We start from the raw sequence: 123,738 nt of genomic DNA on the forward strand, positions 1-123,738 counted from the left end.
TATACCTATTTATTATATCTATCTATCTATTATACTTATTTATTAAACCTGTAACGAATATCACGTGATACACATGATGACTCATCACAGCCTAGTTTAAGACTAGCTTGAACTAGACGTATATAAGAGATAAAGAGATCCCTTAAGAATCTCTTTCCTCTTTAGCTTTCTTATTCTAGTTATTTAACCTCTATAATGTACTCTAGTATGTAATCGTAACAAAACCTACCTATCTATTATACTCACCTATCTATTACATCTATATCTACATATAATAAATAAATCCTAAATATCTCATAAAATAAAACCTATCAAAAGAACTATTTAATCTAATCTCTTCTACTACAATCTCTTTTTCCATATTCATTTAGACTTAACAACTTAATAAAATATAAAAGTTATTAAATTAAAGTCACTTACTCATCTATATTTACATAGGTATCTACTTATCTTTTCATCTATCTATCTATTTATTTAAAATAATATTATACTTTCTATTTTCTATTTTCCATTTCCTATTTTCTACTAATAATCGACTTTCATTAATAACCGACTAATTCCTAATCGAAAAAAGCTATTATTCTAGAAAAGTAATTATCCTATTAATATTTTAGATACAAAATATACTAAAATCATTAAATTTTATTAAAAAAAAATGAAATTCATTTTTAATATTCACCCTTTAGTTTTTGAACAATTTCAAAAGAAAATATAAAATTATATTCGATAAAACTATAGCAATTTAATGATATCAAAATCTTTTGAATTCCTTCAAAATTGAGAATATTATTTATAAAATTCATATATTTTTCATTCAAAATTACAAAATCCTTTATCAAAATATCAACAGAATAATCGCTTTCCCAGGACAATCGCTTTCCCCGATTAGGAACTAGTTGGCCACTAACGAGAGCCGACTATTATCTATTATTTACTATCTATTATAGAAAAGACGTATATTGTAGGTAAGGTTTTAGTATTAAGTGTAGTGCGTATTGTATTGAAAGCTATATATAATCCAGTTAACTATATCAATCAAGATGATTACGTAATACGCCTAATGCGTTTAGCCTGCTTTCTATTATCTACCACCTACCACCTACTATATCATTAATTTACCCCCAAAACATTCAAACATTCATAGCACATCCCACTATTTCTTATAACATACACCAAGAGTCAAATCAACATCATTCAACAATACCTCACTCACCTCACACATCATCACTTTCCCACCAAAAGCTCACAACAATTCAAGCACCAAACATTCAAACATCAAAAATCGCATCATTTATAAAGCTTCTCAACAGTTTACTATTTAACTATCACACACAGTTTCCAATCCCCTCCCTCCATGTTTGTTTCCCACCCCGCGAGTTGTCATGTTACGAATTGCTGTGAATTCAAAATCACCTTTTTCAATCTCGAAAACGCCTTAACCTGGTATTCCACATGAATCCAGCTCAATAATTACCATATTCAAATTGCCCCTGAGCCTTTGGAGTTGTTCCTATTCACAAATGAACATATGACAAATGAACTTTGCCTTGGCGCTGATTATACAGTCACCAAACACAACCAGCCCAGGAGCCAAGTTCTACCCTATCCCCTCAAAAAAACATATAAAATGCCAGGCAGATGCCGCACGAATGTATATTGGCGCAAGCGCATCAAATCATAATTTCCCCTCATCAAAAAACACCGACCAACGCCCTTTCCATAAAAGTTTATCCGATTCCCAATGTTACATGCAGTAAGCATCCATTGAAGCTTCCCAATTTTTGATGAGACGCATATCGAGTTTGTAAAAAAAAAAAAAAAGTTTTATACAATAGGCCGTGAATCTTTCCCTATCAATATCTATCCGTGTTCGGGGGTGATTGCGTTTGTGATCCCCATAATGCGTTATGAACATGGCTCGGTGGCTCATTTGGGTGTATAGGCCTTCTAGAATTAGCCCATTGTTCTGATGGTGCTGCACTTCGTTCACGTGCTTCTTGATCAGCGCGATCTCGTGCAGCTTTTTCTGCAGCTCGCTGAGCTCGTTTTTGCTCGAGAAACCTTTCCGGTTCTGATAATTGTCGTACACTGTATGGTGATACCGGTCGTGTAACATATGGTGTTTGTGCTACTTGAGTTAAGTATGGTTCTGGTTCTCCTGTCACTGCAATTCCAATAGGATTCTCCTGCCTCCGTATTGAGCCGGGACTTGGATTGTTGGTCATCAGGCGATCTGAATTGTTGTATCGCGCACCATTCGCGGTGATATCTAATCCCTCGGAGTTATAACGTTGAGCCGCTGGAATATAGCCTGAATGGTTTAGGTTTGTAGGGTTAGGTTGTGCGTTATCAATTAGACCAACTCCTTCCTCACCTCTCATAGCTCCTTTGTTACTACCGAAGGTATTCTGTCTATACTCGTTGGCAATCGGTAAACCATCATCCCGTCCCTTGTATGATGTATCTGGTTCCGAGTGTGTAGATTGAAGAGACATGTCGTTGTCGTTATTGAAAGAGGCTGGCTTGTACGAAGGATCGGTCTCTCGATGCTTGACACCTACAAACAACCAACGCATACTTCGAGCAAATGCCTTGACGAGATCCCATGGGTTCATAGCGTCTACGAAAGCCATGATGCCGAGAGGACCACCTTGCTTAGGACCTCTCGGCTCTAAACCACCATCGGGTGAACTTGGGTATTTAACTGGTGCCGCATCTGAAGCATACGGCCTCCAAGGAAATGCGAACAAATGCAACACCGAGAAGATAGCCATTTCAATACAGAGTAACATGTTGGGGATACCAATCTTCAGATCGGGATATGCTAGATATTTGGTTGGCTCGACAATACCAATGGTAGATGACATCAGAATACTAATGGCAAAGCTTTGCCAGAAGGATAGAAAGATGACTGCTTTGATCGCAATAACTTTAAGGAAAGGTTTATGTGGAGCAAGATCAGTACGTAGTTGAATGTAGAATTGAATAAGGCAAAACATCGCAATTGTTACTGCGGCACCTTCAATGACTAGAATCTAGAAAATCGAAAAGTTAGCGGGATTTTTGATAGTAGAGAAATTGGACGTTACCCAAATGTGAGCAAATACTGGAGAATCCGAAGAATCACAATATTTGCCAAAGTATTCAGTGACAACCGCTAAAATGGTCATGGTCACTCTAATGAAACAGTATTGATAGACACCTGCCCATACAATGTTGAACCATGTCAAACCACTTCTGGGTGTTCTCCAAGGACCCTTATCACGACCACAAACTTTCCACATCCAAGTCACCGGCCAAACCCATGGCTTCGGAACTGCGGTTCGAAAGTAAATCTTTTGATTGTGAAGATCCGGAGCAATATAATGACATAGGAGGGCGAAGAAAGAGGCGATGGCGAATGCTTCGTAACACTCTGATATCACACTATAATATATCTCATGCCAATATTGCCAAAAACTAAGAAAGGACGCCACTGAATAAATGGGAACCATGAAAAGAATGCGGATGATGCTACCACGGATTAGTATATATGTATAGGGTGCATGGCTGAAAACACATACTGTCGTTGCTCATAGGGCTTTGTATAATGCAGTGCATGCATCCACATGAGATATAGCGAGAGAAGGATGGCGATCAAGGCCGTCGCCGCGGAAATAACTATACCCAATTCATGGAAAGTGAGATCTCCTACCAACACTTCTTCCGACCTCCCAACTACCATCATCATCAGTATTTTTTCCTCGTTATTTGATGAAGGGAATTCATACTTCGCATATCATCCAGCGTCGCATTGCATGTTGTGTTGATGAACATAACTGCGGTTGTTGTCGATCGACTGTGGCGCAGCTCGACAACTCGAGCACCGTCGTCGCCAGCGTAGGTTTTATTTTCAAGTCCCGTCGAATTCTAAATTTCTCCAAGAATCCTCATGTATCTCTTTCCTTCTCTATTCTTATAATATGTAAGTCGTCTCGATAATGGGAAAGGGTGCGTAAGTTCGAGGATGGATCACAGCGGATAAAAAGTGAGGAAATGGCGACTGTGATTGTCAGGATCCAACAACAGATAAATCTATAGGCCGATTTTGTAGACGGGCGTGTACCAGGGCGGGTATCTTAATGGAAGGGAATTGATTTGTTCTAAATCTTAATGGTGACTGTATCGCTCGCTCCAATGGGTATCAAGATTAATCGAATCGCTTTTCTTTGCAAAGGTTGAAGGGTGATGGAAGTATGTGCGAAGTTGCGACAATTTGTGTATAGTTGGATTTGCCTCGAGAGAAAGCGGAAATCTAGGTAGCAGACCAGTGCATGAAGTTGAAGTTTTGGAAAAGACGAAAATGGTCTAGGGCACCAGGGGGAGGGAAGAAGGATTCGAGGACTGGTGGAAAATAGGAAATGGCAAAGTGAAGCAGACTCAGGCAGAGAGAGTGAATGAGTGAGGGAAGTAAGAAACGAAAAGGTTTAGCAGACAAGGAATATAAAATTTCCCGGGCAGAGATAGTGTAATGCAGCAAGTGCGGATCTTTGAACTGCGGCGTTGTAAAAAATAGTATATCAGGTAGGGAATGAATGAATGTATGAAGTAAGAAAAGGCGTGGAAGGTTTGGGGGGAGGAGGAGGGGGGGGGGGATGTTGGGGGATGTTGGTTGTTTGTGGTGTGATGTGGTGTGATGCACCAATGAATTTGAACGGGAGAGAAGACAGAAGAGAAAGAGAGAGACGATGATAGCTGGGAAAAGTAGCTAGGTAGGGAGGTAGGGTAGGGTAGAGGGTAGGTAAGGAGGACAAGGAGGACAAGGAGGACAGGGTGGGAGTGAGAGGGTCACAGCTTGGTGATGGTGAGTGGTCAGTGGTCAGTGGTTAGTGGTTGGTAAGTTGTCAGGAATATGAATTGAATTGAATTTGAATATAAAATGGATTTACCTAGATAAGTAATATAGTAATGGTCGTAATAATATAATAACAATAATAATAAGTGGTAAAGAGGCTGTGCAGCTGTGTCATATTATATTTATTCATATCATTTATAACATTTATAACATTTATATCATTCATACCATTCATACCATTCATATCATCCATATTATTTATATTATATCATCCCATCCCATCCCATCCCGACCTAGTAATGATCCAAAGTATCTTTGTAGAAGTTGAGTAGCTGGACCTTATTTACCCACCATATCTACCTAGTATACAGAGTATAAATATACACACCACCATCAGGGAAAAGGCTATCGTCTTATTATCAATTCACCACATTACCTCGAGAATGCCGTGACTAATCAATCCATCGGATATTTCCATCAATATCAAAGGACACCAGGGAAAATGCAAAACTTCAAACCATCTTGGTAATCCGGAAGTATGATGATTAACTCCGTTCAATGTGCGTTGGACCCTTGGACCCGGATCGTAGGGAAACTTCTGTAACAGACTGACTGACGACTCTTTTAATCTTTGGACATTTCGCCAAGAAAGGCTCATTTTAATATACTACACTACCTCGTAGTATTCTATCTAGATATTCACATTAGTCATCTCCATCATCTCAGTCATCTCAATCAAATGCTTGTTTTCCCGAGTCGCTATGGATAAAACCGTTTCATCAAGCTAAGAAACTTTATCATACGAATGTCTTTGAAATTTAATCATTCACAAGCAATGTACGAACGATCTATCTATTGCAGCATTTCGCAAAACAAGATAAAGTCCATCTCTTTTCATCGGTAGCCACAACCTACCGTTCGATGATTGGCAAGTGGTGTACAGATAGGTAGGTAGATGTAAGACCTTACATTCAATCCTTTGGGCAGTATGTACCTAGTATATACGTAGTATGTACGAAGTAGTATATACGAAGTAGTATATACGTATTTGCTACTTCACTCATCACAACTAACATCGTACCTTGTCGCCTGACTCCGTACAAACAACTACGATCAATGATCGACGGCCGGGCGCCAAACACAGCCTGGGCCTTGCCTCGCTCGTACTTTGCAGGTGGGTGCTTCAAGCCTTCAATGTCCATGCTATCTTTGCTATCCATCTACCTAGTCCCGTATCGCGATACATCATGCATGTACAAACTATACGTGAATATGGAGTACCGGTAAACATGGTGAGTGCCCTTACAATAGTGCGAGCTCGTGATGAAATGATCAATCCGAGCTCCTTACCTATGATGGAATGTCTATCATGATAAAACATTGATCAGCCATCGCAACGCAATGCATATTGAGCACCAATACATACATCTACCCACTTACATAATACACACACAACTAATTCTCTCCTTCACACGGCAATACGCTGTAGATACAAATTTCGACATCTCGACTCTCAATATCGGAATTGAATGAGATATCTAACACACCATGAAACAACACGCCAAAGGGGGCTTGGAAACACCTCGTCCACACAAAAAGTATGGACCATGTGGAATCGGACCCTATTCTTAGAAATCTCAAGAGCTTACCAACCTACGTGATATTAGGATGAGCCTCCTTATGTGGGCATGGGAAGGAAGTTTGGTTTTTCTAGACCCAACTTCAACTACCTCCCTAGGTATATACCAGCTACACAGCCTTTCTTTTCATATATCAATTGTTCTACACTACACTCACTACAGTACGATACGAGATGATATATATAGCTATATACCTCATTCACCTTGATTACGACCAACCCATCTTGCAATTAATCATCTACTGCATCGCATTACCTTGCTAGGATTTGGAAAATCCACAGAATACGAAGATCATGATTTAAATCCAATCCATCAAAGTATCAGTATTGCGTCAATGAAGTACGACTAACTTCACACGCATAATTTTCACAAGTGTGAAAATACATCCATCTTCCATATAACCAACCAACAACAGATTCAATTCAATCCTCGTGAGTCGTCATCCTCCCAAGTGGAACGGATAATACTCCCGTGAAACAAAGAGTCTTGACCTTCATTCATGCAATGCAAACTTCTCTTTTCAAACACGTGGATTTCGTCACGTGTGTTTCATTTATATTTACATGGGTTATTGGTCTTTTAGACTCCAATCGCATCGACGAAGATTGAAAGATGTAAAGCAGTACCTACCCACCTTTCACATCGAATGATGTTTGGATATCACGACGAGGAAACATTCTGCGTCTTTCCGATTTTTCGTTGAGTGGAGTACTGGTAGACCATGATGGATTCGATTTCTTCCAAACCTTCATATACATTCTCCCGCATCCCGCATCCCAGATCCCAAGATGGATTCTCATCATTGTGAAGATTAATGAAGATCTTCAATTCTAGATTATCAACATCCAAACTCTACCAGTCCCCGACCGATCGCATCATCTTAGTTAGTCCCTCTTTCCAGAAATTTCCCGCATCTAAAACATACCGTCTTCAGCACAGACTTCGGTACTTGCTTTCTAGACCCCAAGCTCAATATGTGTATCATGAATCGTTATGTGAGAACAAATAACTTGATACCAATATCTGCATTACAAACATTGAATGGGAAAATGAAAAGAGTGTACGTATGTATCGATGGGATCAGACTTGTATTCGGAAAATTATATCGGGGTTTTGTAATACCCTCCCCCCTACTTACAGTACTAGGGCACAGATAGTGGCCGATCACCTAAATCACACTTAAAAAATAGCAATTTACTATGTTTTGTATATTATATTATTAATATTTATAATAGTTTTTTTTTAAATTAGATTTTTATATATATAGTATTTCTATAGTAATAATTATAATTTTGAATTTTTGAATTCTAATATAATTTATTCAATTATAAATCTGCTATTAAAATAATAACTTATAAAAGTTCTTCAGATTTCGTTTATTTTACTAATGAATTCTAAAATATCTAAAGTATTATATTTCAAATCTATATAATATATTCAATAAGAATTCCAAAAATAAACTATTTAATTTTTTTGAAATTTATTATTAAAAACAAATAAGATTATATAAATATATGTTACAAATTTATATTTAATTATATTAAAACTTATTAATTTTAATAATAAGTTTTAGTATGATCTAGGTAATCGGTTACTATCTATACCCGGTAATTATAGAAACTTTACATTAGATTTATCTTTACGAATCCTTTTTTAGAAAAATGTTTCTTGAGACTTATTTGCTAGATTGGATTTGTGATTGTTGTTTTGCTATATTATACTGTATATAAGCGGGATATTAATATATTAAGTGATACGATAATAAATACTTGAGATTTATTAATAGGAACATATTCACTAATCAAAATATATAGTCGTATCCTTTCTGATTCATCGATTTGCATCGAATTATATTATTTTTGATATTGTCTCGAGTTAGTATGTTCTACGGAGTATGTATTGTTTAGCGGTCTAGTAGAGTTGGTTGTATTTTGAGGGTGTAGATGTTTTTGGGTTGGGAAAGTTTTTAGGTTGTGAATGTTTTTGGGTTGGGAAAGTTTTTAGGTTGTAAATGTTTTTGGGTTGTGAATGTTTTTTATATTAGAAAAATTTATTTTTATAATTATCTTGTAAGAAAATCTATACATGTATCTTATATAGAATTTAACAAACTCTCAATTTAATATATTTCTTTTTATATTGTATATTGATTCTGAGATAGGGAGGAAATATTAAGAAGAATCATATATTGTATTATATATTATATTATATATTTTTATTCTTTATTCTTTATTTCTTATTTTTATTTCTTATTTTTTATTTCTTATTTTTTTTGTAGAAGGATTTGAATGGTTTTACTTTTACTTTTACTTTTACTTTTGTTTTTATTTTAATTTTTATTAGGTACTGTAGTATTCTTATATTATTTATAGATTCTTGGATTCTTGAGTATTGTGACGAATATCACGTGACACACATGATGACTCATCACAGCCTAGTTCAAGACTAGCTTGAACTAGACGTATATAAGAGATAAAGAGATCCCTTAAGGATCTCTTTCCTCTTTAGCTTTCTTATTCTAGTTATTTGACCTCTATGATGTGCTCTAGTATGTGATCGTGACAAGTATACGGTTTTTGAGAAGGGGGGGGGAGGGTATTGGTGGAGATGGAGATGGAAATGGGGATGGGGGTGGGAATTTGGGAAAAAGTTGAATTTGTGGGATTTATATAGATTTGTGTTTGTAAGGAGTGGGAGGAGGAGGAGGAGGAGGGGGAGGGGGAGGAGGAGGAGGAGGAGTTGTGAGTTTAGCTTTTAGAGATTGGGGAGGGAAGGAGATGGGAGGAGTTTTGGGAGTGGAGAGGGGGGTGTGGAGAGTTCTGCTGCGTTATTGGAGGGGTGGTGGTGTGGTGGTGGTGGTGGTGGGGGTATGAGTTGACTTAGGTTGGGTTGGATTGGATTGGGTCAATGGGGGCTGATAGGGTTGGGTTGGACTGGTTGGGTGGGGTGGGGTGATAGAGTTGATGGGGCTTGCTTTTAGATGGGAATAGAGATGAAGATGGGAATAGGAGTCATGGGAATAAGGAATGGGAATGGGAATAGGGAATGGGATGAAGAGAATGAAATAAAAATCGATCAAGAGAATTTCGCGGAATTGAAATTGGAATTGGAATTCGGAGGTTTGTGGTGGTATTGAGTGAGTGAGTGAGTGATGTAGATATGAATGTAAATATATTTATAGATATAGTAGATATAGTAGATATAGTAGATATAGTAGATATAGTAGATATAGTAGATATAGTAGATATAGTAGATGGGTTATATTAAATCTTGATTCTGTTAGGGAGGTAATCGGAGGATAGATTGATAGATGATAGATTGATAGATTGATAGATTGATAGATTGATAGATTGATAGATTGATAGATTGATAGATTGATAGATTAATAGATTAATAGATTAATAAATCAGTAAATTAGAGTAGGGGCTGACTTGAAGTTGGAGGTTTATTATATATGTATATATATGTGTGTATATAATACTATCTATCAAGAGTAAAATAATATTTCATAGAAGAAGAGCTAGGCCTTAAAGACAGGCAATAGAGATAATCTTTGGGCTGGGCTGGGCTGGACTAGGCTGGAGTTCTATTTCTATTATATGTATCATTTATGTTTAGAGAGATTTATTTCTATATATGTGTGTGTGCGTAGTGTGGGTTTTATATGTATCGATAGATGATGGATTTTTGAATTGGATTTTGAGGGGATTTTGAGAGATTTTGAAATATGAGAATGGGGAGATATATAGAGGCTTGGGGGATGGGGGATGAGGGATGGGGGATGGGAGTATGGAATATAAAAGTATAAAATTATAGGAGTTGGGATGCTGAATGCGATGATATAGTATATTATGATAATAAAGAAATATACTATCAAAGACTAAGAATAAGAACATAATTAAAATAAAAGATACGCATCTCATTTACTCTTTTCTATTTCCTAAGAAACGATTTTCTAAGAATATGAGTTTAGTAGAAGAGTCAATAGGTCAGGGAATAATAGTAAGATATAGTTTTTTTTCTATAAAATATATTCTAATCTAGAGTATAAAAGTAATTTTTTATATATTATATATCTTCTCTAATAAACTTATATATATATATATATATATGTTATATTATATTATATGCGATCACTTCTCGAATAAAGTATAAGATGTTATTCTATATAATAAAACGATATTTTCAAGTATAAGTATACTACAAAATCTATTCCAACAAATCATTTCTATATTATTCAAGTTTAAAATATTACGTATATTACTAGAAGTAATATAAATCTGCTCTCGTACTACATAGATTCTAGTAAATGGAGCTATGTTCCTAATTAGAATCTGAATCATTTAAAGCTATCGTAGAATCTATGATATTTGAAATCGGAAAAATTTAATATCTGAAACTCGAGTTGATGATAGAGAGTTAAAATATAGGATTAGAAGGTAAATCTATAACTAAAGCTTAATTCTATAAACGAAAGCTATAATCTAATGTAATGGACTAGAATCTAAGTGATATAAGAGTAAATTTAGGTCAATATTAGTGTCGTGGGAGTAAATAAATTAACTTTGAGTGGTATGAAAGTAGATAATACTGATTTATAGTAATATATGAATATAGAAGTATTTATATCTGAAACATCGATATATTTACTAATCTTCTTAAATATAATACATTCTCTTAATAAGAACGAATAGATAGTATCATATGCGTTTTCTGAGTCTAATATCAAGGAAGATCTAAACAATCCGCGTTTTGTGGAAGTATCTCCTTGAAGGGATATCGGAATTAATAATATTAGCCGACAAACTTCTTTCCTGCTATCTTTATTAGTGATTGAAATTGTAAAGATTGTTGGGGAGTAGATTGTAAATGATGTGTAGTCTGGTATTTTCTGTCTGAGACGTTGTAGGTTGTATAGCGGAGGTCATTATATTGACAATTTGGAGTAATAATACTGTGGTATTGTTCCTAGAATTGGATGGATCACTGGTCATTACATTGGTGGATGAAGAAACCATCGACTGTCTGTCTCCGCAGTTACTAGAGAAGAGGGAGATCATATTAATGATGACGGATGAGGCTGAAGGTTATGGTGGCCTGCATCTGACATATAAATAAGTAATAAAACAGGGTTCTTGGTTTTAACATCGCATAGTTATACGAAATAGAGAAGCGAAGAACGAAGGGGTATGTGTAATTTTCAGCCTTTCCTTAATGTATCCGAAGTGTACGCTTGGAAGGTTTCTGGGTTTCACCAACGTAGGCTTCTCCGAACATAATGCCCTGGACGTAACAGCAACCCACAAAGTCATAGTCATACACATTCTCTCTTTCCTGTCTTTTGACTAGGAACGGAAAATTGCCACCGTCAAATACCCATACCTCATCCCCAGGCTCGGTGTCTAGGTGGCCCAATCCCATCATGCCACCCTTTGTCACAAAAAACTTCTGGTTTACCACCTGCGCGCACATGATCTTTTTGTGCAGCCATCGGTTGTCTCTGGTTCCATCCCGAATAAAGACGGCCACCCGACGCAAGTCATCCGCGCTGGGCCGTCTTTTGAACTCCTGTTCGCTATCTCGCATGGCATCGACGATCACGAGCCTATGAAAAGCCTCGTCGCTGAAATTACCCGTTCGCTTACGTACGGCTGCGTGCGAGATCCATCCAATCCCGAAGCGTCTGAGAGATAACCACATCGGGTATGGTTTCGAAGGGTCCCTTGGTTAGCCTGGCGGGGGCCAAGACATCTACGGTATCTATCATGATGCCCGTCAAACCTAGCACATTGAAATGGTGGCTTGGGTCCGCTGTTGCATCTGTGAGGGCTTGCTTGTCTAGACGATTTTCTCCACAGGAATTATAGATCTGTTTGTCGCCCCAACGCCGGTAATATCTGTCGACGCCATATTCCACAGAGTCATTCATATCGGTCGCCCAGTTCGGTATATCCCTCGTCCGCTTGCCCCGCTCGACACGTGGTTCAAGTGCTAGCAGTGCTAGGCTGTTTTCGTCGAGGAGTATGTCAATAGTAAACGCGCTGTATAGTTCTGCTACGCTTGTCTCGTGGCTGCATTTGTCAGTGTTATGCATCTCAACATTGGGATCCCTGAGTCCGCGAAGGCCAAATACTTTGTCGTGTGGCACGGTTGCTTGGCGACCCCGCCATCGGATGGCGGCATCGAACGCAGAATCTCTCCGTAAATGTGCATTCTGGAGCCAGATAATAATGGCATATTGGGTTTGTGCATAGTGGGTAAGTGGCCAAGTCTTAAATATGCCGTGTTGATAGGACAGTGGCCGAACCAGCAACCACTTGTATATGGGGGGGTTGAGAGCACCAACGACCCTGCCCCACGGGACCTGCAGAGGACCCCAGTGGAATAGTATCTCGCTCGGGAGGATGGCCTCCTGTACCGTCCATATGCGTTTCTACCATGGGTTCTTAGCGTAGCCAACGGATGCCAAGGCCCGGAGATATGCTTTGAACGTGGGAGTGTCTGCAGACGAAATGGAATTTGGAATGGGCGATTTTTCGTCTTCATCTGAGATAAAAAGGATCAGGTCCAGAGCAGCCTTGGCATCTGCCACCGAGAATTCCGGGTCAATCTCCCCCAACCAGGCTAGACAGCGACTACACTGTGAGTAGACATTATGCATCAAGTGGACCTGCGATAGTCTTTCCTCGTTGTCGTCTTGGTTTACACAGAGCTGGTCAATCCACACCGACCGCTTCCTATCTGGTAGCCGGAGATGGCGAAGAGCAGCATGCAAGTTGGTAGTAATAGATCGAGGGTTGCCAGCCACCTCAATATCTACTGTTTCATTAGATTCGCCCCAGCAGTAGGATACGGCCTCGTATTGTGGATTGGGCGAAAGAGCCACAATGGCGATTTCGCAGCAGATAGGTAATGCATCGTCAGTGCCGCCGTGGGGAAGAATGTCAAGGATACGAATTTGATCTCCTGAAAGCCGGCTCCACATCTTGGACACGCCTAATTAGCTTAAGGGAACAGCTAGTGACTTGGAAGGAAGCGTGAGTATACGGAGGTGAAAGGGATCTGAATCGATGCTAGCTCGGCGACCGCAAACGGCATTAAAGGGGGGTTGGGCTGACAATATTTGTAAATAATCCTTCTGTCTAACGAATTGGATGTTGAGCTGTACCCCGCAGATTACGGCGTAGCATCAAGTCTGACATACCGACCTTGTCAGGATGCCAATGGGGCAATGACTTACCGAGTACAGAATGCCACATTGTTACTTATATTTCAAGAAGTAGAGAAATATTTCTTGAAGAATTATCTAGAATGAACACAATCATCTCTCGCCTGGGATCATCCATTATTCCATTTCTAGACGGAGCTTCATTCTTGAGACTGTCTGACCATTTCGTCCGTCCTACCACCCAGAAGTCTGGGCCCTACTTCTGATGCAATTAGGGGTACTCCGAATTCGTACCAGCAAAATACTCAGATGTATGCCGGTTTGACCACTATGATACTTCAATAGTAACTTGTCAAGTCGGACCTGGGGGTGATAGGATAGAAGGTGATGGTCACGTGTGCTCACTTGTGTGATACAGATGTGGTAATTTCTCCCGAGGTCAGAAGGACATCGGCCTTGAACCTGATGCTTACCGTGAACATTGAGGGAGAAATTGATTCAATTTACTGCGAACAGTGTGAGAAACCATATCCTAACTACAGCGCCTTACGGGAGTTCTGATTCATGAACAAGTTCCGAGTCCGAATCATTTGGTAGAAAAATCAAGTGTACTCACGACTTTTCCGATATCGGGAAGCCACGACCCCGCATTCGACCGTTCATTTGGGGATTCACAAATGAGTGTAAAGGATTTGTTCCTCCCTTTGAGATAATGTGTAAATATGTAGTACATTCCATTGTTAATGAAGTAATCGCTTTAAAAAAGGTATATATAACGGCGTCGTTGGTGAGATGACGTCTTTGTGCTGATTCTGGTGTTCTGGGAATTTTCGAGGTCAATTTCGCGGGTAGTCTAGCGTGTACATTGACCCTCAAGGCATTCGATCACATAATTTTTGATAGCTCCGCCAAAAGAGTCTAATCAACTGTTTCCTAAATATACTAAACTATATTACATTTTAGCCTTCATTTTGAACTTTATTTAATTCTCAATTTATTAATAATAAAAATAACTTAATAAAACTTATACAAATAAAAACCTTATAAATTCTCTTTTGAAATTAAAAAAAATTATTAATTTAATTCAATTCCTAATAAAATTATAAATCAATTAACAAAATAATTTTGATACTATAATAATAAACGAAATATTATTTTTTAACCCCCTTTTATTATAATATAATTAATAATCTTCAATAAAATTCTATAAAATTTGTTAGAATCAATATAAGGTGACGACTAGTATAATATAGGTGTAGAACTAAAATAAGACTTTTCATTAATTCCTTCGAAACCTCTTTCCTAAAGCTATATATATATGAAAACTCTTTGCTTGCTTCCGGACTAATAGTCGGCCCGATATCGATTCCACATCGTATCAATACCCGTAATAAAATTCATACCTTATATTATTCTTATTTCAAAAAATCTTTGTTTTAATTTTAAAATTCTAAAACCCAAAATTGAAAGATATATATATAAATATCAAAAAAATAAATAAAAATAAATCTTTATTATAAAAATTTGAATTATTTCCTTAATAAAATAATAGAATATTAAATATCAATCTAATTATAATAAGTTTTCTCTATTTATTAAATCTTTTAGATTATTTTTAAATATTTTATTTAAAAAATTACGAAATAAATATTATTAAAATGTAATATATTTTGAAAGATTTAGGAAATGACCAACTAGATCCTCTAGGAGAACCTTGTGTATATCAGCTAGTCAAAAAAGTAAAAGGTTTAGAAGTAGGTCGATGTATATACTAGACTATTTCGCGGGGTTCTATAGTAGTAAAGTTAATACCTATATATAAATAAAATATTAGTATAAATCCCCATATAAATATTTGATATATACATTATTAAATTCAAACTTTTTTTATTCCTAACGAAATAAATTCTTCATTTTCGACGAATATTTCCAGTTTAAAATAATAACTATTTATTACTGAATTTTAATAAATATAAAGAAAATAAAAGCCCTTTAGTTGAAAACCCTTAGGAAAGGTAAACGGAAGAGAAGCGAGCGTAAAAGCTAAAAAAAAAAAAACGAACGAAAAAACTAAAAGGAAAAAGGGAATAATTATAGAAGTTAAAGCAAAGAAGAAGCAAATAGGAGGGCTAAATAATAAGCAAAGAATATTAGTCGAAAGTTTAAAAGGGGGATTAGTTCACCTCACTTTCAATTTATTCTTCAATTAAAAACTTTATTATTATACTATATAATAAAAATATATTATTTAAGCAGAAATGTCACGGGGCGGGCAGGCGGGATCAGGAATCTATATTCGACGGTGCTAAGAACAGTAGGTACAGGGTGTAGACTAAGACGTAGCTCAAAGAGCTACGATACAGGATCTTCTAACGTGAAGATATACAGAGTTTTCACTTGTAAGCTAGCCTAACCGGGCCTAGCTTATCGCTTATCGGTCACGTGTATTCACACCGTGACAAGAAATATCAATCAACTCTAATCTATATAGTTATATTTCATAATCGATTATTAATCGAATTTAATACAAATTTAAACTTTTTTATATAAAAATAACCTTATCTAAATAAACTAAGCTAAAACTTTCAAAAATCTCCTTAAATCTCTTTAAAATAAAATTTTCTAATTATATATATATATATATATATATATAAAAGTTAATTACATTAATACTATATAACCCATTTTTTCAATATAATATTAACTATTGAAAACTTTAATACAATTAACGAAATGATTTATTCATTAACCACGAATTCTGCCACTACAGGGGGGGGGCGGTTGGGTAGTTTTCCCAAAAGAGTTCGGATACTGCTATGTTATCTAGAAAATTTGAAAGATGAAGTATTGTAATTTTAATATACTTCAAAAATTTTAGGGCAATGAATCATAGTCGGACAACATAGTAGCGGTTATGCTGGTAATAATTTAAAGGTTAACATGTATATTTCATGTCGCTAACATCGTCGTCTGTATGTCTCTCCATGTTGTTTCAACTACAAACTTCGGTCAAAAAGCAGCGATAATGACAATCATCAGTCTCATGCCTCTTCTCTGAGGAAGTCCTCGACTACTTTTGACTATGGATGTCCTTGATATTTCTATCGAGATAACTCTGAAGCACACAAGTTGGCTTGATGCTCCTTTCGCAAGCTTACTACGCACAATAATTACCAAAACAAGGCCATAGCCTCCAAGAGTACTTCAGCACAATGAGCTGGGGGGCTTTAGTTGAACAGTTGATGGCAATAGATTCTACTAGCGTAGCGGACAGTTAAGACAAAGCCAAAGAAAGATATGTTGAGTGCTATTCGAAAATCTCGGTCACGGTTAGGAAAGTTGACATGAGAATGGAGTTAGGGAGAAAGATGGCGACCATAGTACTTGAAAGAATTTGAATGTACGAATTCTCTTACTTAAAGTGTGCCAGAGACGTTTATTTTTGTATCCTTTTCATAGCGAATCTTGCAAAAATCGTTAGTCATGATTATAGCCTACTTGTGAATACCTACATAGAATCGAAGTATTTTGTGTCTTGTAAAGGGATATTTCCAGAAGTAAGAACCGTGGTTTATTATATAGCAAGCATAGTTTGTCATATTGTTGTAGAATTGGAACCATTAAATTGGGTTTCACAATGCTTTTGAATGCGCGAAGAGAAGTGACAAGAAAGGGACGGATAATTTACAGCTGGATTGTTATGGATTTCATAGCGGAATCGTCTTTTTGCATACTCAATCGATATTGGCATGGATGTGGAGATTTGAAATAGAGAAGCTTTGAGAAGGTGGCTTAGTTTCAATGAATCATGGTTTGTGATATGGTGTGTTTAGAGTGTAAAATCCTTGGAGGATATTGAGGTGGGAGGGAGGGGGGAAGGGGAAAAGGGGTTGTCTTTTTGTTTATGCTCGAAGCTTGATTTGCTGGCGTGGTGGAATTTTATGGTACCAGTTTCTCTGCTGCATTTTTTCCCTATTAGTTGCTGGACAAATTAAAAACTTGATCGAAATGTGGAATGTAGATTAAGATTGGAATTGAAAAGAAGGGATGACATGGCATGGGCGTGGATACACATTCCTCTCCTTCATCCATGAGGCGATTAAACTTTCATTCAAGACTCTCCCTTTTATTCTCACTATTCATTGATCCATATTCAACATCATATCAGTACTCAAACAAATCCATCACACAGAGTCGTAAATCTACGATTAAACCAAAAACGAAAGCAAATTCAATTTTACCAAGATACAATCCCCTCAAATCACTTCGCTATCATGTATCTATTTCCTTCAACCATCACTGCCGTCCTCGCTTTCTCAACTCTAGTCTTTGCAATTGAAGGATCGCTTTCTGTATGTTTCCATCCCTCAATATCCCCCCTCTTCCTCTCCCATTTTATCCCCTTCCTTCAATGACACTCGATCCCTCTTCCTTCCAATGAAACCCTCACTAACATCCCCTACCCCCAGCAACGCAAAATCTGTATCGCCAAAGGTGACGTCTGTCACAAAACGGGCGAATCATGCTGTGATGGATTCAAATGTGCGCTTGCGCATGGGGGGAAGGCGGATGTGGGGTATTGTACTGAGAGCGGACTCTTGTTGCAGGATTATTACCAGGCGAGTTTACCTTGAGCAATTGAGGGATTTGTGGAAGGGAGGGTTATATGGTGATGGGAATGTTGAGTGGTTTGGGAGAATTGTTAGGGGCGCTTGGTGCAGAAGAGGGGCTTGTGACAGAGGTGATGATCCGGCATGGTATGTAGGAGTGTTGTTATTGTGGTTTATAGTTTATGGTTCATGGTGTGGTTTTATTGAACTTTTCGTGTTAGGTTTGGATTGGATTTGTGTGAATTGGGTGCTTTTTTTTTGTGGACAGTAAGGGGTTAGGGAGGTTAATTCACGTTGCAAATTTCACATCAATTATGTCAAGCGAGCAATATAAAAATGAAAATTGGTTGTCAAAAATAGATTAAATTAAGGTTTACTTACACGGATATGACCTGATAGTTAAAGGGGTTCATACATATGGGAAATGGAAAGGGAGAGAAGGTGTTAGAAGGGGACCTCAAGGAAAGGAGATGAACTTATATATGATCCGGGATCCAGTGCTTATCAAGAATCCTTCGAGAAGGAATTAGTGGCATTTCTGTGATCACCTCTCACTAAAGGTCTCCCTTTCCGATTCTCTTCAACAGCTCTTCCAACCTCTTCTCCTCTTCTTCTTCTTGCTGACGTTTCTTCTCTTCTTGCTCGAGTCTTTTTCCCTCTTTCTGGAGGTCTTCCTCCTCTTGCCTGCGTCGCTCCTCAAGATTTCTCCTGTGCTCTCTCTCTTGTTCTTTCTTGCGGTTCTCGTCCTCTATTTCCTTACGTAGCTTACGTTCTTCTTCAGCCCGTTCGTCTTTCCTAGCAAAGAGCCTTATACCGTAGTAATAAGCTTGTGCTGGGCGCCCGAGAGCCATGAGGACTTCGACTATTGAAAATTCGTCGACTGTCTTGTAGAAATGTTCTTTGCAGAATTTCCTCAACACTTCTTCATCTACGGTACTTGCAAAATGGACTAAGGATGCGCAAACAGTTATCCAGTGATAAACTTCTTCGTCGTCGAAAGTTGACTTATGCTGTCTGAATTCGATTGTCTTCTTTACCTTTTCTGCGTCCGTTTGGAGGTTACAGATGGAATATGTGAGTCTGTTGTATAGACGATCTTCCTCTAGTTCTGGACTTGATAACAATTTCACAAGATCGTCAACTGTATCTCTTTCCAGAATATTGTCTATGATGAAATCTTCGTCGAATTCCCGCAAACTTTCTTCTGCCCCCAATTGCTCTATCTTAGCTCGATAATCTCGCGCTACTTGCGCAAGAAGGCTATGTGTTCTCACCGGCTTGGAAAACGCCCTCTGTGTCATGTAATGAGGAGGATGAATGGTTGCGATTTGATTTTCAAAAGTGTAAACGAAAGCCATAAAGTTTCTAACTGTGCGAGCATCTAATCCTTTCTGCTCGTTACCAATATGAACATGAATGTCTGCGCTCAAATCACAATTAGTCCTATAAACTGAGTCGATACATCGAAGTACACTTCTTACCTTTTGCTTATTGTCTTCGTTGTAGATGTATGCTGGGCTTTGGATCTCGATTGGCCACCAGAAACATGTGGGTTCATTAGGATTATGACTTAGACCATGATTGATAGTGGCATCATTAGAGATTACCCAGTACTTTAAATCTTCAATGCTAGGGTTTTCAGGTTCTTGTTCGTCAAGTTGAGCCACGGCTGGAAGTCCATTTTCAGTAAGAAGTTTTGCTATGTCTATTTGCAAAGCATCCAACTGTGCATTAAAGTTTTTAAGTGTTTCTTCATGCAGTACCTCGTTCTCTTCAATTACATCGGGGGATCCCAGGTAAGGAAGAAACTGATCTTTGGGATAGTTCTCTGGCCTTGTGATGCCGTATACGCGACGAGGATCATTGGGTTCTAGATCAAGGAATTGATCGGGCAACGATTTCACAGCGAATTCAAGCTCGAAGCCAAATGTTAGCACAAGTGGGCTTGTGGGTGGGAGGGTGTTTTCGTCTGCCATCTTTGATTTATGTTAGAATATGGGCTAATAACTGTCTCTCAAAAATTTCTTTTGTGCTCAGTAACACAATGCCCTTGTTATATAGCAGTAATAGGTTCTTTGTACAAAGTGGAAGCCTCTCAATGTCTTTGTCTTTCTGTTCGACAATAATCAAGTAATAAAGAGAAAGTTGACAGGCATTGTTCAATCTTCGTACCGATGATAAATCTTTCTTTGTGCTCAATGCTCAAACCACAAGGGCTGGTCAGGCATTGTTCAGCAAAAGGAAGCATGTCGCAATCGTGATCTTGTAGGAAGGTTGAATGATTGATCCTACATCTGGCATAAACTCTCAGGTGTAATTATGATGATGATGATAATGATAATGATGATGATGAAAGAGGATGAATTATCAAGACTTCCTGGTAGTATTCATCCTATTATCAACACGTTCGTGTCATTTGATCAGATGAGCAGATATAAGTCGGTACTCTTCTTAGACAAATCCTCAAACAAGCTTATCATAATATTATAGTTAGCCCAAGTTCGAGGATGAAAGTTGTTCAGTATTAAATTTGAGCTCGGAAGTAGTCCATCGGTTTGAGTTGTCGAGGCGGAATCTCATAGTCCGATCATAGTTTCATCTTAATTCTGAGTCTTGACGAGTCTTGAGCCGTCGTAAAGATTGATTCTTAGAGAAAAGTCTGGTTAGGTTTGGTGATCCATTGCAAATGCGTGACCGCGTAACGTAGAAAGTATCTCTGAAGACCTTGCCGCCGCCAAAACGAGGCCGCACAGGGCTAGGAGGATCGGAATCGATGTATAATTTCCCTATTCAGCCATTTTCCAAAAGGCTAAGGTACATTTCACGGCTTATGAATTCCCCAGACATTTGGTAGTGATGTCTGATTTTGTGGCTTTCTACATGGAAGACGTGTCACAAGCTCGAGGTGGTGGCACTGGTCTGATTCTACACGTGATCATTACTATTCTATCAATAACAAGGGTAGCTGGAGAGCTGGGATAACACGAAGTGCTATCGTTGTGAGTTGAATACAGCAACATTACAAGAAGTAACTCGGGTTGTGATCTATTCGTTCTTATGCTCAATTCATGCAATACGTCTTTAAAGTGCTTAACGTAAGGGAAATTTTTACGATGCAGTATCCTTACATCTGTGTTAGTCACACACTCGGCGTCTTATCAGCTTACTGGGGCTGACAATGACAATCTGCCTACCGAGAAGCTTTCCAAGCATCAACGGTGAGAAGTGCAACAGATCTCTACTAGGAAAAGAAAAATGGCACGTCGTCCTCCTGACGATGGTTATCTATATGAGCGTCTTCGTGGACCTCGCCGTGCAGAAACGTTACCCGTCCGGTTTGATGAGAACCCCACACAAATACCGGAAATTGGTATTCACCGCCGGCGCGTTGGAGAGCAGCGCCATGTTGCTGAACCAAGTTTCTCACGCGGCATCATAGATAATGAAAACGATTATCACGATTTCTACAATGATCAGCGGACAACCAGACCACCCAGTCGCTTTGTTTCTCCGAGTCTACCACCACCTGAAATTACTAGAAGTCGTCCCAGAAGTCCATCTATAGCGTCTGTCGACCATCGCAGAGACCAGGCGAAATCTTATTACAGCTCGGCGCCTCCTCCTGTATTCTTTCATGAAGGAGCTGGTGACAAAATTTACTTGAAAAGAGCGGCTGCAAGAGAACAACCTTACTCTACTCGTGCCAGGTCTAGGGAAAGACGTCGCTCCAGATCCAGGTCCCCCACCCGGTTTCGATACAATGGGTCTCGAAGTTCAAGTCATGAAAGAGTGCCCAACTTAAGTATCTATGGTGGAAGATATGGAATCCATGAAAATAAGGCTGCCGAAACCTACATTGAGTCATTCGATCCCGAGTCTGAGGCATATTCTTTCAGGCTTTCCCGCCATAGTAAAAATGCGCTGGAGTCAGAATTGACAGATGACTTAAACTCAGGATCTTCTGAGAAGGGAGTACCATCGCTCCCGCTTCAGAAACATAAATCGTTGTTAATGCAGCGTCCTAAGATTGAAAAGATAATACAATCCCATTATAACGGCGATGGAATCATGGGGGGAATGCATTCTGTCAATTTCACAATAGTACCTGGGCAAGCTGGATCTACTGTAAAATTGCCTTCGCCTCTTTTCAGCTGGGTGTGAGTGCCTTGATACACGTTTTAAGATAATTACTAAATGTTTTAAGTCAATTCGAAGATTCAACAATGGATTTTGATAGCTTCCATGTAAGTCTCTCGGCAAGTGCGAAGGCAAATCGTTATATGACTAATGGCTTTTTTAGAGTAGCATATTGGATCTTGATGGACTAAAAGAAGGTGAAAGACTTGGCATTTCTAGAATACTAGACCTCGTGAAAAGAAGATATCATAAAACATTGCAGGTTTCCAGCCGCACTAAAGTAGGGCATATAATTCCAAAGCTTCTACAAGAATCGCTCCGCGATGAAACTCCATCCACGACATTCAAACCAAGGAAACTTACATGGCTTTGTCTACCGTACTTTTCTCTGCAAAAATACACTTCTTCGACTGTAAAGTCTTCATCCCACCCCCCAAGAACACTCTTACAAACACGGCAATCTATGACGCCGAAGGAGCGTGACTTGAAGCAAGCAGTATGTCACCTACCAGATACACCAGCAGGGTCTTGCTTTCATATCGGTCAGGCTTGGTTCCTCATCCTAGACGACTGTAAATAGAGCCAGTTTGATTTTTTGGGGTCGCATAAGACTGACTAGACTTCTAGCTTCCATAATATCGTGTGCTGGATTATCCACAGCACAAATGAGCAAAGACTCCATTTCAATGGCTCCATTCCGAAGTGACAACTCTAATTCACCGATGCATACGCTTCTTGTGTCAGACTCGGGCTCTACATTATGGTCATTTCCCATTGGAGAGTGTACGACATGGATTGTGAGATTATTCTATTATATTTTGAAACTCGCTGGTGTGATAGCTAATGCCTTCTTAGGACTTTGTGAAACATTTCTTCGAGATTTGGCCACTTAGATTTGAATTTGCGTATGACGGTCATGTAATCGCACCAAAGGATTGGCCAAGGATTTTCAGACGAGCCAAAAGCTCAAAAGTTTGCCTTCATTTTCGACTAAGGTAAGCTCTTTAAAGATATAATTTATTTGATTATTGTTAACACGCGTCAGCTCAAAGTCAAAAAGGCCACCAGCTGGGGTTCTGATTGTACCGAGTGATTCTATTGGAGGATTTGGGAAAGGAAGCCAAAATCCTGAAAAGAATGGTGCCTCTCACCAACCGGACTTGAAAACACCAAAAGAAGATGTCAATACGAAAGTCTCGCATTCTAAATCTGTCGACGCTTCGGAAGTAGCAGAAATGAACTGTTCGGATGAGCTCCACGTCTTCAACTGGATGAACACACAAATTGACAAATCAATTGCTCCAAATGTCACCAGAAGCTCGACAGCCCGTAATGTTGCGATAGTTAATAAAACTTTACTGCATGATGATCTACAGGAAATTGATGATTTCCTTTTGCAGAAAACTAATATTAACGAAAGACTTGCATACAAAGCTAGCCCAAGGCATACAAGAAAACAGTTTTATGATATTTTGTTTGAAGTTGAAAGCAAGATTCGGACGGACCAATCGCTTCAGGCAACATACGAATTACAGGTGGAACTTGCCAATGCTGCGGAGGTTCTATATAGATTCTTTCTATCCCCACAGGATTCTGGCCCTACCACTGAAGAGTTTTGGGGTCCATTATATGAGATAGTTGTAGTGAGTTGGCCGCTTTTCAAGTGACTCTAACCTAAGCTAATTATCAGGCAATGCTTCCATATGGTCTGATTCAAGCAGACGGGTCTCTAGAGAATGATGATTTAAATTCTGTGCCGCAAAGGTTTTCTGACAGAGCTTGGATCGTAGATACGAGAGATGTCAAACAAATCATTGATTGGATGGCGCTCATCGGAAAGCGCGTAGAAGTTTTCAAAGAGCTTCTGTCTGAAGTTCCAATTCTTGAGCGCTGCGAAATCGGTATCTCTGAGAAGTTGCCTCGAGCATGGTTACATGTACTTATGGCTCTCGCTTTTGCAAAGGATATGGCATCTTCCTGGTACACACATATGAATTTATGTCTAGACCTTATGAATGAAGGTATGAAGGAAACTCTTCAGACACTATCGAAATACCAGCTTTCGGAATATGTTGTTTTTGCACCCTTCGATGTGGCTTCTCTCATGACCTTTCAGCTTTCGCAAGATTTGACGGGCTCCTGTCCAGATATCTGTACGACGTATGTTGACTACATGATATCCCTGGTAAGTGTTCCGACATAAGCAGTACTTTAGCCATCTAACAAGGCACCAGGAATCCGACATCGATGCCGATCCGATCAATAGAGAGCATCAAGGTAGAATCACTGACCTGAAGCAAGAAATTTCAGTCATTCTAGAAACCCTAGAAACTCAAAGAGAAGTCATACAAAACGCTTTGTACGCTCAATCGAGATCAAATTACCAGAATGCCAGATTTAATCGAGTTATTCCTGAACATAAATATGAGTATAAACCGCCAACATTTTTTGAACCTCGTACTGCAAATTACCGGAATCACGAGCGATCGGTTTATCATGGCGACAACTACGGAGATTTGGAAATCATGACTACAGGTCCTGCAATTAACCAGTCAGCTCGCGATAACACCCGTGGATTGCAAGGTCTCCTCTTTCGAGAAAGTCTCGCACTTATTGATGAGCGTATCGAAGTATTTCGTGATATCAACAGTCGCGCTATGTACCTCGAGGATTGGGTAATATTTTCCCTTGCATTCACAAGTTCCTATAATATCAGAGGCGACTATTAATACAATGACTTAGAATCTTCGAAGTATTGATACAAACAAAGATAGACAAGAAACTGCCGTCTACGCATTCACAATCGTAACGATTATATTCCTGCCACTAAGCACTGTCGCATCCATTCTTGGCATGAACACCAATGATGTGCGCAACATGGAAGTCACACAATGGGTATTCTGGGTGATTGCTATTCCTATTACGATAATCATCATAGTTTTGGTGTTGATATGGTCCGATGAGTGGTACAATTTCTGGGCTGGATTTAAAAATCTATGGGGAAAGAAGACAAAACAGAGACGCGTACGTTTACCAGATGAATATCCTAGGCCAGAGACGAAATCCGGATTCGGGTTTGCGCCTGCAGCAAGATCAAGTGGGATTTATCCCGGGCATTATCCTCCACCACCTGGACCTTTCCTGAGATCGAGAAAGTCGCGTACGATGTTTGATGACGTACCTTTGCCGTATTGACGAGTTGTTATACTTGAGTTTGCCTAACAATTATTTGTTTTCTATATCCTCCTCTTTGACCTATCATTTCGTCGTGTTCACCAGTCTATGTCCTCGTCGGGGTGTCCAAGACTTCAGAATGCAATCCAACTTGAGAGTTTCTAGGTCTTAAAACATTGTAAATCTCTTAATAAGATTGCTTGAGTAATCCCTATTAAATTCCCCATTTTTGGATTGCAGTCCAGTCCACCAGAAATCCTAGTAGTTACAAAATCCCGTTCACTGTACTTTGGCATACAAGATTGAGTTTTGTCTTCCTTTTTCAATTTATTCATTGAATATCCTAGATTTTGATTTAAATGCTTTCAGCGGGTATTCCTAGCTACATAGCTGGTCCTTGTTTCTATGTCTATCCTTCCCATGCGGAGACGCCGTAATGTCGTAATATATCCAACTGGACATCGTTTCCCAAAAATCCCAATGTTGCTTTTGCAGCGCCGTGCGTGAGCATTCAATCCCTGGCCCACCTCGAAACACCTTTAAATTCATCCAAAATTGTATCCACAAGAAGAAAAAGAATACCCAAACTCCATATCAAACCAGCATTTTCCATCATTACTCTTCCTTTTTTTCCTTTGTCGCCGCCTGCTTATTGACTCCAAACATCTTTCGAATTTCCTCTTCCGCCTCCCTTGCCACAATACCTCCCCAGTGTCCCATTAGTCCCTCACAAACCTCCTCAGTCCAATTGACCAAACTTTCTCCATACTGACAACCCACCCAGAGAACTTCCTCCCAAACTGTCTTTTCTAGATCATGTCCTTTGAAGGTCTTCATCGTACTTTCCTTCTTTCCCCACATTCTACTTCCTTTGTTTTTAGCTATCCAATCGATCATTTCAACCGGTGATAGTTTAATAAGATTATGATGCATAAACACAACCTCGGCATCCTTATCTTTTCTGAAAACTGGATGCTCTTTCTGCTCCGTTTCTTCTCGAAGGTATTCAGAATAATCATCGCTGGGATTATGTTGCATCATACTTGAGCTTTTAAATCCGTCGGCGGTATGATGTCCGATGATTCCATTTCGCTGTCTTACTTGATAGTAGTTCCTTTCGAGGGCAATAGCGGCATATAACCAGGTTTCCTTATCACCCTCGCCGGCATCGCATTGCGTTAATAGTGGGTAATAAAATGAGGGACCGAAAATATTGTAGTAGAGGACTAGAAGGAGGACATCGCTATGTGTACGTTTGGACATGATTACTTGACCAGATTCGGTGGTGCCGAGGGAGAGGAGAGAAGGAGTGGGAACTCCAAGGACTTGGAAGTAGTGGGGAGATGTGGTCGCCCACCAGAAGTCGGGCCACTGCGCAGTTGTTAGCAAGTGATATTTTTAAAGAAATCTTTTAGCAAAGGAAGTTTCTCACCAGAACATAGCCATTCTGTTTGAAAACCGGTGCTTCAAGCCACTCAACCGGGTCCACAATTGGGAAGTTATCCGCATCCAAAAACAACACGTCCTCAAATTTACTCAGAAGAACTGCAAATATCTTATATTGATATTTGGAAATAGTGAGGCCTTCGTATTTTGGAATCATAACACAGCGCGCATTGAGTGATGGTAACACTACTTCACAGGTATGTTCATTGTAATCCTCTGGATTCGGCATGAAGACTTCCACTGGTAATGTAGAATTTGTTCGGCGAAGCATGCGCAGCGAGACGAGTAATGCGCCGGTGAATCTCCCACCTGCTACAGTTACGATTCCTTTGGTACCAGGTTTATATGGAATTAGGTGAGTCGAATTTCGTATTATTTCTACCGCAGATTCATGCGCGAGTCTTGCGGCTTCAACTTGTTCGTCGGATACTGGCGTGACATCTCGACGCTCTGTACTATTTGTGACTTCTTCAATTCCAAGGGTTCGGCCTACACATGCGGCACTTTCGGTAAGTTTTGGTGGTGCGGCTTCATGTAGCCTGCGTACTATATCTGATATTCTTATTTCATCGGTCGTAGGATTTATTGTAATATCGGTGGTATGGATTGAGACATTGAGATTTGTGAGATCGTTCGGTTTATTGTAAGTAGTATAAGTGGTACTGATGGTGAAGCTAGAGAAGGGCTCCTGGAGAAAGACAGGAGTTTCTAAAGACCACAACTGATCTCGAAGAGCAAGATACAAAACGAAGATGACAATGATGAGTATCGTAATCCTTTTAGATAGAAAAGTGGCCAACATCTTGAAGATCAAATGATGCCGTTGTGAAAAATACGAATGTTCGCCGAGTAGAAAATATTATATTACCAGTAAAGTACGGTTCGAATGGGGGATGAGTAAGAATTCTGTACATATCGACGGTGAATGATAAAATGAAGGAATGTGGATTGAACTAGAGTGAATATCTAAGCCCCATCAACGACCATGATTAGGAAAGTAATGAACTTCATTAAATTAAGTTTAGATTTGAAAGGTCAAGGTCCTAGCAAAAGCTTTTCATTATACCTATCGTCTGATATGACTAACTGATACGATGTTCTATCAAAAAAGGAGACATCTGGAATTTCATTGGTGATGTGGGATGAGATAAGACCAATCAATTTCGACGCCACAGTTCGTGATAATTCATAACCTTCCCGAGGTCCTACATGGACAGCACAACTCGCCGGCGCCACTACTTATGACCGTTGAAATAAAGTTTTTATGATACCGAAATTCTGGTGAGATAGAAAGCTGGACGCTAGACAGGGGATATGATCGTACTAAGAACCAAGAGATGTACGAAACAGGGTAGAGAACGCGATAAACTAAACCAATTACAGCAAATTACTCTCATGCCCTAGATTTTCGAAGCTGTTTTACTCCCATGCCCCTTGGATCTCATCTCAAGATGATAGATTCTAGCTATTATCGACTAGATTTTAAGTTCTACGGAAATGAAGATAAAAATGAAAAATCACATGACCTTCCTTCTTTAGAATCTACTCCGTATCATTCTGCCGCGAAATCCATTCATATTATAAAATACATTATGCTACTTTATAGAATATGGCTTATGACTACTAGAATACAACTTTCTGAATACGAAATACATTGTAAAATTTAGGGGATAAGAGAGTAATATATGTAACAATTTTGGTGCATGAGATTAATCTGTTGAAGATTCTAGGGGAAGAGAATAATTTGCCGAGCTACCTATTTATAGTTTAACGTCGAATTTAAGCGGTCGATCTTCTAGTGCATCTCTTGGCATTAAAAACTTCGTATTTAACCTTCTTTCTCATCCCATCATTGGATTCTCATAGAAACTGGACTTCTTTATGTGGGGCTAAAGGAGCTTGATTTGATACGAATTAAGCCATAAAATTCCACCAGAAATGCACCTGTCGTATTTCTTCTTGACACCGTCATAGTCATAGAGCCTACTCAAGTCAAAATGATGACGGGCACAGTAGTTTTTGGTGGCACAATGATTAAACCATTTGTTGATAACATATGAAGGGCCGGCTCTCGCTTCCCAGATGTAAGGTTATCTGAAAGGGGCTAGATGACACAAATCTTCACACTAGATCATCACATGGATTTACGCGATCCATAAAACGACATCGGAGTTATCGGTAGACAAAACGACATTGTCGAATGAATTGCCATTCAAGTCGAAGGGGGAACTCACAATTCTTACATAATCCAATGGGGGCCTCCGGAATTGAATTAATAATGATTTCTGAAGGTTAGGGAGCAAAGTTTTCAAGGCCAACACCTAGTACATTGACCTTATCGAGTCACTGTTCTTGCCAAGTGGAGTCAACAGTTCAAATTTTACATATGATCAAGAATTTTCTTCAATGAGGCTCATCTGCTCTTTATACATGATAATTTGACATGAAAGTGTACACATCGTGGGGTGTTTCAGGACGAATAAACTTTGAGGTTCATTAAGGTTCGTCTGAGCCCCTTTATCTCAAATGTGCCTCATTACTGAGGCCGATTTGAATCATTTGACCAAAACCCTAAAAATTGAATTCTGTCTAATAGAAAAAGAAATTTTAGAATCTGTATAGTGTGTTTATAGAAATCTTATAAAGAAAGATAGAATTTAATTTTATTGAAGATTTTTTGTAAAATGAATTATATTATTGAATAGCTTTTAGAGTTAGCTTTATTTATTTATTTTTAGAATTTATTTTGAGGTTTTCTATAAGAAGTGTATTAATATTTAAAATCTATTTTTAAATAGTTTTTCTTATAATATATAGACTACTTTAAAATAAATGAAACAAATAAACAAGTTTAATAAGAACTTTTTATTTGAAATTTATTTTACTTAAATGATATAACTAATAGAATTTTAGTAAACTTTTATAATATTAAAAGAAAAAAGAATTCAATTCAACGTACAACTTTGAAAAGGCTTATGAAATAAATAAAAAAATAATATAATTATTAATTAAAATTTAAGAAATCAATTAATATAATTACTTTCGAATTATTTCAAAATTTGAAATTGATATCTAATATACTATGATTTTAATTACTTCAATCAAATCTATTTTATGTTAATATTTCAAATATTAAATATTCTGATTAATCAAACCTCAACTAATCTTTTTAATAATATAGAATTTCTTTGATTTAGTATACAACTTTAAAGAAATTAATAAAATAAAAAGAAAAGAATTACAATTATTAATTAGAATTTAAGGAATCGATTGATATGTTTTTTTCTATATTATCTCAAAATTTGAAATTTATATTTAATTTAAAAATAATCTAATAAATTTGAATAATAATAAACTTTCAATATTGAATCTTTTATTTTTCAAATATTATTATATTAATTATAAATTTCAATTTTTGAGATAATACAGAAAAAAATATATCAATCGATTCCTTGAATTCTAATTAATAATTATATCTGTTTTCTTTTCATTTTATCAATTTCTTAAAGATTATATACTGAATTGAATTTTTTTATTTGTATAAAAGTACACTACTAAATTCTAAATACCTTTTTAGCTTAGACAGAAATCTATTTTTAGGGTTTTGGCCAAATGATTCAAATCGGCCTCAGTACTCATGCATGTCAAAAAGATTAGGCCAAAGTAGAACAACGATTATGAAAATAATCATGCATTCCGATCTCAGTGTTTCTTCCTCCCAGAGACCCAAGTTGAAAGCATGTCTAGGTACTCATTCCCTTCAGAACGTCTTGATAAGCTTCACGGAAAACCTGACCGGCGAAAAATCGGATATATTACTTAACGATCCGAGCTCTAAAACATACCAAATTGCGGCGAACATGTACTTGTGGAATGTGGAAGTTTCTGATATGAAAAATCCACAGATAAAGGAGTACCGTGGATTATGTGAAAATTTTGATAAGGTGCTCAAGGGTGAAGAATGGTTGAAATTATACTACTTTCGGTTGCGAGGCTTATTGTACCCGCCATCGAAAGATTCTGCCATACTAATATTTCCATCCCCCTTTCCCCTTCCCCCTTTTCACTCTTGAGAGAAGAAAGCGCGGGTGAATCGAATTTCTTCCCACCGGTCATAGTATTTCAATTTTCGAAGAAGGCATGTGAGTGGTAAGATGCACACTTGCTTTGAATTCTAATGGAGGGGGTAACAAAATTCAGTCATTGTTCCTTCTGACATAATGAAGACATTGAATACATCTGCAGTTCAGTAAACATTGCGAGGTCATCTTTCCACATGGCTGCTTTTCTCTAATCATCAATTTTGACTGAGCGTTATTACTTCTAGTGAACATTAATACACGCACGAAGCATAGTTGTGATGATGTTATCCTTTCTCTTATCCTATGAACTATATGAATAAGTATTGTAAAAGTACTCTGTGAAAAGTTGTTATAGTTCTCTTCTCTTCGGATAGTTGCTGGCTACAGAGGCAAGACGGACTTCTAGCAGATCAATTCTCCCTACACCATCCTATTCTCAAAATTTGACACATCAATTCTCCCTGAGATATAAAAGACGTCTCAGATTATTGTGAATCTGCCCAGTCAAGAATTTCATTATTTTCACATGTACACAAGTGATATTTCAGATTCTCAAAATAAAACATAGTATTTCGAATGGCTCAGCCTGCGGTCCATCGTAGGGTTCTAGCTTTAAGATTCTGGACACATTATTATTGATTTCAAAGATTCATTATGAAACAGTTTTATGATTGAATCCATTCTGATATCCGAAATACCTTTAATATTTAAAGGGAAAAGAACATTTTAAAGTCTCTAATCTTCAAACTACAGTCCGGACTATCGGACGCTGTGATCAGACACAGTCAAGAAGCTGTACGTATTGAAGATTCAGTTGGAATTATTCCACTATTCAAGGGCTTCTCCCTCCTCGCTTCGGTTGTGGGAATACACCTTTCAAGCCGTAAAGTCCTCCTGCAACAGGAGGTGGAATAATGATTCTAAGGGGAGGTTGAGGTTGAACCGGATACGGCTGGGGAGGCTGCTGTGGTTTGACGGGCTGCGGTTTGACGGGCTGCGGTTTGACGGGCTGTGGTTTGACGGGCTGTGGCTTGACGGGCTGTGGATGGATAAGCTCAGGAGCGTTAAGACCAGTCTGAGGCGGCTGGCGAGAACGATCATGTTGAGATAACTGTGGGAGCTGTCGATCTCCTGGCAGGGTAGCTGGTCTTCCACTATTCTTGCGTACAGCAGGTGAAGGCACTCCAGGCGAAATATGGCCAGCTCGGGTCCCAAGTGTTCCATTACGATATGGGGGAATTTTAGGCGGAGGAACTAAGGGTGGAGCTCTACTAGAATGGCGTGAAGTGTGCTTGCTAGGACCGGACCTTCCCTTTCCCCGGTTCCCCCAGTAATAGAGGCCCGCGAGACCACAGACGGTACCCACAACCACAACCACAAGAATAGTACCAATCGTCGTAGATGATGGCATTTTCAAAGCATGTAAAAATTTCTTTATTCTTCGTGGACTATATGATGAATGGTGGGAAGCTTGATTCACTATATATACACACGGCACATCACGATGAGTATGACCAAAAATTGTCTATCTCCATAACACCAAATCTTCTTTGGCTTCATAAGGTACTCATACCATGACCAGATAATCGTGTCTTGTGAAAACAGCTCTCAAAATTTTGTGTTGCTTGTTCTCCAAGATTAGGTGGCACATAAGATTCACAATTTGTTGGCCTATAGACAATGTTGCCAACAAACACTTAATCATCTTCGTCTGATCAAACTTTTACAGAAAGGAGAAAATGACCCGTAAAACATTCTCCGAGTGTACTATTTCCATTATTCCCCTTAGATTCTAGGAAAGTTGCCTAGATTATAGACTCGGATAATCAAGGGGGACATCAGTACGGAAATTACCCATTCATTCTATCAGTTGATAATTCTGGACTCCATTTCATCTAGATGTAGCCCCTTCAACATTATCATCATTATTATTATTATTATTATTATCGTATAAGAAAGAGAGAAAGAGGCATATAAAATAAGATATTTACTAGACAGTAGAATAATTGATTGATTAATCATAAAAACCACTGGATCTCAATGTTTACACGGCTGAAGTGGTTGATATAATTGTAGATCAGAGTAATCATATAAATTAATCAACAGCACACTAATTACTGTTTATCAAAGTATTTAAGCTTAAATCACTTTGTTTGATTTTCAACTCAAGCAAATTGTCGAAATATCATAAACTAAATCCCGGAACTCTTTCAGTGTTACTTCTAGCACTCCGTGCTAACGGAGCGTTTCGGGCCAACCCCACAACCACTGGCTCCATCATCTAGACTTGCCCTTAATCCCCATATTTTCCCCTCTCGATGCGGAGCTTAATTGTAGGACTATTACGATGTAGTTCCTTTAACTTATTTCCCAATGAAATACAACTCCATGATGGATTACATAATGACGGACGATCTTCATTGATCAGATCAGTCTCGATTCCTTGTAAGACAACTTTCTGCCCAATGTGTCGATGTCTCAAATGCTTTTGCGGAATCAGAAATGCGTACTTTCTCTGAAAATCAGAGGTTTGAAAGAAATCATGGCAGTTTGAGGATGAGAGATAGAACTGACATCGGCACAAGATTATGATACGCCAATGCACGACAGACAGCGGAGGTCTTGTTGGCTTAGATTCAAGGCTAATCTGGCCTTAAAAATACCAAACTTTGAAGATCATCGATTTGAAGTATGGTAGTGAGTCTTAGTGACCAGCCACCAGTTTTTCTCGTAGTTTGAGATTGCAATAGGAAAGGATATTCGATACTTTGGATAAGGAATTGTCAATATTGAGTGATAAGGGACTTTTCAAGGTGGTTTAAGCCAGACCATATTTATGGTTGTGAGTATCAATGACATCGACTGATATCAGTAACGTTCTTTGCCAACAATGACTCCTGTAGGATAAACCCCGGTCACCAAAAGTACACACCAATTTCAATATTCGATATCAATTCAAAAAATTGTTATTCAGATACACAAACTGACTGAAAATTCCAGTTTCTCATACAATGTGTATTTTGAATCATTTGTATCTTCATTAAAGGATGATATTATGAAGGTGCAATGTAAGTGTTCTCAATGTATCAATTTATTCGACTCATTTAGTGTACCGCTTTTTTTGTCCACAAGAAGTATGAATCGTAGGAGTAGTCGCATCTTGTCAAACTTTATTGATAGATAATTGTCGCTTTTCGTCATAGCTTAGCTCATAATGCCTTGGTCTACCCTTTCATTGGCTCCATTGTGCGGGTTCTGTGGGTATGGGGACCGGCAGGTTTTGAAGATCTTAGATAGTCGATCTCAAGTATCATAGCTCATTCCAGTTAAAACTTAAATCCAATGTTTACCAACTTGCCTTTAGCTCTGGGACCTGAGTATGCTATTATATATACTTCAATCCATCGCTGTACTGCTGTTTTGTATTCCAATCGACACAATACGCAAAGCTGCTCCATCTTGTGAATAATGGCTTCAAACAACCTGCCCAGAGCCTTTGGGAACGGCGACGATGAGAAGGAGGTCGTGGGTCTTCATGAAAATGCTCCATCTCCCGATCTACTACCGCCCGATCCAGATGCACATTTGAGCGACGAAGAAAAGGCTGCTATTGTGAGATTATGGACATCTCAATGGAATTCCAATAATGTACTGATTTGCTGTGCAGGATCGTAAGCTGGTACGAAAGCTCGATTGGACTTTGATACCATGGGCAAGTGATCTTCAAATCTCCAGCATATCTGCCGTCTAACTTCGACAGCTCTGTGTTCTCTACCTACTCGCCTTCCTCGACCGTTCAAATATTGGAAACGCAAAGATTGACGGCTTGCAAAAAGACTTGAATAACATGTCGACTGGTGATTACAACGCCGCACTTTCCATATTCTTTGTCGCGTATGCATTGTTTGAGCCTGTTACGAACGTGATGCTCAAAAGATTTCGCCCGTCGATATTCGTACCAATCATCATGTAAGTAGTTTGGTGTTGCTCATACTGTGCACCAAAATCCCACAATGACAAAATTTGGACACTGACATCGTTGCAGAATTGCATGGGGCTTGTGTATGACATTCATGGGATTCGTCACGAACTGGTCCGGGTTGATGGCTGCACGATTTTTTCTTGGTCTTGCCGAGGCGGGTTTGTTTCCCGGTATAAGTTACTACCTATCTTGCTGGTACAAGAGATCCGAGTTTGGTGTTCGAATTGCAATATTCTTTTCCGCAGCTGCTGTATCTGGTAGTTTTGGTGGATTGCTTGCTGCGGCAATCGTTAAAATGGATGGTCTTGGTGGACTTCACGGATGGGCTTGGATTTTTATCTTGGAAGGAATCGTCACTGTCCTGGCTGGAATCGCTTCATTCTGGTTGGTTTATGACTTTCCGGAGAAAGCTAGATTCCTTTGTGATGCCGATCGAAACAGGGTCATCCGTCGTTTGCAAGCCAACGGTCAGGCAGCAGGCCATGAAGATTTCAGCACAGAGATTATCTGGCAAGCATTCAAAGATTACAAGACGTGGCTCGCGATGACAATCTACTCTGGTTGTTGCGTGAGTTTGTACGCTTTCTCGCTATTCCTTCCTACAATAATTACCCAGCTTGGCTACACAACAACCAAAGCTCAACTCCTCTCCGTCCCACCTTATGTAGCAGCAGCCATCTTGACAGTCGTGATTGGATTCATCGCCGATCGTACAGGTCAGCGAGGCTTGTGTAATATCACCGTGTCTTCCCTTGCCATTGTCGGTTTCTCTATGCTACTAGCTAGCGAGCAACCAGGCGTCAAATACGCGGGAACTTTCCTCGGCGCTCTCGGTATCTATCCTTGCGTAGCCAACACTATCTCTTGGATTTCCAACAATATTGAAGGCTCTTACAAGCGAGGTGTTGTTCTAGGAATGATGATTGGATGGGGTAATATTTGTGGCATCATCAGCTCAAACATCTATTTCCAAAAGCCCAGATATATTACCGGCCACACTGTTGTTATTTCTTTCTTATCTCTTTTCTTGCTAGGCGGAAGTACCTTACTACGATTCCTATTGGAAAGAGAAAATCGCAAGAGAATTCGGGGCGAAAGAGATGCCTGGGTCGAGGGCCTCAATGAGACTGAGAAGAAGGCTTTGGGAGACAAGAGACCAGACTTCTTATACACTTTGTGATCTAATGGCATTCTTGTTTGGGTGAATAGAGTTCTATAGATGACGGGACAGATATAGACTTACAAATAATTGGGGATGCAAACTACATACATTATTTTAGAAGCCTTGTAACTATGGATAGGTGTACGGATTAAAGAGGAAAGCTTTTATGCTCCCCCTCTCTTTTAAGACCCTAGGATTGTTCCAAATAGTCCTATACAATCATTCTTATACCCTCATATTATTATATAACTGTATGGTTTAGTTTAACAATAAAGAATTTACATGATGCGAGAACTCTTCATCAAAATCCAAACATGGTGATTTTCTCGCAGGCTCTAAAACACTCGTTCTGCTGTTTGGATTCGAAATCGAGCGGGTAATCTGATACAAAGAGTACCGCAAGGCCACTAGACCTAGATTCCTATCTCTACTTTCACACTTGAATGAAAAAGGTCCCTGTCGTGCCTCTCACACTTGGCCTGGAACAATGTTTAAACAAGCGATTTGGAGCTTTCCATCAATTTGAGTGATAGATGATTTATTAGCGTCCTGTGGTGCCCGGTCACATCTCATTCAATAATTGAGACTTAAAAATGACCCGCAGACGTTGATTAATTGATTATTCGCCAACCATCCGAGCCACCCTCAGCTGCAAATCCAGATGTTTCCATTCGGATGTGTACCTAGATGTGTACCTAGATTGAAGTGTTACAGCGATTAGAGCTACCAAAATCAGGTTCTGATGCCGGAGTTTGCTGACGGGGAAATGTTGTATGGAAACCATTGGTGTATTGACGTAGGAGTTTTTGGAGGTGTTCTATAAAGAATGTATCAATTTGTCAATAGATGCTTTTGTGCCATTCACGCTCAATTATGATGATGACTTTTTATAGAAGAGGTTTTGGTGGGTGCAAGGTGACAATGCCGGACTGATTATGTAATTAATTCACTTTACGTCTGTCGCGTCGTCGCGTCTCCTTGATATCAATTACCACTTCAAATTAATTCCCTACATTGCAACGAAATCTCTTGGGACCCTGCCATGATGGTCAAACCAAATTCAACTCCAGCTAAGACTCAGAAATCAATATCTAGTTTCTTTACTCCAAAATCTAGTCAGAAACCTCAGGATTCAAGCTCGCCACCTGCTACTAAAGCCACAGGAAATTTGTGTGACGCTGATAGCAACGAGAGAACCGATGAAGCAGCAAAAACCACTGGAAATCGTTTGAAGAGAGTTCTAGAAGAAGATGAAACCGGTGGGAATACTAGAGCAAAGGAACGACCATCCAAACGAGCAAAAAGTGTTGAAGTTGAGGAGGAAGATGACGAAAGTTATGCTTTGCCAGCCGCCGATTCTCGAAAGACATCCTCTAGCTTAACACGAGGCAAGTCAAAGCCATCACTGCGAACCAATAAATACATGTTTTCAGGGTCAAGTCAAGGAGCAACAGAACCTTCAATCGAGGAGGAATCTGAAGACGAATCAGTGAAAGCGCGGAAAGTCGAATTGCACAAGAAGTTTGTCAAGAAATTGGGACATCCAGATAGTCTCAGGCGGATTATGCATGAAGATGATACAGCTTTAGAAGTGGGAGACGAAGAGGGGGAAGATGAAGAGGAAGCGCCTGCGCCTGCGCCTGCGCCTGCGCCTGTGAAAAACAAGAAGAAGGGTGCAAAGACGGGTAAATTGACTCCTATGGAGTTACAAGTTATCGACATTAAGCGCAAACATATGGATACTCTGTTAATTGTGGAAGTTGGCTACAAATTTAAGTTCTTTGGCGAAGATGCAAGAACAGCAGCGAAAGTGCTCAGTATTGTGTGCATACCGGGCAAATTTCGATTTGATGAGCGTAAGCTGTTCGTTCTTGAATCTACTTAATGATGTTTCTGACGCAAACTAGATCCTTCGGAATCGCATCTTAATTACTTTGCATCTGCAAGTATTCCAGTTCATCGACTCCCGGTCCACGCAAAGAGGCTCGTCGCTGCTGGTCACAAAATTGGTATTGTTCGACAAACAGAGACAGCTGCATTGAAGAAGGCTGGGGATAATCGGAATGCTCCTTTCGTCAGGAAGCTCACGAATGTTTATACTAAAGGCACATACATTGATGATATTGACGGATTAGACTCGACCGATGCACCGTCTGGTGGTACTCCCGCAACTGGTTACCTTCTCTGCATAACGGAGACGAAAGCTAAAGGTTGGGGAACGGACGAAAAGGTCGAAGTTGGTGTATTGGCTGTTCAACCCGCCACCGGAGATGTCATATATGATAACTTCGAGGATGGTTTCATGCGGGGCGAAATCGAGACAAGATTATTACATATTGCCCCTTGCGAATTGCTCATAGTTGGGGAACTTACAAAGGCTACCGACAAGCTTGTACAACATCTTTCGGGTAGCAGTACCAATGTCTTTGGTGATAGAATAAGAGTTGAGCGCGTTGCAAAGTCAAAGACTATGGCTGCCGAATCCTATTCTCACGTTGCACAGTTTTATGCGGATAAATTGAAGGCCCATCAGAGCAGCAACAATGCTCGAGAGCAGGAGCTGTTAGAGAAGGTTTTGAAACTTACTGAGCCGGTCACAATTTGTCTATCTGCTATGATTACTCATATGACCGAATACGGATTGGAACATGTGTTTGATCTCACCAAGTACTTTCAATCATTCAGTGCTCGATCTCATATGTTATTAAATGGAAACACCCTCACAAGTCTCGAGATTTATACCAATCAAACAGACTATACTGAGAAAGGAAGTCTTTTTTGGACTCTGGATAAAACACAAACAAAATTTGGCCAAAGGCTACTTCGAAAATGGGTTGGTCGACCTCTTCTTGATAAGCAGCGCTTGGAAGAGAGAGTCGCTGCAGTGGAAGAACTGAAAGATAACGCAAATACCCCAAAAGTAGACAAACTAAATGCCACCCTTCGGGAAGTTAGATCAGATTTAGAGCGGAGTTTACTTCGCATATATTATGGCAAATGTACACGACCGGAGCTCCTCACAGTTCTCCAGACAATGCAGAGAATTGCTAACGAATTTGCTCATGTCAAAACACCCTCGGATGCAGGCTTCGACTCGAGCATCCTCAATGAAGCGGTTGCATCTCTTCCCGCAATCGGCGAAATAGTAATATCCTTCCTCGACAGGATCAACGCCCAAGCCGCCCGCAGTGATGACAAATATGCATTCTTTTTAGAACACTATGAAACCGAAGCAATTGGTGACCATAAATGCGGCATCGGAGCCGTTGAACAAGATCTCGAGGCGCACCGTATGGTTGCTGCTACCAAGCTATCCAAGAAGACACCTGTCACATATGTCACCATCGCTGGTATTGAATACCTTATCGAAGTCCCCAACACTGATCTCAAAAACGTACCCGCTTCCTGGGCCAAGATCTCAGGCACAAAAAAGATGTCTCGTTTTCACACCCCCGAGGTCATCAAATTCCTTCGTGAACGTGACCAACACAAAGAATCTCTTTCTTCCGCCTGTGACGCCGCATTTTCCACTTTCCTCACCGAAATATCCACCCACTACGCCCTAATCCGCGATACCATCTCTCACCTCGCAACCCTCGACTGTCTTCTCTCCCTCGCAAGCGTGGCTTCCCTCCCAGGATACTGCAAACCTACCTTTACATCCTCAACCGAAATCTCCGTCATCGGCGGCCGCCACCCCATGGTCGAACAACTCCTCCCCTCAACCTACATCCCCAACGACACATCTCTCTCCACCTCTCCCGATCATACACGCGCCCTTTTAATAACCGGCGCAAACATGGGTGGTAAGTCTTCTTACGTGCGTCAGGTAGCACTAATATCTATCCTCGCGCAAATCGGCTCTTACGTACCTGCTGAATCCGCCAGACTGGGTCTTCTAGATGGCGTCTACACACGAATGGGAGCTTATGACTCATTATTTACTGCACAATCTACATTTATGGTTGAGCTTTCTGAAACAGCATCGATATTGAAATCAGCAGGTCCTAAATCTCTCGTTATCTTAGATGAATTGGGACGAGGAACTAGTACGCATGATGGAGTCGCAATCGCAGAAGCGGTTTTAGATTGGGTTGTTAGGGAGACTAAGTGTTTGTGCTTATTTATTACGCATTATCAAACTTTGGCAAGTGTTGCAAGAGGATTTGAAAAGGGAAAAGAGCTGAGGAATGTGCATATGAAATTCACCGCTGAGAGAAATGGAAGGCGAGTTTCTAATGCTGATGCTGATGCGGCTAAGGATAACGATGATGTTGAAGAGGAGATTACGTTTCTATACGAAGTCGGTGAAGGGGTTGCACATAGATCTTATGGTTTGAATGTGGCTCGGTTAGCGCGTGTCCCGAAATCTGTACTTGACACTGCCGCGTCTAAATCACGAGAGCTGGAGACACAAGTGAAACAGAAGAAGTTATTGGGACTGTCTAATATGATTTCGGAAGTACTAAAGAATGGTACCGATCAGCTAGACCAGCTTATCATCGGTATGGAGCAGTTGTAAAATAGATATATGATACCAAGTCAAAAAATTAGATAGCAATGCAGAACCAGCATACCCGCGCACCATTACCAGCTCTTTAACGCCTCATTTCCACTTAAAATAATTGTAGAATGTTAAGAAAAAGAACAGAAAGAACGACTTCCGTATATAATATGCCTCCTTTGATAAAAATTCGACCACAACAATGGCCTGCTATAACAAATCTTATTCGAAAGTCAAAACGCCTTCATGCGGTAATATATAAGATTATGGCGTTTGAAACGTCGTAAAAAGTAGCAGACCCCGAGATCACATGCCAAAATGTGGCATGTTGACATTTGCACCATTGGTGAGTGGGTCTGAAAGTTGTAAATGGTTGCTAGGTAAATGTGAACCATGGTTGACCGAGCTCAAGTTGCCATGAAAACCTTGACCGTAAGCATTCATTGGCTTGTTTTCCTGGCTCATTTGGGAAAAATCCGAGTGATCACCTCCGTATGAGAAAGATCGAGGGTGGTGGTTGTAGAGTGGGTTGTAAATTGATGAATTATCAAAGAACATTTGAGCTGGGAAGCCATGGTGGGGAGTCGAAACAGTTCGTCGGACATGAATATCAGATTGACCGTTGTCTTTGGAGAACATACGCATTGCAGTTGGTTTAACCACTGGTGTGGGAGAAATCTGGTTACCGATATCTACGTTCGTGAAGCTCGTTGAGGCACCATCCGAAAAGTCGAATCTATGATCTTCTAATGGGCTTTCTGTACGACCTGGGCTAATTTCAGGGGCATCCTGAAAAACATTAAAAGAACGCTTCTTGGCCCCCATCTCTTCCATTGTTATTCTAAACTCTTCATCTTCCTCATTGCTTGGAGTGAATCGAGCGCCGAATGCCAATGGATTGAGTGTGGGTGTCGATTGCAAGGCAAGTTGACCAACAGGCTGACGTGTTCTAGCGGGTATTTGTCGCTTCTCAGGACTTCTGGCCGAGTTTCTTGGTGGTCGACCGGCTCTGAGACGGGGTACATTGACGCTGACATCTGCCAAGGCCGCTTTGCGAGTTCTTCGTTTTTTTGGAGTGGGGTCGCGAATCTAAGCGATTTGATGTCAGTATGTGATATTGCAACACAATCAAATTAGCCATGATTATAAACAACGTACAGGACTAGTCTCAGTCGAAAGAGGACCGAAAATGTGTCTGGAGGTTCTGAATGCTCCATCTGGGTGGTAGGAAACTTCAGTGGGTTGAACCTCCGCAGAAGCAGCCATCATCAATTCAAGAATTGAGCCATCTTTTCTCTGATTCCGCATTCGCTTCATTTCGGCAGTGGCAGAATCGAAGAGATCCATGCCAGGCCAGAACACACCCTTCAATTTTGCACTGTCGGAAAGCTTCTCGGTAATTTCAGCATCTGCCTCCTCCTTTAATGGCGTAGTGAGACTGGACGAACCTGAATTAGCAAGACGACTTTATAAGATGAGACAGAGATTTGACTTACTTGGTGGTATCCGATACAGTTCCTACTGCCGAGGGTGTCTTTTGAAGTGTATAGCCTGGAATCTGACGTCGAGAGGTTGGTGTTGCATACACAGCACTATGATCCCACTCACTTCCCATATCAGAGTTAGAATTGGATGTAGATGTATTATTATTGATACTGGTGTTTGTTGCAGTTGGCCAAAGATGCATTCTTGGAACAGGAGCTCGAAACATGGGTGCTAGATTGGCTTCATTATCAAGGAGATTGTCTTTTTCTTTCTTGATCCTCGTTTGCCCGGGCTGTTTTGTTTCCTGTTAGTACAATTGAGCAGCTTCGATTCGCAGAAATAGAACTACCAATGCTTTGCTGTTCCTGGTCTTCTTATCCTTGGCAGCTTTCTTCTGATCCTTTGAAGCAAGTCTCTCGGATAGTAATCGTTCGAGATCATAGTTGTCATACCAATCTTCGAAGTTGTCCAGTTGAATTTTTGCTGTCAATTCCGACGCAGCTCTAATTTTAAGCTTAAAATAATTGGATAAATGGGCTTTGGAAGATGTATGGGTGAGAAGATGAGATACATCGGAGAATTGAGGATTCTTTGGGCAAATGCTGCAGTGCAGTGGTATATTGGTGTGGTTTTTCGACATTTTGGTTGCAGCTATTCATCCAAATTTGTTAGTAATTGTGTGATTGCACAGAAGTTGAAGGTAAACGGATAATGTCAGGTTTCCAAAAAAAAACAGAATTTCTGCAGATGCCTTCCTCTGCGGTTTCAATTGAGGAACCCGCAGAAGTCAGCCCAACTTTGTACAAGAGGAGCGACAATCCTTTCATTCTATGCCATTAATAGTATATTTGGACCTGAAGAAGCAATTGACATAGCTCCAGGTATTGCGTTGTGTAAAAAGGTTGAGCGGGATCCAAACTTACAGATTGTTCTTAATAAATGCTCCAGCTCCTAATTGTCGATGGGAATGAGCAAAGGTAGCAAGTCGTCGATTACTTCTCCAAATTTGTGTGAAGAAGATGGTTTCCTCAAAATATGACAATTGAGAAAGAAAGGACTTGCATACGATGAAGAGTGAGGAATGACGGAAGGAAGAAGAGGTGACAACGATCGAGAATTATAAATTTATGGTAAAGAGAAAATGCAGAAGGTGCGTTGGTGGTTTAGTGGAGTATTGAGAGTTCCGGAAGAGATAATCACGTTCAAAAGATTCTTGCCATATCGGATCAATGTGAGTTTCGCAATGGAGATGGGAGTGAGCGGGAGAAAAGACTATCAAGGTATATTTATGAGTATTGGCCTTTGGTAATTTATATGATTGATTATAAAGGGAATAAAGAGAAGGAGAGAATGATGGTAATGCTAAAAGAAAGGTCAAGGCCGAAAATACGATTGTTTTTAGATGGTGAAAGCTCTCGAGTTCTACTATGGAAGGATTGTATACCACTGTCCCTGTTGCTTCGAAGATGTGAACTAGAATCAAGGATATAATAAATGAGGAAGCAATAAGAAATATAGGACAATATATTGGGATTTATGCTTATGTCATTGTTGTGGAATGGATAGAGTCGTTCTGGTTGAGATTCATGATTCGAGTTGAGATGCTGAACAACTTCAGGTTGAGGACAACGACATGTCTCTTTATCATGTCTTCCCCAGTCAAAATACCTCGAAACACCCACAACACTCACAACAATGAGGACGAGAGGGATGATAGCAGACAGGAACCATATTTCAAGTATTGATTGTTGAGTAGCTGACATTTAGAGACAGAAATCAGAAGTGAACTGACTACTCGAGAAAGTTCTCGTGATAATGCTCATTTTTGGCCAACTGGCTGGAAATATACATAATAGGGGAGCCCTTCACCACTTTTTATCTGTTGGTGAGAATAACCATACATGAGAGCGCACCTTGCTTGAATTACAGTGGCACTTTCATGAATTCTCATGTCATCGGCCAATTCTATTCTCTCATTCTTTCTCATCACCTCATTTTTACCTTTGATTCTAGCTGAACCACAACTCTACAGACAATCAATCAATGATGAAAATTATGAACAGTATGAACAGTATGAGATTTTCATCGAGGCTCACATCATATTTCTTCAACATAATGTACCATTGGCATTTGAGTGTTTGTGATACGGTCAAGCCATAAACACCTCATAGTCAATGAATTGCTGTTCTCCTGCCTTGTAACCTGGTACCACTTTTTACTCGATATAAGGTTATTAGATGGCAGGAGTTGAATGAAGTAGACACTTCGCTACAATAAGGAATCACTAATGAAAATTATGCTGCTTGACTTACTTCTGTGGTCAGATCGGACGTTGAGTATCGATAGATTTATGTGAAAAGTCGAACCTACGAGAAGCTGTTCTCCACTTACCGAAAACACCCAAATGTACAAAGGTCCGATGGACAGATCAATGGGAATACTCTCACCCAATTCATAATTCATAATGTCATTAATGCAGAGATATCTTAGGGCTGCCCTAGCACTCGCTCAGTTATTCTCTTCGGCATACAGCTAAGAGAGGTTAGCCGGTGAAGGTAAAAATGCCAAAGATCTGGAAACTCACTACATGGGATCGACCTCTTCGACACCAGGGAATCCTAGAAGAGATAAGCCGGCAACGCCGAAGCAGGTGTGGAAGACATCGACCATATCACCTGGTCTATCGGCAAAGCCACCTTCCTCCGTGTCCTGACACTTCAGGATGAAGTTGGTAAGTTTCTCTCCATCAATCCAGTGTAGCCTCCCAATCATAGCTAGACTCGTTGCAACCCACCAGCTGTAACAAACATCTTCTTTTTTCTCGGGTCTGCCATTCAGTCCGCCGCATTCGAGTTGCCTCTCGCTCAGCCATCTACCCAGCTTATCAATGTTAACCACGTCAAGGCGCTTCGCAATTGATAATGCACCCAAACATGCAAATATTTGTCCCGAATGAGATTCAGCTCCGGGGCTAACCCCATAACCTCCATCAAAGTTCGCACACGAAATAATGTAGTCCACTGCCTTGTTAACATCCACCAAATGTAGGGAATTTAGTAGTGAAAGTGCATTGAACGCTGCATAGAGGAATCTAGTGTCTTCCTCGCCCCACTCATCCCCCGCGAAGGTTCCTGTATCCTTATTTTGCAGGTCCGCAAGATCTGCACATCGGAAGCATTAATGGTAGCCCCTCGAATCGCATACATGGAGACACTCACATTTGCCAACTGAATCTTTTCCCTTCCCATCTAAGTTCCGCTCGAGATCTTCTACCGCATCCACCATCACTAATGACTGCACGGCACTAACTGTATATAGTAAATGTGCATCATGGCCTGGGGCAGCTCCAAAACCACCATTTTTGTGCTGGCAGCTTAAAATGAAATCAATTGTTTCCCGCCTCGGCAACGCATCAGGTCGACCAAGTAAATGAAGTGCAGTGAGCCCCCAGTAGAGTCCGTTTATTCGCAAATGTTCGGTGTGCCAATATTCGAGCTCATCCTTGCGCTACAGGCAGGAGATGTCAACAAGTGCGGGTGGAGATACGGGGAGGGTGAGTACCTACGGAGTCGAGACTCTGTATATATTTTACATGGGACTCGATAGCGAGCTGAAGCTCCTCTGGCAGAGTGGCAGAGCCTGCTCGACCCGGCCCAGATACGAGAGCCATGAAAACAAAGGTGTATTAATATTGCTGATAGTATAGATTATTGTGGCCTCGAGGAACAAGTCTACAAAGCTTAAGGTATGACCCCACCTCGGGAAAGATGCTGACAAATCACCATCGGACTTGGTCTTGATATATTTCGGAATTTTTGCAATCAATCGAGGCTCACATTCAATACCTAGGTAGGTACTAGGTATACAATGTTGATAATTCATTCATTTAATGTCTCCAGTGTACAGCAACTCTTTTTTCTAGCTCTTTGGCTCCACCACTCCTGCTCAATCTGCTTACATAAAATTCTCCCAACTGATATATAAATGTACCACAACTTCAAAGCCAAGCAGGGACATTCGAACTACCTTCATTAAATGCGGTTTTCATTTCCTTTGGAAACTATTCCAAGCCTTGGAAATGCCCTTGATCGATTTCCAATGAATCTAAAATCTATTTTACCATCTGGTCTGTCAGGTTGTCTTTTGAACCAGATTGTGTATAAAATGCTGTTATTACCAGACAAACGATTGCTCTGGCCCTGGACAAATCTTATTCATTGAGTGAATTTAACTCAAGGAAGACTCTCATGACGAGGTTCTTTCTAAGTTGTTCTTTTAGCGTCACCACACTGCTCTGGAAATGAGGGCATCACCATATCCTGCGTTAATGGCCGCATGTGTCTTCATACTACATGGCAAAATGATCATGCCACCGGCGTGTAAAGCCACTCGATATCGGGGCAGCTCGGTCGTGAATCGAGTGAACGTGGACGGCAAGTGCTCGAACAATTGCGGGCGTACAATTAGCTTTGCACTCGATAGTGGCTTCAATGTATGAAGAAATGAGAGAATATGTCTTGAAGTTCAGCCGTCATCCTCGTGAGGGGTATTCCCTGAAATTTTACCTGTTCCTTCCTTCATTTCGATAACTACCGCTTTTATAGTTGTTCGAGGCTATTCAAAGTCCCACCCGCATGCATTATCAGATTTGGAAAGGCTGGTTTTGTGTGGACGATTTTGCAAAATAGTCGCGGAGTGTTTGTAGTAGACTCGATATGTGATATGTGACAGCTCAGATAAGTTATATCCAAATATATACTGAGATCAAAAGATGGTAATTGTATGAGCGGATAGGTGTAGCCTGAACGAGACTGCGTTCGAATATGTGTCATCTTCACGATCCAATGCAGTGGTCAAGTTCGAAGCCAACACAGCCCGAAGACACTATCTCATTGATGCGTGGAATGTTCCTCCGAATCGATCCGATACATTCACGCATTTTTGTCAACCGCAAGTCAAATATGGGAAATGGGCTCTCATGGTTTTCCTTAGCGCATTCAAGTGAATGTATTAGATGACGATTAGGGACTAGGAACCAACATTCCATTTCTTAATCGGGAAAGGGTTAAGCTGAATATCATTCTTGTAAAGCTTGCAGGATCCTAACCATCAAGCACCACGCCATAACCGTTCCGGATAGCATTATCAACAGTCATCGAGTAAATCATCTTTGTTTGTTGATAGACAATCATCCGAGTTTTGCCGGCGCATGCTTCTTTACAGTTGATGAAGTACTTTTTGACTTGCACTCTCTGGAAATAAACTAGTGGTAGGACTTATATTATGAACGATGGCGATATACGTTCTTGAAAATCCCACTACATTCTATTTCCTTCATCACTACATATCAATTCTATTGAAACGTTGTAATGCGCGTTTGACGGGAGTACAGAACCCAGTCAAATCTTTAGGACTCGTAACTCAACCAATCCCATTGGGGTGTTGTTGACAACCGCCCTTTTAGGTATATAGCCAACGACCAAGATGAGGCCGCTGACAGTAGGTCTGATGTACGTAAAATTTGCTGCATGCTATCAAGTCTAAGCGGAGACGGAAGTCTCATATCTTACTTTTTCATGGAGTAGTAAAACGTACCGCATTGCTGAGATTTCATCGAACCTCACCTCAATTTTTACAGACTTGAAATAATGTCAGAGTGATTAACTTTTACATCATCTATGCCATATCTTGACCTATCTCAACTCCCCCTGAAAGATGCTTTGTGTAAGCTGACTGCAGGGTTCTGTTGGCTTTCACACTCATCTACTAATTAGCCCGGAATATAGAATTCACAATGTATCCTACTATGTTGGATTAACTAAAGAGGATTCGTAATCCAAACAGTTGGTCTTTTGAGCTCTTGCATAAGTAGAGAGCCTCTCGTTATATCAGATTTGCAGTCAAATTGAGGTTTTCAATCATTCTATTCCAAATATTTGCAATCATGATCAATTCTAAACCTACAGTAGTTTTCATCCCAGGCTTCTGGCATACCCCAGAAGGATTTACACCTCTCGCCAAAGTTCTGGAAAAGGAAGGCTATCCCTCTGTCCTGGTCAACCTACCCAGTGCAGGCGCTCACCCCGGGCACCCTGACTTCTCACAAGATGTGGCTGCAATTCGCAAGATCATTACCGAATTAGCCGATGAGGGCAAGGAAGTCATGGTGGTGATGCACTCTGGTGGAAGTGTTAGCGGCAGCGAAGCTTCTCGTGACTTGGGTAAGAAGGAACGCCAAGCTGAGGGAAAGAATGGCGGGATAGTGAGAGTCATCTATATTGGCATTCTATTACCCAGTGCAGGGAAGACTATGTTCGAGACATTTCAAGGCGTGGTTTCGCGTCCCGATTTGGATCCGGATTTTGTGATTGATCCAGATCAGAGCTTTCATGTCTTTGCTGAGGTATGTTTTGATATGTTGTCAAAATATCGCTAACGTCCCGGCTAGGATGGTACTTCAACTATCACTGACGGCGATACGAGATTTTATAGTGATCTCTCTGCAGAAGATGCAAAATATTGGAGCAGCAAGTTGACTTCGCTTTCGCTAGGGTGAGTGAAATGGCTAGAGGTGAGAGGTACCCTCACTGACGTACTATTTAGAGTTGGGATGTCTCCATTGACTTATGAGGCTTGGAAATACATACCTTCGGCGTATATCATGCCACTGCAAGACAAAAGCATTCCGTTGAAGCAAGTTCGGCAGATTGTAAAGGAAGCGAATATTGAGATGGTGTTTGAAATAGAGACAGGTCATTGTCCATATCTTGTACAGCCAGAGACAGTAGCTGGTTTCATTCGAAAGGCAGGAGGAGAGATTATTTGATTACCATTAGAAGACCTGGAACAATCGCCTCTATCGGCCAAATACAATTCGCCCTTCTTTCATGATATAAATTTCATAATCTTCAGAGCTAGCCCGCGCTCCTTTTCCTGTTCCTGTTACCAAATCACTTCCTGAGACAATTCCCACAGAGTGGATTCTGCCTTTTTCCATAAACCCCAAAAAAGCCTATCCAACAAACTATGCGTCATTCAAAGAGCCATCATCTCCAATGCTTAGACTAATACGGTGCACATATCCCAGACTGCTAAGCATTGCGTCGCTGGCTATAGACGGTGAATAGCAAGAATTGTTTCGATTGCACAATCTCTGTGCAGACCAGTACAGGGTACCAGAGCATCATTGGGTGCGAAACGCTTTTCAGGCTCAATTCTCAGGGACATCTATCTTGCAAGGAATCGTGGGTCTAGATTCGAGAGGTTGGTTGGAGCCGCTTTTAAGATCTCTGGACACGCTTAAAGCGGCTCTATAAAACGGGAATCGGGCAATTTCGAAGTCCGAGCAGGTCAATCAACGGTGGAAGAGCGGTCGTGGAAACTTCAACAATTTAATATACTGGAGAAGCTTGATAAGCATAGAGGTAGGATTCAGTAGGTACTATTTCTTCAAGTCTATAAATTCGTCATTTCATGCTTCAATTGCGTTCATTACTAGCGGACCAATCTCTTACCTTGAACTTGATACATCTTTGCTCATCATGCAGCCCGACGAGAAACCATGTGCGGCACCGCAAAGATTCTGGGACCTATACACTCCCAAACCACCAGTAATCGTTTCCGAACCAGTTAAAGTGCCCCAAACTTCGACTTCGCGATTGGAATCGAGTGCTCTGCCGCTGCTTTCACCAGTATTAGACGACCGAGAAGAAGCAAAGACCGTCCTCTATCTAGCCTATGGCTCCAATCTCTCTGCCGAGACCTTCAAGGGGAAACGCGGCATTAAACCCTTGAGCGCGGTCAATGTTCATGTTCCTGCAATCGATCTCACATTTGATTTATGCGGGATACCTTACACGGAACCTTGTTTCGCAAATTGTCAATACAAGAAAGACCAATCAAATTCTCCTCGGACAAAAGATTACCACAAGACAAGATGGCATAAGGGATTGGTTGGTGTAGTCTACGAAGTGACTCGTGAGGACTATAGGACTATAATAGCTACCGAAGGAGGTGGCTCATCATATAAAGAAGAAATCGTGGAATGTTTTGTTCTTCCGAAAGGTAGCAAGACTGTGGACCCAAATCCCAGTAGCATACCATTTCAGGCGTACACTTTACTCTGTCCGTTCAACAGCAAAGATGCGAACCGCATTGTTCGCCCAGACCCAAACTATGCGCAACCATCTGCACGATACCTGAAGTTGATAACAGATGGAGCTGAGGAGCATAATTTACCGGAGGAATATGTCGATTACTTGCATGGCATTAGATCATATACAGTCACGACAATTAGACAGAAAACAGCGCAGATCATTATCATGACCTTTATAGTGCCCATTATTATGGCGCTGTTTGGACTGGGGAAGATCTTTGCAGACAAGAATGGCAAGCTCCCGGATTGGCTAGCCAACGCAATGCGCACCTTATTTAGATTCGTTTGGGTGGCTTATGATAGAATTCTGAAGGCCAAATTTGGCGATGGAGAGAGGACAATAGAGAGGAATGGGAATGATATTGAAGAGATGGATTTAGATAAGAGGTGGGACGAGAAAAAGGTGTCCCTTCTGTGAGTTCAACAGTGGGTGGCATTGGGTGTCAATTTGGAGCAGTGCACATTTGTCAGGTGTTTGTATATATCGGGTGCAGCATATAAATCGTATTATAGAGGGAAAAGCTAATGTATTTTTGGTATATTTGACCGCTCAAAATTCCGCATCAGCTGCTTTCGTTTAAGTATGATAGCATCATCCGAGCATCCAAGCAGTTTCCAATCGTTATAGTGTACTATTCGTCCGCCGTTGCGTAATGATATGCTGTTTATATCTCGGCACAGAGTGGGTTAGGAGCCAAGTAGTTGAATGCCACCAAATTGAATTGTCAAGTGTCTGTCCCCTCGAAACATTTGGAGATTTTTGGCAAAAATGAACAGAAAGGCAAAGGCAATCGGCAAGCTATATTTCTAACTCAGTATCAGAAACCCCTAGACCTCTGTGCTATTATCATCGGACGAGACAGATGCTTCTTCTCCAAATGAAACATCTCAATCGCCCCCAGCCTTTCTGCCAACAACATTGACCAACATCATACTTATGTAAGCACCCTTCTGTACCTCCTGAGCCGCCTGTCCATACTTTTCCAATACGTCTCTCGACCCTTCTCCTGCAATATTTACCAATTCTTTTATGCCATTCATATGCATTGAAGTCCATGCGCAGGCAATATCGGCCTCGGGTTCGAGAAGTCGATCATCCAGAACTGTTACTCCTCGTTCTTGGAAGATGGAGCTAAGTTGGCGTATCCACCTATCAAACTTTAGGATACAGTTCCGTAGAATACTGCTTAAAAGGGAGAAAGAAGATGGAAATAGTACTCAAAACTGGTGAATTTCTTCAAAGGAACTTCATACATCCATCTCGTCAACTCTTCAAGGTTGCTGGTTGATGAGTCCGGGGTAGCAGCTTTGCATGCCATCATGCTGAAATCCACTTCTTTCCACTGGATGTATCCACCTGGTCCTAAATGCGACAATGTCAGTTTACTTTTCACAGTATATCGCTCTTCAGGAAAGTAACGAACTTAGCAATGTCAACACATTGTCTAGAACGTATCTTGGATCTCCTCCAGGGATCACAACACAAAGAAGACTTATGTGGACCACATCATATTGGCCCCTCAATCTCTCCGGCACAAGTTTGAAGATATCCATAATATCCAGTTTGACATTTGGAGGGAGTAGTGCCGAATGAGGATATTGATTAGTTGAGATATCGAAACCGTCTAGTTGTGCGTTCGTCTTTGATCTTGCAAGCTCTTTTGCTAAGTCTATGAGCCAGATTCTCCAGCAACATTAACTTCGTACATATAGAATCTTCGACACACAAGAGCGCTTACCCTGTTCCACATGCTATGTCAGCAATCTTGATGTCTTGCTTGATTGGGATGCTGGGATGTAGAAGATGCCCGATTAGTCTTTGCCAGAGCCAATGCTGGAGATAGAGACTTCATCAGTCAGCGTGTGAGAGCAAAGTTGGAGTTTCAAGATTCAGACTAACCGGGAAGAACCCAGCGGACTTCGTTCAAGGACATGCTCTTCTTCAGCGGCTGAAGTCATCCTATCGTTCGTTGTTTTGGTAAAAGAAGATTTTGAGCAAGTGATAATCAACAAGCGAAGAAATGTGAGCAATCCTCTACCAGATTGAGCTGTCGATAAATGAATATTGATTTTGATGACTGGTCGTACACATGTGACACCCGAGATAGGCAAGTGCGTGTCCTTGCTTCCACAACGTAAGTCTCGAGCACAATACTACTTACTAATTGTGTTACACACTTCGATGTGTAGCAAGTAGTGCAATACCCACTATCAAAGTTGGGCCTTTTTTCTTTCATATTTAGCAGTCCAATTTTCAAATCTCTGTTCATGAGCTTCGTTCTGGGAGCTTTGGACAGGTATTGCAAAAGGAAAAGACCTAGGGCATGGAAATGCGTCGCCAAGCTTTCCTACGCCGCCACCAGCCACAGGTCAAAAGCATTTTATCCCAAGCGCAACTCGTAGACAATTGAATTCAGTTCTTATCGTTTCACTTCCGAATTCTATATCTTCCCTCTCTAGATGGCATAGCTAGGGTGTCACGAATCAGTGACGGTTCTGGCGCATCCGGAATGTATCCTTCTTCTTACCAAATACCGAGCTAAAATATCAATCGATTTCTCACACTGCACGTCGTTCTACTCAAAGAACTGACCATACTTCGGATTCAAAGTTGCACTTGAAACAATGTCATCATTTGCATTGTTCCATTGGGATGGCACTTGCTGCCCCCAGCTACACACTGTAAAAGCCAGATTCGCAAAAATCGTCAAATAAAAGGTTTTGAAAGGAATTTTTGCAATCTTGTACCAGTTGTCGTAGCTACCAACAACAGAAATGTCTTCTTGAGAGCAGATGAAACTGATAGCATTTTATCGAGATGAAAGCTCGACCTTGGAGGCATCTGAAAAGTCAAGAGATTGTGGTGCCTTTTGTGAGTGCAGTAAGCCCCTTGTTTCGTTAGGTAGACATCAGCGCTAGATGGAGAGTTGAAGGGTAGTTTGATCGGTTCTGGCTGTGACTTTGGTCACATGTTTCTTTTCAAACATGAATTTCTTACTCATCTCATGTGTCCTTATGTTCTTATATCCTCATTTATATACTCTAAATGAGCATTCTTTGCTACTGCTGCCTGCCAACAGTCAATTGGTTCTTCAATATTCTATCTGGAGGCCCTGTATATTTCTTTTGCTCCTACTTCTAGCACCTCATTCTGCATCATCTACTTCTGGTTCTTCCGATCAGACTCCGAATGGGGCAAGCATCGTTGGATACTTTGAGCGTTTAGCCTGTAAGATGGCACATTACGGAGGTTGACGATATAAGTATTATAAAACACATCAAAAAGCGATCAAGCTTTTTCTCATTTTTATTGTTTGGATTAATTATATCATTATATTAATTGAAAATTTATATAGTAAACTTTAGGTAATGAAAGTATTATAAATTTATTCTACTTCTAGCAAAATTACTCAAATTCATTGAAATTTATATTTTTCTTTTTAGAAATACTATTCTAAGCCTATTTAGAATCTATAGGAAGTTTTGAAAGTTTCAAAAGCTTCAAAATTATAAAAGTTGAAAAAGAGTTGAAAATTTGAATAAGAGGATTCAAAATTCGAAATTTTAGAAGGATAACTGAATATTTAATAAAATTAGTAAAAGCAGTATTGGAATTTCGTAAAACAGCAACTTTTATTAAAAATGGGGCTTACACGACTTACGCTGTCAACCTCTGTACAAACCGTTGCTATGGCGGTCAGTAGCTTTATTTCAGGCTGCGTGTCGTGCATGTCTGAAAGTACTTTCCTATATAGGTACGTTGATCGTCTGGTACCTAGGACCGACACGGGATTCGTTTTCTATATGCGTCAATGACATGTAATAGTGGAAAGTGGTAGAGACACTCCTTGCAGTGTTTTCCACCGGCAGGAATCCGGAATCGAACAACGTATCCATCAGATTCATACATCGTATGTTGATTGCGTTGGGTAAAAGGAATGAATGGAAATTTTCACTAGAGACAGTTCTTCCGACACCTTTTTCGGGTCAAGATGACATCACGAAGAGGGAAGATAGCTCATACTCGTACGATGTCACTTATCAATACGAGGGCGTGTCTTTGATGATTGCCGGACTAAAATTTAAGCGAATTTCCTCACCAAAATCATGCTTTATTCTATATATTTATAAATATATAATAATTCAAATATTTATTATAATACTTTAAAATTTGAAAAGTATAGAGAGATTTAATCAATAATTAATTTCATATTAAAATCATTAAATTTGGATTTGAATTGATAATAGAATTCTATATAGAAATTTGATTTTTAGAATAAACATTATTTCTTATAAAATTTTAAGCATAAAAATTCAATATAAATTTTGATTTAATTGAAAACTTCAATAAGAAAATTAAAACTATATTATTAAATTTTTAATAAAAATTTATTACTTTTATAAAATTTCAAATATATAATAATATTGATTGATTTAATATTGAATTTTAAAATAAATGAGTTTGAATGAATTTTGGTATAAAAAAGTGCTTGCGCACAAACCCGGCAATTATCAAAGACATGCCCTCGTATTTTGACCCCTGTTTGCATTAGAACCAAGGCACCTTCCAAACATGCAATTCGATATGATTCCTGGAACCTCAAAGCTCTTTCCCTACATGATTTCATGTGCGTGACGCTCACATGATCTGTCATCGCCAAATCTAGAATATTCCCCAGCCAATTCCGCTCTGCAGTGGATCTCCCCATCCTTGCTCCGACTTTCCCAGGATTTCATTCGACGGCCGCATCATCAAACTCTAAATTTACACACTTAGCGTGGGGGTCAGCAGATCTATTGTGGGGTACATAGTATGATGATCCTTGAGACCGAGGTTCTTTCCATCTCTCTCAACCAAAGTCACATTACCTTCCTCCAAATAGTGACTGTGATGTCCATCCACTCCACTCTTACGAATATTCCGCGTGCTCAACGGACGTGGGGTATCATATTTGTATAGGGAAAGTGGCCCCCGAGATATCCATCCATATTTGAGCTACAAATATTGGGAATTTGTTCGAGTAGTGCTGAATGATAATTTGTTGAGATGCTTTCGGATCAGACCTTTCACGGTGGCATATTTGTACGTAAGTGATGAATAAGATCTGGGATATGGATAGTTCCTATTTCAGTCTATCGAAGCTAATCAAGATTCACACTTACTCTTTTTCGTATTTAAAATGTTGTCCCTTCAATTTATCCATTCTCATCCTCACATTCTCTAGTCGACCATCAATTTAAAACTATACTCTCTCGCCATTGTGCAAGATCTCGAACTCTGAACACAATTGAAAAATGACTGCATCACACTCCTACACGAACGGCAATGGCTTTGCAAGTGGGCATCGTACATTGGTACCAGGAATCTATGTTCCTACTGTTGCATTCTTCCATCCAGAATCTGAAGAAGTCGACATCTCAGCAGTCGCCAAACACGCTTCCAGACTTGCCACTTCTGGAATTGCAGGCCTTGTTGTTCATGGCTCAAATGGAGAAGCAGTTCATCTCACACATTCCGAACGCTCGCTCATCACCTCAACTACACGCGAAGCTCTTGACAAAGCAGGTGCCTCGTCCATGCCCGTTATCGTAGGCTGTGGTACCCAATCAGTTAAGGAAACACTCGAATTGTGTAGAGAAGCTAAAGAGTCAGGTGGAGACTATGCAATTGTTCTTCCACCCAGTTATTACGCATCACTCTTAAACCCACAACTGATATTGGATTTCTTCACACAAGTTGCGGATGCAAGTCCAATCCCCATTATCATATACAACTATCCTGCCGTACAAGGAGGGCTTGATCTTAGTTCCGATGTCATACTTACACTTTCTGTCCATTCAAATATTGTGGGTGTAAAACTCACATGTGGAAATACCGGAAAGTTGGCACGAATCGCCGCATCTGCCAAACCATCCTTCCTTACCGCTGGCGGTTCTGCAGGTTTCATTTTGCAAACCATGGTAGTAGGAGGTGATGGAGTCATAGCTGGATTGGCAAATTTAGCACCAAAAGCTTGTGTAAAAGTCATGAAATTATTCAGAGAAGGAAAGCTAGAAGAGGCGAAAGAGCTGCAAGCAATTGTTGCAAGAGGAGATTGGGTGGCTATCAAGGGCGGTTTCGTTAGTGTGAAAGTTGCATTGGAGAAGTATTACGGATATGGTGGACTACCTAGGAAGCCATGTGCACTGCCTGAGAAGAAAGCATTGGCAGCAATGAATGAAGAGTTTTCAGAATTGCTTGAGTTAGAGAAAACTCTATAGTCCGATTGCGTTGAATGAATGGAATAGGAAACATTTTTAAAGCACTTTCGTTTCAAATAGCTTAATATGTGAAAGAACAACATCTTGACTTGTCTAGCGATTTGGTGAGAACACAGAACATCAAAATGCAAAGCACTAGAGCCCTTTCTCATATTATTTGAAATTCTACTATAGATTATATTCTTAAATTAAGCTTCCTTGTTACTTGCGAGCCTGTCGTCTTTAGATGATCATGAGCAAAATTCAAGTCACATACTCCCTGGAGGTTACCATCCAAGTTACCTCCTGGAGAAAAGATTGTCATTAATTAGGATATATAACGCCATATTCATTGAAAGCTCTACAAGATGTTTCAATCTTACGCCACTTTTGCCTTCGTATATTTAGAATATGGTAGTGTGGGGGTGCAAAGCCAGTTTCATAATTACATGACTACTTAGTTCGGATTATGGCGAGAATGTACAACTGAAGAGCAGCTTTGTAACCGAGTGGCAACTAGGTACGTAGTCGAATCTTGAGAAAACTATCGAGCGTCGTGAGTGTATTCGTTTACAGCGGATGAAAGAGCTAGAGACGTGGCAAAATGGTGAGAGGTGACCTGCCTGACCACCAAAGTTTTATCTTTTTCCTTCTGTTGTCGTCAAAAGAGTGATTGTCATGACTCGCACACTATCTACAGGCTCGATGATTCGAGCTGTTAAGAATACAGTCAGAAAAGTTTTGATAGTCTAAAGTATGCAACTCCGGCGCTATGAAAACCAGGTTAGTCCTCTTGTAGTTTACCATCTTGTGGTATGTGCATCTAGCGTCGGAGTTGCATACTTTCTGGTAGCACGAGTAATCTGGTAATGTGCCGGGATCCGCGATTAATAGCTAAAAAATACTGTTACATCTGGAAAGAACAAGCCTATTCTCTTCTAAGCCTAGTCGTGTTCGCCAACGCGGCAATATCGGGAATGCGAGTGATCCACTTTGTTAATTTTACCGATTGTTACTTCCGAGGTCACCCTCGGTTAGGCGAGTTTGTAGCTACAGATAAACTTGGTTATACCAAACTGAAATTTTCGATCAATCAAATCCGATATATCCATAATTCTGATATAAAAAATGGTGATCCAAGCTTCATAACCAAAATTTATATCCGATTTCAGCTTCAAACTCCAATATTTTCGAAAAATATTATGTAATTATAGTCAATCAAGTTTATTCATTCAAAATTCAGTTTATTCAGCTAAATCTATCACCAAAATTTATATCGGATTTGTGAAAAAAGTGTCTGGTATACCGGTTTTGCTCAAAAATCCGGTATTCTTATATAAAAAGTAATCAAATCAGGAAATTATTCCGGTATATCCAAGATTCCGGTATATCCCAGTCCGGTATAGCCAAGTTTTTCTGTATCGGGAAGGAGAGAAATATTGTTCGTATCTCGGTTAGTTTTATTGAATACGGAAGGTTCCAGGATACCCGCCTGTTGGGATTTGTGATGGGGATGACAATACGTACTAAGCTACGTTGATTCTAAAGATCCACTTCATCTCTTCTCCACCCCCACGCCCGGTTTGTTGACCTAGAGTGGGGGAGGTAATTGAGTTATTTACCTTGCTGGTTTATGTTACTGTATGTATTCCCGAGGTTTCATAAGCAAGCAATGTTTACCTAGGTACATAAGGACCTTGAGAGATATTCATCTGATGTTGATAACAGAGTAGTATTAGAATGTATGTATTTTCTTGGTACTCATAAGCTTACTATGAGTGCAGGTGGAGTTAGTTGATATCGAGACGAGATTCAGGTAAGAGGATAGAATCAGGGGCTCTCATAGACCTAGAAGTCGTTTGATAAGAGTACCTAATTGTAGTCCATACCTTCTTCTAGAATTATCACTTAGCAAAAACTCATGATTTCGGATCGGGCGGTTCTGAGTCTAGAAGTTCATACTAGGGAAGTGGCAGAGAGGAGATTTGGAAAGTGATAGATAGGAGCTGTTATATTACTCATGTTCTTTTCTGGATTCTTTGAGAAAGCCTCTCATGTACAACCAGTCAAGTAACAATTACATCTATCTCTGTATTTGAAAGATGCGTAAAAAGACACACGTCTCTTGGACAATTGTCGGGACGCTCCTTGTAAGTGGAAAGCTACAGGAGCTATAGATATACCAAAAAATGAGATTATGACTCTTGATTAGAAAATACCAGTTTAGTAATTTTCTAGATACTCATTTCAGAGTATTCATCAATTGGCCTCAAGATACTATAATCTGATCTACTCATTTTTTACTCGCCAAGTAGGTCAATCATTTTTAATTGTTTTGATTATAACGTTTTCATTATGGTAAACGTTTCTATCTTATTCATTAAAAGTCCTATGAATTGCTGTCTTAATCAGGGAACTTGGACGATGATTTTACTTCTTTGGGTGAGTATTGAGGCGTCCAGATTTTGACTAGATAAACGCATCACCTGGTGTATGAGTATTGTTTAAACTATACAATATATAGACCAATGCTTGACAATATATACTCGATAGAACAAAAAAGACTATTAATATGCAGTAAACTTTTTCGAGAGACTTCATTTGATTTTTTTTACCAAGAACTAGTCCGGTAGCACGTAGCGGACGAAAAAGAGCGCGTTTAGATAGGATTTCAATAGTAATACATAGTGTCTAAGTATCGATATTGACATAGGGAGTCACAGAGGCAAAGTCAAACAGTCTGAATCTAATTTAAAGACGAATAACCTCATAGGGTTTAGGTATATTCTATTTCGGTGTGTGTTTCATCTTGTGGTTTAAGGTCGCCTCTTCTCCTCGAGGGGCTTAGCGAGATCTCTGAAGGAATTCGAATGACCATGACGCACGGATTCTTGAAGATCCTCTCGAATGAGATTATGCGGAAGTTTAGAATCCAGATTTTGAAATTGTTTGCTCAATGGGAGGTTTCTATGAATCTCGCCATAAGAGAATTGATTTGAAAATTAGGGTTGGAATACGACGTAATGGGATAGATAGGTGATTAAAGAGTAGGGGATAGAATAGGATGTTATCAGATAGAATGAGATGGAAAGAAAGAATTCCCGATAACTCGCGAACCAACCTCAAATACATTTCATTCATTCCCACATAATGAACATGAAAACCAAACTCTGAAAAGTAGAAAATAGATGGAAGAGAACAGTTAACAGATTTTGGAACGTGATGTTATAAGTAGATAACAACCCATTTTGATCATTTACAAGAAAGAGAAAATGAAATATCGATCAGAGAAGAGTATTGTCTTTTGCTCTTCTCTTACATCTCCATATTATCTCCTCCTCTTGGACCTCTTCTCCTTTCAGTCCTTTGGTCTTATGATGTTTTTTTGACCGTAAGGGGAAATGGGTATTGGCCAAGAAGGTACTTAGATATCAAATACTGGTTACAGTATTTAGTTTACATTCAAATTCTCAAAGAAGTCTTACGATAAAAAGAAAAGACTCAAGCCATAAGTGAAATTGAATTATACTAATTGTCTTGTGATATCCAGCAATCTCTTTAATCACACAGGTAACTTTTTCTCAAATCGATGAAATGAAGATATGAAGATATGTCCAATAATCAGAAAGATTCGTTCCTGTCGTTCCCTTTCTCTCTTATTCTAAATGTTCCAAACCAGCCGGAGATAGAGAGAAACAAGGATTGTGAGCCTTCAAAGCGAACTTTTGAGAAGAGCAGAAGCCAGCGCATCTCCCACCGAATCATGCTCAGTCCTACCAGTTTCATCCTCCTGATCACCATATCCAGATTCCTACAAACCATCTCCAGCAGTAGAATTATAACCCTCCCAGTCAGAAGATCCGAGCAGCTCCAAATCATTATCATCGGATTCGCAGCTACAAACAAACTCATCCCCGGATAAAGACAATGCTTATTATGATCCGATATTGGGCAGCCCATTTTCTCGAAGCTTAAGAGCTGTACATGGGGAAGCTTCCAATCAGGATTATCTAGAACCCCTTCCTCTGGAAAATTAGCCATCAAAATTTGGAAGCTCATACCTTTCAACGAAAGATTCTTCCCATATAGGCTTCCACAACTCCCACCTTGCAAATGTCCAATCAACCTTTAGTCGTTGCGATGTTAGCTTTAAACCCCTGTAGTAACGAGCCGGCATAACATGATGAGGTAAGGAATCTTCAGAGTCATTATCACTGTCCTCGCTCGAACTTTGATCGCCTCCAACATTACCATCATCTGCAACCGTGAAATCATCATCGAGATGTCCGCCTGAACTTTCAAAGTGGCCTGAGGCTGTAGCAGCATCATCATCAATATTGCTGACACCCTCAAAGTCTGGCTCCTCCTCCTCCTCCTCCCCCTCCTCCTCAACCTTATCGGAACTTCCATAGATTTCAGTTTCATGAACAATATCGCCATCCTGTGGTTTCCTGTGCAAAACCCCTGTCCCGTCCCTGTGAGCCTTGTTGTCTCGCAAATCCTTGATATCTGATTTACGCAAGAAAAAGGTTACTACGTGAACATTTGTCAGTTGCTGAATTGAATATCTGATATAAGATTCGAGCCAGTGGTTCCACTCCAGGAACATGTTATCACCAAATTTGTATCCCTCCCTGACAAAGTTAAGCTTTTGATCTGGAAATTCGCCATCGTTGCCATTCCACCCCGAATCATCGAGTCTGAAGCAAATCTTCCGAAATATGAAGGGAGACACATAGGGACCTAAATAAGAACCGGTCGTGCAACGAAGATTAACCGATATGCCTATGATGATTTTCCAATCATAGACTACCACGGCCGTGTTACTTTTCGGTGTGCCTTCTTGACCGAATTTCAACATGCTAATGGAAGCCCTCCTGCTCTCTTACACACTACCCGTATATCTCGAAAGATAGCACTCAAATACTATCAGTCTTGCTTCTCGTCTTTTCTGGAACGGCCTATTTACTACCATCCCGAGAAAGATCTTGTTTATATCAATCGATTGAACAATGCGATGAGGGATATCACTTATAGAAAGAATCCTTTTGGATGGGCATCGGAGGAGGATAAAAGGCGCATTACCCACTTGGCGTTCAATTATGAAGATTCTCTCTTCTTCTATTGATTGAACGGTATGCATTGATGGCGTCGTAGTTTCTTGATTTGACTTATCCATTGAGATTGTAAAATTTGTTCGATAGTTTTGCGCATAAATTAATAGAAGATTTCTCTTACAAAGATTGGAAACGAATAGAACACGTATAGAAAATGTGTAAAGTGCAAAATCTTCTTTCAAGATATAACGAAGCTAAAAGTCTCGTTCGTCATGTATGAGAGCTTGGCAGGCTAGAGAAAAGATCGACCACTACTTTCGTGGGATAATACCATGAACTTTTCCCTCAACTCCTACTTGTCATCTAAACTCATATGGAATGGTGAAAGTAGGTGCATTTATCAAAAGAAGAAGAATAGAACAACTGCAAATGGCCAAGAATTTTGAACAAGTTCCAGATTAACCCCAAAATTCAACAGGTCTGACTTGATGGTAATGATACAACCAAGAACGTAGGATGTTTTAGTACTTCATTTTAGGACATGTGTTCAAACGTGATCTTTGAATCTGATGAATTCTTTACTGATATTGAATATGCCTTTTTAGAATGTGTGCATTACACATAGAATCTGGAACTTAAAAATCTAAAGGATCTCTAAGGATTCTCGAAGTGACAGAGAAGCTTGTTTGGAAGGGGAGAGTCTCCTTCGATCATATGATTAAGCATTAGCTTCGATTCTATAATAAGGCTCAACTATACCCAATCAGAAACCTTCAACTACTGTTCATCAAAATGCTCAAGCTTGAATGACTTCACAGGATTTAGAACTCAATCTGACTTTCGATGTTGTGGACCACGTCCTCAAACTCTTTTACTGCTGCTCTTGGCTCGTCATGCTAGAATGGCGTTTCAGACAAACTCCCTTGAACCCAATCCATTGTGGAAACCAGCATCATATTCAAAGACTAGATTATACATAGCAGCAATCGAGTCTATCCAAATATCAAAAACTCTATCAATCTTAAAACAACAAAGCAGATCGATTGAATTCGAGTTGAGTAGTTTCAATACGCAACCGTATATAACAATCATCACCTACCCTAACAGCCCGCGGAGCCACCCCGCAAACAAAAACAATAAAAATTGAAAAGTGGAAAACTCCATGGTGTACTACTCTGACTCTAAAAGATCGAGTACTTACTTCGTCTTCCAAGTCCCCAGTCTGTTGCAGAATCATACATATACGATGTGCAGATCCGCAGGAACTCCTCGAGAGGAAAAAAAAACCATTCAAACCATCGATACACATCACAGCACATACCTATATCGCAGATGACACCCATGAATCACTCAGAAGAGAAAAGAAAATAATTTTATAATCTCAAACAAAAATCTCGCGTACACTCAAACTCCTATTTTGTAAGGAAGCAAGCTATATCCATATTCGCCATTAATATTAGAGGTATCGTATCATATCCATATATCATCTTCCATTTCATACCCTGTTTAATTCGCCATCCCATCCCGTCCCAAAGAATTCATCGCCACCTGGCCCTCATCCTGATTTTCATTCTCATACTCATACTCACAAGATCAAAGCAACAGCTCCCACCATGCCCATAATTCCTGCAACTCCAATCCCCACCCCCGATCTTCCCACACCACTATTCCCAGTCGCACTAGCCGTCGTACTTGCACTTAACGCAGAAGCACTAGCACTCGCCACAACTGTCGTAACCGTAGCCACGACCTCACTGACCGTACTCGCCGCCCGCGTACTAGCACTTCTCGTCGTTCCTGAGATAGTGGTCTCCGTAGTCTCTATTTGAACTTCCGTGCTAACAAATTTATTTCCCCCAATTGAAGTTGTAATTGTCGTCGAGACTGAAATCGTCTGCTGAGAAATGCTTTCCGAAACAGTAGTCGCGGGAATCGTAGTAGCAGGAATAGTACTGGCAGGAAGCGTCGTCGTGTAAGTAACTGTAACTCCACCTAAAACCGATGCGGGAATAGCGCTACCTACTCCACTAGCAGTGAATTGGGATGGCATAGGGAGGGTAGCGGTATTGGGCTTGGCGGCGCTGTTGCTACTGTAGATATTTCCTGTTGTTCCATCTTTATCTGTATAATCTCCCGATTCCAAATTGGCGGTAGCACCCGAAGAAGAACTATATGACCCTCCTACTACAGTTCCATAACTGTCATCTGGAAGATAATAATTGGTTGTGAATTGATCGTAGCAAAAAGGGATGTTTAAAGAGTGCATGGTGAGACATGTTAAAGAAGAAACGCAGCATAATGAAGCCGAGTCGCGTTTCTTGATAATATGCTCTGAGGATGAAGAAAGCGATCGTTTGCTTGCAGGTAGAGAGGAGAGAACGATATCTTGGAATAGATTCACGAAATCTGGATCGCCGATTTGTGGGGTAGTGGCAGTAGTCGCCCCAGCCGGAGAACAAAGGGTGTATCCTTGTTGACACTCACCGCGAGACTTGAGAGCGGATGCTGTCGCCAATGCTGCAGGCGCAATAAATGCGATCAGAAGTTGATGGCGCATCTTGTTTGTATGTATAAGTCGTCGTGATTAGGGGTGTATCAAATATATGATGTACAACCTGAGGTTTGTATGTATGTACTGGGGTTGGAGTAGATATTAAAGTAAATAATTTGAAGTAGAAGGAAACCACCTTGATCCGGAAAGCGAAGTGTTACCTGCAAGCAATACAATCAAGGAATATTAAAAAGAGTGGGATAGATTGCAAATTGCTGACAAGAGCAATAACGAACGATTGACAGTGAATGTTCTCGCCGACACGTCTGAATTTCCTTCACAATATACAAATGTGCAATGCGACAATGTTTAAAGAGAACAGAAACACAGAAGTATTCGATTCAAGAAAAGAGAGATAGAATTTTCCGTCAACCAACAGGAAGAAAGCAAGGAGAGTAAAATACTTGTTGGCTGCTCGGGTTGGACAATACCGTGAACTCACTGAATCAAGGATGGCTAGTATAGATAGTACTTGCATGATCGGGACACGAGACCCGTTCGGCGTTCATAGGCCGTCGATTTGCTTGTGCCTTGCAGAGGGTCTTGCATTGTGCAGATGGATGGAATTTGTATGGACGAGAGGAAAGAAGAGGAAAAAAAAGAAAGTCAATATTCACGGTCACATTGTTGAGGGTTTCACTTAGTTGGTTGGATGGTGGATGATGTTGATTTGCTTAGTCATGTGAGGTTAGCTTGCGTTAATTAGGTAAGGTTAACTAGTGGATTAAGGTTATTTTAAGGCTCGAGGTCTAAATAATTGTGAATTCAAAGCGCTTCACAAGCGTCGGATATTTGTTGATTACTACTCGCACCTCCTCGGTAGGTACCAGGTCGGTAGATACATCGGAAAGTATTTGGCGATATCTAATGAGTACTACCTACCAAGATCTAATTATACAATCTCCTTCAATCGAATCTCAACTATTCGCTTCCTCTTATCAATGAAGTATCTTATCAAAGTATGAAGTATCTTATATCTTATTAAAGTATGAACTATAACCTCATCAACCCTCCTCCTCATCACCTCAAACCAACATCCCACCAAAGCAAGCCCCGATTGACCCACAACCGACTCATCTGGCCCCAGCACTCACTATCCACCCCTCCTTCTGCTTCTCATCGTCTATGGCCGTTTTATCCGTTGCACGTCAATCATCAAAGTGTCTGAGCATTATTGAAAGTCGGAGCGCAACCATTATCAATCTTTCTTGCAATCTAGACAGTTCTGTGAGGACCTCGGGAATGTTCATTGTCTGACCGCACCGCCACAGAACAGCCATCTGCTCGCCGAATAATTCCCTTTCGGGTATTGCTGCACCGGGAACCTCTTCAAGAGAATTGGGAAGTGATGTCAAAATGTAAATGTAAGAAAGAAAGGTCTAGGGAGTCCGTTTCTAGCTTCGTTGATTTCTAACGTTTGCTATCTCATTCTTGTGCCCCCTACCCCCCTCTGCCAAGTCAATCCAATGTCAAAAGCTTACTCAGTTGATCCCTAACACTTCGTGCTCCCATCAATCATGAAAATAAAAGTTATAAAACAAGAAAGCGTGGGTATACATAAGTCTCATCTATTCTTATAATCTTCGTTGCTCGTCACTTCTTTCTCTTCTTTATTCATCCACTGCCCCTCCATATCTATATCCGTTTCCCCAACTCCGCTCACTCTTTCTCACAATGCTACCACCGCCAAACTCCCTTATCTCATTCAATCATTCCACAACAATAGGTAATATCCTCAGGCTAAATCCAATTACACAATAAGCTCCCCAGTCCGCTCCAATAGATTTTCTTTACTTGAATCTCCACTAGGGTTTATTCATTTATTTCTGTCCTGAGAAAAACCATGAACTTCTCTTTGTGTTCCCGGTGCTTCCTGTGTCCGAGTTTTGCAAGTTTCCGATGATTGGAATTTGCGCATCACCACCACCGCCTCTCAGTGGTTTGGCAATTCGGCTTCCGGCGCCACCAAAGCTAAATCCACCCGTAGGTGAGCCTAGTCCACGGGTACTGCCTGCCTTGGCAGCTTCGAGACGTTCTTTTACCGCTGAAAGTTGAGCTTCAAATCTAAAGTAATTGTTAGTAATGCTATTGATGTACAACTGAAAGCAATCGGAAAGGAAGGCGGAAGTAAAGAGGGAATTCGAACCTGTGACTGGCAGTAGTCAATTTCTCTTGAGAATCTTGTAACAGACTCTCCAAACTCTGAATCCGTTCATTCCTTGCAATCAACTTCCTCTCAGCAATCGCAACTTCCTTCTTCAAGCTGCCATTTTGTTCAACCAATTGTCTCTGAACATGAGTCAATTGCTCTAGATTTCTTTCCAAGAAAGCCATCTTCTTCTGTTGAGCTCTGTTGTTAGACGAACGAAGAACGTTGTTATATTGTTCGCGAGTCTCATCGAGGGAGATTTCTAGTTCAACAACTCGTTCACAACGATTTTGCAAGTCCCGCATCAAACTCTTCTTCATCACGTCGAATTCGGCGATCTGTTGTTGAACAGTCTTGCCGCTTGCTGAGCCTGGTGCTGTACCATTGGATGAACTGCCTGACTTGACTCTTTGTTGCAAGTCTTCATTTACAGCCTTGAACTTCTCAATCTCAGCCGACTTTTGAGCGACCTCCTTCTTGAGGTCTTCCACCAATTCGACCTTGATGTCTTGATTGTTGGAGTATGCCTTCTCTAGACGCTCCTTGATCTCAGCAACATCCCCTTCGCCTAGGTTGCGTTCGAGAAGGTCTTCGTATTCTTGCTCGAGGACTTGAAGACGTTGTTCTAACTCTTCTCGGCGCTTGACATTGGCATCATTCGATGATGAACCGAACATTGAAAGTTCTGCCTGTCGAACAATACCCTGAGTCTCGACAAGTTTTGCCTTCAATTCTTCAAACTCATCAGGGGGAATGGCTTCCCCGGCAGAGCTTTGCTCATGTAGAGAATCAATATGATCAATGACCTTCTTGATGGTCGCTTCGTTCTCACTGAAAATATCTCCGCCAAGATCAAATCCAGCCATCATTTGTGCCATCTTCTCAGCCTTTCTCTTCTCCTTCTCATCCAAGGCAGCAGTCGATTCTTTGGCGCTCATTTTTACATTAAGCAATTGCTGCTTGAGTTCGTCGAGCTCTGCGGTCAGTTCGGCGTTGGCTTCTTTCAAACTGTCCATGGTAATTTGTGCCTCTTTACTCTCGAATGCTAATCGCTCAAGTTGCATCTTAAATTCGTTTGCTTCACTAGTAAGTTTCTCATTATCCTTGTTGACCTTTGTATCCCGCTCCTTTAGATATGTGAGTTCCTCTTTGGTGTCTCGCAAGGTCTTCTCTGCAGCCGCAATTTGAGTTTCCTTTTCCGTTATCTGATCTTGAAGTTCATTTTCACGTCGTAGAAATTCTTCTCTCTCGTCCTTGTCTATTGGTAGACCTGGAGTGGCGGACCTTTCTGTCAACGGTGTCTCTGCACGACTTTCTGTTGCGAGACGTGAGGGTGTAGATGGCCGGGGTGTTTGAGCTGCTGCTGCTTTTGTCCCACTGACGCCTGCGAGAGGGGGTGCCCATTGCTCCTTTGGTACAGATTCTCCCTTACGCCAAAGTTGAACTTCTCCTTCAAGTGTAGAAACATAGGTTTCGAAAGTAGTAACTTGAGATTGAGCCTTTCTAAGTAAGGCTTTGAGTTCCGCTGGACTGAGTTCTGCGTTGACCTTGGCCTTATTCTTGATTGCCTTTGCTCGCATACCGAATCTCAAGGTACTCAGGGTTTCTTCGGCATTGTAACTACTGGGTGAGCAGTTGATAATGAGTGTTGTCCTACTATTTCCTCCTAAACTCTCTTGTAGAATTCTGGTAAGTTTCGAGTCTCGATAAGGAATATGCGATGATTTGCCGTCTGTCAGATTGTTGATAACCATACCAAGAGCACTCAAACTCTTGTTGATCTTCTTTGCCTCCTCCAACGTTTGTCCACTGGCACCAGTCTTTCCGACCTTTTCACTACCAGCCAAATCGACCAAGAAAAGCTGACCGCTCTTTGCCGACCCGGTTTCAACGTTCTTTTGTGTGATCGTTATAACGAATATAGAATGTGATCGAGAAGACTCTGCGTTCATGTTGGTCGAAGCTACCACTCTTGCATCCCCTCCTCTTTTCAAAACTTCGTAGACTTCTTGAACACTTGAAACATAAACCTCTAATAAACCTTTCACGTAAACGCCTCTATTCTTTTCTTCGTGGATTGGCAGATTGTCGTTCTGCGGCTGTAGCAAATCTCTAATGCGTTCCATGTAGATTTCCATGTAGCTGACTCTCACTGTATACTCGATCGTCCCTGGACTGGACAGAATGCTGGCGAATATTTGCTCCACAATTCTGGGAATAACACCTCTACCATCATCATTGTCAAGGTTTGTTCCCATCATAGTATACGACTTTCCCGCTCCTGTTTGACCATATGCAAAGACCGTTCCATTATAACCGTTGAGAATATCGTCCACAGTGGGCTTGATAGAGAAGTCGAAAATATCTTTCTGCCGTGAGCTCATGCCAAAGACACGATCGAATGTGAAAGAACCAGCCGCTCCATTTGACTATCTCTGAGGTCAGTAGAGTACCGTATCTTCAAAGAGTTAAGTTTCACAAGACACATACATCAAGAGCGCAGGTATCATCAGCCTCGAATTTTACAACTGGTTGAGCACCCTGCTCATTCTCAATGCGATTCTGCGGCCTAAACCGACAGACAACCTTAATAGAGTTCGACATGATCGCGAGATGGTTGCTATCCCGGAACGACCATATGTACAAGAGTCGAACTCAGAATTTATGTTGTCGTTGCAGTTTCAAAGAACGTTGTATTTGAGTACTGCTTTGTGGTCAGTGGTTGATAAGGGGAGGATGTTGACACACAATCGCGCTAAAGATCTTCGCGTAGCAATTCCCAAGGCCAATGCAATGTCGGAAGAAATAAATTTGTGTCAATGCAATGCGACCATACAGAAAAGGTTGTACGGTAATGACTAGGGATATGCTTGTATGAGGAGTAATATCAATGAGTTGTTATGATTGTCAAACAGTACCAGTAAGAATACTTTTTGTACGGTGTGATGAATCCAGAAAAGCAAAAGAAAATTACTAAGTAGATCCGTGATTCATTTTTAATCGATTGTGCTGTGTTACCATAGGTACCGTGTGGCATGTATGTACATTATCTACGATAGGTAAAAGCAGGTTGTCTGAACAAAACGATATGCTTCAGAAATATCGAACAGTGCTGTGTGAGATGCACCATGGTAGAGAAAATCTTGTCCTATTGACTAACTCTTCGAGAAAATAACCATATAAACATATTGTGAAGGGAAACTCCATGATAGATGCCCTTTCGAAAACTCCATAACCCCGCCATGTCATCATTAAAAGAGGCGTAACGTAAATATGACCAGGTAAAGTATCACGTTGAGTGTGCTTCAAAGCAGTTCAGCCATTATATGAGCTTCTCAAATGTTTGAAAATCCATCATCAATTATCCTCCCAACTCTTTTCCACCGTTTCCCTAACACGCTTTGTGTATTCTCTTCTGTTGTCTTTGTACAAGTTGGAAGCTTCGACATTGGCGGGCGAGCCAGTGTTTGGGTCATTAAGAAGACTACTCATAGATTAGTACATATATCTGGAAACCAATAGACCATTTGTGAAGTATTGATGTACCTTTGAATACTCGTCAAAACAGCCGCAACATCATATGTGGGACTCCACCTGTTCTGCAAAATATCTAAACACAACTCTCCGGTTGCATAAACGTTAGGATGAAACATTTGGCTGATGAACTTGACGGCAGGAGGCTTATTTGGATATTGTTCCTCGAAGGTCATGACGAGTCGAAAAGTTCCATCTTCAAAGGGAGTATCTGCAGGACCGATAATGACGGCATTCCTAACAGTTTCATTATTGGCATCAAGTCCATGAAGATTAGAATTTCTTCGGGGAGACTAACCAAAGCATCACATTGTCTGCAACAGGAGATGCGGAAACACCAGCGGGAGGATCAGTTTGCATGCGCTGTAGATGAGCGTTAGAGTTGCTCTCCAATTATCTGGGTACCCCTCCATTCCTGGATAATGATTGCCACTAACCTTGAAATCGCGCATGAGACGACGACGAGCAGCTGTAGACATGATGGAGAATTGTGCGAATGATAACCAAGAATCAGGAAGTGGAGTTCTTGTTGGATCGCGTTGGACCTGAATGGATGGGAATGTTTTATTATTTGAGTGATAGCTTTGAGGTATGCCGAAAAGCAAGTTCTATCGGATGGATATTAGTGTCCGATGTGAAAGCCGGCGGCGGAAGTTTATGTGGGCTGCCGCAAAGGATGATGAGTTTATCGGAAAGTTTTGATTGGAAAGGAATGAAATGACCAGTTCTAGAAAAGTGAAGAAGACTTCGCAATTCACTTGAGCGTTTTCGATGTTATACAGAGACGTATCGAGGTCTCACGACTTTGTTGGTGTGATTCGAATTTTCATTAACAATGGCCCAGCACGGTACCAACAGCCATAATAATTATAGACCGCTTTCACTCAACCCTTTTGACCCCTTCATGCAAGATTTGTCCACCAGAACCGCCACGCAAACAAGGCTCGAGCAAGGATCCTTGAGTCATGTTATCGTGGAGTCACGTGGAGATTGTGACGATAAGCTACAGCAGAATGGGCTTAGTGGCTGTCTCACAGCTACCTGGGCACGTGTAGGTCCGAGCATTTTACTCTGGGGTAAATGGAATATGGAATACATTCCGCCGGTGCTAACCGCGGGACAATCGGGACAATCAATGCTGAATATTGATCAGAAGCAACTCATTCATCACTTTTTCTGCCCTTTTTTCCATAAAGTCTTTTGGCTTGATCAACGCTCTCCTGTCTTGTGAATCCTCCAAACACAGTCATCATGTTTTCACGTACTGCCAAATCTCCGATTAGAAATTTAAGGATGTCGTCTCCATCATCACGGTTAGCACAAGTTCAACGGCAATTCAGCGCAAGTACCTCGGCCAAAAGAGAGATTCAAGATGCATACATTTTGAGTGCATCAAGGACACCTACTGCAAAGGTAATTCGATCTATTTCAATATATCATTCAAAGTTGACGAAAACTAAACGGGATGACAGTTCAATGGGTCATTTCTTACTGTGAATGCCCCTCAACTTGGCGCTGTAGCCATCAAATCTGCACTCGAGAAATCCAAAGTTCCGGTCGAAAAAATCTCAGATGTATACATGGGAAACGTATTGCAGGGTGGTGTTGGACAAGCACCAGCTCGGCAAGCTGCTATTTTCGCTGGCCTCCCTTCATCAGTTGAAGCGACCACAATCAATAAGGTATGCGCATCCGGAATGAAAGCCGTTGTGTTAGCTGCACAAAACATCCAACTCGGTCTCGCAGAAGCGCAGATTGCGGGAGGAATGGAAAATATGTCTCGAGTACCATATTATTATCCTCGAGCTAGCAGTCTTCCTCCATTTGGAAATGTACAAGCTGAAGACGGGCTCATTAAAGATGGCCTATGGGATGTTTACAACCAATTTCACATGGGTGTATGCGCGGAGACCACGGCAAAGAAATATGAAATTACACGAGAACAACAAGACGAATACGCTATCCAATCATATAAACGGGCGCAAGAAGCATGGAAAGTCGGCGCATTCAAAGAGGAGATTGCCCCGGTAACCGTAAAGGGTCGAAAGGGCGACACGATCATCGATACAGATGAGGGTTATCTGGATGTCAAGTTCGATAAGGTTTCCTCATTAAAACCAGCATTTGTTAGAGATGGAAGTGGAACAATTACCGCTGCCAATGCTTCGACATTTAATGACGGCGCTAGCGCATTGGTATTGGGAAACAAAGCCATTGCACAACAATATGGAACCGGATCGAGAGTATTAGCAAGAATCTGTGGCTCTGCAGATGCTGCAATTGATCCAATTGATTTCCCAGTAGCTCCCGCCAAAGCAGTGCCACTTGCTCTAGAACGAGCTGGAATCAAGAAGGAAGATGTAGCAATTTGGGAGTTCAACGAGGCATTCGCAGCAGTTATCAAGGCAAATGAAAAGGTTTGTCCCACTCGATCGGATTGATCAACGAAAATACTTACACAATCTAGATCCTCGGACTTGAGAACGCAAAAGTTAATCTACTTGGTGGAGCAATCTCACTTGGCCATGCTCTAGGAAGTTCGGGTTCACGAATTCTCACAACATTATTGCATCAATTAAAAGTCGGAGAATATGGTGTTGCAGCGATTTGCAATGGTGGTGGTGCGGCGACGGCGATCGTCGTACAGAGAATTGATAGCGTATAATTATGATTTATGATGTTTGGACTGGTTCTAGGTCCGGGATTAGGTAATCAAGATCAAAAGAACTCATTGATTTATCACAAATTAGATTTATCTCATTGGAAATATTTCAATATCAAAACAAAATGTGAAACACAAACGACATCGAAATTAAGGTTCTAAAGCAGCTCAGTCCTTTCCCGCTTACCTCTTTATGGAAAGGGGGGGCATTTTTCACATGTCAACGGAAGGAACCGAGATCCTGGAAACTCTATCCCACTTCGCTTGTGACATCATCGTCGCGATCAATGCAGGTGTTTGGTTTCAACATTCGATTTCTTTCAAAGATGCGCGCAATTCATTCATTGGTTCTGCAATCGACATTCCTTTCACCCGATAGAAAATATAACTCGACAGACTACGCAATTGCAATCAGCGAGTGAAGAAATTCAATCAAAATGGATAATCCAAGTAAGTTCAAGATTCAAAATTGAAGGAATCTTATCCTCACGCTAGGAGAATCGCAATAGTACCTCGAATCCCCATATTATCCTCCTGTTCCTTCTCTCCCTTCATCTCACTCATTGTTCCCTTGAACACCTTACTAATTATTGAATGTAGAATCACAAATCACATCTCTGATCCACACCCTCTGTTCCGGGGCTCCCTCCGCCCAACAAAAAGCTCTACAACAGTATTTCACCCCCGACGCATCGTTCTCGCATCCACTGTGCTCGGTACCTTCTTTTTCTTCTGTTCGACTACCCCTGGTTGGAGAGGTCAATAGTAGATGGGTATTGGGGTGTGTGTATAAATGGTATAAGGTGTTGAGTCCAAGGGTTGTGGTGGGAGTGGATGGAGTTGGTGAGTTTTCTCATGATTTTTGATTGGCATGGGGTGGAAAGGAAGGGGGAAGGAAGGGGAAAAGACAGGGAAAAGGGAGGAGAAGGAGGGAACGGGGAAATGGGGATATGGAGGAGGTCAAGGATAGAGGAGTTGATGGGATGGAACTATGTGATGCAATTTGGAGCCATTGCTAATCTTTATCAACTCTAGAATATAACCCAGAAACGCAAACTCTCTTTCTCCAACTCCATCAACAATTCCACCTCTTCTTCCTTCCATTTTTCTATCCAACAGTGTACCTAACCACAATCCTTAATCTCTCCCCCGTCAAACAATCTTCTAAAACCAGGTCCTCAGCATCCGAAACCAAATACCTTATAAAGCACCAAGAAGATCTCTATCAATCTGCAGAACTCGTCAAGTTTTTCTGGCCGGGAGGAACACAAATTATTAGCCTTTGGAGGCTGATTGCGACATTTTTATGTATAGTAGGGGCAATGATGTTTGCGCCGATGACGTGGATGGAGGAGCGGGGATGGTTTGGCAATGGGATGGATGTAAAGAGGGGCGAGAAAGAAGATGGAGGGGAGCACGAGACAGGTGATCGCGAGACTAATGGGGTGAATGGCTCAAGGAGAGAGAAGAGAACGAAAACGATTAGTGGATCCGGGGGGAAGAATAGATAGGTGGATTTGGTTAAGATTAAAATTGTACATGTTTCGGGAAGGATTGAATGAATTTTTGGGATTCGTTTGGTTGGATGGAGATTTATAGCTAATTTTATTATAAGAATAATTTTGTTGCATATCTGAAAAAAAAAATGAGCTTGCTCACTCACGTTAGCAAAGAAATTCAGAAAGTTCCTCTATCGACGTACGAGGATAAAATTTCAGATATGCAACAAGACTCCCTTCAGTACTGAAATAGGAAACTCGTTTTGAGGTCCACACGAAAGACAAACTGGTTGGAAGGACAAGTGAATTATGAAATATATTTACCTAGATAGATGGAGGTTTCTGAATATGGTGTCAAGAATGGGCTATTACTGTCACAACTCATTCACAGAAGATGGAAGGAAGCCAAAATAAAACATGCTGAGTTTTTAATTAGATTTGCTACATAAATACACTAGGTAGATACGTGATACTAATATACATTCTGGTACTTTCTCGTATTATTCTGACATTTTATTACTTTTGGAGGGTTAATGATACGAGTAAAAGTAGGTGTATTTTCTTAATACTATATCCTCATGACCGCCATTGCTAAGTGATGCACCTTTTGTTCGTTGATGTGTCGGATGTTCATCATCCTTTAAGAGTTTGGTGTATCGCGGATGGTGATGTGTTTTGATAGATGAATTGTGGGAGACTCCGGTGGTTCAATTCAGACTCGGAAGATTGGATGCTGAATATTAAACTTTAAGATTTAAAGTGTAAATCGTGAGGAGAACTGGAGAGATTAATCTGCTAGCTAGCAAATACTGCTTTGCGATGTGTGTTATTAAGGCTGATATGAGTGAGGATTTTGAACTAAGTTTATGATACGCTGCGGGTAGTCTTAATGATCCGGTATTGTTTTGTATAAGAATATAGTCGCTATGTATCGAATGGCCGAAAATGATGTGAAGATGGTGGTTCAATCTGATAGTAGGTGATAGTTGGTTGTATCAGGTTGTATATTGAAGTCGAGATAAGTAGAGACTGGAAATTTCGTGAAGATGACGAAGGAAATGAATTGCTCGTTAGGCTCGTGATAGTTTTCAGAAGTCCAGGGCGAAAGTTAGTTTCAAGCATCAAATTAGGAAAAATGAGTTCTCTGAGGATAACTGAGTCATCTCAGTGGATACACTCATCAAATATTGATGATGTTCGGGGGGTATAGAAGAATCAACACCTATGGTATTGAACTGCAACGAGAATAATTGGGTGTCTGGTTGCGCTTTAATGCCTCTGACTAATCTTCTTTTGCGGACTGGAACTTCTGGTGATTGAGAGCCGGAAGCTTCATTCTATTGTTGTCAATCTACAGATTCATCTTCTTGAATGAGATCTGGTTGATGAACTTGTTGTAACTTCCAGCGACGTATCGCTTCTTTGTGTTCTCGTCGTAACATTCGAGATGGCCCGAGAGGTTGTGCGTCTGCATTGGCGAATTTTTGTTCTTCAGCTCTTGATTTGATACCCCTGCATAGTCTTCGTCTACGAGCCGGAGCTTCTGGCAGTTGAGACTCGGTAGCTTCATCTCGTGGACTGGGAGGTGGCTGATTAGCGTATCGTATCTTCCAGGCACGTATCGCTTCTCTTTCTCGTCGTAACGTTTGAGGTGAACGGCGGACACGACGAGCTTTCATTGGTGAATTTTGTTCTTCGGCTCTTGGCTTGATGCCCCTGCATTGTCTCCGTCTACGAGCCGGAGCTCCTTGCTGTTGAGCCTTGGCAAGTTTACGTTGTTGCGACTTCCAAGCGCGAAGTTTGTTTTGAAAGTATTTTCGTAACTTTTCATATGGACTGAATCTATGCGCTTTTGCTATTAACCTGGGGATTACTGTATCTCTGTAAATTTGGTTTCGAAGTTCAAGTTCCAATGGCAAATCCGAATAGTCTGACATAGCTGCAGTTGTTATGTATAAGAGGCTTCAATATCTAGGCTGAGTGTTCAGAATGAACCAGGAAATTAACGTCTGATGGTAGTTCAGACGGTTCAAACACCCGATTGTGGGTTAAATTGATCGATATAATAATATTCAGGTCCAAGCTAACGGGGAAGCGGATGAAGCCTGCAGATGAAACGAATCAACTTGTGAACCTACACAAATGTCTTGATCGGGTTGCACTCACATTCGCTTAAGGTTTTCCCCACGCGAGTATCCAGACGCTGGGAGCAAAAAGATTGGATGGGTGCAATTATTGTGCTTTCGTTGGTTTCAAGTACTGATATTCGATGAGATATGTGTCAAAATGATGGCAGTAAGTGTTTCATCAAATTGTTCGGTAAATTGGAGGTTGATGTATTGCAGTACCAAGGGCGAGGTATAAATGTTGATAATTGTGAATGGTGATGATTATTTCGATAGCAGTGACGATTATGATAAGGTGATAAAAATAGAAATGAGAAATGTTGTGGGATAAAAGACTTCTGCGGAGTTTCGACACTAGAGGTCTCATTGGACTGATCTAAGGGTGTTAGTACGCCAAGCTTGAGTATGGAGATCAGAAGAAGGTGATAGTCTGAATATGCATATAATCTATGATTAGATTGGCTCTAGGGCCCTTAGGGGCATGGTTGGCACAATGGTAACCAAATCCATTATGATAAAATCTATTTTTCTAGAGCTAATGTGTAAGCTGGAAGTGATTGACAGCAGTACAATCTATATTAGTGAAGGTTTTATGGTTAGTTGGTGCGATTGGCGATCTTGGAATGCACTTGAAAAAATGCTAATTAAATTTGGATACCTTCTTTGCTTTTCACTCGTTCCTATGTTTGGTGGATGACGCTTACGTAGACTAGCGAGGGATAGGGAGAAAATATTGCAGACACGTGTCAAAAGTTTGAAGGAAGTATAATACTGGTTCTCAATGCTCACTACCACAAAGAAGTTTAAAGTGTTAGAGTTTAAGTCTAGTCGCATTAGGAGAAAAAAGAGTCATCTCCAAACTTGAATCCGGGGCTTGGCTCTTTTTGAATCAACTATTTTCTTCCATCCAAGTACAGTGAAAATTGATCGTCGCCATGAGTCCATGTTGTGATGCTCTATTGTGGGTTCTTATGGAGGACGTATTTAAGAATGATTTCTCAAATTTCAGGCGAAATCTTGAGAAGACGAGACATTGTGTTCTTAGTCTCTCCGATGAGATACGGTGTGATCAATCGTACCTGCTCTATATATCAGTTAGGTACGTGTATAGATTGGAGATGTCGTTCGATTCGAGGTAAAGCAAAAGATCTGTGCGCTTTTCGTTTGCGCACCCCTTAATCAAGCTTAATTCTCACGCGAGTGGGAAGGTAATTGATAGGCACTGGCAGAAACAGCTTGAAGGTGGATCTTTTCATCCTTCTCAAATTCAATATGTACTGTTTATCTCGATATAGTGTTCAATTAGAAAGTCTATCACACAATTAATCATTGGAAACGGAAATTACTAGCCACGTATCAGTGTGACGCGATTCTGACCAAGCTCAAAGCCGAACATTTTAGCTGCTCAGCCCAAGAATCTACCTAGAATTCCAGATATCTCGGATAGTCGGGGATCATGATAGATCAGACCTTTTGCAAACAAGGCCTCTCACCAGATCTTGATCTCTCTTGTGGCTGCTAAGTGAGCAATGTTAATGATATTGCGAATCCAGGCAAAGGTGCGAGCCCAACTTTATCCCTTCCCAACGACGATGCGCGTAACTATACATTAATCATAGCATGGGCGGTCCTTGAACTTGCATTCATTATCTAGGCAATATTGCCTTGCTGTCGGAAATTGAGTTCTGAGATACCGTTCCCACAAATTTAACACCAAGGTGCCAAAATCACACACAACTCGTGACGCATCCTGCACATCGCGGACGCAAAACCGTCGTTATAAATACCAGAGGATTTCGCTATAGTACACTGGGAATCACCCATGTTATTCTATTGTTTTGAGTGATCAATGTCATAACTTGATTGTAGGATTGGGGAATGCGCTTGGATAGGACCGATTGATTGATAAAAAGACTCTGGGAAAAAAGATTTGGGGGAGTTCGTGGTTGCTTCTTGCATGTTATGGGAACCGAATACTGGTATACAATCATCAAGACTCAAAACCTGTAACTCGTTCCATACACGCTAAAGCATCACTGATCAACTCTCTCGTCTCTCGATCGCCATCGGCATTTCTCAAGCCTTCTCTCCAGATATCCCACCTCTCCCGACTATAACCGACCCATTCCTTCTTCTCATAAAAGTCTCCACCAGCTCCAGTTCTGTCTGGCATACTTTTCTCATTGACGACATTCAACCGCAGTTTCTCGGCTGCAAATACAAGCCACCAACATGCCACCCGCATTTTCAAATCCTTACTCTTTTCTCCTTTGTTCTCAAATGCATCGCGAAACACCCATAATGCAAAAAGTGAGAAATCAAGGGGTTCAAATTCATTAACTCCAATGCTGACCTCACTTATTGCTAAAAGTTGCGCTAGAAATGCGTTCTTGTTTTCATACGAAGTCTTTTCTCTGTCTGTCAATGTGGAGGAATATGCATCTTCACACGAAGTTAATTTTATGAGGGAATTGAGCAGAAATGAGAAGGTAACAAACGAACCAGTGTTGTAAATCTCACGAGCCTCCCACCCGAAGCCTGGCAACTGTCTCCATAATTCCATGTCATAATACTTCAAAACTTTCGACTGATCCGTGTCTCTGTCTATAACTTCAATCTTCTGAAGGCCAATGATGAATTCGATTAGTCTAGATTGTTGATCAGGTGATGTCCGAGCGACGAGTACAAAAAGTGCACACCAGGTGTCATAAGGGTGATCTCTGAGCAGGTCGGATCCATCCGCGGGGGATGTTTTGCCATTTGCCCAAATTTCTTTCTTTACATTAGCAATTGTGTTCGAAGTGAGAGCCGAATGAGCATCGAGAGCGGAAGACACATTGGAGGATGGGTCTTCTATGAGAGGTAGAAGAAGTACAAATTGAGGAGTTTTTTCAATGTGAGCAATGTTTTTCAACTTGTTCGCCTCATATGCCATCAGTCTTTTTTGCTTGCGGGATCTAGGCATATTTGTATTGAAAATCTATGAATCAATTGCAACGTACAGAATTGAAAAAATGGTACGAGTAGACCTGATCTGATCTCAGGATCCCAAATCCCCGAATGCATTTACGAGACACGTGACATCCATATCCACCGCACCAAGCTATATCAGCTCATAGCTCAAATATCTGCCAGATGTAACAAGCGTTACACTGTGACGGTGGAATGGCAAACATTCGAGTTTGCTTTTGCTATCAATCCTGAAGGAGACGATAAAAGAAGAGAAACACAGAGTTTGTCTTTGGGAATAGAGCATTCTCAGTCCAATCGTCGCTTTTTCGACCGAGTGTTCCAAAAGTCGCGTCAATACATAGAGTCAATGAATTCATGGCAGATGGAAGGCCGAGAAGAAATGTCAAATCTGGCAGAAAACATATTGCGAATCACTGGTCAATGTTAAGTCGAGGTAATTTGCTTCAGAAATAGTGAATTAATCGCATCTTGTAACTAGCAGCTAAAAACTCTTGTCTCATCGTTAACATCAGCAAAAAGATTCTTCGACAATCCAACTTTCAGAAAACATTACAATATTTGCGCCAGCGGCTCAGGTGAAAGAAAGAAAAATTCCAAAGCTCGATTAAAAGTTGTTCAAATAGGATCAATTCTATCTGCAGCCATCTTAGCAAAAATTACCCCTTTCGGGCAGTCGTTATCCCAGAAGAGGTATCATTCACTTACAAAGGGATATTCCACTTCTACTTGTCTGTCATTTCCATTACTATCTAACATTCAATCAAATTTATAATGGTGTTTTCTCAGTCGAAGGAATCTGGCGCATGTATGGCATCCGTCTAAGCTATACTTTTTTCTTGGGAAGACCTTCGTCCGAATGCTTCAAGAACCATCTAATCCCGCTACAAGGAACAGAGAATATCTAGAGCATGGCAAATAGATAAATTCCCAGCTTCTCAACTATATCAACCCTATGCTTGCAATTAATAACTTAATATTTTAATCTGCTAAAAGATTATATCTTGAGTGTCACAATAAGAATCGGTCGTCTTCTCCGCAAACTTTTCCCTTGCCCGGAATCTACATCATCCTCGCCGTCTACACTGCCATCTCCATGTCCATCTCCCCACCAAACCCCAAGTTACGGCCACAGTGCCTGGTTCAAAGGCGCTCGAACCTTAGGCGCTTTCCACGAGAGACGATATCTCCCCGGTCAAATCTTCGGTGCTCCAGACAGTTGTTGGGGTCGATTCATTCCACACTCCGGTGAAGCTCTGAGAACGAAGCACAGTCATCTAGAGAGTGGAATTGTATTCAGACTCTGTAAAGAGCGAGCGTGAAAATTTCGGCTACCGGTACAGTTTTCAGGACTGAGGAAGGAATTTGGAAAGGGGTTGAAGGTTGTGTATCAGAGTGGTAGAAATAAAGTGATGGGAGATGGTGAGATTGAAAGCTGTGTTGGTTGGCTTCTGCTTCGCTTGGCGGAGTAAAGTGCGATGGGGTATAAATGTATCTGGTGAGGGCTGGTTGAGAGACAGGAGAGGAGATGAGAGATAAGACATTAGCAGAGTTTGATCTGGAAACCAAGAAGCTGAACAATCTTGGAGAATTTGACCAAAAATGATTCTAAATGATTGGGTGGCCCTGATGAGTTTCTCCCAACATGATTCTGGGGATTGGGCATAAAGTTCCTATATATTCGGGTATCCAATAGTGGATTGCACTTCGACAATAAACATTCTATTGATATTTGGGCCAATCCTTATTTTGAATGATTGGAAAATGTATGATATTCGATTTTTGAACAATGAAATGACATCTAGCAAGAAAGGATTCCCTGGGGCTTTTGGAATCGTGTTACAGTCCGGATTTTGTAGTCGCGCCCGGGCAAGCACGTTGAACAAGGACATCAATTGAGGGATGTGAAAATATCAAAGTGTCTTTGAAAACATTCATGAGCCTTCTGTTCTTTCAGTCGTGAATGAACTATATGAAGCAGTGTGAACATGTATGTGATTCGCCAAAGACGGCGCTGACCCCTTTCTGTGCCCGGTTAGCTGGCAAAAGGAGAAGCCTCTGATATGAATCATGATCAAATACTTACTGCCATGAAATCAACACAGCATTGAATGTATTTCATACTTATTAGCATATGAGCGATTTTTCATTTATTTGAATGTCAACTGAGGACTTGTGAATATGAATATTTCCGGCCGGCTCCTTAAGCTGATGATCTCTATTTCTAAGCGACTTTTTTGATATAAATACTCTACAACGCCCCGGTTTCAATGTGAAGCTAAACAAGCATTTCATTTACTTCAAGCTACAATAAAATTACTTGGAGGCTATACTACTAGTAAAATATTGATTCAACATGGACAACCAGCACTACTTACCCCCTCCTGTATACACCGCTAACCCTCCAACTTCCAGCCCTCAGACCTTCCAACCTTTCGACGCCACCCACTGGCTCCTCGACACACAACGACAATACACTCAATTCACCCACTACCAACATCTCCTCTGCCAGATATTCCACGCCTCCGATTACTGGTGGAACGAATTTCTCGCATTCTGCGATGTCTTTTTACAACCCAGATTCTCCCACTCAAGCACATCTGTGTGGAATTTCTACAGCACTCCACAAATACGCGGAATGCGATCGGAGTATTTAACAGGAGGCCGGAGTTTCACAAACGAAACTGGAGAAATTTGTAACTGGTTGGCTTTTTGTCTTAGGGAGTTGAGAAATGACGGTGTTGAATGGAACTCAGATGCTACAAGATCTTCATCAGGGACGAGAAGAGAGGAAATTCCAAGTGGCAGACAAAATGAAACTTCGAGTGGAAGAAGAGAGAGAAGGGAGCGAGGACAGGGAGACCGTAATCCGTCGGTAGAATGGTGGTGGAATGGAGATGTCATAGAATTTACCTTGAATTAGGAATACGTCTCAGAAGTGATGATGATAGATTGGTTTCAAATGGACTTTTATCATCATGTTTGTAGCACTTTGGCTGGGGTGGGTAGGATTTAGAGAGGAGTTCGAGGTTTCAGGTAGTGAACCTTTAGACATCAGACATTAATATAATGAACGTTGATATTCAGAAATAATGACTTGTATCGATGAAGTCTTTAAGTGCCCCTTAAAGAAACTTGCACTCTGCACTTATGATGCAGGATTCATCATGCATGTATCAAGGTTCTAGAAACTGATGTAGAAAATTGACTTTCGACAACCTTTTTCTAATGTGTCGGTACTGTGACATTCTCCCAACTCTCCAGTACTGCTTCGGGAGCGACGACCGACTGTACAACCGTTGAACTTACATTCAAACTCTTTCGTTGAAATATATGAAGATCCCTAAGAAATCATCGCGCATTCACAGATCTACCCCTATCAACAAGATCCTAGCAGCTCATTTGCCCCAATGACATACTTTCTATCAGCATTATTGAGGAATGATCCAGCATATGAAGTTTGATTGCTGAATATGGATTTGATCAATCGTGTAACATAATGCCATATCTACACTTCACTTGAGAGATGTGTAGATTCCATCACAATTCAAACTCCAGCAGTCTCAACAATCCATTCCCGAAGAAATCGTAAGAAATTTATTAGTGAGAAGCCGATGCGCATATCGATGTAGATAAAGGGATTCATAAATACCGACCCATACATACAAATCTCGATACGAATTATAGATATCTACAGACCCCGAAAACCTTGATTGCTTAACTGTAGACTTCAAAAATATAGTTCTGGAATAAAACAAGAAAGAACGACTCGTGAATTCGTGAATATGGTACAAACCGCATACTCTATATACATGATAATAACATGACTTCATCATCTGCTGCCCCGACTTTTTCCTATTCCCAATACCCCATTCATCGTTTCCCAAGCTTTTACATACATCTCCACGTTGCGAATTCTTACAAGAATTTAAAATTTAAAAAAAAAACCGTCCACCATACCTATCACTAAACGCCATGCCTTATTTCACCATCACGGTTCGCTTGGAAATACTAGGTTCTCCTTCCCTATTCATCTTCCTTAACCCAATTAACAACTCATTCCATAAGTTCCAAGAATTTAAGTTCCCGTTCCAAAGAAGTACTCATCGAGTAGATTGATCCCCGCCGGTCCACCACCCGCTCCAACACCCCCAACTGTCGTAACATCCCCCAAGTTCTCTCCAAATCCCATATCAAATCCACTTAAATCCCAGTCATCTCCCCCCGATCCTTCTGCACCACCATAACCCCCACCCGCGTAATTCAAAAAGCTTAACCCCGGTGCATTTTGAAAATCAAAATTATAGGCGTTACTGTTGCCACCGTTTCCATTGGCAGGATCATATTGATACATGTCCGGATTTTGGCTTTGGCCTGGAGCTGATGTATATCCTTGCACTGGACTCTGTTGGTTCGGAAAAAGGTTTGGATCGAGGTTCATGTTGTTATCTAGATTACTAAATGGAGGCGAGATGGCAAAGTTTGGTGAATTGATTTGTGAAGAATTGGAATCATTTCTGTATGTTTCAAATTCCGTCTTCACTGTGTTATTCGAGCCCGTGCCATTTCTCGAAGTTGGCCTCTCATTGGCAAAATTCTTCCTGGGTTGATTGTTGACAGAAGTCTCCCTAGAATGCCCTTTCGTACCAATTGGAGGAGGCTGAGGAGTAAAAAGATCATTGAGACCCATGTCGAACTGAGGCTTCGGGCGATTAGACTGTGGCGGTTTTCGAAGCCGAGAACTGTTGGCATTGAAGTAATCATCTGGTTGTGATTGTAGGTGATGTTGTCCACTAGTATGATGGGGACGTCTTGAATGAAGTCCCTGCTGAGCCCCGGAACCGAAACCAGTAGTAGACATGCACATCTGAACCGTAGCTTTGGACATGCGGTCGAAAGCATCTCGACATGCTTCAGCCGGAGGACATTTATCTATGAGATCCCCAAGGACAGACGTCGCGGCCAAAATTGTGAAGTCAACTTCATCCATTGTCTGAAATCGCAATTAGTAACCATCTGAATGAATAAGATGAATATATGCAAACCTACCAGACGACTTCTGACAACCTGAGAGTGCCAAATAGCATACAAGAATGAGATCCCAGCCATGAACAAATGATGCGTAGCCAGAAAAGTATAATTGACAAGTCGCACTCGATGCAACTGTCTATATAATCTCAGAACTCTCTGTCCCGCCTCGGCAACTTTCAAAAAGACCCTTTCCTCATCTTCTCTTAGCTCCACATTGTGTATACTGGGACTTTCAACCTCTTCACTGGTGCTAAATTCTCCTTCAAACATTGGTGGCACACTCAAGCTTTGTCTATACAACATGATAACACATTGCCAATAATTGAGCTCCAGAAAGTCTACTGAGAACTCTACACCCATGTCCCGCTTGGTAGGAGCCGATGTTTTCCATTCCCAGAGGCGTTTGTCGATGTCAATACGCCAAGAACGGAAGCTATCAAATTTCACCAGGAAAGGAGATGGTAGTTGTGTATGCATGAAAGGATTGCGTAAGTTTGCACCACCCGCTCGCGCATGCAATGCTTGTTGATGCTGCAATACCTGTAAAATTTCAGACTGCAGCAGTCTCAGGCGAAAGTAATGATATGCCACATGCTTGTAACTTGATCCGCCAACCCCTGGGTCCTGCAGACCAGCAGGAGTGATATATTTGTCGTCGAGCAATGAAGGGAATTCTGTTGTCACTACTTGATCGGTAATGCCAAAGGGTCTTCCAACGCACGTGGAAACAAGTCGATCAAAGGAGTATGTGCACCACCAGAGTCGCCTCCTATAATCTCGGATATATTCACGACGGCCTCGTTCTCGCATCGTACGCTCCCGATGTAATCTTGCAGTCTCCGCGTCTTCGTTCTTTACTCCAGGCACTTCCAATTTTGGAACTTCAATATCCTTCCCATCTTCATAATGCAGACCTAAATCAACTGCTAAGCGAACCGCCACTCCAATAATGTACCACAAACCAGGAGCCACAGGTCTCAATAACGCGAATCCTGCCAGGAGTAGAACAGCTTGGAGTTCCTCCAAACCGCCACCGAAACCATCAACTCTATCTACCGAAGAACTGAGGCATGCTTCGAGATGAACGATTGCTGAGGCATGATATTCCTCAGGCTGGCTTTGTTTGCCACTGGTTGTGCGCTTTGATTTGTCGCCATTAATTGTCTTTTCCGCCTCTTCTCGAGCGCCCGAATCACCAAGGAAAATTCCAGCGCCAATGGCAAACACAATATTGAGCATATAGAGTTCTCGAGGAGTCCTAATTTTGGTATCCCCAGTCGCATATGCCTCCTCAAACATTTTCATGAATTCTCCTCGATGTAATATAGGTATCTGAGGATTTGCATGCTCGAAATAGAAGTCCACCAATCTCTTTCCAACATCCTTATCAGGGAAAGGGGCTTGTTTAATCGTAGGTTTTGTATGCAAACCAAAGAATGAATCACGCATCGAAGTTCCCCCTTGTGCAGCAGCTTTCGAATTTCCTGCTGGTCGTGAAGGCCTCACACCACTATGATCACTAGCAGCACCAGACACTGAAGATCTCACTGCTGCAAACACCACTCTTGCAAACGATATGCCGGATGTTGAGCCCAAGTATCTCTTGTCTGAAGCACCTTGAACCGAAACACTCTCAATATTTGACATCAGTTTGTTCACCTTCTCGGATTCGTCCTGCCTCTTATTCCATGTCGCCTCATCTTGCGCTTTTTTTCGCACAAGAGCCGTATCCCCATTGAATGTCGATCTGCCATCATCACTGGGAGTTTGTACTGCCGCAGGATCTGTCCCTGGCTTTGGGGAGTGTTCCAGAACTTCGGCTGGCGCAAATGGAATGTTGTTTTGTATTAGCAAGGATTCGAGGTGTGCTGTCCTCGTCTCGAGATAGTACACATAACTATTATAGTCAGGTATTAGCATTCAATATTCCATCACCAATTCTCATGAAAAGAAAAAGATAAGAAGATTCACCTCCTAGGAATTTCCCTCTTGGTGATCGGATCATAGCCCACACATTTATGCCCCGCCTTCTCGCAACTTGCACAACTGGGCAAATTCTGATCGCATTTATTCTTCCTCAATCGACATCTGTTACACGCGCTGACATTGCGAAAACTGCTACTCTGTCCCGCCTTACCACCAGCAGTTGCCTCAGCCTTCACTAGTATTGGTTCCGCAGGTACAATTTCCTCTGCTGCAATCTTAGGGCTATCATTCTTAACTAGCGCAGCAGATATACTAGGAGGCTCTGGAGGACTTTGTCTCGCTCGTTTGTTCGGGTAACCACTTGCGCTCGTAGGCGGCGAGTGGGGGTTCATCGTTCTATCGTCTTCTTAATGTCGTCGAATGCGCATTCGATGTATCTTCCTCGCAATGGGAAAATATCGAGGATGGATTCTGTCGTTGAAAATCGGAATCGCGCATGCGATTGAGTGTAATGGCCCTTAAATCCGTCTATTCTCTCTCATCCTGCTCTTTCTCAACCTCCGACTTTGCGATTGTGTAATGTTAAATTCCCACTCTCCAATACGACAGCTCCGTAATCTTTCCGGCCTCTCGGCGAAAATGTCAGATGTTTTCGTTATCGCAATTTCCAAAGAACGTTCCTTTCCAGTGCTCGAGAGATATTTTGGTATCAATGTAACATTATCGAACAGAGCCGCCTCTTCCTCTAGAATATGCGTGGGGTTTACCTTTACCCGTGATTCAAAATGTACACACCTAGAGTAGATGCAAAAAAAATCCATGGATTGAACATTTCGCTCAGGCTAGGGTCGATAATTCCACTCCCACTCAATGGCACTGATAGATAGATAGGCGATTGATGGAGCTGAATGATAAGAGCTTCGACCAATTGAAAACCATCATCCAATGATTACTCCATGCCTGGTTCATCTTATTTGTAGACGGAAGGTGGGTACGGAACTCTATCAGCACTGTTGACTCGATAGCATCGAGTAAAGCTTTGCTCTGCGGCGTGGGATATCTAATCGAGGATTACTTGCTTTCAGAGGGTAGTAAAAGGGGCATCACACTAAGTAGTCGGTAAAATTGATCAATGAAGGCCTAAATTACATCTTTCATTTCAGACATTCATTCAAAGTTTGTTCAAATCATATCATTTGAAGAATTGATACATAAACAAGTAGCCTCCCATGTCATCGACAGGAATCATAAAACTACCTAAACGCCAGATAATATGCAAGCCAAGCCAAGCCAACCGTTGATTCTTCCAAGTCAGCCGAAAAATAATCTGCAATTGGAACCGCAGTCCGGCGGTCCATCCCTAGTAGGTAGTGCGATAATGATATTTCCCTTTTGTCGAAACTCCTACCGTCCTTGTAGTGCAAAGAACTAAATACCGTTTTCGCAAACGACCCAATTCTGTATAGCACCGTAACCCCAATGACGCCCAAAATAAAACCTAACATAAAATACCATCACCGTGATGTATAACGCTCAAAAGCATGAGGGGATATCTAACGTCGAAATAAGAACCCCACGGAAATTGCCCAAGATGGCCCAAAATGATTTTTATACAGATGCCCTCCCGAAAGCAGTCTTCAAGAATTGAATTGTTCGAAAAGAAATCTCATAAGTCGTGAATGTATAAGAAAGATGACGGCAGTGTCGTCTAGTGTTCGACAGTGATGTGTCTTGGCTCGGCGCCCGCGGCGATGCCAGTATCAGGAGCACAATGATCAAGCATTTCATCATCGAATGCTTGCTCATGGTCCTCTTCACTCTTCTCGTCAACATCCATTCTTCCTCCCTTGTCAGTCATGTAGAGACTGATAACAGCACCAATCATAGCAATGATAGCACTGCACCACCACGCAAGACCAGAGTAACCTAAGCTAGCACCAGCCGACAACAGGAAACCTGAGATCGTCGGGCCAAAGGCTCTGGAAATACTGGCGGTTGATGCTGCAACACCGTTGATAGTTCCCAACATCAAAAGCGATGGTGCCGAATTAGTCAACAGAATAGCATTGCTTGGATAAGTCATTGTCGAGAAAGTGCATTTCCAGATGACAACCGCATACAAACCAATCATTTTGAGATTCTCCGGAAGTAAGACCAAGTAGGGTGTTACAATATAGAGGATTGGATACGAAATTGCCATGGTTCTGAACAAGTTCAAAGCTCCCAGTCGTCGAACAACAATTGGGAATAAGAAAATTGTAGCAATCATCGAATATAATCCTTGAACCGAAAGAACCACGCCGACATCTGAAGAGCTCATTCCATATGTACCGACGAATTTGAAAGGCAACTGAGGTTCTGGGAATGGTGGAGCATCATCCTCTTTTTTGTAGGAAAGCATTGTTGGAAGCATGGAATCGAAAGTCATTGTGTGGCTGGAAATCTCGGGTCAGTTACTCAATTCGTATGGTCGTGCAGGTGGAAAAACGTGAAACGGATGGACTTACTAAGCCAAGATACCATAACCGATAATATTGATGACGACCTGTCTCGTAAAAGCCTTCGTTGCTGCAGGTTTAGTTCTTGCAGGAACAACAAATTGATCATGTGCATTCAAATCCAGGGTTTCTTGCGGGTCCTTAGAAGTCACAGTCGATGCAAGAGTAGGTGACCCTTGGGTTGTTCGATATCCTGGCGGCTGATCCTCTGAATCACCATTCAACAACGAAAGTATCTCGTCAGACTCTGCCGCCTTTTCGCATCGACTATTCTTTAATTCGGCGCATCGTGTGAATTTACTGAGAATCCATTTTCCTGCTTCTAATCCGGGATCCCGACGGTACTTCTTCTCCGAATGCGTTTCTTCCAAAAACAAGATTCCGACAATTACTCCGCAAGTTACCACGACTGTACAAACGAGATTGGGAAGTAAGTAAGGGAACTTTTCCCAAATCGATCCTGGCTGAAATGTTCCTGGCCAATTGACTGCGGGTCTCGCCAGTGCGCCTCCAAGGGACGGGCCTAATATGGATCTGCAAATTGCAACATTAGTATAAAAATTGTTGAGAGCTGACAAGAGCTGACAGCTAGTTCGAACTCACCCGAGACACCAAACGAATGGCATGATTGTATATGCGCGAGCTATGACTTGTCAGAACGAGGCTCCGAAACCCAAAGTGATAGATCACTTACGCTGATGTTCTTTCACCGTCACCATCTCGGCCACAGTAGTCTGTAAAACGCCAATGTTTCTAGAAAAAGCAATTCGTCAGCATTTATTGCCTCAAACAATAAAAGGGGGGCGGAAGCATGGATCCATACCCGTTCAATAAACCACCCAGCGCGCGTGCCAATAATGCTGTTGGCAGATTGGGCGCGAATCCAAAGATGAGCATACTCAAAGCCGTACCCGCAAGCCCGGTAAGCAGAACGGGTTTTCGTCCGATTTTATCACTCAGTCGACCCCAAGCCACTCCAGACGAGAATTCTGCGAAAGCGAAAGCCGATGTGACCATGCCACAGTACATGAAGATTTGAGCATCGTTGTCGGTAATGTGGAAATCCTTGACCATGAAATATATATAGGGGAAAATGCTCATGAAAGCAATGGGCTCGCAAATCCGACATAGTGCTAGAGTATGGATATCAGTGATTGTACCGTTGGAATAGTTGCTGCAATACTGCTGTATAAGTCACAATGATAGTTACACAAACGTACCCAGGATTGTCATTTGCTTCGTGGGGAATGGAGGGGTCCGCCTCCGCGCTCCCGTCTGTCCTGCCGCGGATTGCATGTCCGCTACCTCTTCTGTGAAGCTTCGATAGGGAGTTGTAGGTTGAATTGGTTGTTTAGATAAGTGTCGTAGTAGAATTGATCGTTTGAAAGAACTTGACGAGAAAGTAAAATTTGTGAAAGAGTCGACGTTTCAAGAGGTGGAAGTATGTTTATATATTGCTCGCTCCTTCCAAATCTATTTTCTAGTTTTGCTTTATGTTGTGCAATCAAACTTTATATGATTGATTTTAGTAGATGCATGAGCAATATGTAGTTAGAGAAAAGCAAATACGTGCAGCAGGTCTTTGCTTTACTGTGAAAGAAGAAAAGAAAAGAGTTGCAAGTGAGATCGAAATGTTCGAAAAATCGATGCGCAGCAGGGCAAGAAATATGTAGCTGACCGCTGGATGGAGACCTTTAGAAGCATAATCAGACGTAGTGGGTAGTAGCGGCGCCGACTTTAATACAAATCTGATTATGGTATTATCATTTAGCGGTGACGAGGGAACGAGGGTAGAACTTGCTGTTATTACTGTCGTGGCTCATCCCTCCCTTGCTAAGGCCTGTTGAGCGAGCGAGCGTTGTCTCTATGGGGCAGCGCACACAGGTTTGGGCCTTTGAGCTAGAAGCCGTGTATGATTGTGAGTGAGAGAATGAGAAGACGGTACTACCGTACGTACCCACACGTCCCGGCATTTAGCTCCGTGACCCGTTGGGCTATAAACATGAGGGAGAATTTAAAGAGGGAAGATTATTATTTAGAAATTATTGTTTGCAGGCTCCTCACATGGAGGAAACCCTGCCCTGTCACAACTTGGGTGGATTAGGTCTTGGGTTCGGTAGCGTCGTGGATCAGGGAAAAAAGCGAGAAAGGATAGTGAGTGACCATGGCTCGCAGGGGCCATGGCATTTTTTACTCGCGGCGGCGGTGTGAATGGTCACTGGTGGAGGAAAATGTGAAAGTTTGAAAATGCTTGGGCTTTGATGACACTACGAGACTACCATCATCATAACATGTTTTGTTTTGCTTCTGCCGGTGGAGCGTGAGTGTGGTGGTTATGCCAAAACAGGTATTAGATGCCATCTCCCTTCACACACACTAGGGCTCATTCTCTATAGACGCATTTTTAGAGCTTCCACCGGTCTTCTCAACTCAAGTTACATGGAGAGAATGACATGATGTGATCATTCCATCTATCCATTTGTTACATGCATTATATTTATTGGGTGTGAAGATCACCCCGGAAAATACTTCGACAAGGCAGGGAATACAACCTGGGTAGACATCATCAAGTGAGCTGTGCTACTTTCCTTTCGGTGGTCATGAACGGAAAGGTGTAAGTAATATTGTGTTGTTTTATTCCAACTGCTGCAGTCGACGTGCAAAAAGTAATGATACTCTAACCTTCAGCTTTTTCCCTCGTGTTCGCTGTGGGCATTCCGACTACTGCCAAGCTTTCCAAAAGGAGTGCTAGATGCGATGATTAAGTCCAGAAGAGCTTCATTTGGCTCACACGTCGGCAATTCATTTGCTGTAGAAGGCCAAACTTGGAATATACTTTATCATGGCCTTTCTAAAGCAAGAGGTCTGAGTGGTTAGTGCGTGTAATCACAGGTGCGGGGGTTGATTTCCAGGTTGATTTACGACGTACTTCCTCATCGAATTCTGAAGTCGCAACAGAAGGCGCGCTGAACGGAACGGAAGCAACAGCCTTAACGTTCAACCCCACGGCAGCTGATGCCAGATGACATTCATGAGTCCAGGTGCTTCTTCACTCAAGGTTTCCTTCAGGGCTCAAGCTTTTCCCTGCATGGCCTCCGTGTCATGTAAAGCAATATCAAAAGTTGGCTTACAAATTCTGTTGCGGGCAGCTACATCATTCGCCGGCTTTCCACAGTTTTGTTGCATTTTCAAATTTCGATATCGTGAAGATTACAGTTGTTTATCATTCGGTTGCATTGCCGCTAGATACCACCCTACATCTCACCTAGAAGTTCCAAGGGCCTAAAAGTCAGCAATTGTAGTCAAGGCGCAAAGAAAAGAGTATTTTCGAAGATCAAATAAAAGCCAATGGTAGGATTGCTGTCGGTACACACGTCGGTTACTATACCGTGACTTACAGCCTCTGATTCTGCAGCTCTTTCCATCGCGATTTCCCGCGAACATGCGCTATATCCACAACAGCTCCATTACGGAAGTGGTCATGTTACATAGAGAATAGCAAAACTAGGATAAAGCATGGCTACCCTACCTGCTGAAAAGATAGAGACTTGGTTTTGTCGTATCTAATTGAGATTTACTGGGGATCTTGTCCCGAGACCCAGAGCAGTGGAATATGCCCTGTATTAGCCCTGTACTCGACTCGGCCCTGTCGATTTCTAATCTTTTGTGCATCGCTAACTAACTTACTCGGATAAGATCTATTGATAGATTAGCAATCCGGCCAGGCGGCCTTGCAAATCAAATGACTTACCTATAGTGTTTTCGATTCAAGATTTGATCATTACTAGTCAGGGGTATCTGACCCAAAGGAAATGGAAAAGACACAACAGAAAGATGATGGGATCCCCATGGATGAGAATAGACGAAAAGAACAAGGTAACAAAAAGTATGGTAACACAAGAACATACCCGGTAGCTATTCCTTGTAGTGCAGCTTGCCCGCTTTACTTAATCGGAGGGGTTTTTCGTATTTGTACAGTTGAAATGTAGCTTGTACAGATACATGTCTTCACAAAGGGTACAGATGATCTGTTTCGATCTCTAAGCAAATGTGGCAGGACGGGATAGGTTGAAGATAATTGTAGCAGCAGTAACGTAATGCTTAATATATTTAAGGTAACGATGATCTATCACCGAGTGCTATATGTATGTTTATATGCTACATATATGTATGTAGGTGTCCTCAAGCCTCTGTTGGTTCTTCGTTGGCTATAGTAAGCGTAAGCTGCGTTTAACAACCTCGAGAGAAGTTGCTACATGAAAATTGCAGGGACCCAGCGAGAAATTGGATTCCGAGTCACAAAGTTACTTTTCTTAGCTCACTTTATGTTACCCTATACAGCAAGTGGCAGAATTCTCAAAGTCTATTCGTGTAGATCGAACGAGCTGCGAGATGCAAGTAGCACGAAAGTAAACTCGGATTTATTTTCCGTCGTGCACTAAATACGTCAATTGTCGAAGCAACATCCATACAAGAATCTCCATCGATAGGTCAAGGATCGGGTCTCTCTAGGCAGACCGTTGGTGCCGCGGAATCGGGACACAGGAACATGGATTAGAGAAGAAATGAAAGCTTCGAAAGTTCTATTCAAGACCCATTCGAAAGGAAATGAACCTTAGCGCCTTTACGTCCTTGGAAGGTTGTTTCGCATACGAAGATGGTGCCAAACGACAAGGTTATTCAACTTAATTTTCAATGGGTCAAACAACTAGGGGAAATGAAAAATTGGATCAGTTGGATTGGATCGAAGCCAACTCGCAGTAAGCCGAGAAAGCCATATGAAAGAAAACCGGTCCTTGCCACGTTTTGTTGTGGCACCCCATCTCCGATAATGACGATCATTATAGGGGGTGCCGTAGCTGGAAGGCTGGTAGAAGGGTTCGAAAACTCCAAGGTCCAGGGATGCTTTCCTTAGCGGAGCACCCTCAGCTACATTTTAAGATAAAAGGGGCTCAAGCAGAAGCAGTTTGTAACTAATGACTCTAGTAGCAAAGGCTAAAAGATGGTGTGCTTGTTCCAAGATCAGAAAGCAGACCAAGGTTGGCTGATTGGTATCAGAGAGCTTCGCGGAAGTTGTTCCTAGACCCGTAGCGAGAAAATCCGAACGAATGATGTTGAGAATTCGATGGTTTGCCATCTAAAAAACTTTCGAGTGGTGTGGTTTAATATTTGGCGTAGTCGTGCAAAAGTTTGAACTGTACCTATCTCGGACCATTCCTTGACGCTTACCGGCGCAGGATAAGTGTTCCGAACTTCCCATTCAGCTTTTTTTTCTTGGATGTGTGTTACACCAAATCAAGTTGGCAAAACATTCTTACAGTATTCGCAATTTTGACGCCGAGGGGTTTAACGAAGCGATGAAGGGGTACAAAAGCCTCAGTAGACGCGTTGTATTCTAGAAGGGAAAAAAGGATCCGGTACTGATTCTATGGATCTAATTATCGATCCATTCATACACATCACACACATCGCACTTTCGATTTTTTCCCTTAACCCCAATGTCTCACACCTCCATCCATTTTTTTCTTTTCACCTTCTTATATTCGTAAAGTATCGCCCAAGTTCCCAACAAACAACAACGCTGTTCCCTGGATACACAGAATGATTCTCAATTCCCGCCCACATTCAATTCCCGAGAACAATATCTGTGTAACTAACTTTCTATTTATTTGAAAAGACCAATGAAATTATTAATCTCGAATTGATACACCGCCAGTTGTAAGTTCTCGTTCCTGTGATAGTTTTCCTTTTTCCTCAAATCTCGATGTTGTTCAATAGATTCACGCCACAATCCAAGGGGTTGTTTGATTTGATGATTGTATTGCTTCGCGGAATTTCGGATGTCGAATTCTGAGTGGTACTGTTGGTATATGCACTTATGTTTCTCAAGTACTCTATTTGCTCATGTTACGATTTGGAGGGGTCACAGGATTCTCGGAAATATCTATCCTGCCTGAGCCTGCATCGTTTGCTAAGTAAGAATCCTGTGATTTTTCTTTTTTCGGGTGCAAAATGAAGATCCCGGAGACCCGCGGACACCACTTTTGGGAGACATTTTTGGAATGCGACCTTCTACAGACCTATATGACTGCTGCAATGTCGCGCACTACATGAGATGCATCTGAGATTTGTGGCGTGGTACTTAGGCTTTGAAGTCAAAATCTTACTATCCACTCAAAAATATTCATGTGTCCTTATTTCTTGCCCATTGAAGAAAGTATTCCGATGGTTGAGACTCCGGACAGAGTTGAAAAAAAATCATTCCATGGGTTTGGGAAGTCATCCGGCGCATCGAACATGCATTGCAGCGGCTACGCACATTGCAGCCCATTCTTATATCAGCAGTGCCGAAAAATTCTATCAGTGGATCGTGATACGTCAAAGTACCATTGACCGTCCTCGATCTCAACTGAATAGATTTGCGGCACTGCGTCGAGATGCGGCATCAAGAAACATTTCTCCAGCCAATTAGACCCCTCAAGTGTCTGACGACATGGGTTGATTAATGTGCTCGTTTGGGCACTCGCCATAACATGTAGTGATGCTGTACCCAAAACCTATCTTTGTGCGTATACGTTGGAAGGCACATACATTTCAATCTCTACAAAGTTGATGGCTTGCAGATGCAAGATGCACCGTTACCAACTTCAAAATTACACTGCATCTACCCATGTAGCCCTGCATATGCATCGAAGGTTACTCCTCCGTTCTCTTTTTCAATCCCGTATCACAACCACGCATTTAGACTATATTGGCCAGAATTAAGACTGAAACAGGGGTTTGGACCACGAGGTGTACAACGTTGGGCGCCATTTCCTGTAATACTATAAGCAGTAAGGTTTTGGCAAGCCACTTACAGCTATGTGTCGGCTTAGAGCGGATTCTAACTCCACTCACATGGAACGATTCCTTCGTACAGGGTGACGTTCTCATCGTACTCCTTCTGATGCATTCATGGTCAGACGGGTCGCTTGCTAGGTGTATCATAGCAGATACCTTGAAGTGGAAGTCTCCTCGCTTCGCCAGGTCCATATCCGGAGTCCTGGCATGAGGATATCCCAAACGCAAGATACTGTTACAGCGGAAAGGCACAGCCTTACAGGAAATCCCTGAACAGACCGCACGTCATGCATAGGTTACTTACTGATACCGAGTTTTATCCAAGAACTTGAACCAATCATGGCTTGACCGCAGGGACTGCGCCCTTCTCACCGAGTTCTTGACCGCACTCACGTCTCAGTGCCTTACTCAAACTTTAATATCGCCCCCTACCAAGTGAGTGGGGGTATGATATGTTGTGTTTCATGGGCAGATTTCAGTCTCCATGATGGCTCGGAAGATGATCCCATCTTCCCCATCGAAAGATAAATTTGTATGACCGCCCAAAACAAGATGCATGTACCCAATCTGACTGATGCAACTATTGACTGGTAACGGGATCCCTTGGAGATTTTTGATCTGGTATCACACGATAAATCATACGTGGAAGATTTCTCCCGCACCCAAGCATCTTACAACACTTCTCGGTAGATGAGAATCGAATTCATTGGGGAAATGAACGAGAATGGATACAAATTGAGGATCATATGATTTTCACCTAAAATCTGCAAAGCTGAGCACATCAGCATAACAGTGATATAAGGCTTTCGCTCTGCATGAAGGATGCTCATCATATCACATTCGAATTCTCAGATCCCTTGTATATAACGTTGAAGTCCATGCAATAATGATAGAATTGGGCAGCATCGGAATTGCTGCGGTACGCCGGCTATGTATGAAAATCCACAACCAACGGAATAATAAAACGGCTTCCTTGGGGTAAATTTCCGACGGCTCCATCCCTTCCACTTTTCTCGACTTCAGAATGGACGGTTGACGTAGTATTGGATTGTAATCTTTCCGAAGTATTGTAAGCAAGATTCGATTAGAGATAGCAGTAGCCCCTGAACCTCTGGTTAGGTCACGTGATTTTATATCAAGTGACATTGGCATCGGTAGTTCGGCAGACATGAATAAGCAAAGTCTGTGGCAGCCTGAGGCAAAAGTCCGAAATTCGGATTCACATTGGATCGCTTTACCCTTGAAAGGGCTGCATCATCCAGCATCTGGCGGGGCAATCATGAGCCTGGAACCACCAAAAGAGTCATAGAAATCACATCAAGACACCAGGATTGATCAATATTTCTTCACATTACCCTACAAGAAAATCTTTTCCATAATCAACCACATCATCCAATATTCATAAACACCCGATCCCTTCATCGGCTCGTTCCTTTCAATAGTTGAGGGTCGGTCCATCGCAACGGTAACTAAATCCGTAAGCCGAATAACTAGCACACACCAGTCAAAATGGGTAAAAAGCAAGCTGCTGGAGAGAATAGCAGAAAGGCGGCTGGAAACGCCAAGAAAGCTGAAGTTGCTGCGTCAAAAGCGGCAGTTGAGAAAAATAAAAAGGATCAAGCAGAGTCAGAAGAATGGTCCAAGGGAGCAAAGAGCAATGCAAAGGCGTGAGTCCGAATGGTCGATTTCAGCTTTTGCTACCCCGCATATCACCCGACCAATTTGCTAACGTAGTATTGAACAACAGTGAAGCTGCAGCACTCAAACAAGCCGAGTTAAATCGGAAGAAAGCAGAAAAAGAAGCATTGTTGAAGGCTGAGGAAGCTGCTGCTCCCTCTGGTCCGAAGAACTCGAAGAAAGCCGAAAAGAAGCCTGCCGTTAAAAGAGGTCTCGACCTATCACAACTTGACGACTCCCCTACTAGTGCTAGTCCATCATCAGCTCTCAATGCCTCCAACATTGATGATGCGTTGGATGCGCTGGCTTTGACATCAAACACGAAGGAAAAGGTCGACAGGCATCCAGAAAGGAGATTCAAGGCTGCTTATGCAGAATTCGAAGAGAGGAGATTGCAAGAAATGGATAATGATGGTAGTGGAAACGGGCTGAGAAAGAACCAAAAACAAGACAGAATCAGGAAAGAGTTCGAAAAGAGTCCTTTGAATCCTTACAACCAGATCAATGGAAGATATGATTCAACCAAGGGTGAGTTGGCAGAGATTTTGCAAAACGTACAAGCTGGTGTAGAGTCAAGGTTGGCAGGCAACTAGATCACTATAAGCTGTGTGTTTGCTAGCGTGCGCGGCGATTCGCTATATCTTGTTGGCATACATAACTGTTTGCGAGTCTGGGGGGGGCGGGGGGTTGACGATTGAAACGATACCATTATTCCAAGAAAGCACTCAGTAACGATAGAGAAAAAATGAATGACATCCATGATTAAAGGCAAAGTTCACCTCGTGCGAATAATCTACTCGAGCCAAAATTAGGTCCAAAAATCATGTACAAATGGCATTGATGATGTTTCATGAGCCTACCTATGATTCATGAATAGCTTCCTGGACATTCGGGATACCTACTGCGTACATTGGCAAGGCAATAACTTCACCGCTTTTACATCATCCCCAAGCTCTGGATCACAATCACAATCACAATCACAAGCCAAACAGAAACATAAACATAGACATCCATAGTCAAAGTCAAAGTCAAGTACAACAACAATAACAATGGCGCCACAACGATTATCAACCTTATCTACTGTTCGAAAGCAGCATTTACTCGTAGAATTGTGCGTTTCAATCCAATCTTCTCATCAACAACCAAGTACATTACCATGCTGATGAGAGATCCACCAATATGCAGTTCAAGTCTAAAATACGCATGTCCACATGGCGTGTTCATGAGCCTCACACCTGGCGACCCCACCCTCTGGTCTGGCGTCCTATTCGTGCGGAAAGGTACGTTTGAATCTCATTGAATACTATCTGTCGTCCCACGCATCTCCCGTCCGCGAACGCGGGTTCCATACAGCCAAACTATCACGTCTCGACATCGATGACTTCAGCTAATTCGTCTTGATCTGTCTTACTTTAGGTCCCTATGCGCCTTCAATCCTGCGCTTTCAGATTTCGTTTCCACCTCAATATCCTGCTCTCCCGCCTCTAGTAACTTTCTCGACGGACATTTTTCACCCGCTGATTACGCCGCTTACAACTTACATGTACAGTACGGATACACAGTCTGACGGTACAGTGAGCGCGACAGATGAGGAGAGATTACCTCCTGGAGGGTTCTCACTGAGAGAAGGGTTTCCGGCATGGTTTGGAAGAACAAGTAGAAAAGGCGCAGAACAAGGAACTCCCACGAAGGCCGGTGGAAGTACAGCTGAGAGCGAGGCTATGAGTAGCCCAGGAAGTGGTATCTATCCACTGGGAAAAACTGCAGATGGTATCAGGGTTGGGGTTTATGAAGTATTGAGATATATCCGGAGGACGTTCGACGATGAACTCGTGCTAGATAAGGTACCGTTGGAAGCAGCTGGTAACCCCGGCGCATGGCACGCGTGGAAATCGTATCGCATAAAGATAGGCAAGATGACTGCAGAAAACAAAGACTCCAATTTGAAGGATCCGACATCACCAGTAGTAGCGCGCGCACCAGGAGAATGGAATTGGGATGGCGTGTGGGAAACGAGAGTCAAGAAGGGTATCGAGGCCAGTACTGCCGAAACAGTCTTATATGGTTTAGGAGCAGATGATTTGATACAATTTCTCAATTTTGACAAGGAGAAGGTTGAGCAAATCAGAGAGCAGATTAAAGAGAGTGCGGATACTTTGGAACCACATCGGAGAAGCGTGGTATAATACCTGAGGAAATCCTGGACGTTTCGGCATTTTTTACAGTTCAGCATATCCTACGGACTATTCTTTCTAGCATTGATACCCCCGTTCACATATTACAAGCTTTAATTCTCCTTCCGATCTTCACATGCACCGATCTTCACATGCATTGGCCCTTGTGTTGCGCAAGAAAAATACCCGATGTCTTCAATTTTGTGCATTTTAATGATCATTGAATGATCGCCTTCGCGTAACCCAGTAGCGATGCTCGTCATTAGGGGCACATTAACCCCTGGGATTCAGATCCTGCGGGAGCAATGATCGACGTCGCATACAAAGTGGTCAGACTTCTACATTTTTATCTTCAATCCTGGGAGGATCGCAGGCGGTCTGGATTCAGTCGGGGGTTGTCAGTTCGATGGAGACAATTGTTTTTTGTTCTTGTTTGATTAGGTTGTATCATTCATTTTAAGTGTGTGCTTTGAGTTTTGTGAGCTGGCCTTGGGGAGAGTGTAAAAGTATGGATTTCAGTAGACCATCGAGTCGATTCTTTGCGAGTCATCTGGATGGACTTTTCATAGCTTGTTCACTGGATTGTACATTGTGAGTAATGGAGAGTTGCCTGTTGGTAAAGTGTTATCATTCAGTTATCAATTTAGTCAAACATTGTTCATTGGAAGGAAGAGTCGTTGATTTTTCAGTCTCTACCAAAAGACTCGGTATATCAATATTCGAATACTGATCTAGATTTCTTCAATTTTATTTCTGAAAGTTCCTGAAATATACGGGTCATTTTCACGCATAATTTCTAACAATTTGACCTTCGAATGTCCTATAGTGTCGATACAATTCTGGCGGCTCTTCTGGCGACTTTTTTGTGTGTGTGTGTTTTTGGACAGGACTCTTTCTCTTGAAAAAGAGTGTATACTCAAGCTTTTTGAACTCTTAAATCTTAGAGATCTTCGTCTACTGATGCTTGACATATAGGGCTATCATAGTCTCACCTACGTCTTGAGACGAACCTGCTTTTACACTGTATAGAAGTAAACGCTTGCAAATCTCGTCCTGTTGTAGAAATCATTGCCTTTTAGTTCCACGGGATGAACAATTAATAACTGTGCAGTTCTTCTGGCGATCCTTCAATTTTCAATCTCATGTAAACCTTTTTGGCACATCTCTGGTGCTTTGGGGTTCTTCCGGAAGATTTGGCAATAGAATATCCTATTCATGTTCGTTCACTTGAGCATTAAAATTCTCGAGGTCCCCGAGAGCTTTGATTTGTGGTCATTCTATATCCCACATGATCTTTCCCAAAAGATTGAAATATCGCTCTTACCCGGAATTTCTGTAAGACAGACACACCTTCCTTTTCAATGTCGTGTAGTATTGTCGTAGGCAATCTTCTCAATTTTAAAAAAATGGATGGTATCTTCAACAAAGTTATTGCTTCAATCTTTTTGGCTATGATTACAGAATCTTATTCTCCTATTGGCGCACTTATAATAGTACCAATTATTATCCTATTGTTCGTTGTATTGATTGCATTGAAAGCAAGTAGTATTTGGAGGTGGATCGTTAACTGTTGCCACCGGCCTGGGAACACTTTTCATCGTTCCAGATTATACCGGAAATTCAGAACTCGACACTCGAGTCTCGAAGATACCTACGACGGTGCCTGGAGCGATTTAGAGACTACACGGTCGGGTGGTTCTAGCTTCGTCAGTAGAGCATCCAGATTGGGCACTTTCATGAATCCATCTTCGGAGACACACTCAGCAACCTCAATATGGCACACTCCATCTCAACAAACCAGAAGCTTTATGAGCCGGAGGTCGAGCCGCTACGAATTATCAAACGTAGCCAAACCGTTACCAGTCGCATTTCGAGCTCAAGATTTGGAGGCGCAGATGAATGGGGAATGGCTGGATCCCCGTTCGATGATGAGGGTGAGGGAAGCCCGCCGGTGGCAGCGGACAGACCTTTAGTGTCTTTGACTATACACAAAATAAGAAGGGGTAAGGGTAGAGGCAGCATTCTGGATGATAGCGATTTGTCCATCAAGGTTGTGGACATTGTGAAGCAAGGTATTGATTGCCTAGGTATTAGTCATACTATAACAGCAGCTAACTGTTTCAGATCATCCTGACTATTCGAAAGACGATTTTGAACTTACGCCAAAAGCATCTGAAACGCAGAGGAAAATAAGCACAGGAAACTTCTTAAGGACAGAATTGCATTCTCTGAGTTCAGAAAAAGATGTTGAATCTGCAGATATTCGAAAATTAGCTGGCTCTCCTGTGGTACCCCAAAGAAAGAAATCCAAATCCAAGTATTCTTTGTTGAGGGCATTTGGTGGTCGACGGATTGAGGATCTGGATTCTAATCCTACTCTTGGTCGGAGTCATTCTTCGACTTCGACGAAATCACATAGTACTCTTCTTCGCAAGCTTTCTCGTAGAAAATCTTCAGCTTCTACCATTCAATCGATAGCTTCTTCGAGTGATAGGACCGTCGAACTCGCTAATCCATTTGATACAATTGATAATCAGAGTATCAATGATTCCAGAACCAATTCAAGAATATCGTCCTACTACGATGGCACCATCATAATGTCAAACCCACCTACACCTACACCTACACCAACGCTGGTACCAACAATCAGCTCTTCTAGAGAAGACAATTTCGTTCTGTGCCCGCAAATTTCTGTCACTCCGGAGAGTGCTAGTGTGAATGCGGGTGTTTGTACATTATGGGCTGCTGTTGAGATCACCGGCGTACTTAGGAAAGCTGATGGCACATCGACATTAGATGATGCCGGTCGCACTTATAGTACACAAAATCTTACTTCACGATATTTAGGTAGGTTATGGAGTTTCTTGATCTTTGAAAAGTGCTCTCATTGACTTTTCTAGACCTCAGAAGTTATGGCAGCCTCCACAACATTGCTGTTGAATTCCAACCTGGGCCAGATTGTATCATAGTTGACCAGCCGGCAGACACCTTTCAAGCTAAGACTATTCGGGTGAGTGAAACTCATCTTATGTTAGTGAAGATACGATTGAACGAAGTCAAGAACTCGCTATCGCACGCGAAGCAAAGATCATCCGATGAACTGATCGAAAACCTGAATGAAATTCTGGGAGATATCACTACTCATTATTTGACTGTAAAACTGAACTATAGACACTCGGCTTTCTTAAACTTAAGATCGCAAGCTGCCGAAGGAGAGTTCAGACTCTTACCACAACACACTTTGCTGGAAACTAAAGCCACAGCATCTATTAAGCGCCATAATCCAGCGTCTGCTTGGTCACCTAGAAGCTCTGGGACTTTAAATTCGGCAGTAGGAGCTAGTGTGCTTACGAAGATTATCGAAAAGCACTTTTCGGCCGAGAAATCGAGAGAAGCACTTCAGAAGCTCGCGGAAGATAGAACAACGATTCCATATCCTCGAAGAACCTACGGATATTCGTCGGATAAAGAAAATCGGAAATCTACAGCGAGCTCAATGTCATGTGTAGATTCAACTGACAGTCTACTCTCTCACTCATTTTCAATGACAGCCATCTCAAATTTTAATGCTCGTAGTAGCCCTCTTTCCAAACGTTTGGGCTCGCCTTACGACCACCCATTAGATCAAGTAGACGGAGAGATGGATCCTGCACGGAAGATTTGGTCACAAATGCGAAGGACCTCACGTCCCGCTCGCAAACATCCTCGGGCGAGTATAAGCGACGGGAATTACTTTAGCGCAGATCCAGACGCGCTATTTGAGTGCACTCCACGATATGGAGGTAGCTTAAGAGGTCCAAATCTCTCGATTTTTGAACCGCCTGATAATCTCCTGGACACTTCACTTGAATTGACACCAAAAGCGAAACGAGATCGACTTTCGAGGGGGAAGAGTACAAATGATGTGATTGATGATGATAGACATCACCTTAGAGAGATGGCGTTGAGAAATAAGAGAAGCGTTGGTCAAGAAACATTGAGGAGCATGGTACCTAGTACTCATAGTGGTGGAAACGTGTTCGGGGGTAGGCACGGTGGCGTCTTGGGGGCCGTAGCGGGAGTAGGGTTACCGGGTAGAAATTGGGGGCAATGGCTGCCTTGGGGTGGTTAGATGCTGTGGTGGGGTATCGATTGAACATTGCCTGACTTAAAGTTGGACATTCAGATGGTCGAAATAATTAGTTGTTTCTGTTGGAATTGTTATAGGAATGGTTGTCTATGCTTATAATGAGAGTTAAGAATTTTTCGCCTCTCTTTTCCTGAATATAGTTAGTATCAATCGATGCATATGCATGTTTCTGAGATTAAATACTGAGTTACATCAAAACTGGTATTGGCTTTGGTAGTGAAAACCTGGAATGACAATTATGACTAATAGACCTGAGATCCTCTTTCCCCTGTAAGTCTTCTGTATCATATCTCGTGTCAGGAGAGTTGCTTTGGAGCCAGCCTGTAAGTTAGTCAGTTTAAAATAATAAGAGCTATTGTTAACAGGAATAATTCATAATTGAGCGAAAAGGAGAAGAACATTCTGATCATGTGCTGAAGCTTTTCTTTCTTCGTTGCTTCTACTGGTAGGATGAAAGATCGCCCTGTCTTTGGAATGAAGACTATGAGAACTAAATCTAGTCTGTGATACGCGTTGAAATAGTAAAGTAATATGTAGGATGGAGAAAAAAATCATTTTTTGTTATAACCAGTTCCGTTCGCCATGTTGCGAGCTTGCTTTGTGGTTGCCAGTGTTGACATACTGGAGAGAACACGACTGGCGATGTAGAAACTATGAATATTGAAATTCGTGTTGGTCGTATACCAGGCAGCTAATGATAGTTCATACATAGATTTCAAGAGAAGTTGCGCACTTGAGATGATGCTACTTGCTTGGTCACATTGACTTTGGTTTCTCGTTGTTATTTTGTAAATTTGAAGGGTTAAAACATTCTGTGGCTATGTGATGTCTGAGTTTTCAGCATCTCCTACTCAAAATTCTCAATTAAGAATTATTATCTGATCGAATAGTGTAACGTCCAACTGAAGTCTCTGAAAGTCTGGTGTTGCACATGTCTAGTTAATTTATACAGGCTTTACCCCCACAAGTGCTATTATAGTTGCTAGAGAACTCATACTATTCTTTCCGCTAGATTCGACTTCTGTAGATTTGTGTATGATACATTTATTGTTTTTCTGGCTTCCGGGTGTTGTTAAGTTGTATGTCTGGAAATCCCTACCTCCTTAGAGTTATTTTTTTATGCTAATCATAACATGGCCATCCAGAAACATGTATATTTTGATAAGTTGCTAGTCAATAACAGTTTCTGTCACACACAAGTATGATCAGTTGACATAATTCGTTTCAGAGAATAGAGAAGAACCTTAGCGAATTTGTTCTACAGTATATGCACTTTTCGCGACTGTTTTGGCGGTTCTACAATAAGATTTAGTTCGAGCTGGTTCTTTCTAGTATGAGGGTATTCCATAAGATTCATGATCTCACTAACGGCGAAAAAGAATCTTGCTCTGTGCTTAATTTGTAAGGTCATTCTCAATGGATTTGAACTGAGAAAATGGAGCCAACGGTTTCGTTTCGAAATGCAGGTACCGAGTCGCGTATGCTTCTGGCTATTAAGCGAAAAGATCAATGATCGTAGAGTATTTATAAGCGTGAAGTTGTTTTAGAAGAACAATCAATGTTTTACTTGAAAAAACGCGAAGTTCTCAGGAAATTACTTTTAAAGAAGGGATTTCTGGATTGTTCTATACTCCATTGAAGGGATAAGACAGCTGTAGGAGAAGAGAGAATTGCAAGATGATATCAATCACATTAGCTCAAACTTCAATTTTGATATCTGATTGAGACGTACAGCATACTCAGATTATTACCTGGGGTATTTGGATATGGCCGAGACTAGGTGTGTATTTTTGTTTATTTTTGTAGCCCTGTAAGCAAAAGAAAAGTGGGTTGATACTTATTAAATAGTAATTAGATACAATCAGTTTGAGTGTCATACAAGCTAAAGCTAGAATCTGCTTGATATCTAGAATCAATGAGACCGTATAGTGGTGCGATTGAATACAATACGGCTAGATTTATGTAGTGAATCGAGGCAATGGGTAGCTCGGTAGTCAAGTCAGTCCACTTTGGAATTAAGAATACTAATAAGACGTACAGTAGCCACTTATTTAAACACTGATGAAATATATCCCAGGTCCCATTCTTGACATTCTCCTAGTATCCATCCAAAGTAAGGCTCAAGTTCTCATAAAACACAAATCGTTCAGAACCTGACCCGACGACATCTTATTACGTGCGTACTAGTAAGTTGGTCTCCAACAACAATAATCGGACATACACTGATATTCAAAATTAGTGAAGGCCCAAACTTCACTTTCTATCGGCTCTAACAAAGAGATGTTGAAACGATTCAAGTCGAATGGAAAGACAAAAGCTGCTCAGAGTATCGGATTAGTCCCGATGGAACTCAATTCCCAAGAACAGATCACTGCACCCATCAATCAGACTTTCACCCTCTTCCCGAACCTTCCTCTCGAGCTCCAGCGCAAAGTATGGGAGTTTGCTGCCGTCCCAATTCCGCGAGCGATTGAAATCCAAAGCAAATTCAAAGAAAACACCAACAAATACGTAATATCTTTCTACAACAAAGTCTTCTTGTTTCAACCTCGCTGCCGATTTTACACAATCACCTCTCCTGTCCCAACAAATCTTCTGCATGTCTGTAGCGAATCCCGCAATATCGCTTTGCGAAACTACAGCTTTCGGACTTTTTTCCGTCGCCCGTTTTACCTGAATGAAGATACGGATATTCTCTGGGTGCGAGGCCCAGCCATTGTTGGTTTTCCGACAAGAAATGGTATAATCACACAATGTCCCCGGGAAGAAGGAACATCCCACCTCCTGGTCTCAAAATACAAGTTCCGCCATCTCGCCATCGATTACCAAGCCCAGCACAAACCATTCCCTATGTGGTCGAATTTCTTCCCGGGCCAGCGCGATCGTTGCTGGAATACATGTTTTTGGTATTCCTATATTTTGGAGGGTCCTGCGTTTGAGAAAATCTACTTGGTGTATACGAAACAGGAAGAGCAGAAGATGGCGCAGGAGGAAGCGGAGAGTATGTTTGAGCTGGGGAAAATTTTTATGGCGGCGAGGGAGAAGCATGTACAGGTGTTTATTCCGGGGGTGTTTATTTGTAGAGCTACGGAGTTGAGGCGGAGATTGGGATTAGGATTTAAGGTCCCTCTTATTGAAGCGATTTTGGATGCAGAGCTCATGCAACAGTTTCTCTAAGTCATCTTATCCACTGTCTTCTACTACACATATGACTTTGCAGGGTTCAAATGCTGGAGGAGCTGCATCATAATTGCTTCCTTTCTTCTGGAGCCATCTGTAGATATCCCTTCCAGCCTAATCTAACCCACCTCATCTCACCTCACCTCTACAGAAAAATTGTCTCGCTTCCTCCTCAATACGATCAAGTACTGGAAACAAGGAAAACAATCTAGACATAGAGTCTCGGTAGCAATATATTTATCTATCTATTTCAATTTAACAAAAACAATGAGAAAAAGGTAATTAATGCTTGATATGAGAATTGATATGAAAGATTCTACAAAGGTTACGTGATGGTTAATATTTCATTCCATCAACCCCTACGAGCTTTTATAACAATAATCATTAAACTAAATATCACCAAAACCATTCCAAATCAACATCATCTCTCACAACTCAAATTCACATATACTTACATTCTCATCACTAACAGATTTCCCAAAATAAGAAGACGCCATCTTTTCTCTGATTATCTTCAATACAAACACATCCTCCAACGAGCCATCTCGCCTTCTCAGTCTAAACCAAAACCAAATATCTTCAAGATCATACATCACACATCATGTACACTTACATCAAAATATCAAAATATCAAAATATCCAAGCTTAGAACAGCAGTCTTATCAGTCTGCTCGGCATTTTAAACATATCTATATATCCATCTGCCTATCCATATATCCCACCCTCTCATGATTCAGGATTAAACCCAAATAGCCATATACATTTAAAAAATTGCCTCGTATTACAGATAGATACACGAACTATAGAAAGCACAAGTACCTAGGTAGGTATCTACTTGAGGGTTAAAGTAAAGTAATCTTGCACTCTGAGTGTTTAAAGAATAACATACAAGTGCCTACCTACCTACCTATCGAATTTATCTTTGACAGTTACTACATACCCAGGAACCTATATAGGATTAAGAAATGCAATGTTTAAAATGAACATTTACATAGTTACATGCTTACCTCCTTGTACATCTATTTCCATTTTCACTAAGATTTTTAGTCTGTTAATCTGATTCTAATTCACATATTCCATAATTCAGTTCGTTCATTCTCGCTTAACTTAACAAATTAATCATTGAGAGACTCATCTAGATAAGATTTAGATCATAATTCACTTCATCACTAATTACACACTCACCTAGGTATATATTGTATAATGTTATATGTTTATCTTTATAATAGCTATCTAGATACTCGATCTAGTGTGACTTGTAAGAGTCGCCTCGTGGCGCTTTTTCAGAGTTGAAGAAGCGATGATCAAACCATAGATTGCAGCATGGTGATTGAAGTCCTTCGATACTCGGTTGTTGTAGTCTAGCCTAGCTTAGACGAACTCATATCAGTCATCAAAATTATTTTACATCTTCTTCATTCCCATGTAAAAGTAAAAATAAAGCCAAGTCTTCATCTGTATGAACATAGGAAGATAAATGCTCTTGATCTCGCACTGAAAGAGAAATAGGTATATGTAATTGATTCTAATCTCCATCCTAACCCACATCCTCTCCTAATCCTCCTCCTCGCTCTCTTCCCCAAAGATCGCCTTAAAAACCGCATCTTCCGGTCTCCGACTTTCCAACACTTCATTCCTCTCCGCATTAACCGCCACCTGTTCACTCTCCTTCGAAAACTGTAAGCTTTCCAGATCAGTATTGTCATTTAAATCCTCTCTCTTAATCTCATTTCCAAACCCTCCATTCCCAGCCTCCCTCATCATCCTCTCCACCTCGCTCCTGCCCACCAAATCCGGAGGGACCTCCCTACCCATCCCGCGCTCTTCATCCGCAGACGGCTGTACATGTTTCGGCGGCTGCACATTGAACCTCTTACACAGTAATCTCGTCGGGAACCAATCTTTTCTCTCTCTCGTCATCGGACCATACATTCCCATTCTCGCCGCCTGTTCCTCTGGAGCTTCTTTTATCTCCGGCTTACTCAAGAGCTCTTTCACCGAACCATCTTGTCCTGGTAATATTGTACTTGAAGATGAGCTTGTGAAGCGTGTGGCCATTAATCCCGTCATTGGTTTGAAGATTTTCGCGCAGTTAGCGAATTCTTTGAGTTCCTTTAGCCAATCTTCTTTACTGGTTAACATACTCCTTTCCGGTAAGGTTAATACGATGCCAGCTTGATGCTCGAGATAAGCACGGTAACGAATGCGTTTTGGTTCGTCTTCGCCATAGACGCTTGCGCAACGCATAAGTGCTGCATCGGCGGTATATTTATCGATTTTGGGAATTTGAGAAAGCAATTCTTGCTGTCGTTGTTCGGGGGTCATAGCATAGCCTTCGGGAATTTCGCCTAGGGCTTGGGGTAGATTAGATTTGCCAGAAGCGGCGGCTAATCGATCACGAGCAGAGCTGGAAAGAAAATCAAAAACAGATTTTCCGGGTAAAGCAGCTTCTCCTAGGATAGAAGCTCGAGATTTAGGGTCCAACTTCGATGCTTTTGCTGCATCCGAGGTAGATAGATATTGTGATTGTGTAGATTCGGATTTGGATTTTTTGGCAGATTTCCATTCTTCAGGAATTGTAGGCGGTGGATATTTTAAAAGTGTTTCGGACATTGATGATGTAGTCGAATCATTACTCAGAATAAATCCATCTAGAGGTAAGCGACCATCATGACATTTCCGCAGCCCAGCTGCTCCCTTTGCCATAGCGGTCTTTTTCGATATAAAGACAGGTTTGGATTTCAACAATGAATTGGCAGCTGGTGTTAATGGTTTCTTCTTCTTCTTATCTCCTCCTATTACTCGATTGTAGGATATTCGTGGACCAATTTCATAAGGGTCTTCGTCATCCGAACCGGTATCATTTAATATACCAATACCAATTCCACCTCTGGCAGGCTTCTTCTTCTTCTTAGCGATTTTGGGTGCTATTGAAAACGACCTATCATCGTCCTCGTCCTCTGACTTATCTTTCTCCGATCCAAGTCCATTTATTGGCGTCAACTTTGTCTCTCCATCAAAACCTAAGCCTTTATGATCATCTTTCCGAAGGAAACTAATCATGCGGGTATTTTCAGGCGCAAAGAGATATGTCGCGTCGGCATCTGCTCCAGACCTTTCTATTCCATCCAAGCGAGCTTTTCGTCGAACTTTTGGACCTACTCCCTGTCCCTCTTTCCAACCCATTTTCTTCAATAGCTTCACTCCCATCGTCTCTCCCTCGGTTTTGAAAAGATCAATGAATGCGCCTCTCCGAATCGCATCATCTTGCGTCGAACCAATTCCAGCGAATCCTTCTGCTGTTTGTACTCTTTGAGCTTCTGCGGCATCTGCTAAATCTTCATCATCCATGAAATCTTCTGGTCGTTGTTGGCGTACTTTGGCCGCATCTTTGTTTCGATTCGATCGAGAGGAAATAAAAGTCGAAGGTGTCCAACCTTCTTTCGATCCCACCGTGTTAAAACATCCCGCACTAAAACCACCGGTAAAAGCACCATGTAATCTTTTCATCCCCCTCTCATCGCGAACTTCCTGTTTCCACAGCGGTACATAAGATCCATCATCTCGTACATCTGCATCTCGTGGGGGTAATGGGGTTCCGTAGACGACAAAGGGTGATTGTTGGGCCTGTAAATCTGCTTCATATGTTGCTCGCGAACGTTTGCCGGACATGGTAGGAAATGCAAAGTACCAAATCTAGAACAATGACGATTGGGAATCAAGAACCGGTCGAGGCTGCATCCAATTATTGAATAGTCAGCCTTGTCAAGTTTACTGGGTGCAAACGGATCAATGTAATTGGTTCAATAAACGCGGAGTAATTGATTGATGTGAGGCTATTAATAGGAATTTTTCTTAGTTTGAGGATGCTTTGAGGATGCTTTGATTACGTAAATATTTTAGCTTTCAGTCGTACTCGGTAGTTCTCAGGCATTGAATTGAAAACGGCGAGAACGGCTTGGTTTCCGGTATCAATCAATTTTCCGATTGATTTCTTGGGAGAAAGCATCTCTACACAGAAATGGTCAAAAGTACATGATAATCTGGAGAACTCGGGGGAGGGAGTCTTTGTAATATCAAGAGACATAACGATTGACCTCGGATTCACGTACTGGAGGAAGAGGGGTACAAGGATTGCATTGGACATTAGCTGGTTTAATCACCCATCGTACCAGAAATTCGATAGTTTCGGGTCAGCTTCCTCTTGGTCTACAAAGAGTGTGGTGGTGGTGACGGAGGGACTGGGTTTGAGATGGATGTGATGTGATGTGATGTGATATGTTGTGATATGTTATGATATGTTATGATATGATATAAATATCTAGGTGGTATTCCTCGTTCAGTTAATTTTATGCTACAGGACGATTATCTGCCCTTATCACAATCTTCTGGAGAGTCATGACATTAACCAGGGACTACCCAGCATGTGAAAGGAGGAGAGTGTATCAATGTTCACTGACAGTATCGTAAAGATTGTAGCGTTTATTATTATTGTGGTTGCGATTTGAGTTCTCTAGTGTCAACGGCATCCATCCCATCTAAACGTTTGAGTCGTGATTACTACTAGGACCACCGGTGTCCCTCGACATCCAATGAATATGCTTTCGTGCCTCAAACTTGAACCCAGTACCTTGAATGTATGATGGTGGGATGAAAGGGAATGGGATTGTTGATGGATAGCGTGACATCTGTTCGGGTACGATGTGTGTGATTATGAGGATGAGGATGAGGATAAGGATAAGGATGAGGATGAGGATAAGGATGAGAATGAGAATGAAGATGAAGATGAAGAGAGAAGAGTCAATTGATACGAGAGAGGCAGTGGCGTGGGTAAGAATATATGGAGTATGGAGTATGGAGTACGGGTGATGAAAGTATATAGATGATAGCTTCGTACCCAAGTAGTCACTACGGCTGATATCCATGATCTAGGCAGAGTGGCACATTTATTCCGAGGACCCAATCTTACATTGCTTGAGATTGTACGAAGTATGTGAATTTCTCTGTACTCAGGTGACGACTGGTCGGTATTGATTATGATGATGATTATCTGACTTCACTCCATTTACCCAATGATTTATTAATGCCTCATTCACTCAATTCACTCATTTCACTCATCATTGACTTGCTTTACGAAGTAGGTACTCATCACTCCTTTCACTCATCACTCACATCACCTGAGCACTCATCACTCCTTTCGCTCATCACCTGAGCACTCTTCACTCCCTCTTCACTCCCTCTTCACTCACTCTTCACTCACTTCATTTATCCATCGTACCCGTCATTCACCCGATGTTCTTCATTTTAACTTTGGCCTTGATCCATTGATATTTCCTTTTTCCTTTTTCCCTTTTCCAGCTTCCCCTTCCCCTTCCCCTTCCCTTTTCCCGTTTGCATTGTGCATTTTTCCCGACACCCTCATTTTACTCGATTGGGTCAAAGTGGAATGGAAATGCGCATGTAAGACCTTGCCTAGGACATATTGAACCAGAAAAAGCAAAAGGGAAATAGACACCGGGTATCTAGCGCTGGGAACCCCTCCAACATCTACCTAGCCCTTGCCATTTCCAAGCTTTCTTTCTCTCTGCAATCAACCATCATCAATTGCCTCAATTGCCTCAACCACCTCAACCACCTCAGTCACCTCAGTCACCTGCTTTCGCAAATCTAGCCACCACCATATGCAGAGAATTTGTGATTCTCCAACGTGTAACCACCTATCTCCTACCTCCTACCTCCCTACCGATTCTCGACTCTTCCGTACTCTCCCAATTTCTTTCTTCTCTCTTCTCAAAGTAGTCGCAATAATCATAACAAACTTCACTCAATTGAAACATCCGACACGACCGACACGGGGCATTTGGAATCTGGAAGCTTGCATATGCATTCATCAGAAGCGCCTCCACACAACTACCTCTGCCTACCTAATAAACTGACTGACTGACTGACTGAGTGATTGATTGACTGACTGCTACCCAACCTTAAACCTTGGAATCTTATTGTTATTATTATTATTATTATTATTCATTATTTCTTATGGTTACTATTATCGTTCCTCTCCCATTCACCACTGCCACATCTGGTCATCACAAAAAATAATCAATACAACTCAACCCAACCTTGATATTACTTTTGTCCACTACTCTACCACCACTTCCACCACTACAACAACAACAACATCTGGATTCTTTTTCAAAAGGGAATCGATCAACATCAACCATTTGATTAATCAGAAAGCATTCAGAAGGCAAATTTTCACAAATCTCTTTAAAATTCAATATCTAATTTCAAGGTGACGTTGCCCACCTAGTAGTAAGTAATATTTACTAGGGTCCCGCGTTGGTCTCTGCAGCTGGCTGGCTCCCTGTTCTTTCGGTTGCTTAATTCCTCCATGGCGACAACAACTTCCGTCTCGCCCGCGACTCTGGAGCGAAATACCTCACGACGAGGGTATAACAATTCAATTCCCCATCGTTCCCAATCAACCAGAGTTAAAAGTACGACCACCGATTCACCACAACGGTCACATTCACATTCACATCACCATCGACCGTCATCATCACGACATGCGGCTGTAGAAGAGTCAATAACCCAGGCGAATTATGAGACTGCAAACGTCGCGCAACAATCAAGAAAAACATCAAGCAGAGACGGTTCAGCTCCTTCGAGACACGAATCTACGAGAAGCGCAACAAGTAATCATCGATCAACTCATCACAGTCGACATTCAAACGATATGGCCACGGCGGCAGCAAACGGCGGGGGCCCAGCCCCCGTGGTGACACCACAAGAATCCAGACATGCTGCACACAAGGGAAAATCGAGAACTACGATACCAGCACAATCCGGAAATTGGATTTTGGGCAAGACGATTGGTCAAGGTAGTATGGGTAAGGTGAAGCTGGCAAGGAGGGCCGAAGGAGGTGAGCAGGTAATTATCCCTCATTCCGCGGTACAGATTTCAGTCATGTCTAATCAGTCTCGATAGGTTGCGGTCAAAATTGTTCCACGGGGATCCACAGATGATAATCACAACCAAAGTCGAGCTGATAGAGAAAGAGCCGATCATTCGAAAGAAGTTCGCACCGCCCGTGAAGCGGCTATCGTTACACTCTTGGATCACCCATACATCTGCGGCATGAGGGATGTTGTGCGTACGACTTATCATTGGTATATGCTCTTTGAATATGTGAATGGAGGACAGATGCTTGACTATATCATCTCTCATGGAAGATTAAAGGAAAAGCAAGCTAGGAAATTCAGCAGACAAATCGCCAGCGCCTTGGACTATTGTCATCGAAATAGCATTGTTCACAGAGATCTGAAGATTGAGAACATCCTCATTAGCAAGACGGGCGATATTAAGATTATTGATTTCGGCTTGAGCAATTTGTTTGCACCACGAAATCATCTCAAGACTTTCTGCGGCAGTCTTTATTTCGCGGCTCCGGAGTTATTGCAGGCAAAGGCATATACCGGACCCGAGGTTGATGTTTGGAGTTTTGGTATCGTACTTTATGTTCTGGTCTGCGGCAAGGTTCCTTTCGACGACCAAAGTATGCCGGCATTACATGCAAAGATCAAGAGAGGAATTGTAGATTACCCAAATTGGCTGACTCCGGGTAAGTTCTTTCCATCGTCCAAATCAATATGGTACTAACGAGAGGCAGAATGTAAACATCTTATATCAAGGATGCTGGTGACTGATCCAAAGCAACGTGCAACACTACAGGAAATCATGAGCCATCAGTGGATGATAAAACAATACGGTGGTCCACCTGAAAATTATCTGCCCGTTCGAGATCCCTTGACACTTCCTCTGGATGACGATATCATCAACAGTATGACCGGCTTTGACTTTGGCCCACCAGAACTCATTAAACAACAGTTGACTGATGTCATCAAGTCTGCCGAATATGGTCATGCCGTGCGTCTGGCAATGCAGGAACGAGAAAATTCTGGTCCTCCTCGCGACTCGGAGAGAAAGAGAGGTGTGTTCGATTTTTATAAAAGAAGAAATTCTACTACGAGCCGAGATACCTTGACGGCACCGAGTTCAGAACTTCTTCAACTCGGCAACGACCCTGTGAATGCCTATCACCCTCTTATTTCTGTGTATTACCTCGTCAAAGAGAAACGCGAGCGTGATGCACTCGAATCTAGCCCAGGCGCAACTTCAATGCCACGGATGCCAGGTGAAGCCCCACTACAAATGGCAGAGATTTCGGCTCCCAAGCCAGCTTATACGAATGCAACGGCCTATGAGATGCCTGGTGAGAAAGCTACCGGGGGTCGATCACGCCCGCGTGCCCGCACTCATGGCGAGGATGAAGTGACGGAAGGGATGAAGAATGTCAAACTTGGTGGCTCTACTGCCCCTCCATCACCTGCAATTGTGGAACCTGTAGAGCAATCGGCGAGGAAAGAAAGTACTGCTGCTGGTATTCTGAGAAGGTTCAGTACACGGCGCCGCAAGGAGCCTCCAGCATCGGAAAAACCCGGCAATCATCTCACGGTCGGGTCTTCAAATGAGCCTTCCACACTGAGAAAGAGTTTCAGTGTGCGCCGGCACCGAGATCGGGATGGAGATGGACATCTTCGCCCAAGTGGAAGTGAGCGTCAGCATAGTGATCTTCTCACTCCACGATCCGCTGAAAATTCTGGAAGTTCTAAATTGGGTCGGTCGACGAGCGTTAATTCCGCCGAATACAGACGACGAGAAAATCGACGAGGAGCCGGGTCAGGAGCAGGAGTTGCGGCTTCGGAAGCAATGCCACCACGAGTTACCTATCAAGATCCACCTCCAACTAGTGGTTCCGATCATTCAACGATGAATGAGAAACCACCGCGTGAGAGCGAAAGAGCTGGTCTTAATCCCAGAGCCGCGACCATGAGAGCCAAATCGTTGGGTCATGCAAGAAGAGAAAGCATACAAGCTCGACGAGCTCGAAGGGAGGAAGCTAGAGAAGCAAATGTACCCGAGGAGACAGATGTTGAAATGGGCGACAATAGTGGTCTATCGACCGAACGAGTCGACAATGCAGAGAATGTCAAACCCGTATTTCTCAAGGGATTGTTCAGCGTATCTACCACATCAACCAAACCGGTTCAGGCCATTCGCATGGATATCATCAGAGTATTGAGGCTCCTCGGGGTGGAATATACAGAAATACGAGGCGGTTTCAGTTGTCGGCACATCCCTAGTATTGATTTAAAGAAGGTTGTCGATGTACCTCCTAGCAGTCACGGAAATCACACTCCTGGGCATAGAAGAAAGATCAGTTTTGGAGGCTTCATGGGAGGTAATAATGCAGAAAGAGATCGTGAGGATTTCCGAGAAGCAGAAAGATCACCACCAAACTCCAGAACTCCACGTAGAGCTCGGGGTCCCGAGAATAGCTACTCAAATTCGGATGCTTCTGATGAGAGTGTGACTAGACACGGTGATTCATCAGCTAGGGCTGTAGGTGAGACTAGCACACATGTTCAGAGTGACCTTGGCGGTAGTATGATTCTTGAATTCGAGATCTTCATCGTCAAGGTTCCTCTTCTCTCCTTACACGGCATCCAATTCAAGAAGCTTCGTTCAGGGGGAACTTGGCAATTTAAGAATATGGCAGATCAAATTCTTCGCGAGCTCCGACTATAATAAATCTCACGACAGACCTAAACACGAATACGCTAGTCTCATGAATACTGCTATTTGAGTTGTAATACAGACCTTCCAATTAGCTATTCACGTTTGTTCTTTTCACTTGAACAAGGGATGTGGGGCGAATGAGCGATTGGAAGAAAGACATACACGCATTACTCTTGAAACGAATTCCTTTTGTTAGCGAAATTGATGAGAAGATGGCATGCATCGTCACACATTTTGGGGCCATTTTGTTTTTTTAATGCGCCCACAATTTTCGTTTGTTTGTTCCAATGCCCGACAAATGTTTGTGTCGATTTTCCTTGCGGAACCAATTTGTGGTTCATATATGTAGTAATTATGGGATAAGAGTCCCTTCTTCCAAGGGGAATAAGGGACGACATTTGAAATTTGGCATTTCCTTAATATTGTGGGGAAGGAATCTTGGTTTGGGATATTTTTATTGTGAAGGAAGAAGGAGATAGGAAGGGGATAAAATTAGTTGGTTGGCTAGGAGGGATGTGTGTTTGGGGGCTGTGCATGCAGTTAGTTGATTGTGGGAAGGGATGAGGGAAAGAGTGAAAATGAGGATGGAGCTATGGGTATGCAGGGCAAGAACAAGGATAGATAATTCCGATACTGTACTTCTCAATTTGATTAACTCATAGCAGACTCACTGACTTTGTTTTCCATGGTTTAAGTTTCCTTTTTTGGTTTTGGGTTATTGGTGTTTTGACTTCTTCTTTTTCCCCATTGCTTTCCTTCTCTCTTTCCTACCCATTGTAGTATGTACTTTCGAACGTCCGACGATTCCTCTACCTCTCCCCCCTCCCCCTAAATCATCATCCGCACATCAACCCACGTCTAACGTATCGCCAAAAAAATACTATGGATACACCTCGTCGTAAATCAGGTACAGGAATAAGATCGCCAACGCCGCGAACCCCGAAAGGCTCAGGATCGTCTGAAAGTACTTGGTCTTTTGGCGAGATTTTGAGTGAGGAGAGTGATTCAACTGGAGAGACGACTTTTTGGAGAACTCCGAGGGGAAAATTGAAGGAAAATGGTGGGAGATTGAATAGGTGGAAGACGAAGGTGGGTGTGAAAAGTGATTTGGGGCTGAGGATGATTGAGAGATGGAGTAGATTGAAACGCTGGGTAGATTGGAATAGTGCAAATAGATGGATGACAAGAGTGAAATTGAAGTTGAAAAACAGAGAGAGGATTTTCAGGTATACTATGCGAGCTTCCTCCCCCCCCCACTCCTCCCCCTCTAGATACGACATGAATATCTAATCCATCTGCTAACTACCAATTAAAGTACAAGTACCCGTCGTCTTTGTCGTCTCTCTGTGTTTATGATAGGCTTCTGCTTTACATTAACACTTTTCTTATTTTTTTCTCCTTCATCTACTTATACTTCCTCGTCATTACCCGACGTCCACACATTAGGTTCATACATCCCCGTCCAACCCTTTCTTCCCTCCTCTTCAAACCCCAAATCCAAAGCACAAAAAAATAAATCCGATCCTATCAAATGGCTCAAAGAAAACTCTCGCGACCGCTATGCTCTCACCGGTCCTTCAAAATCATGGGTATCCCAAATATCAGAATGGCGATCTCCCCGACCCAAAGCCGCGCTTATTTCTCTCGTGCGCAATTCTGAGCTCGAAGGTATGTTGCAATCGATGAGACAGCTCGAAGCGAGATGGAATCATAAATACATGTATCCGTGGGTATTTTTCAATGATGAACCTTTTTCGCAGGAATTCATAGAGAGCACGGGGAATGCAACGAAGGCAGAATGTCGGTATGAGGTTGTGCCGGAGGAGTTCTGGACTATGCCGGAGTGGGTGGATGAAGGGAGGTTTATGAATAGCTTGGATTATTTGGGGACGATTGGAGTGGGGAAGGGATGGATGGTTAGCTATCATCATATGTGTAGATGGAATAGTGGGTTCTTTTTTCGGATGAAGGTTCTGGAGGGGGTGGAGTGGTATTGGAGGGTTGAACCTGATGTGAGTTTCTTAATTTTTTGCGGGTATTATTTGTATTTTTGTTGGAACAGTCGAAGGGAGAAAGGGAGATTGGACCTATGAGAAAAAGAAACTTTGAGAAAGAGAAACAAAACTAACGAGATTAAAAGGTTCATTTCTTCTGCAACATCAACTATGACATCTTCCGCTTCATGCGCGATAACAATCTCAAATACGGATTCAACATGAACATCCTGGATGACGCCCGCTCATTCCCATCTCTCTGGTCCAAAACCCGTGCCTTCGCAACCGCAAATCCGCATCTTCTTCACCCGGACGCGGATCTAGATTGGTTATTAGATAAAGGCGAATACAATAACTGTCAATTTTTTTCGAATTTCGAGATCGGTTCGCTAGACTTCTGGCGCGGAGAGCATCATAAAAAGTATTTCGAATACTTGGATAAGTCGGGAGGATTCTACTACGAGAGGTGGGGTGATGCGCCGGTGCATACGCTTAGTGTGGGAATGTTTTTGGGGAAGGGGGAGAGTTGGTGGTTTGGGGATGTGGGGTATCAGCATGGGATTAATAGGATGTGTCCTGGGGGGAGAGAGGGCGATTGTGCTTGCGAGGAAACGGGGGTGGATGAGGGGTTTTATAAGTTGGTTCCGTTGGAGAGTCCACAGAGGAAACCAAGGGATACATGTATTAGGGGGTGGCTTGGGGGGGAGTGGGTGAGGAAAAGGGAGGGGTGGGAGAGGGAATTGGAGGTGGCGGTGGGAGGTGATGGGTTTGGGGGGTATATTTTGGGGGGGAGGGGTGGGAGATGAGGTGAGGGAGGGGTGAATCGTAAATTGTGAGGGATGTAGAAACATGTTTTGGCAGTGGTAGTATAGGTGAGACATCAACGAGGAGAATGCAATGATCACTTCTATTTGCCTTTCTACTCCTACTTTACTTTTGTACGGTTTCTGGAGTATACGAATGACTAATATTTTTATCATCTGAATTGCAATAGAAGATTTTCTATATATTCTTTTGAAGTCGAACGAATTAAAATCTTCGAAGTCTTGATTAGTTTTAAACTTTAAATAATTTTGATTAAAGAAAACGATTTTACTTTTTAGTATTATACTAGCCGTCGGGGAAAAGGATTTTCAAACTACGGGGTAGAATTTCTTTTTTCTTTTGAATTGTTATAATAATTTTAAAATCCTATAGATTTGTAGATTTTATATTCTTTTTTTCTAATGACTATAAGGTCGTGTTTTTGATGAATGCTAGGCTGAAATTGAAGCAATTTTTTTTATTAAACTTTTGCGTTATTTTATATATTTATAGATATACAATAATTCAAATGATTATTATAAAGTTTGAAAACTTATAATATAGTAATAGTAGTAAATTCATAATCGATTTAATCTATATAGCTATAATAAGATTATATAACATATCTGTTGATTTGAGAGAGATACGGGAAATGTAGTTCCTACTATAAGTAGGCCCCTAAATGTCTATTTGTATTCAATCTAAGAAGCTAGTTAATAAGAAAAATAATACGCCTTATATAGACATTATTAAAAAAACTAATCTCCTTTATTTTTACTTAAATATTTTTAATATAGTTGTTATTATATTGAAGTTATTTTCTTAAAATAAATTTTCTTAAATGAATTCCCTTTTTCATATATTTGGAATTCTTTTTTATAATTTCAAATACAATAACTGAAAAAAAATTTATAAAATCATAAAAAATCCTCCATTTGCTAATTAAAATCTCTAATCTTTTACTAGCAAAACTAATCCCTTCCCTTAATCCCATTCTATTTATTTTATTACCTTAATATTGATATTATTTATATTACTTAGAATAATAAAAATTTGATATAATTTTCCTTTTATTATTATATCAATTAGATTAATCAAACCATTAATTCAGATTACCTTAATAATCTCTTTCCGCTTATAGAATTGATATAATACTATAATATCGATTATTAATCTCTTTTCACTAATCATTTTCAACTTTATAAATAGATTATATAATAACTTGGAATCAATATATAGAATTAATAAAATCTCTTTATCAAAAATAATACTAATTATAAGAGTAATTGCTACACCGATATTGAATTCCTAAACTAATTTATATAATTCGAATATTAAAACACTATATATAACTTTCTTATATTCAATAAATAATTAATAAATAATATTAATATTATTATATTTATTTATTATAATAATTATATAATCTATTTAAAACAAATAGTTTTTATTATTTATAAAAGAAATATTAATAAAAATAATAATCTTAAATGAATTTAGATTAAATAATATATATTTAAATTCTTTAATAGAATTTTCTTTTTATTATTTAATATGTTTATTTAATATTATAATATTATTCTTATCAGATTAGATTGTTTATATTATTATAAACAAATTGAAAGATATTTTGAATTAATATGTTACGTAAGCGGACACAATAGGAGTTGTAAGCTTTACTACTACGCCATGCACGCAATCTGTTTACAAAAGGCATAATATTAGAGATCGAAATCTTGATAGCTTATTATTATATATATACCCTATAACAGAACTCTCCTTTTTAATCTTTTCGTTTTGAAAAGACCAAACAGGGATTATTATTAATAATATATAGTCAACTATATGATTTATAATAATAGTCAATTCATAATCTATTATTCAATACCCTTACTATTAGTAATCTCATTATTAATGAATTCAGAATATCCAGTTATTAAGTAAATATATTCTCGTTCTTACAGATCCATTTTCTAATTAGTTGTTAATCTAATTTCAATTATCAATTGTTAATCTAATTCCAATCAAAGTATAACCGATGAGAATCTTAGAACGATATCTATAAGATAAGATTTCTGATATTTTGTTATATAAACGAATATAATAGGAGTTATAAGCTTTATTACTATATTATATATATAACCTGTTTACAAAAAGTATAGTATCAGGGATCGAAGTCCTGATAGCTTACTACTATATATATACCCTGTAACATAATATATAATTATAATATATACTCTGTAAACTTGTTATATAAAATATTGTTTATATATAGAAATATACTTTCAAATCTTATTATGTATATTATATATATCTATAAATTCTATAAATACAAACTATAAATTATTATATTACTTCTTTTGATTAAAATGAATATTATTATTTTTAAATATAAAAATAATATTATTAAATTTCAATAAATAGTTATAAATAAATTCCTTACAATTTTTAGTCATAAAGTTAACCTATTTAAATTACTTATCCTCACCTTATATAAATATACTATCCCTAATAATAAGTATATCATTTATTTAAAACTCTATAATATCAAATTCAATTCTTTTATTATTAATATACAAAAAATAAAAATTATATATAAATTACTATATCTTAAACTTCTTATAATAATAAATATAATATATTCAAAACCAATAATTTCCTGCCTCAAAGATACTATATAATAATTTAATAATTAATAAAATTATATTAATTAACAGATTCATTTTTTTTAGAATACAAATATGAAAAGTGTAATATAAGTTCAAAATAAATTAAGTATGTATTTAAATAATATCTCGAATATATATTCTTATACCTATCTTTCAAATATTTATAGCTGATAAAACTAAATATATTAATACAATTATTGAATTATCAGGAATTATATTAATACAGATATCTTACCAATATTATTATATATTTAAATAATTAATTTCGATTTATAGAATTTAGTATTTATTTCTTTATTTTTAATTTTATCAATAAATCAGAACTTGAAAATACATATATTGAAAAGAATATTCAAAAATAATACAATCTTGAATATGTTTTTAGTTATTAATTTATTAATCTCTTTTTTCCTAAATTCTTTATATATAATAGAATTCTTAAAATTAATAGCAAAATATTTAAAATAATAATTTCATATATAAATTTAAATCTAAAATATAATTATTTATAAAAAAGATATTGATATAAATGTTTAATTATTCTTAAATAAATTCAAAAAAAGTTTTTTTGAATTTTTTATATATATAATTACTATTTCTAAAAAAGATAATATAATTTTATCAGATTTTAGTAAAATTATCTCAAGATTAATATTATAATTCATTTTTTTAATCTTTTTAATATATTTAGTTTTTAATTACTTATAATGTAGCTTTATTAATATAAATCTAAATCTTATAAAAATAAAATAAATCAAAAATATATATCTCCCCTTCTATACTAATAAATAAAAAAGATTCTTTCTATTTACTAATAACTATTCTATTACCCTCCCTCCAAATCAAAATCTTACTATTCAATAATAAATTATAAAATACAATTATAAAGAATTTATTACATATATTCAAAATCTCTTATATTTATATAGAATTATATGATCTATAAATCTTTATTATAATTTTAAAAATTATAATAATACATTATTAAATAATAAATATTTAAGGATTAATATCAATTATATGAAAAAAATATTAAAAATAAATAAAATAAATACTAAATCATTAAATTTAATAATATCATTAATCACCTTTATAATTATCTGAAATATAACTACCTTATAAACATTAAATTTATAAACTTTTTTATAAATAATTTTATAAGATTTATATAATAATATATAAAATCTCTTAATAATATTAATTGAATAATATACCTCTACAAAAATTGTTTTTATCTGAATAAATATTGATATAATATATTATTAAAACTTTTTTTTAATAAAATTAATACCAATATTATAAATGATATACTCTAATAAACTAATATATATATTGATATAATATTTATAAAGTTTATTCTATATATACTTTATAGATATGTTATTTAATTATCAAATAGCTTGAAAATGTATAGCTTTATTAATAATATATAGAATTAGATTATTATTAATATAAATATGTTAATAAGTATAATATAATTAAACTCAAAATTCTTATCAAACAAAAAGAATTTGAATCTACTAAATGATTTATTATAAATTTAATAATAATAATAAAACTTAATAAACTATTCGATTATTTCAAAATCTTTATTATATTCAAAACATTTAAATATCTTATGAAACTTATATATAAATAAATAATCAAATTAATAATGAATTCGTTATAACTCGATTTTAATGAAAAAGCAATTATTATTATTAATAGAATAATTAATTAATCCCTTAAAATTAATATTTTATAGCAAAAATATGTAATCAAATTATTGATATATAGAATAAATATCTTTAAATATAATAATAATATTATCAAGATTATTATACTTAAATCTAAATTTATTCATATTAATCAAAAAGAATAAGAAAAGAAAATCAGCTTTCATTACATTTTATTCTATTTTTTAAATAATAAATTAATATAAAATAAACCAATAAAAGTTATTATTCTAATATTATACTAAACTATTACTTATTTAATAATAATAATATTATATTCAATATCCTTAATCT

At 40.7% G+C, this 123,738-nt stretch overlaps 35 protein-coding genes across 35 annotated transcripts; 17 read left to right on the top strand and 18 right to left on the bottom strand.

Annotated features, from left to right (window-relative positions):
• Positions 1 to 1,853: 1,853 nt before the first annotated feature.
• On the bottom strand, positions 1,854 to 3,816 carry EAE98_011590 (uncharacterized protein; the record flags this gene model as incomplete). The annotated part of the gene is made up of 4 exons (XM_038959212.1): positions 1,854 to 3,035; positions 3,090 to 3,513; positions 3,564 to 3,717; positions 3,771 to 3,816. The coding sequence occupies 4 exons, from the start codon at positions 3,814 to 3,816 to the stop codon at positions 1,854 to 1,856; spliced, it is 1,806 nt and encodes a 601-aa protein (XP_038804424.1).
• Positions 3,817 to 12,115: 8,299 nt separating this feature from the next.
• Positions 12,116 to 12,711, bottom strand: EAE98_011591 (uncharacterized protein; the record flags this gene model as incomplete). Its single annotated transcript, XM_038959213.1, has 2 exons — positions 12,116 to 12,545; positions 12,608 to 12,711. 2 exons carry the CDS (start codon positions 12,709 to 12,711, stop codon positions 12,116 to 12,118), a joined length of 534 nt encoding a protein of 177 aa, XP_038804425.1.
• Positions 12,712 to 12,907: 196 nt separating this feature from the next.
• On the bottom strand, positions 12,908 to 13,459 carry EAE98_011592 (uncharacterized protein; the record flags this gene model as incomplete). The annotated part of the gene is made up of 1 exon (XM_038959214.1): positions 12,908 to 13,459. The coding sequence occupies one exon, from the start codon at positions 13,457 to 13,459 to the stop codon at positions 12,908 to 12,910; it is 552 nt and encodes a 183-aa protein (XP_038804426.1).
• A 4,457-nt stretch (positions 13,460 to 17,916) lies between these two features.
• EAE98_011593 (uncharacterized protein) lies at positions 17,917 to 18,276 on the top strand (the record flags this gene model as incomplete). The annotated part of the gene is made up of 2 exons (XM_038959215.1): positions 17,917 to 17,994; positions 18,112 to 18,276. The coding sequence occupies 2 exons, from the start codon at positions 17,917 to 17,919 to the stop codon at positions 18,274 to 18,276; spliced, it is 243 nt and encodes an 80-aa protein (XP_038804427.1).
• Positions 18,277 to 18,806: 530 nt separating this feature from the next.
• On the bottom strand, positions 18,807 to 20,228 carry EAE98_011594 (uncharacterized protein; the record flags this gene model as incomplete). The annotated part of the gene is made up of 1 exon (XM_038959216.1): positions 18,807 to 20,228. One exon carries the CDS (start codon positions 20,226 to 20,228, stop codon positions 18,807 to 18,809), a length of 1,422 nt encoding a protein of 473 aa, XP_038804428.1.
• A 1,279-nt stretch (positions 20,229 to 21,507) lies between these two features.
• EAE98_011595 (uncharacterized protein) lies at positions 21,508 to 25,848 on the top strand (the record flags this gene model as incomplete). Its single annotated transcript, XM_038959217.1, has 9 exons — positions 21,508 to 22,409; positions 22,457 to 22,496; positions 22,553 to 22,961; positions 23,017 to 23,186; positions 23,245 to 23,384; positions 23,435 to 24,032; positions 24,080 to 24,574; positions 24,624 to 25,064; positions 25,132 to 25,848. The coding sequence occupies 9 exons, from the start codon at positions 21,508 to 21,510 to the stop codon at positions 25,582 to 25,584; spliced, it is 3,648 nt and encodes a 1,215-aa protein (XP_038804429.1). The 3' UTR covers positions 25,585 to 25,848.
• Positions 25,849 to 26,178: 330 nt separating this feature from the next.
• On the bottom strand, positions 26,179 to 27,811 carry EAE98_011596 (uncharacterized protein; the record flags this gene model as incomplete). Its single annotated transcript, XM_038959218.1, has 2 exons — positions 26,179 to 26,934; positions 26,996 to 27,811. The coding sequence occupies 2 exons, from the start codon at positions 27,809 to 27,811 to the stop codon at positions 26,179 to 26,181; spliced, it is 1,572 nt and encodes a 523-aa protein (XP_038804430.1).
• Positions 27,812 to 31,923: 4,112 nt separating this feature from the next.
• On the bottom strand, positions 31,924 to 32,502 carry EAE98_011597 (uncharacterized protein; the record flags this gene model as incomplete). The annotated part of the gene is made up of 1 exon (XM_038959219.1): positions 31,924 to 32,502. The coding sequence occupies one exon, from the start codon at positions 32,500 to 32,502 to the stop codon at positions 31,924 to 31,926; it is 579 nt and encodes a 192-aa protein (XP_038804431.1).
• Positions 32,503 to 34,559: 2,057 nt separating this feature from the next.
• On the top strand, positions 34,560 to 36,253 carry EAE98_011598 (uncharacterized protein; the record flags this gene model as incomplete). Its single annotated transcript, XM_038959220.1, has 4 exons — positions 34,560 to 34,703; positions 34,759 to 34,803; positions 34,852 to 35,060; positions 35,137 to 36,253. 4 exons carry the CDS (start codon positions 34,560 to 34,562, stop codon positions 36,251 to 36,253), a joined length of 1,515 nt encoding a protein of 504 aa, XP_038804432.1.
• Positions 36,254 to 37,280: 1,027 nt separating this feature from the next.
• Positions 37,281 to 40,757, top strand: EAE98_011599 (uncharacterized protein; the record flags this gene model as incomplete). Its single annotated transcript, XM_038959221.1, has 2 exons — positions 37,281 to 38,091; positions 38,143 to 40,757. 2 exons carry the CDS (start codon positions 37,281 to 37,283, stop codon positions 40,755 to 40,757), a joined length of 3,426 nt encoding a protein of 1,141 aa, XP_038804433.1.
• Positions 40,758 to 41,045: 288 nt separating this feature from the next.
• On the bottom strand, positions 41,046 to 42,864 carry EAE98_011600 (uncharacterized protein; the record flags this gene model as incomplete). The annotated part of the gene is made up of 4 exons (XM_038959222.1): positions 41,046 to 41,828; positions 41,898 to 42,177; positions 42,236 to 42,516; positions 42,574 to 42,864. 4 exons carry the CDS (start codon positions 42,862 to 42,864, stop codon positions 41,046 to 41,048), a joined length of 1,635 nt encoding a protein of 544 aa, XP_038804434.1.
• A 708-nt stretch (positions 42,865 to 43,572) lies between these two features.
• On the bottom strand, positions 43,573 to 46,114 carry EAE98_011601 (uncharacterized protein). Its single transcript, XM_038959223.1, has 4 exons — positions 45,790 to 46,114; positions 45,443 to 45,731; positions 44,809 to 45,385; positions 43,573 to 44,756 (listed from the first exon to the last, which is right to left on the bottom strand). Exons 1-4 carry the CDS (start codon positions 45,892 to 45,894, stop codon positions 44,711 to 44,713), a joined length of 1,017 nt encoding a protein of 338 aa, XP_038804435.1. The 5' UTR covers positions 45,895 to 46,114; the 3' UTR covers positions 43,573 to 44,710.
• A 2,054-nt stretch (positions 46,115 to 48,168) lies between these two features.
• On the top strand, positions 48,169 to 49,050 carry EAE98_011602 (uncharacterized protein; the record flags this gene model as incomplete). Its single annotated transcript, XM_038959224.1, has 3 exons — positions 48,169 to 48,627; positions 48,673 to 48,776; positions 48,828 to 49,050. 3 exons carry the CDS (start codon positions 48,169 to 48,171, stop codon positions 49,048 to 49,050), a joined length of 786 nt encoding a protein of 261 aa, XP_038804436.1.
• A 715-nt stretch (positions 49,051 to 49,765) lies between these two features.
• Positions 49,766 to 50,797, top strand: EAE98_011603 (uncharacterized protein; the record flags this gene model as incomplete). Its single annotated transcript, XM_038959225.1, has 1 exon — positions 49,766 to 50,797. One exon carries the CDS (start codon positions 49,766 to 49,768, stop codon positions 50,795 to 50,797), a length of 1,032 nt encoding a protein of 343 aa, XP_038804437.1.
• A 162-nt stretch (positions 50,798 to 50,959) lies between these two features.
• On the bottom strand, positions 50,960 to 53,218 carry EAE98_011604 (uncharacterized protein). Its single transcript, XM_038959226.1, has 6 exons — positions 52,908 to 53,218; positions 52,280 to 52,848; positions 52,119 to 52,226; positions 51,804 to 52,063; positions 51,598 to 51,742; positions 50,960 to 51,529 (listed from the first exon to the last, which is right to left on the bottom strand). Exons 2-6 carry the CDS (start codon positions 52,336 to 52,338, stop codon positions 51,268 to 51,270), a joined length of 834 nt encoding a protein of 277 aa, XP_038804438.1. The 5' UTR covers positions 52,339 to 52,848; positions 52,908 to 53,218; the 3' UTR covers positions 50,960 to 51,267.
• A 2,456-nt stretch (positions 53,219 to 55,674) lies between these two features.
• EAE98_011605 (uncharacterized protein) lies at positions 55,675 to 56,640 on the top strand (the record flags this gene model as incomplete). Its single annotated transcript, XM_038959227.1, has 1 exon — positions 55,675 to 56,640. One exon carries the CDS (start codon positions 55,675 to 55,677, stop codon positions 56,638 to 56,640), a length of 966 nt encoding a protein of 321 aa, XP_038804439.1.
• Positions 56,641 to 60,652: 4,012 nt separating this feature from the next.
• EAE98_011606 (uncharacterized protein) lies at positions 60,653 to 61,480 on the bottom strand (the record flags this gene model as incomplete). Its single annotated transcript, XM_038959228.1, has 1 exon — positions 60,653 to 61,480. One exon carries the CDS (start codon positions 61,478 to 61,480, stop codon positions 60,653 to 60,655), a length of 828 nt encoding a protein of 275 aa, XP_038804440.1.
• Positions 61,481 to 63,261: 1,781 nt separating this feature from the next.
• EAE98_011607 (uncharacterized protein) lies at positions 63,262 to 64,233 on the bottom strand (the record flags this gene model as incomplete). Its single annotated transcript, XM_038959229.1, has 1 exon — positions 63,262 to 64,233. One exon carries the CDS (start codon positions 64,231 to 64,233, stop codon positions 63,262 to 63,264), a length of 972 nt encoding a protein of 323 aa, XP_038804441.1.
• A 1,814-nt stretch (positions 64,234 to 66,047) lies between these two features.
• Positions 66,048 to 68,980, bottom strand: EAE98_011608 (uncharacterized protein; the record flags this gene model as incomplete). The annotated part of the gene is made up of 3 exons (XM_038959230.1): positions 66,048 to 66,291; positions 66,374 to 68,805; positions 68,867 to 68,980. 3 exons carry the CDS (start codon positions 68,978 to 68,980, stop codon positions 66,048 to 66,050), a joined length of 2,790 nt encoding a protein of 929 aa, XP_038804442.1.
• Positions 68,981 to 69,733: 753 nt separating this feature from the next.
• Positions 69,734 to 70,389, bottom strand: EAE98_011609 (uncharacterized protein; the record flags this gene model as incomplete). Its single annotated transcript, XM_038959231.1, has 4 exons — positions 69,734 to 69,860; positions 69,923 to 70,147; positions 70,209 to 70,273; positions 70,348 to 70,389. 4 exons carry the CDS (start codon positions 70,387 to 70,389, stop codon positions 69,734 to 69,736), a joined length of 459 nt encoding a protein of 152 aa, XP_038804443.1.
• Positions 70,390 to 71,161: 772 nt separating this feature from the next.
• EAE98_011610 (uncharacterized protein) lies at positions 71,162 to 72,575 on the top strand (the record flags this gene model as incomplete). Its single annotated transcript, XM_038959232.1, has 3 exons — positions 71,162 to 71,323; positions 71,383 to 72,327; positions 72,378 to 72,575. The coding sequence occupies 3 exons, from the start codon at positions 71,162 to 71,164 to the stop codon at positions 72,573 to 72,575; spliced, it is 1,305 nt and encodes a 434-aa protein (XP_038804444.1).
• A 434-nt stretch (positions 72,576 to 73,009) lies between these two features.
• Positions 73,010 to 74,083, top strand: EAE98_011611 (uncharacterized protein; the record flags this gene model as incomplete). Its single annotated transcript, XM_038959233.1, has 3 exons — positions 73,010 to 73,022; positions 73,173 to 73,415; positions 73,608 to 74,083. 3 exons carry the CDS (start codon positions 73,010 to 73,012, stop codon positions 74,081 to 74,083), a joined length of 732 nt encoding a protein of 243 aa, XP_038804445.1.
• A 1,334-nt stretch (positions 74,084 to 75,417) lies between these two features.
• On the bottom strand, positions 75,418 to 76,008 carry EAE98_011612 (uncharacterized protein; the record flags this gene model as incomplete). Its single annotated transcript, XM_038959234.1, has 1 exon — positions 75,418 to 76,008. One exon carries the CDS (start codon positions 76,006 to 76,008, stop codon positions 75,418 to 75,420), a length of 591 nt encoding a protein of 196 aa, XP_038804446.1.
• A 2,179-nt stretch (positions 76,009 to 78,187) lies between these two features.
• EAE98_011613 (uncharacterized protein) lies at positions 78,188 to 79,162 on the bottom strand (the record flags this gene model as incomplete). Its single annotated transcript, XM_038959235.1, has 2 exons — positions 78,188 to 78,639; positions 78,700 to 79,162. The coding sequence occupies 2 exons, from the start codon at positions 79,160 to 79,162 to the stop codon at positions 78,188 to 78,190; spliced, it is 915 nt and encodes a 304-aa protein (XP_038804447.1).
• A 362-nt stretch (positions 79,163 to 79,524) lies between these two features.
• On the top strand, positions 79,525 to 80,489 carry EAE98_011614 (uncharacterized protein; the record flags this gene model as incomplete). The annotated part of the gene is made up of 2 exons (XM_038959236.1): positions 79,525 to 79,603; positions 80,164 to 80,489. The coding sequence occupies 2 exons, from the start codon at positions 79,525 to 79,527 to the stop codon at positions 80,487 to 80,489; spliced, it is 405 nt and encodes a 134-aa protein (XP_038804448.1).
• A 1,034-nt stretch (positions 80,490 to 81,523) lies between these two features.
• Positions 81,524 to 82,090, top strand: EAE98_011615 (uncharacterized protein; the record flags this gene model as incomplete). Its single annotated transcript, XM_038959237.1, has 1 exon — positions 81,524 to 82,090. The coding sequence occupies one exon, from the start codon at positions 81,524 to 81,526 to the stop codon at positions 82,088 to 82,090; it is 567 nt and encodes a 188-aa protein (XP_038804449.1).
• Positions 82,091 to 83,245: 1,155 nt separating this feature from the next.
• EAE98_011616 (uncharacterized protein) lies at positions 83,246 to 86,516 on the bottom strand (the record flags this gene model as incomplete). Its single annotated transcript, XM_038959238.1, has 3 exons — positions 83,246 to 84,160; positions 84,217 to 86,095; positions 86,170 to 86,516. The coding sequence occupies 3 exons, from the start codon at positions 86,514 to 86,516 to the stop codon at positions 83,246 to 83,248; spliced, it is 3,141 nt and encodes a 1,046-aa protein (XP_038804450.1).
• A 765-nt stretch (positions 86,517 to 87,281) lies between these two features.
• On the bottom strand, positions 87,282 to 91,042 carry EAE98_011617 (uncharacterized protein). The gene is made up of 6 exons (XM_038959239.1): positions 89,843 to 91,042; positions 89,446 to 89,755; positions 89,317 to 89,375; positions 89,226 to 89,265; positions 88,632 to 89,156; positions 87,282 to 88,559 (listed from the first exon to the last, which is right to left on the bottom strand). Exons 1-6 carry the CDS (start codon positions 89,916 to 89,918, stop codon positions 87,833 to 87,835), a joined length of 1,737 nt encoding a protein of 578 aa, XP_038804451.1. The 5' UTR covers positions 89,919 to 91,042; the 3' UTR covers positions 87,282 to 87,832.
• A 5,929-nt stretch (positions 91,043 to 96,971) lies between these two features.
• EAE98_011618 (uncharacterized protein) lies at positions 96,972 to 97,732 on the top strand (the record flags this gene model as incomplete). The annotated part of the gene is made up of 2 exons (XM_038959240.1): positions 96,972 to 97,129; positions 97,210 to 97,732. 2 exons carry the CDS (start codon positions 96,972 to 96,974, stop codon positions 97,730 to 97,732), a joined length of 681 nt encoding a protein of 226 aa, XP_038804452.1.
• A 456-nt stretch (positions 97,733 to 98,188) lies between these two features.
• EAE98_011619 (uncharacterized protein) lies at positions 98,189 to 99,325 on the top strand (the record flags this gene model as incomplete). Its single annotated transcript, XM_038959241.1, has 3 exons — positions 98,189 to 98,250; positions 98,325 to 98,419; positions 98,556 to 99,325. The coding sequence occupies 3 exons, from the start codon at positions 98,189 to 98,191 to the stop codon at positions 99,323 to 99,325; spliced, it is 927 nt and encodes a 308-aa protein (XP_038804453.1).
• A 1,762-nt stretch (positions 99,326 to 101,087) lies between these two features.
• Positions 101,088 to 103,424, top strand: EAE98_011620 (uncharacterized protein; the record flags this gene model as incomplete). Its single annotated transcript, XM_038959242.1, has 3 exons — positions 101,088 to 101,385; positions 101,438 to 102,160; positions 102,214 to 103,424. The coding sequence occupies 3 exons, from the start codon at positions 101,088 to 101,090 to the stop codon at positions 103,422 to 103,424; spliced, it is 2,232 nt and encodes a 743-aa protein (XP_038804454.1).
• A 2,298-nt stretch (positions 103,425 to 105,722) lies between these two features.
• On the top strand, positions 105,723 to 106,619 carry EAE98_011621 (uncharacterized protein; the record flags this gene model as incomplete). The annotated part of the gene is made up of 1 exon (XM_038959243.1): positions 105,723 to 106,619. The coding sequence occupies one exon, from the start codon at positions 105,723 to 105,725 to the stop codon at positions 106,617 to 106,619; it is 897 nt and encodes a 298-aa protein (XP_038804455.1).
• Positions 106,620 to 108,176: 1,557 nt separating this feature from the next.
• EAE98_011622 (uncharacterized protein) lies at positions 108,177 to 110,294 on the bottom strand (the record flags this gene model as incomplete). The annotated part of the gene is made up of 1 exon (XM_038959244.1): positions 108,177 to 110,294. The coding sequence occupies one exon, from the start codon at positions 110,292 to 110,294 to the stop codon at positions 108,177 to 108,179; it is 2,118 nt and encodes a 705-aa protein (XP_038804456.1).
• A 1,424-nt stretch (positions 110,295 to 111,718) lies between these two features.
• Positions 111,719 to 116,979, top strand: EAE98_011623 (uncharacterized protein). The gene is made up of 3 exons (XM_038959245.1): positions 111,719 to 113,553; positions 113,611 to 114,244; positions 114,293 to 116,979. The coding sequence occupies exons 1-3, from the start codon at positions 113,014 to 113,016 to the stop codon at positions 116,269 to 116,271; spliced, it is 3,153 nt and encodes a 1,050-aa protein (XP_038804457.1). The 5' UTR covers positions 111,719 to 113,013; the 3' UTR covers positions 116,272 to 116,979.
• A 165-nt stretch (positions 116,980 to 117,144) lies between these two features.
• On the top strand, positions 117,145 to 119,062 carry EAE98_011624 (uncharacterized protein; the record flags this gene model as incomplete). The annotated part of the gene is made up of 3 exons (XM_038959246.1): positions 117,145 to 117,488; positions 117,578 to 118,274; positions 118,403 to 119,062. The coding sequence occupies 3 exons, from the start codon at positions 117,145 to 117,147 to the stop codon at positions 119,060 to 119,062; spliced, it is 1,701 nt and encodes a 566-aa protein (XP_038804458.1).
• Positions 119,063 to 123,738: the final 4,676 nt, after the last annotated feature.

The sequence above is a fragment of the Botrytis deweyae genome, assembly GCF_014898535.1.
Source record: "Botrytis deweyae strain B1 chromosome Unknown BDEW_050, whole genome shotgun sequence".
In the NCBI taxonomy this organism is placed as follows: domain Eukaryota; kingdom Fungi; phylum Ascomycota; class Leotiomycetes; order Helotiales; family Sclerotiniaceae; genus Botrytis; species Botrytis deweyae.

What these genes read in the sequence shown, in the direction of transcription:
- EAE98_011601 (XM_038959223.1), bottom strand. Translation starts at nt 45,894, where the DNA reads ATGGCTCTCGTATCTGGGCCGGGTCGAGCAGGCTCTGCCACTCTGCCA. An exon ending in ATATACAGAGTCTCGACTCC is followed by an intron (nt 45,732 to 45,789) that starts GTAGGTACTCAC and finishes TCCTGCCTGTAG; the next exon opens with CGCAAGGATGAGCTCGAATA. An exon ending in GAAGAGGTCGATCCCATGTA is followed by an intron (nt 44,757 to 44,808) that starts GTGAGTTTCCAG and finishes AACCTCTCTTAG; the next exon opens with CTGTATGCCGAAGAGAATAA.
- EAE98_011604 (XM_038959226.1), bottom strand. Translation starts at nt 52,338, where the DNA reads ATGACTTCAGCCGCTGAAGAAGAGCATGTCCTTGAACGAAGTCCGCTG. An exon ending in AGTCCGCTGGGTTCTTCCCG is followed by an intron (nt 52,227 to 52,279) that starts GTTAGTCTGAAT and finishes TGACTGATGAAG; the next exon opens with TCTCTATCTCCAGCATTGGC. An exon ending in CAATGTGTTGACATTGCTAA is followed by an intron (nt 51,743 to 51,803) that starts GTTCGTTACTTT and finishes TGTCGCATTTAG; the next exon opens with GACCAGGTGGATACATCCAG.
- EAE98_011617 (XM_038959239.1), bottom strand. Translation starts at nt 89,918, where the DNA reads ATGCAATCCGCGGCAGGACAGACGGGAGCGCGGAGGCGGACCCCTCCA. An exon ending in CTGGGTGGTTTATTGAACGG is followed by an intron (nt 89,376 to 89,445) that starts GTATGGATCCAT and finishes TGCTTTTTCTAG; the next exon opens with AAACATTGGCGTTTTACAGA. An exon ending in GACGGTGAAAGAACATCAGC is followed by an intron (nt 89,266 to 89,316) that starts GTAAGTGATCTA and finishes GACAAGTCATAG; the next exon opens with CTCGCGCATATACAATCATG.
- EAE98_011623 (XM_038959245.1), top strand. Translation starts at nt 113,014, where the DNA reads ATGGCGACAACAACTTCCGTCTCGCCCGCGACTCTGGAGCGAAATACC. An exon ending in GGGCCGAAGGAGGTGAGCAG is followed by an intron (nt 113,554 to 113,610) that starts GTAATTATCCCT and finishes CAGTCTCGATAG; the next exon opens with GTTGCGGTCAAAATTGTTCC. An exon ending in CCCAAATTGGCTGACTCCGG is followed by an intron (nt 114,245 to 114,292) that starts GTAAGTTCTTTC and finishes AACGAGAGGCAG; the next exon opens with AATGTAAACATCTTATATCA.